The sequence below is a fragment of the Phycomyces blakesleeanus genome, assembly GCF_001638985.1.
Source record: "Phycomyces blakesleeanus NRRL 1555(-) unplaced genomic scaffold PHYBLscaffold_30, whole genome shotgun sequence".
In the NCBI taxonomy this organism is placed as follows: Eukaryota; Fungi; Mucoromycota; class Mucoromycetes; order Mucorales; family Phycomycetaceae; genus Phycomyces; species Phycomyces blakesleeanus.
In genome coordinates this window covers 120,087-224,386 of record NW_017265187.1, presented here as the reverse complement: position 1 = coordinate 224,386, position 104,300 = coordinate 120,087, and the positions used below count along the sequence as shown (strand labels likewise).

The following is a 104,300-nucleotide window of genomic DNA, read 5'->3' as shown; positions in this document are numbered from 1 at the left end:
CTAACTCCCCCAATACAGTCGTTCCAACACCAAAGGGCGGCCTTTTAAAAAAAGGGCGGCCAATAAAACAATTCAATGGTCGGTTTTTAAAATATCAATAGGCGGTTTTTTACAATCCCAAAGGGCGGGTTTTCAAAACCCAAAGGGCGGTTTTCATTTTTTCAATAGGCGGTTTTTATTTTCAAAAAGTCGTTTTTTTTTTTTCTAAGATGAGTACTCACTTTTACACTCTTTTCCAAAATTAAAGTCGTGCCCTGCCAGTTCTGAATTCGCATGCTTGCCAAACTCAAAGTCATATGCTTCTATTCATCACGGCTAAAGATATCTCTAAATATATTGAGTCTCGAGGATATCGATGTGCCTACCTTCCGTCATACTCTCCTGAACTCAATCTATTGAGCAATTTTGGTCGGTTGTTAAGAGCAAAGTTAAGCGCAGTAGGCTGTTGGAAAGCGAGACGTTGATGACACGAATCGGCGAAGCATCCAATAGCTTAAGGTTGAGTGACTTCGAAGGTTTTGTTTCTCATTCTTATAGATGCTTAAACAAGTGTCGTAATAGAGAACAACTTTGATGCTCTTTTTTTTTCAGTACTTTACGAAGTAAAAAAAAATTGATGAGAAATCTAGTAGGATCATTTAACCATGTCAACTTAATGTAACCAAACGCTAGCTCAATGTAACCGATGTCTGCTTAATGTAACCGATGTATGCTTAATGTAACCGATGTCTGCTTAATGTAACTGATGTCTGCTTAATGTAACCGATGTCTGCTTAATGTAACCGATGTATGTTTAATCTGATATCAGTTTAGTTACGAGTTTGAGCTTAATGTATGGAGCAAGTGAAAACCATGGTGTTGGATAATTTGGGCAAGGCAGATGATGAGAAAAAAAGTGTGTTTTGTTGGTCATTTCATGCCTTTGTTACATTAAGCTTATATTTATCACGGGTGAGGCCTTTTATGTTACCTATTTGGTATTGGGACCCACAATCGTATACTGTATGAGCAACAAAGAGCCTTGGGGAAATAGAAATTTATTTCATAGAACATTGATATAGGAATGGGCATATATGGAAAGAAGAAAAATGCACATAAGTAAAAAAGACATATTGATTTGATGGAGAAGTATTGATAGACAACTAAAGACTTGATCGTTTTACAGGTGCCTTGCGACAATCAAATTTTAAGATGACCTTGCGATTATTCAGTTCAGCTCGATTAAATGACTCTAGTTTGTGGCCATGATCAATCACAATTTGCTCAATTGTCTTAACATCCCTATAAAGAAAGAAAGAAATCAATAAATATGCTTGGTCATCATGAACTAGATCTGTTTCTATATACTTGACAAAGGTGCGGGCATCAATGGGATTTGTAGAGAGGCCAGCGTAGTCGAGCACAACCAGTCGAATGGACGAAGTCGTTGTTTTTGCAAACATAAGGAAATCTATACGAAGAGAGGAAAAAGAAACGAAGTGGAAAATTAATGGTAGGATCTGGTGCTGTGGACCTTTTTTTTTTTACCTTGCATGTCACCATTTTGGAATCGCAATTGTTTCAAAATACTTTGGGCAGTAGCAGTAGGGGATATATCTCTTGTCAAAAGGTCTGAGCTTGCTCGACAAATGGGCGAAACAAATACTTTTTCACAAAGGTCATTCACGTGTAAACTATTCACCATTTTTTGTAATAGTTCTAGACGTTTTTGTGGTGTTTCTTTTGATGGTGACTTCCTGCAGTAACCGACAGTTATCCAACCCGTTAATTGTCGTGTCATTTGCCGAAATGTTCTGCGATTGAACGTTCTATCCATTGCATCTCCTATTTCCCTCCCCAAAAAAGGTCAGTAATTTACCCAAGGAGTGGTTTTTGTCAACTTACCCATAAATTCAGGTTTCAGCACCCATAGACTTCTGGCTTTGATCACATCATATCCTTGACGAGTAGACTTTGGCCGACCAAAATATCCATCACTAGTTAGCCATTTGTTGATCTGGTTGGCAGTAAACGAATCACCAACATTCGGTATATAGGCTATCACCAGATTGAAGATATCCTTCTCAGTTAATGACTTGAGATCATAAAGATTCTTGACGCTACTAGCTGGGTTTGCTGTCAAAAAGATGCGCAGAAGGTCCATGACACTAGCTTTTGTTGGTTTAATGACTAGAAAAAAATACTAGAGTAAATATACAAAAATGAAATATTGCACTGCTCTCGATTTTGTTACCATTATAACTGTCTGTTGACTTGCACGAGCTGGAACCTACAAAAAAAAAGAAGGATTTGCATTAAAGCAAGGTAATGGTTGCCATTGATACTTTGGTAGCTTACTGCTTTCAACATTATCCAGCGCACAGCTACTGCTTTCGTTAGGTACACTGGAGTCGTTTGTTTCAATAAAGCTGGAGGAATCAACGTGACAAGGAGGTGGTGTATCAGGGTAATCAAGATATGTAAAGGGATCGCGTTCAGCGACTACCTTGCCAATGGCAATGGGTCGTGTGTTGCCTCTCTCCGACGTGTAAACAATATCAAATGGTGTCCCATTAACAATGGCTTTGCACTTCACACGATTTGCTTCCGTTACTGACTCTCCTAGCACCAAACATGCTGCCTGTCCTTTCGTGATCAATGTTGTTGTTGTAAATGAGTATTGACTACTGCTGTAATTGAGAATAAGTCTGAAGGAAATAATATAAGGTCTCAGCTATTCCACTCAAAGGTGTCTACCGATTACTTTATTATTTAACACACAGGTTTAGCATGCATGATAGTGATTATATTTTATATGATGATATCACCATAATATGGGATACATCAGTGGATTATTATAAGCATAATTATAACTCATAAACACATTTACTTTCAATGTTAATACTTCATTGGGACTACACACATTTATATAATTAATCATACATTAATTATCCCAAGATCACATTACTCTGATTAAGGCTCAGATAGAATCGATTACCTGACCCCAGTCATATAATTTTCCTGATCCAAAACAATATAAATAGCAGTAGTAGTTCAGTGTAGGAACCTGGTGAAACTTTGATACAAAATCTTTTCTCAATAAACAAAACCTACACAAGTTCTCACGAATCTTCGTTCCTAATCTCAAATCTTCAATTCTTCCTCTTAAAAACTTCTTCAACTTCAACCACCACAACAGTTGTCATTGCAATACAATGAAAAAAGAAGAAAAAGAAGGGCTACCTTAATGTTACGAGACCGAGCTTAATGTAACCGATGTCAGCTTAATGCGACTGGTTTCAGCTTAATGTTGTCGTAAGCTCACTGCTCTAGAATATTCTAGCTCAGACAAGTCCCTCATGATTGGCTTTGAAATGGGACAAAATTTTTTTTATTGGCTAATTCAAACATCAATTCGCGACAGTTATTTTCTTTTGCATACATATTTTATGTTTATCTCCTTTTTCTTTTGTTGCTTTGGTTATCACAATTGTTAGAAAGTATACCAAAACAATTAGAAAAAGTGAGTATTTTAATATTTTATCAGTATCAAGTTTATTAATAATATTTATTCCTCAATAAAACTGTCATTATTTACAGATATAACCCATCAAGTCCCATTAAATTTAATATAGTCCCAAATCAGCTCCATGAAGAATATTTAACCGCTGTCAAAGAAACTTCTCAAGTCTTCCTTCAACTCGAACCTTCTGGAAGACCGCAATCGAAAAGATATATATATAGCTTGACATTTTAATAAATAAAACAAGAATCTTTTCTAATCTAATTTTCTGATCTTATTCAAACACAAATAATTACGATTCTAGTTTTATCTTGTGTACCTTTCAAACTCAACTCTGACTCTTATTGTAAGTAACTGATCTTAGCTTAAATGTGATAAATACAAGCTTAATTGATATACCAGCTATATATCTTTATCGATGATTACTATTTAAAGGGTGCTCCACCTTTTATCTGATATGGTGTAACATATAATTTATTCAGATCAAAGACTGTCAAATATAATGTCAAAGAACCAGACCCTTTTTCACTCTTTTATTTTAGTATAAATACATCCTCTTTTTTCACTTTAATAAATCTTCATCTTTCTTTTTAAGACTTTCAACAAACTTAACGTTTTACTTTTAACATATTTATTATTAATGTAACAAAGACATGAAATGACCAACAAAACACACTTTTTTTTCTCATCATCTACCTTGCCCAAATTATCCAACACCATGGTTTTCACTTGCTCCATACATTAAGCTCAAACTCGTAACTAAACTGATATCAGATTAAGCATACATCGGTTACATTAAGCAGACATCGGTTACATTAAGCAGACATCAGTTACATTAAACATACATCGGTTACATTAAACATACATCGGTTACATTAAGCAGACATCAGTTACATTAAGCAGACATCAGTTACATTAAACATACATCGGTTACATTAAGCAGACATCAGTTACATTAAGCAGACATCGGTTACATTAAGCAGACATCGGTTACATTGAGCAGACATCGGTTACATTAAGCAGACATCGGTTACATTAAGCAGACATCAGTTACATTAAACATACATCGGTTACATTAAGCAGACATCAGTTACATTAAGCAGACATCAGTTACATTAAACATACATCGGTTACATTAAGCAGACATCAGTTACATTAAGCAGACATCAGTTACATTAAACATACATCGGTTACATTAAGCAGACATCAGTTACATTGAGCTAGCGTTTGGTTACATTAAGTTGACATGGTTAAATGATCCTACTAGATTTCTCATCAATTTTTTTTTACTTCGTAAAGTACTGAAAAAAAAGAGCATCAAAGTTGTTCTCTATTACGACACTTGTTTAAGCATCTATAAGAATGAGAAACAAAACCTTCGAAGTCACTCAACCTTAAGCTATTGGATGCTTCGCCGATTCGTGTCATCAACGTCTCGCTTTCCAACAGCCTACTGCGCTTAACTTTGCTCTTAACAACCGACCAAAATTGCTCAATAGATTGAGTTCAGGAGAGTATGACGGAAGGTAGGCACATCGATATCCTCGAGACTCGATATATTTAGAGATATCTTTAGCCGTGATGAATAGAAGCATATGACTTTGATTTTGGCAAGCATGCGAATTCAGAACTGGCGGGGTACGACTTTAATTTTGGAAAAGTGTAAAAGTGAGTACTCATCTTAGGAAAAAAAAAAAAACGACTTTTTGAAAATAAAAACCGCCTATTGATATTTTAAAAACCGACAATTGAATTGTTTTATTGGCCGCCCTTTTTTTAAAAAGCCGCCCTTTGGTGTTGGAACGACAGTATTTTAATCTTCAAATGAATTCAGCTTTTTTTCAGATTTTCTTTTTTCTTCAACTTAAAATTAAATTCCGATTGTGACTCAGTTTTGTGTGTATATGGCGATTTATCTGTGTACCCCGTTTCCTATCTTTTTTCTTCTTAATTTTTTTCCCTCTCTTTTTCTCCCTTTCTCCCTATCTCTCCTTTTATATACACATACATACATATACACATATATACATACAAGAATATAACATAAAGAATGGGGTCCAAACAAAAGGCAACAGCATTAAACGCCAATGGAATATCTCATCATTCCCATACTGCATTCAAGCAAACCGTAGACAATGACAGAGAGCGCGAGAAGAGACGTCGAGTTGCCGAAGGAAACAATGTTGGAAAAGAGTTTCAAACGGTACATAACCAAAAGCTTATATATATATATATATATATTCAAAATTCACATTCTATACAAAGTGATGAAAATACCAATAACTAATTAATGATAAATATCTTTTGCTTGTTGTTCTTGGGGGGGGGGGACGGGTGGATTTCTTTAGATTGACTTTAATTCTCTTGATTTATCAGTATTGCGTAAATACGTTCGAGTTCATAAAATCAAGGTTCGCTCAAAATCAAACAAAGAAGAACTTGTTGCGGCTGTGTCCCGTCATTTCGCCAACCAAACAGTGAAAGAAGTCGACACGATTACCTGCTTCCTCTACTCATCTCGTTACAGAGGTAAGTTTAAATACTTTTTCTTTGTTGGTGCTGTATAGAATCAAGGCTGATTTTTTTGTACTTAAAAAAAAACATCTCTTTATTATTCTCACAATAGACAGTGTTTTACGACTGCCACTTAATATATAACCAGATCAACGCTCTCACTCTTCCTACACACTTATACACACGCATACAAACACATTCAACATTCAAGACATTCCATATTCACTCTACATAAACATACAATCCAAATTCTCTCTCTCTTTCTTTATTTCTTTATTTCTTTCTCTACCCCTTTTAATTTTTTTATTTTTATTTTATATATCTATTATCTATAGGTATATAAATTCTATAATTTGTTTGTTTGCCTTTAATTCAATTGCTTTGATAATATGTTTCCTTTCTTTATTTGAATAATATATAAAAGTAAATATTTCCAATGTGGAAATCCCCCAATATAGATATATAGATATGTGTGTGTGTCTATGTATAGGGTATGAAATTAGACAAACAGACAAACAGGGTAGTAAATTCCAATTCCCTCTTTAGTGTCATAAGCTTGACTTAGTGGACTGGGTTTTTAGTGTCTTTGAGACTTGTATGCACAAAATCAGTTTTATAAATGTTTTTATAATATATATATGTATAAAAATTATATACGCGTCCAAATAAAATGAAATAAAATGAAATAAAATGAAATAAAATACTCTCTTTTGATATATATAATTAAAACTTAGCACTCTTCCTCGACACCATGAACGATCTGGACTTTTACCTAACACTGGGCGTAGCTCAAGACGCCAGTGAAGCAGAAATAAAAAAGGCTTACCGTAAGCAAGCCTTAAATTATCATCCTGACAAGAACAAGGAACCAGGCGCTGAACAAAAAGTAAGTTTTCTTATTTAAACATTGATTATGGATGACAATCTTACATTACAAACATAATATATATTCATATTCATATAACTCTTAGTTTGTTGAGATTGGGTAACGTAATCTCATTTCTAAAGACCAAACAAGCCTATAAATTTATTTATTTATTGTGATTCTCATTGTTAATCGTTAATTGGTAATTCTTAATTTACATTCTAGTCAAGCATACGAAGTCTTGTCAGATGGTAAGATGAATAATAATAAAGATAATAGCTTCATCAATAAGCCAAAAGAGAGAGAGAGAGAGAGAGAGAGAGGTTTTTCTTTAAAGATACAAAGCCTTGCTTTACAGTCAATATTAACATTTGATTCAATAGCTAACAAGAGGGCAGAATACGACAATATTCTTTTGGGACAGAACAATGCATCATTCAGAGACCCTCTTGAGGAATTTCATGTAGGAGGTTTATGAATATATATATATCTATATATTCAGTGCGCTTTTTAGTTTGTTAATCAATCACTATTATAGTTCTCATCCCCGTTTGATATCTTTGCCCAACACTTTGACATGCACGCCCAAATGCACAATGATTTTCTTTTATCAAATGGGCACCAATTAAACATGTTTGGAGGATTTCCTGAAGGACTAGGATTCCAACCATTTCCAAACCAAGGCTTTCCGCCATTTCCTAATCAAGGATTCCAGTCATTTCAATCATTTCCTACTGTAGGGCAAGGCCAAAGTCAAGGACAAGGAGGATATCAATCATTCTCTTCTTCTACTTCTTCATCTAGCCAAGGATTCCAGTCATTTCCTGGACAAGGAGGATATCAGTCATTCTATAGCTCCAGTACTCCGATGATTGATCCAATGGGCTCTTACAGCAGTTCGTCTTACTCTTCAAACGGAGGTCAAATGCAACAAATGCAACAAATGCAACAAATGTCACAGGGTGGCAATGGATCCATGGGAGCACCATCGTATTCACACAGCTCGTCCACCCAGACAATAACCAATAACGGAGTCACACACTCAATCACGACTACACAAGGCAATGAGGTTAGTTATTTAAACCTGTCTATCTATCTATTATATACAAGCAGAAATTCACAATTTGTCCGTAGGGAACAAGAATCACGCATGATTATGGAAATGGTAGGAGAGTTGTTATCCTTAATGGTCAAGAAATATACAATTCTCTGAATTAAAAATAAAAGCGAGAAATATATACAAGCCAATTACAACAGCAACAGAAACAGCAACAGAATTTAATAAAAGAGAGTCAAAGAAACAAGGTTTATTCACCAGATTTCCCCTCTTTATATTACTATTATAAGCCATAATTATTTATATGTATGTTGGTGACCAGAAATGCCTTGTCTGTAAGACCATCCGTAACAGTGGCATTTCTTGTTTGTTTGTTTGTAAGGAGCGAATGATATGCTCAGATTTATTCAAAGTCTCAGATTGAGTAGGAAAAGAGAAAATTAAAATATTTGTTTGAAAGGTTATGTGAATTATATGATGTTTTTGGCTTTTGGAATTTTATGCTCTTTTTTATTATTATAGAAGTTAGGGTAAAAGTAAGGGTAGAGCTGTACCGGAGGTACATCGCGAGAGCCAAGCTCTAGCTCAGAGCAGAGGCGAGATACTGACTTGCGAGCAGTGTTGAGGACTGCAGAGGGGAGGAAATGGACAGAGTTGAAGTGGAAAGACAGGTGGTGATCCAAAATGACAAGGATGGTCAAGTTAAAGACGGGTGCAGCAGGAATAGCGAGGTTGAGAGTGGGAGGGAAGACGACGAACCGGAAGGCAGCGGATAGTACAGATGGTAAGGGGGCGGTACCATAAAATTCCAACCAAATCCATAGCCATACCGCGGGTTTCAACGGGCAATCAAGAAGAAAATGCGCCTACGTCTCAACGGACCTCGTACAGATTGTGCAAAGAGGAGAGGATACAATGGAAGGCATGATGCGGTGGAGAAGAGCACGACAAGAAAGCTTGTGGTGCAAACCGCGAAACCAAACATTACGTGCCCTGTGAGGAAGAACAAAAGACCAGAAGGAGCGAAGTTGTTGTTGGTGAAGAGGAGGCTGGATGGGGCGAGTATTAACCAGTTGATGGGAACAGGCAGAGCAGTAAGAGCGAGTTGTGAGTCGGGACCAGATCTGACCGGGAAGTTGTGCTAACAGAAGCGGCTGGAGGTCAATGGACAACCCGTCACGAATGTGAAGGTCTGACTGCTGGAATGTCAGTGCAAAAGAAGAGATACATGCCTGAGAGAGAATAGGATGCAGGACCATTGTATGATCGCAAAGTCTATTGAGGATGCGGTTAAGTATGCCAGAACGGGGTAGAGGACAAGAGGGAGCGATGGAGGTGAGTATATCCAAATTAGACCCGATTTGGTATAAATGGTGGACTCACAAATAACGCCAAGCAGATCGATACAAAGGATGAGAGGGAATACTGAATATCACAGAAGACAAAGGCAGGATGAGACAATTGGAAAGGTTGAGCGCTACTCTGTCAAAGTGTCTGGGGAGAGTATCCATAGCCTTCAGGACCAAGTTCAGCGGAGAACCAAGAGTTCGATGGTTGCGAGGACGACTGTCCGGAAAGAGTAAGGGGAGAAGAGGATCAATGGTAGGTACGTCGGAGCGAAGGAGAGTAGAGAGCCATTGGGGAACAAGACCATGAGGCAGTAGAGAATTACGGATAAGGGGCTCCAGCCAGCGAAGTTGGAGAGCACATTGCTGTATCCCAGGATCCAAGATACCAAGGCCACCCTGTAGTCGGGGCAAGAAGAGAGTATCAAAAGCAATGGGAGGAAAGGAGTTGATACGGAAGAGCCCACGCACAATGAAACGAACTCGGTCAAGGAAGGCGGAAGGGAACGAAACCACACGTAGGACATGCAATAGCCGGGAAAGTACAAGAGAGTTCATGATGGTTGCCCGCCCATGAAAGGAAAGAGATCGTAGTCCATGAATACTGCAAAAGGTCTCAATTTTTGACAGGATAGCGGTCTCGTAGGAGTCTCATTGAGTGATGGAGGGAAAAAATGAAAAAAACAGGGTATCAGATAAAGGTATGGCACGTAAGATTATGCCAATCAGTAACATCATATGCACGAAGGAATGTATTCCAGTCGGGGAGTGGAAATCCCGAAAGAGAGAAGGCTTGAGTCTTATCAATGTTTATGCGAGCGTTAGATACGGCAGCGTATGTGTTGAGGTGGTAGTGAGGACGAGACAGGTGAGTTGTGTCAAGAAGAAACCCCAGCAGATCATCGGTATAAGCCAGCAGTTCGACAGGGGGCAAAGAGGTAAGTGTGGGAGAGACAGAGGGTAGAACACCGAGAAATAGAGGATTGTGTATCACGCGGCGAAGCAAAAGCTCAAAATCGAGGTCGAAGAGAATCGGCGAGAGAGGATCCCCTTGTCGAAGACTACGGGCTTGCGTAAGAGGGTGCGAGAGAAATCCATTGGCATTAATCTGTAGCTGCGTAGAGAAAAGTAGATGAGACAGAATTAACGATGGAAGGAGGCCCGAGTGCCGTCTATATGGTCACTCTAACCAGATTCCTGAGCATTTTCTTGTTGAGTGTCCTCTCGCTTAGCAAGTTTGGACTATGACTATGAACAGATGGATACCACAGTGCCCCAGCCCGACTGTCCACAATCCTTCGTGCCTTTTATGCTCTCGACCTCCTTCCATCCCCTCCTCATATTGACTCATATCATGTTTTGGATGGTGTGCTTGCCACAGTGTGGAAAGCGTACTGGCCCACAATTTTTGACGATGTACCTTTTGTTCCTGCCGATGTAGTTGTTTCTGTGAACAAATCGCTTCAATTTTTCTTTCAGTCTTCCCATCTCCTAGACTAGGTCTCTCACTCTTGTGCTCCATCTACTTTCTACTTTCTCCTGTATTATTTCTTCTCTTCGTTCTTTTTCTTCTGTTAATTTTGTTTCCCTCCTCCCTTTGTACGCATTAGGCTACTGCATAGTCCCCACATTTTTTGTGTTCATAAATCTCTCCCCAGGCATTTGGGATCCAATGCGCCAAAAGTACATGTCTTGCAACTGTACAATCACTTGCCAGAAATGGTTTATATGTTTATTTACCCTTCTTCGTCTTTTCACTCCCCACTTGTGTCTGTGATCTCCAGTCTTTCGCAGAAACTTTTCAAAAGACGTTCACTTTGGAAGAGCGTGTCCTTCAAACTGCACAGCTTCTACAACTTTACAGAAAAGAGAAACAAAGTTTCAAGTCATTGACTAGATACGAAGAACATCATTTGGAGAAATCAGCCCTTGATTGGAGAAGGGAAACCTTTTACTCGCCACCAAACAAGAATCCAAAACCAAGGATCCCTGGTCACATTTTCGCCAGATCCAGCAGTCAATTTGTGTCAAGGCTACTTGCAGCGAAACACTCAGAAGACGAAACAAGTGTTTCGTACGATTCTTTTGACTGGGGAAAGAAAGGCGAGAAGTGACACAATAAAATAACCAACGAAACACTCAATGAGAGCCCTTATGCCGAATAAAGGTGCTCTTGAGTGATCTCGGTATAATTATTCTGGCTGTCAGAAAAAAGCGGAATTATATTGTTAGACGTTTGTGGTCTCAGATTTTCAACTTTTTGCACGAAATCAGTGCCTTAGAAAGTGCCAGGTGTTGAGATGATGGTTGTAGTGTTGTGAGCCAAATACCCAATCAAATAAGATATACTTCCTTTAGATCTCAAATAATCCAACAGTCCCTTGGAGAAGAAAGGAGAACGAAGTGTAGATGGGAGGAGCAAGAGGAAGAGGATATTGTTCGTCGTCAACTTTCATTTGGTACTCAACAACTTCCTTTCCATTTTCATCCGTTAACATCACATCGCCGCTGTGCTGATAAATGTTAGACATTTGGTTGTACTTCTAATGAAAAGCAAACCAAAGATAATTTTAACTTTGCGCGAATTTTTATTGCATTAATTCACTAATTATATTTTATTTAGTGCACGATTTTTTAGCTCACGATTAATTTCGAAAAGCGCTATAAAGAAAAGACAAGAGCCAAGGGGTAAAAGAAAAAAAAAAGACTGTGAAATTCGTTGTTACACAATTCGTAATTTTACATAAATTTATTTTTCTCCTTTGGTTTTATTTTTTATTTTTTATTTTTTGAAGTGATTTCAAAATCTCTAGACCGTATTCTTGAGAATGAATGAAGGGAAACAAAAGAAAAGCTCTTCAGAAAAACGTAAACGACACGGCAAATCAAAAGAAAATAAGTCACAAAAATCAAAAGAAAGAAATTCTTCACCAAAACTAAATTCCCATTCACGAGAATCCCTTTCATCAAATTCAAGCATTCCAAGTACAAATCATAATCCAAAACACTCGCCACTACAGACACACCGCTCAAATTCAGTCCCAAGAACAAGTTCACCATGTGCTCTTCCATTCCGACTTCCTCTTAGTCCTTCAACCACTGCAGTTCCAAAAATCAAAGAGATTGTACTCCTAAAGTTAATTCCACAGCCTCTGTTTGGTGATGTCCGTATATTTACCGAGACAAAAGGGCCAGATATCCGACTCAATATCAGTGACAGTATTGCACAGCACAAAAAGATTGCCAGGAAGTACCCGCAATCCATACTTTCTTTTAAAGCTAATAGCAAGAGTTTAGTAAAGAAAGAACCTCTATCTGAAATTACCGTATCTGATCCTTATGCGAATGTACCAAAAAATGAAACTTTGGCATCAAACATACCAAGGGATCTTGGGTCACCAACATTAACACCAACACCAACACTAATATCAGCATTAATATCAACACCGACACCGACACCGACACCGACACCAGCACCAGCACCAGCACCAGCACCAGAACCAACACCAGAACTTGAACTAGAGTTAGAACTAGAACCAGCAACAGTACCAACACAAATATCAACACATGTACCAATAATACCAACTCCCACAACGCCAATAGCAACAATAGCACCAATAGCACCAACAGCACCAACAGCACCAACAGCACCAACAGCACCAACAGCACCAACAGCACCAACAGCACCAACAGCACCAACAGCACCAACAGCACCAACAGCACCAACAGCACCAACAGCACCAACAGCACCAACAGCACCAACAGCACCAACAGCACCAACAGCACCAACAGCACCAATGGGACTAACACCATCGCCATCGCCATCACCAACACCAACACCATCACTTATATCAACAACAGTAACACCAGTACTAACATCAGCACTAACCTCAAGTAAGTCAACATACAAAACGAAAAATACAACTAGTACAGCCGATCTAATCACTCCCAAAGATTTAAAGATACATCCTAGCCCACCCAGGAGACAAAGAGCTATACGATCCACACCTTTTACTTCGCCACCAATAAATGTGGTTCCGCAAGAAGAAAAACCAATAGTCAGACGTGCATTAGCAAAGAGATCTAAACCTTTTACTGCATCGTGCTTATTACCCGAATCACCTATAAATATAACAAAGCATATTCCTGAGAAACGTAGGGCGCAGGATTCTATCGAACTTACTCACCCTGATAACGGACAAAAGAAGCAGAAGCAGAAAAGTGACCATGAAGAGAATAACAATGTCTCATTACCTTCAGATAAAACCTTACCAAACGGTGGGAATAATGTAAGAATAAGAAAGAAAGAAAAAAGGATTGTGAATATCCATTGTGTGTGTATGTGTATATTAACTATTTTTTTATTGTATTGTTTCGTAGGACGTATCTGAAACTATCGTTGATGTGCCTTTGGAAGTTGCAGCTCCTATCAATAATACAAGTCACAAGGAACCTGAGCTAAATGATTTATTGTCAAAAGAGGCACAGATTATTAAAATTTCAGAATCATATCAGTGTGATTTAGAAGCACTAAAGACGAAATACGAAGACGAAGTTAGGATCTTAGAGGCCTCCTACCGTGAACGAATTAGTCAGATTACATTTAATTAATAGTAAACTATCAATTTATCCACATACACATTTGTGGGTGCATGTATACATACATTGAAGTATACAAGCAAGAGAAGAAAGAAGAGTTCAATGCAAGCTCGAAGGGACCTGTACATATACAAGCTTAATAACCTGTCTCTTGGAGTACACTATGGTAAAAAGGAAAAGAATGCTCTTTATTAGTTTACTCAAACTTGCCACATATTTTTTTTCAAGAGTTTTGTTTTTCTAATTTTTGTATTTCTAGCTACAAGTACACTCACAGTCAAAGACGCTTTGACCTCTGCAATATATATATATATATATATAATAAAATGAAATAAGAATATTGTTTTTTCTCCCATTTTATTAATCTAGTCCAACATGCAAGATGCACCATGTGCATGCACTTCACAGATTCTGGTGCGACCCGGATTTTATTGGTAGCTCGCATATGTCTATCAACCGTCAAGTCAATCATTAAGAGAATGGATAGAGAAGGATATCTATAGTCAAGAAAAGGGTCCGAAAGGCATAAAAATATTGATGAGAGGACAAAGAGATGCCTTGAATAACATGAGAGCATTTGCCTGTAGAAAGAAAATAATGAGCTGTTTCAAGTGCTTGGGCTTTGGATTATATACCAGACCCCATAAAATAGCTTTAACTGAAATCCACAAGAAAAGACGGCTGGAATAGGTTCGTAAGTAGGTCGATTGGTCTGAAGAGTAGTGGCGACGTGTTATATGGTCCGATAAATCAAGATTTACACTTAAATTTAGTGATGTAAAATCTACAGCTACTAGATGTAATACTGGCTCTTATTCAATGTGATGGAAAGATAGCCGTGAACTCCAGGATTTTGACTACTGGCCAGTTTAAAGTCTGGATCTCAGCCCTATTAAGAATCTCGGGTGGGCCCTCGAGAGACGTGGGAGGGATTAGAGAGCCATCATCAACAGCTTTGATGATTTGAAAGGCTGTAATGGAATAATAAGGACAAAGAATAGGCGTTTAACTTGCATCATATCTAGCAACCAGTATATATCATAGACGCCTAGTTTTTCTGTTGTCAAGGGAGGCCATAATAAATATTGACGTTTTATTCCAATCATAAACATTTATTTAATGCTTTAATGATTTAGCTATTATTATTGATGAAAAGTTGCATGTTGAATATATGCCTTGATATCCCCCAGGTTTTTTTTTTGGGTGGGGTTCAGAGGTAGAAATTTTTTGTTTGTTTCTGTACAAGCATGTCTAACCTTATGGTCTCGTCTACTCGCAAGGCTTAGTATAGCAAACCTAATGGTGTCTATCCCCAATATTTTAAGGCCATAAAAATAAATAAAATCGAATTTCATTGGACAATGTGTATTTTCTTTTAAAAAATATATATATATTCTCTTTTGTGATTTTTTTCGGACCTGAAGCTTAAAATATAAACATTTCAAAAATGATAATGGTTTATTCACAGACTGAGATTGATGTCACACTAAAACATGCCATAGTATGGAATACACTATCAGCAAGGCTTTAAGTTGCACCTTGAATTCTTTTTCTTTTATTTATTTAGAGCTTATTTTAGGCTAAGATATATTATATATTTTATGAATATGGTAGGGTAAAAGAGAAGCTTACATTATTTGTCTGTTTGGCGATTGTGTGAGTTGTACTGTAATGTGTGAGAATAGCCCTTGGAGTCAATGTTAAGCTCGGAGCAAAAGCAAGGGATAGTGTTGCGGGTAGCACTGAGAGCTAAATATGGCTAGAATTGGATAAAATAGAAATGAAAACAGTGGTGGTATTTCAAAATCGCGAGCACTATCAATAAAAAAAAAACAAAGTAACATTGATAATTGAGGATATAATTGACCTTAAGGCAAACGTCTCAAAGGTGGTTAGAATAATAGAGGAATGATTAGATGTGTTTAATAATTCCAACCAGTCCCCTTATTCATACGGTTGATTTTCATAGATACGGGAAGAAAAAAATACTCTTTTGAGCCGGCTGACTGTTGACAGATAATGCAGAGAAGAGATGATGTATCTATAGGTGCAGTACGGTCAACGATACTATGGAAAGCGAGCTTGAGATGCAAGTCGCGCAACAAAATATTTCATGCGTTTGACGAAGGGTAAATGGCTAGAAATAATGCATCTGGCATAGACCAAGAAGAAGGTGAATAGAATAAGAAGGACTGTATTGGTGAGATCAGATACACCGATTAAATTGAGAGAGAAGATACGTGCTCATGGCTGGAAAAGGTTCAAAGTTGACTAATAAAAGAGGTGAGATGGATAGTAGATTCTTCATGGAATAGAACATCCAGCTGACGAAGCTTTGCCTCTTCAAATTGTGCAACTTGCATTCTTAAATTGTGCGACTCGTATTTTCAAATTGTGCGCCTTTTATCTCTTGGTATTTTACTTCAACTAATAATAAAACAAACTAGAATCATATCACCTTTTGCTTGAGATAAGTAATAAAAGAAAGAAGAAACTCTACTTATTTTACGCAGGTACCTACTTGTCTGAACATATTGTAAAGTAAGGCAGGGTTTTATGACAAATGTATATATGATGTTTGTGGTAGGACGAGTTCATAAACTCAGTTGGCTTTATTCCAAGAAGTCAAAAAGGATGATTGATAGGTCAATGAGCTGGCTCTTCGGAGTAAGAGATGTGAAAACGGCAAGGTCGACAGAATAGGAAAGTAATCAGGACTGGTAATTGGTTTTACTTCGAAACAAGAAGTAAAAAAAAACCAAAAAAAAAAAGTGGCTGGAATCTTATGCACTCAGTAAGAACAAGCAAGCACACACACGTTGGGTATTGTAAAACAGTACATGATTGCTTAAATAGGAATTCCGGTGAGGTTACGCAGTGGCTGATATATACATATATATGTGTGTAAAATAAAAAGAAACCAAAGAATTAGAGTGTATGGGTGCACAATAAACCTAATTTGGTAAAAAGAAATAAAAAAGAAAACAGTTGATTCTTCTTCTTTTTTATAAGAAATAATAATAGAATAATTATATACACTGTATCACTATAGAGACGCGTTTATTTTGTATCCATGGAGAACAGGGTAAAAAAAAAAGATATAAAAAGACCATTGAATTGGGACATTCCTTTTTTCTTCATCCAAAAATCACATCTTATCTTACCATGTCTTACCACGAAGAAGCCTACAACAAGATCAATGCCGTCGAGACTCCTTCTGAGGAGAACAAGGCTGAGTGGACCCACCAGCTTTTGGCCGCTGCCGCTGGTTTTGGTGCCATGCGCGCTTACAACAAGAACAAGGCCGAGAAGGAGGGTGAGGAAGACGACCACCATCTTGCCAAGGAGCTCCTTGCCGGTCTCGCTGCTGCTGCCGTTGACAACCTTGCTGAGTCCAAGGGTATGGACTGGCTCGATCGCGAGAAGGCCAAGCACCAGGCCAAGGAAGAGGCTGAAAAGCTTTATAGTGAGCAGACCGGTTACAACTTCTAAACAACCAATCAAAACCCCAAAACCTTTGCTAGATATAACATATCTTTCATCTTTACACATGTATTCCCCACCACTCCACAACTTCTAGTCCACTGTTACCACTTTGGACAGTTTATCTGTATTTAGTTGATGTTACCCATCATGTTTTTTTATTAAAAGAAAAAAAAAGCAATGCTTTTTTGTTACAATTTGATCAATCGTAAAACTGATATTATTGAGTAGTACACCATGGTAAAAAAAAAGTGAGGCAATTTTAGTAGGAGATTTTTAGATGCTTTTCCAGGGGTTCAAGATTTGTGTCAACTACATTTTAATAAATACAACTTTTCTTTCATTTATATATTTGCTAATGTAGTCCAAAAGTAAAGATGTATTTTTAATATTCATTTTACTTTTATCCCGGAATGGTTTTGCGATTGTGAAAGTATTACTCTCCCACTCTATAATAAAACATAGTCTCTAGATTGTTCAAAGAATAAAATGATATATTATCTACAGCTCCAGTTACAACCTTAATGTACGTACAGTAAAGAATATGGAAACCTGTGATAACTTACCCTCTACTATATTCGGTAACTTTGATGCGATATTGCTACAACTTCGTGCCCTATGTTTTTAAAAGATAGACTTTCTCATTTTTGAATGCGAAACTCTGTACTGTTGCTGCAGATCATGACTTATGAGAATTAAAATTAGACGATTACAGCAATCCTACGGGTACGATGTTTCTTGGTGGAGTACAACGTTTTTATCTAACCAGGCTAATTTGTTGTGAGCCCTGAGCCAGCAACTGTGAGAAGTGGATTGGACTTAACACTCAGTTCCAATCCTCTCCGATCAGAAGCAACCACCTCAACCGCAGACGTTGAGTGAGCAATATCGAGCAGAAGAGGAGCACTGCTTAGCAAGATACCGCAGTAAAAAGAACTTTACATGGAATCTAGAATACTGCAGTATCTCATAGAAATATTATAAATATCACAAATATTATCATGAATAAACATTATCTTTCGTTTCCTGTAAAAGTTCTCTATTTCTCTTTTACTCTTTCAGCCAATCACCGGCTTCCTCTTACTGAGTTAACCCTAGTTTATTTTAAATTAACTGTGACTACCTGTCCGGAGCCTAGTGTCTTTCTCTAATCGCTCAGGGCAAATTTGCCGTGTCCTGGAAACACAATATATTCAATTAATAGCCGTTTGCACCCTAAATTTAGGCTTGGCAACAAAGAAATAATGATTTATCACAAATACACTATATCAATAGTAAGTTATGCAGAGGATTATAAGGAGCTGCTGTCATTAAAGTGTGACGCAATCTTGTTTGACATTTTACTATTAATTAGCCTTCTTATGCGTATCATGTCTTTCTCTTTCTTTCACCTATTGTATCTATATTACCAGAGCTTGAAAGCACCAACTGCTAAGTAATCCCCACTCAACTCTTTTTTTCAAAAGCACAACAGGAAATCTTGATACGACTATTTTGTATCCTGGCGTGTATTAACTATTATAATAAGAATATACCTTTAAGGAGCAGGCGTGGTCTGGTATATTCAAAATGTCGTACCCTGCCAGGAAACGTTGTCCCTATAAATTTAGCGCTAGAAATGCCTTTGATAAAAAAGTGCTATTAGACAAGAGCTTTACTGGTGGTATTCTTACCGAGGATATTGCATTGGAATCAATTTTTGAACGACCTGCCCCTGCTGGTATTGCCACCAAGATCGACTTGAGTACTACTATTCTATGGAGACTGGATCCTGGAGTACGCGATGCTATTGTTGCTTGTGTTGGTGCTGGTGCTGGTGCTGGCCAAAATAGGCAAAGTCATATAATACGTAAAACTTCCACAGGTGAATATTACCAGCTTTCCGGATTCAAGTCTGCTACCATAAAAAGAGCCAGAAATGATCGAGTTAATGTTGATGAACGCCGTCTGATTTCTAACACTCTGTCAACAAGGACATGTAATTGGGACCAATTCAATGAAGCTTTGCGATATACCTTTTGGAGCTTTGAGGCAACCAAAGGCTGTTACTCAACCAGCCTGAGAAACCTCAGATACCATAGTTATAGGAACAAGCAAAAGACACTAGATGAAATGTGCAAGCGACTATTTACAGGGAGCATAAAGTACCGAGAGGGAGTTTGCGATATACAGCAAGCAAACCATCAAAAATAAAAGTCTTTACCTCCTGGGGTCAATACTGGCGAGGTCAAAAGACCTACTTTGGGTGGCATTTGGTGCTGCTCGTTTTGGTGGACTCGGTGGGAACACAGCTCCGCCAACAAAGTCATTCAGAGCGGCTTTGTTAAATTACATCAAACCGACTGGGCGTACCCAAGCCCATATATCCAAGTATGTCGTTATGATCGAGGAGTATCTTACGAGCCAAATATGCCCCAGATGTCCTACAGAAAGTATATCTAACCAACTTGACGACTTGGATGTGAATATCCACTCAGTTCCCAACTGCGAATCTTGTAATACTCGATGTAATAGAGATCATATAGCTATTCTCAATATGAGATATGTCTTATTATATATGGTATCCAACAACAACAACAAAAACAACAACAGACCAGAAGATTTTCGGCCAGGCAAGTTGTCTGGATGTTATTATACGTGAAAAAAGTAACACTATATTCTCACTATAATTTTTGTAAAATTTTTGGATTTCTGAAAAATACCCAAAGACACGGAGACTTATCTCCGATTACACCGTACCCTTCAAACTACTCCCACAATCATCTATTATTTTTATTTTTATTTTTGCCGTAGCGTTAGGGTATTTTAATGGAGTATTGACTATAGTTATAGGATAAACAAACACCACAAAAAATGTAAAGCTTGTATTAACTTACGCTCTATATATGTGACTAAAGGAGAACGAATGAGATATTGAATAATTATTATACAAAAACAAACATATTACTTTTAGTGTCTTGCGGGATTTCTATCGACATACATAACCGTTCAAGATACCCAGTATACTCATAGAATTTCTACAGTTAATATATTTTGAGTAAATAAGAATAGCTACTTTATTATTCGTCTTATTAGTATTGAAATCACTGTCGTAATTAAAGAGTCAATCTCTTAAAGTTCAGGCTGGCTACAAAGTACTATCTGTCTTGGTGAACCACCAAACGAGCCAAAATATGTGTCAAGTATCAATACAATAAAATTCCGTTGATATATCTCTGCTACTCCAAGAGAAGGACATAACGTTGCTGGTGTTATTTATAAAGCCCCTTCTCTCCAACGGTAGACATATTTTTGATATTTAAGAGTATCAAAATACGTAAGTTTGTATTTTTCAATATGTTTCTTTATCAATCAAAAGATACAAGTAGTTTAACAACACACATACACATGTATATATCCACAGTAGTGATTGTGCATAGAGTCTTATCTACATCTTATACTACTAGACCTTAAAAGATAATAATCAACTGCACGATATTTATTATTACTATATATATATTATTTCAAAAGTTTATATGAACGCTCTTATCATTTTTTTATATAGAATGAAAATAAATAAATAAATTATATATATAATCTTCTTTTCTCTACAGGTGGCGCTCTTTTATTATTTTAGTTATCAGTCTACCAGAATAACTTGACTTTTTGTACAATTGGATCTTATACATTCATACACACAACATAAATACCCAAGCATCATTACATTCAACAAAAACAAAAATAAAATAACAAATAACAAATAACAAAACAAACCAAAACAAAACGGACAAAAAAAGGAGAGAAAAGAAAACCTCATGTCTTTACAAAGCCACAACGTCATTACGAGTCAAGATCAGCCAACATGGCCACCCAATTATAGTGCATACACAAGTAAGTAGAGGTTAATCTCAACAAACACAAATCTTATTCTTGCTTGTTAGCAAACGAGAACGATGAAGTGTACGATGTGCTCCAGAAAGAAGCAAATAGTCGACGTGCACCAGACAGCTATAAAGCATTCTTAAGGAGTGTAATTCAGGCCATGGGTGAACTAAAACGCGATGCAGACAAGGCAGAAGCAGAACGCTCAGCTTTTATGGGCTATGTTGACACGCTCAATCGCAATTACCATGATCTTGAGTTATTGTGTCAACAAGAACGAATGGATCGACTTAAAGTTGAAGAAAGGATTCTTCAGGTGATGGAAGAAAAAGAAAAAAAGATTAACACTGATCTAGAAACATCCTCTGAAATCGTACCTCCCGAATCCACCCAATCTACTGAAATTCAGCGTTTAACAGATCAACTGAAGGCTACCGAAGAGGCACACAATAAAACAAAACTTGAGCTGGTTGCGATTACTGAAAAGAATGCAGAGAGCTTAAAATCATTGAATCGATCTGCTGTAGGAAGACTAAAGATTGAAAAGACGATGTTGATGCAGGCCAAATCATTAGAAAACATCTCCAATAAACTTGCTGACACACAAGCCAAGCTAAATGTTGCAAATGAAGCTATTGCTCATCTACAGCAGCAACTTGCAAGTAAAAATAGCAAGGTTGCTCAATACAAGGCTGAAGCAGAGCAGTTAAAGAATGCATATCGACAAATTCTGACATTTAATAATACCCAAGGCGCGTTTAATAACCGTGCTGCCTACGCAGGGGCTACATCTCAAACTACAACGCAACCCGGCTACCAAAACAATACCACTTTGCCGACAGAACACCTTAAACAAATGGCCCAGCACCGAAATATGCAGCAAAGATATCAAGCACAGCAACAAGCACAGCAACAAGCACAGCAACAAGCACAGCAACAAGCACAGCAACAAGCACAGCAACAGGCGCAACAACAGGCGCAACAACAGGCGCAACAACAGGCGCAACAACAGGCGCAACAACAGGCACAACAGCAAGCGCAACAACAGGCACAACAGCAAGCGCAACAGCAAGCGCAACAGCAAGTGCAAAAGCAGGCACAGCAGCAAGTGGGTTTCCAGCATCAGAAACAGGTGTTGGACCACTTTCAACATATTCCCCAATTACAGCAGGCTCAACGGCAGATACACCAAGAAGGTGATAGACAACATATTCATAGACAAGAGGATGATCAGCAAAGTATACAACATGTATTTTCTCCTTTAACAAGTCCCACAAACACCAACCATATAATGTCTCCTCAAAGCGGATACGGACAGCCACCAACTCAGCGGTAGCAAAAGGAAATCACTCTGAAGCTATATGCTATCTTTCGTCAAACTTGCAAAGAAAAGAAAAATCTCCACAAAATGTATTCCCTTTTTTGCCTTTTCTTTAATTCCTTCCATTCCTCCTCTCCTCCCCTATTTCTTTCTATTTATTTATCTTTTTCTTCCTATATTGAAACCAAAGAAGAAGCAAAGAAAAGCAAAGGAAGAAAAAGAAAAAGAATATCTTTTGGTCTTTCTCTTTACCTTTATCTTTCTCTCTTGAACCCCTCTATTGAGTAAGCTAATAATGATACCAATCTATACATTGCTGTACATACACACATACATTTTGTATATGTATATATATAAAACAAATACATATCCACATACATACATACATTTCTTCTTTGAATCATACGAGCATAAGAAGTTAATATAAAACCCAAAGACAATAAAAGGTAGAAGAAGTCCTTTATAGGTGGCCACCTATTAATTCAGAATATTTCATAAAAAATAAATTGGTTTTTATAATGCTAGATCACGAGACCCTTTAACCCACTCACCCACCTACACACCTACACACACACACACATTGGGCGCATTATTTCTCTCTTTCTCTCTCTTCTTTTTAATTTTATTTCTCCTCTTCATTCTTGTTTATCTTTACTTCTTTACCTCTTTCCTCTTCTTTCTTTTAGCATTTCAAAATGGAATGTAATTACTGCCATACTACAAATCGCAAGAATTTCTGTGAAACATGCATCTCAGAAAAGTAAAGAATCAAACATAATAGAATAAAGTCTAATGACTTGTTGGTTGTGATTCATAAATGCGCAGTATATTGATAAGCAATATATATATATATATATGATATAAAATTATATCATGTAATATAATAATAGATTAGAGAGTCATCGGCGAGAATTGAATCCGACCATAATTGAACGAGATTCCCTCATTGCAAAAGCAGATCAACTTGTTACTCAGGCAGCCTCAATCCGTAATCTTCTTTCTGAGAAGAATCGTCGGGCTGCCAACATTGTCAAAGTGATGGACCAACGGCGATGCATAAAGACGGACTGTGAAGCAAGTAAGTAAATGGTCAATATTCAAAGTTTACAAAGGCTGATTATATGCATCCTCTGTTTCTAATAGTGGAGCAACGTATTCGTGACCTACAACAACAAATAGACGCAAAACGGAATCTAGTTAACGAGGGAGGACAGCGCCTCGAGATGTTCGAAGCACAGGAAGCTAAACATGTACACAATATTGCTCAACTCACAAAACGCTGGCAACGCACTCATAGACTCACTGCGGCAGCACGGAGAGTACTAGTCAACGAGATCACAACCCTGTTTGAATTTAAACCAGGTGTGGTGGTGGTTGCAGAGCCACTCCAACCTCTTTCACGTCAGCCTGTTGCGGAACTGGTGGATTCTAGTACTGTGCTACCCCCGGCCTCAATGCCGTTTGCAGGCAGAGGAATTACGAGAGCACAGCAGCAACGGTCACGGGAAGACCTTTATATTTGTGGAATAACCCTTCCACCACGGCCAATTGATGTATCAAGTATAAAGAAAATCGTTCACCAAAAAAAAAGAGTAGAGAGGTTTATATAAAGGTATATATGTGAATACTTACAAATCCTATCGTGGTTATTATTATTATTCTTTTGTATGTGCATTTGAATTTATAGAGTATTCCAAGGAAGAATTAAATGCGGCAATTGGACATGTCATTCATATTCTTGGTTTGATTGTTCATTATCTTGGTGTCAAATTACCTTTTGTATTCTTTCACAAAGGAATATCCCCCTACATACGGTCGGCGTCAATACGGTCACGGCAACAAAGGTAAAAGAAAAGAAGTGCAGAAATAGAGTAGAAGATGCTTTAATGTGTATTGATTGATTGATTAATTAATTAATTAATTAACCAACAAAAAAAATACTTAATAAAGATATCAAAAATATCAAAAAAATAAATAATTCTTTTATATTCATATTCATATTCGTATTCGTATTTGCGTTTTCATTTCATTCTATTCTTTGCTTCATTTTACTTGTTTGGGTGGTGTAGTAGAATGCCATTGTTTCTGGACAATAAGAACCTGAAACGGTTCACTATTGGAATGGCAATGTTAAACTATGATATTGGTTATCTTTGCCACACTCAAGGCGTTGATATTCCCCTGCATCAGATCCCGAATACTCTTCAAGGATTAATGGCATGTTGCCAATCATCTGGTTTGGGTGTGTAAGTAAAAATAATAATAGTAATAATATATATGTATGTATACTCCAAATATTGATGAAAGTATGGTGTATTTACCCTAGTCGCTCGCATGCTATGAATTACCATGGAATCCTGGGGCTAGATTTTCCATTGGATCTCAAGAGTGTCTTGCGAATGACTTCTCTCCGTTTTCGAGACGGATCTATTGCGGCCAGCATTGATACTGAGTTGGTTGGAGATGGTCTATTGAATGATAGCTACTTTAAAGTTCGGCGTCAAGATGGCAATTCCGAAAGTAGGACCAATAATGATCAGCTGCTGGACAGTGATGAGTATGAAGACGATGATGAGGACGAAGACGAAGATGAAGACGAAGATGATGAAGACGATGAAGAAGAAGAGGAAGAGGAAGAGGAAGAAGGAGAAGGAGATGAGGGAGGAGAGGAAGACGCTAATGACAATTGGAATATTGTGGATGTGATGCCTTCATACGGTAGACCGAATCGAGAGGGCGAGAGCCTGTTTCAACTGGGAGCTACAATTATGCCTGGTGTAATGGGAATGATGGAATCTTTAGGTGCACGCCATCCTATGCTGGCGGCTGCACATGCTGAGCCTCCCGCCACACAAGCAACCTATTCTTACCAGCAAGGAATCGAAGCTCTGAGAAGAAAAGGGTTTCTTTAATTGAATATACTTTTTTTTTGTTTATTTGTTTGGTTGTTTGGCTATTTGGCTGCTTGTTTTTTGTTTGTTTGTTTGTTTGGGTGTCTGGCTGTCTGTATGCATGCCTATCTATTCGTTTATTTATTTGAATGAAATAATACAATATTAATAACAGCGATATAAGAATATAGCACACAAAAATGCACAATGCACAATGTACAATGTACAATTCATAATTCATAATTCATAACTCATAATTCATAATTCATAATACAGTACAGTATAGTACAGTAGTTAGACGTATATCTAAACGAGCGTGTTTATTATAGTGTTTTTTTTGGGGGGGTTTTTTAAGCAGAAGATTAACAGTTTGAATCGAGATTTACAATAAGATATGAAAAGAAGGATTGGTTTGTTATATCTATATATAGATATGTGTATAAATGTATGTATAAATGTATGAATAAATGCAAATATATAAAGATATATATTAGACGATGATTACAACAACGTATGAAGGAGAGTAAGAAAAAGAAAAAAAAGGTAAAGAATGAAAGGATGATAAAAGAAGAAGAAGAAATAGTGCATATAAAAATAATATAAGTAGTGATAAAAGAAACCATAAATTTGTAAAATGAAATATTCAATAATATAGAGTACGAAAATCCATTACTGTCTTGTTCATCCACTCTTCTGCAGTCGTTTTAATGCATGTTTCTCTCCATGATCGGCTGCCTTGCGGTACCAAACCATGGCTTCTTTAAGATCACGTCGGGTACCAACTCCGGTTTCATAAAAGTATCCCAGTGTGTATTCTGCTCGCGGCCACTCGCCATCAGCTGCCTTTTGTACCCACTCAAACGCCTGCTCATCAGAAGCAATCAAGAGACCTGGAACACCAGATATGTAATACGTTGCCATTGCAAAACATGCTTCTGGGTGACCTTTTTCAGCAGCAAGTGAATAATAATCCAGGGCGCGCTGGTGATCTTGGGGACAGCCAAGTTCTCCAGAGGCATGACATTCACCCAGTCTGTAAGCTGACGGCGCACAGCCAAGGGCGCATGCCTCACGATAGAGCGAGAGGGCATAGTCAGGGTCAGGAAATACAACCCCGTCGCCTTTTTCATGTAGTGAGCCGAGTACATGAAGAGCCAAAGGGTATTCAGTTGTGGCAGCCTCGGCCGAGCGTTTTAGCCACTTATGACCGTCACGTAGATTTCTTGATAGTCCGAGATGGCCATTGATCTGTGCCATGGCCAACTTGTACATTGCACCCGGGTGGTTCAGTACTGCAGCCCTTCTGTGTGTGTGTGTGTGTGTTTTTAAAATAGAAATGAAAAGACAAAGTTTATTATGTTAATATACATGCATATACATATACATTTATATTTATATTTATATTTAGATATATTAATAGAGAATGGTGATATTCTATAAGCTATAAGCTATAGGCTATAAGCTATAGGCTATAAGCTATAGACTATAGTGTTTAATATTGAATAGCCAAATAAATTGAATATATATTTGCCAGAAAATAATAATAATAAAGGAAAATACTACTTCTATTATCATTATGTATGTAACTTGCCTATAGAATTGCACTGCCTTTGCTTTGTCACGTCTGGTCCCAATTCCTTCTTCGTATGCCTTACCAGCCCTAATGTTATTCAAGGGTTATTAATAAAGGTAGATAAATAGATAAATAGTATTGTTATTAAAATGAAAATCATAAAATCAATCAGTAAATACAGACACACAAAGAGAGTCATTTAAAGAGGAATACATGTACAAGCTATGTCGATCATGCAGGAAGGTATTCAAACAAGCTATGAACCCTCTATTTGTTTCCCCTGGTCTTTTTTTTATTTTTATACATTTTCCTTCTTTTCTCCCTCTTTTTCTTTTATTTGCTGGGGCTGTGGCTGTGAATACCTCCTTTCTCCCCCCCTTCTCCTCTCTCTGCCTTTCTTCTTCTGCTTTCTCTTTACAGTCAATTCTTTTATATGCACATATACATATATACATATATATATATATATATATATGTGTGTGTGTAGATGTGGATGTAGATGTGGATATAGCTGTCTATGCATATGTGAAATTCAATAAAATAAATACCAACTCACTGATAAGATGCATCTGGGTGGTGGTGTTTGGCTGCCTGTACGAAAAGACAGAATGCCTTGTGAAGTTCCGGTTTGGGTTTTTTTGTGTGTTGCGAGCACAAACCAGCTGCGTGCATGTTGGCTAGATGGTATTGTGATTCTGTGTGGCCTTGGGACGCAACCTTTTTGAGTAGTGATTCGGCTTCAAGCAAATAAGATAATCTCATGTTTGTGTCTGTAACTGAGTCCTTGCCTTCCAGCCGTTTGGCAGCTTCGATCAAAAAGATGGCAAAGTTGCTCTGGATGTCTGCATTGCGTGTCTTTTTTGCATTGTCTCGATACATGGTGATTGTCTGAGAATATTCTAAAAGGGAGGCATTGGCTCCTGGTTTGAGGTGTGAGTGGTCTAGAAGAGACTCGCTGCCAACAGATGTTAGGCTACTAGTGGAGTTTCTGAACCAGCTTCTTCGGGGAAAACTTGGGTGAGAGGTTGGAAGAGATACAGATGAGGATCTAGTGCTTGTTCCATTGTTGTTGGCACTCGTGTCGGTGCTGGCGCTGTTAGGACTGATGTTGGGTCTTTTGGTTTGTTGTATTCTACTTTCGATGGCACTTGGCGATGTGTGCGAGGTCACATCAGTAGCCCGCTCTTTTCCTTTGTAAGTTCTATTGACATGTTTGGGGATTTCAGTGACTGAAAGGTCAGTGGCAAATCCAAGGTTTTGGTGTGTTCTTTGGTGAAGGGTTGTCATGTTGGAAAGACAAACAACAACAATACTAAATAATACTAATAATAATAATAATAATAATAATAATAATAGTAATAAAAAGGATTCTGCAAGTTTTTATGGCTATTTAATGTTGCTGCAGAGTTTTTATTTGTATTTATTTGTATTTATTTTTATTTATATGTATATAAATAAATGAATAGCTACATACCTAACATAGATACACTAAATACATACATATACGTATACAAGTATATTGTGTCAAGGTGTGGACTAGAGGACAACCTAATTGAGTGGAAAGCATATAGATCACATGCATATACCATAAAAAATACAGGCCCTTGATTTCTGTACATTTTGCTATAGTTTTTTTTTATTTTGTTTTTGATCGTCAATATAAGATGAGGCTTCATTGCCAAGACTGATATACATGTTTATTTAAATATATAGGCTTATTAATATATCTTTTTTATTTTTATGTTTTTGTTTTTGTTTTTGTTTTAATTTTAATTTGATTTTTGATTAAAGAATCCAAAATAGCTTCAATAATTCTTTACCAATAAAACAAAATGATAAAAAGAAAGGCATAGAGATCCGATTAAGTACAATATATGTAAGAAAGAAAAAATGCAAGAAAATCTCACTAGGAGATTTGTAAATAAATAAGTAAATAGGTAAGTAAATAGGTAAGTAATAGGTAGGTAAATAGGTAGGTAAATAGGTAAGTGAGTATATAATCAAGGGCTTTGTAGTGCTATAATAGGTGGTGAAATTTGGTTAACTTGCGCAGAAAGTGAAGTGCATATACTGGCAATGCAATCCCTCTTTGTTTTTGGTTTTTGGTTTTTGGTTTTCTGTTTTAGGGGATTAAGGCAAACACACCCATACACCTACTCACCCACCCACACAGATACAAAAACATACATACAAATCTGTATATATGTCTTTTAGGCTGTCTGTTTGTAAGGTGTGATAGTTGGGATATGGGTTGTTAGGGTGATAGTCTTTGTTTTTTTTTCTGCTTTTTGTTTGATTTTTCTTTGTACAAAATATATTTCAAGCTTTTGTTTTCTTTGGGCCTGGCCTGGCCTGGTTTGGTCTGGTTTGGTCTGGTCTGGTCTGGCCTGGCCAGGTCTATGTCCCAGTCTACGGCCTAGTCCATTGTCTTGGTCTTGGTCTTTGCTGAATGGTGAAACTATTTGTAGGATGAAACATGTTAAGCTGATATTATTTATTATCTGATGTTTGCTGTTTAATGTTTACTGTTTACTGTTTATTGTTTTTAATTAATAACAATCTCAAACACACTCACCGGAAGACTGGACTTTTCTGGGTCAACACATGAATGCACCAATTTCTACAATTGTTATAAAGTAAAATAAGAATCACGGATTTAAAGGAGGTTAAATCACATACATACATAGATAAACAAATACATGTATGTATATAAAAGAAAGAAAAAAGAAAACTTACTTTAAGACTTGGCACCTTTAGAATTACCCAAATAAGTAGACAGAGAATAATGATAATAGCTGCTAAAGGGTATTCTTGTGGACCTTTTGAGAAGCGTGTATTTGAGGTAGAGGTGCGCCCGCCCTTTTGTTTTGCTGATCCCGAGAGGCCAAGAGCTCGTTGCTTTGTGTCAGTTGTGGGACTCTGGATTGCAATCGGTCTTGTGTATGCCTGGTAGAGTTCGATTGGATCATCCGTCCATGGCGCAGGTCGACTCTTACTCATAGCATAAACAGCTCTTGTCAATGTTTCTGCGATCTCATGCTCAAGTTCCTGAACAGCCTCCTCCTCTTGGCTCTTGATCAACGTTCGGATCTCCTCGCGCTCGGGCTGAGACAAGAAGCTCAACGCCGCCAAACTGCCAAGGTCTGCAGCATCAACATCATTCTGATCAATATCGAATGCATGCGCAGCATCAGCATCAGCACTAGCACCAGCTCCAGATGAAGAAGAATAAGAATCAGAGCCAGGTGCAGGAATTGGTAGTCTATTCACTGCATAGCCTAGGCCTGGAGACTCCAGCTCATCTCGGTCCGATACGATGGCGAGTTTGGTGTCAGTACTTGCGCGATTACTAGACACGTCTTCTGCATCCATGAGGTCTTCCGGCATATCGTCAAACACCTCATTATCATAGTAGGCTGTCTGTTCATTAGAGAACGGGATAACACCGTCCTCATCGTCATTTTCGTTTCCGTTTCCGTTTTCAGTGTCGTATTCTCGCTCTTTAGTTCTGTCAGCTACTAAACTCTCCTCATTATTTGTATATTTGACTGCAGCTTCAATATTTTCTTCTGCTGAATTTTCTGTTGTAAATTCGGGCCTGCCCGCGTGTAATTGAAATTCAATAGTTGGTTTAGTTGGTTCTTCTTGTCTTTGCTGCTGTGGCTGTTGGTTTTGCTGCAACTCATTCTTGGTGCTATGGTAGCTGTAGCCATCTTTGGACTGGTCATATGGTGGGCGAGTATGAGGTGCTCCGTCCTCAGCAATTGCAGATCCTTCTGTTTCGTTTTGGTCGAGCTCATCATTGTCAGTGGATTGGGTGTCCCTGGATAAGTCTGGGATCTTATCAGACAGGGCACGCTTTTGAAGTGAATCACTATGTGCAGCAGAATCCCAGCTGCTTTGAGGAAGATAGGCGCCCTGAACTAATGGGGCTGCCACAAGCGTCGATACTACAATGGCAATAGCTGAGACTCGTTTAAAGTTGTCCATAATTGCTGATATTATAATAATATTTTAAAAAGCCCTTTTGTTTATAAAAGAAAGTATATAGAGAACGAAGAACAAGAAAGACAAGAAGAGCAAAAAAGAACAAGAAGGTATAGAAATAAAGAGAAAGCGAAAGAGATGTTTGTGTCCGTGTGCCTGTGTGCTTATGTGTATGTGCGTGTACTTTTTTGTTATTTTATTTTGTGTGTCTGACTTGAGCTACTTTATATAAGTTTGATTTAAATGGTACACCGAAACAGAAGAGGTTGTACAGAGACTTATTGTGCTCATTCTGTCTTGTCCTGGTAAGCCTAGCACGCTCAAATGATAATCCATGATTCTTGAATAAGCATTGGGCACTTGGAAATCACCTACATATATATATATATATATATATATATGTGTGTGTGTGCGAGTGTATTGTCTCTATTTCTTTTAACATGTTTATCAAGACTAATTTTGCTATAGCAATTACTATGTGTCTACCTTCATTTCTTGGCCTTTTTTTCCCTTCTTTATTTGTTGTATTCTACTATTGAAATGAGTAGCTTAAATTTCCTACTTTATTATATTGTACTTTGTGTGATATATACATACACAATAGATACACAATATATATATATATGTGCGCGGTATTCTGCTTGTTACCTTTTTTTTTATATATTTTGTATTTTATATGTTTCCTTGACAGCAACCAAGGTTTATTCAAATAAGGTACAAAAAATTGATCAAATAACTCCGCGTTTGATTAACACCAGAGCAGCTGACATTGGATCCAGCTCGTGTCTACTCACCAACATTGGGACCTTCATATTATAGAGTTGTACAAGTCAATAAAATGGAACGGCAGAACGTCGAGTAGAATACATGTTTTCTGCGCCAGGATCTAATGGATAATTTTTTGTTGTATATTCTATCCGTCTATTGAATTCTGTAGAAAAATAAGAATAAATTGATAAATATATTAGCCTGTGATTCTAACAAAGTATCAAAAAAAAACGAAGAAGAAAAGAATTACAAAGAGAAAATTTTGGCTTGAATCTCCTCAATTTTCTTCCTCATTGAGATTCCAATTTTGTTTTGTTTCAATATTTTTGAGGTAACCAATTGTTAGATTGACAATTGCATGTACACACACAGTACTTTAAATGTAATTCTATACAGCAAATATCATTAGTTCAATATTTTTTCTCTCGCTCTCTCTCTATATATATATAAATTTCTTATCTTATTACAAATATAATATAGTATGATTTTGGCAGTGCATGTACATGTACATATTATATGTATATAAAAAAGTCATTATTGGTCATATTAGTTGTATTGATCGTGTTAATATTTAATGCCAAGCCCATGGCTAGGTCCTAAATACCAAAGCCTTTTAATCGTTTACTCTTATTTCTTAGATCTGTTGTGTTGGTGCTTTGTTGAGACAGAAAAAGTCAGGAGCTCTTTATTTGATCTGTTTGGATATTTGCTTCCTTTATTTTCCCTTTTTTTTTTTTGGTCGATCACCAAATGTCACACCAGTAACACATCTTTTACCTATTAATACAATCATTATAAAGAGTTTTATCAGTAGAGAATAGACTCTTTACAAGAGGTGTCTGTAGACAACCTGTTAACATTAAAGCAATATTTGTATATTAAAAAAAAGTTGTAAAGTAAATAAACTACACATTCTATAGATATTTATTGAAAGTTAAACAAGTGTGAATATACAAGCTATGATCTGGTAAGACAAACATATATACAATATACGTATGTGAATTTGCAAATCAATATCACCAAAGAAGGAAATATTTATATAAATATGCATTTGTTATAAACATATACAGAGAATTAAATAAGCTGATTTATGTGTAGGTATATGTATATATATGTATATTTAATCACATTATAGTAACTGTACTTTATTTTACCTAATAAAACCTATATCTGGCCTTCAGTTCACTGAATATATCCTTATTTATCGTTTTTATCGATTATTTCTTACTCTCCTTTATCTTATTCTCCCACACCCAATAATCTCGAAGGCTTAAGGAATTTGAGATCTAAGTAAATGCAGTAAGATAATCAACCAATGCAAAGATACTATATATATATATATATATATATCACATTTGTCTATACAGAAACTAACCTTGCAGATGTACTAGACATTGTTTACTCACTCCGGTGTGGTCCAAGTTTAAATGAGTAAGATGAATCATGCCTTTTTGTATAATATTATACATACAATCATTTATAAATGGTTAATATTTACGGAATACAGCCACAATAAATAAATATCTAATTACCTGTTAATCCCTGGACTCCTTCATCCGTCACTTCTTGACACTTTGAGAGATTGAGTGTACGGATAGTACGCGCATAGTGTGTTCGTTCAAAATCACCCATATTCTTCAGAGCTTCATCTGTTACATTAGTACGACTGAGTGACAGGGTTCTCAGCCGAGAAAGTTCTTTATTAAAAAGAAGAAGCAGAAAAAAAAAGGATTTTAATATATTAATAAATAAAGTCCTCCATTCCTCCCCACTCTCCACTCTCCACTCTCCACTCAGACCATTCTTAATTTCTATTTTTTAATTGTTTTGTATTACCAGACAGTGCTTCAATGCCAAGATCGGACGCGGAAGTTCGGTCCAAATAGAGTGTCTCCAATTCCAAGAGATCTAAAATATCACATACACAAATTGACATAAAAGGGATTATTATTTTTAATACACACACACACACACATATATATATATATATATATAGTCATTATAATCAAGGTTATCCCCATGGCTCTCACAATATCCAAGTCATTACCTTTGAGTAAAGCAATGCCATGGTCAGTGACCTTTGTGGCCTCCAAGCTGAGATACTTAAGGTGCTTCATCTTGGCAATCTGCTCTACTCCGACATCCGTTACTTCCAAAAAGCCCGTCAAATCCAGATGTTGCAAAGGAAGATCTGATAAAGAAGCATAACAAGGCACACACACAGACACACACAATTGTGACTAACTGTACATCGTATAATTTTATCTTTTTAATATTTACCTGCATATCTATGGAAGAGGTCATCAAGTTCATGTTCACGGTTAGGAAAGTGAATTACTTCCAAGTGGCAAAGACCTTTATATATATATTTATAAAGAAGCGAAATAAAGTGAATAGGTTGAATATATTATACTATATCATAAACAAACTTACTCTTTGGAATCGCTGCCAGCCCCGCACAAGTAATGGCTTTACAACCCGTTAGCCGTAACTCCTTTAGAGAGCTATAGCCACTAATGGTCTGGATCATATCCTTGTCATTCAATTCTGTATTGCTTATGTCCAGAATACACAAGGGGGCATGGGTCTGGTAGATAGGTTGCTGAGGACCAATACTAGTCATTGCCAATGACAGATAGGATAGATTAACAAATTCTGTACAAAAATAAGAGAATATAAGTATTCATATTCATGTTTATCATTATCATTATCATTATCATTTGTTATTATGAAACACAAGCTTTCTCTTAACACGAACCATTGAGTTTAGATAATAAATCTTTTGATTTGAGTCCCTTGCATCCCTCGACAATCAAGGTATCTAGACTGTCTTTGTATGCAGCAGTGTCGGCCAGCAATTTAATTCCAGAATCTGTGATCTTGGTCTTTGACAAGTTGAGGTAACGAAGTGATGGAAACCCTAATCAAAAATATGTATAGCTTGTAACTTTATCAAATATACTATTTGTTGAATCTTTTACAGTACCTGCTAGGGACTGCAGTCCTTTGTCGGTAAGTTTGCAATTACTGACATCCAGATATTCAAGACGTTTTAGGCCTTGATATTATGTGTATATATATATATATAAAGTCAATTGAATATCATTTTTTTTTAAATAAAATAAGACAAGTCATATTTTGTTGTTGTTAATACTACAACTACTATTTATTATTTTGTACCTTTGAGGTAGTAGATACCAGCGTCTGTTACAACATCACATCCGCGTATACTCAGTTTGACAAGTGAAACTGCAGAATTTGATACACTTAGGCCCTCAAGCAGGGAGTCTGTAGTGAAAATATAGGAATCTAGAATAGCCTGTTGCAAGTAACTATAGCGGGATTCAAGTGTATAGGTATATGTAGGTGTAAGTTTCCGTAGAAATCTCTTGCATTAATAACAATACTTACTATATAGAATAAAACAATCTAATCTAAATACTATCTTTTTTTTGGGCTTTACCATTGATCTGCTATCCTGTGCATAATAGAATTCTCCAACTTTCTAGATGAAATCAAATGTGCCACGAGGGAACTGGATACATCGGGAGATACAAACATGAGCTTCTTAAAAACATTACGAGCCTCAGTTGTAGGTTGAGTGATAAGACCTGTCATTTTTGTTTCATTTTATAAAGATTTAAGATGCGCGACATTAACCAATTATTACTATTATTATTATTATAGTATATCTTACCTGCTACCATACTAGAGCATATGTCTTTTAAGCATCGCACATCTCTTGCTTTTCCCTGGCCTTGACGTAGTATATTTAGATCACCGGAAGCACTAGCAGCAGAATTTCGACTGAGAATAGCATTAAGTCGATGGTCTCTTTGGGAAGGGTTGTTGGTAGAAACTATATCAAGAAAATATAATAATAGTAGTAGTAATAGACACATCAGAAGTAGTTACAAAAACAATATCTTGCTTGGATTATCAAGTCTTGAAATAATAATAGAAAAAACTTAATACACAATGTCATTACTATCATTATTACCTTGTACCTCTGCGGTTGATTCTTCCCCTGGAATCCCCTGCGCTTCTCCCATCACCTCATCCACGGATTCAGTAGGATCTACAAGTCGATTGCCTCCCAGTGTATTGGCCCAATAATCCATTCGTATCTGGGCTAACCCTAGTCTTGGCAGTGTCATATCTTCATCCTCATCCTCGTCGCTATCTTGGTTCTCCATATGTTCATCTTCTTGTTCCAGAACATGACCTGGTTCTTGGTTTTGTTCCTGTTCTAATGCAGGTTCCAATGCAGGCTCAGGTTCACGTTCAGGCTCTGGAGGAGTGGGGATGGTGCGTAATAGATGAAGAGATACATTGGGCACAAATCCTGTATGTGTATGTATTTGCGTATATGTGTATATAATTTGACAATTGGCTGCACATTAATACAATAGCTCCTGTAGAAAGATCACAAACAGGGTTCAAAAAATAAAATAAAAGAATAAGAAAGAAATCAAGAAAAATAAGAGATTTGCTTGCCTGCCTCCAAAAGTGTAATTGATTCTTCTCCTGTCAAACTAAGTTTTGGAAACGCCTTTTGTATATTTGTATTAGTTTTGACTGTATTCAATGGCTCGAGTCCACTCCCCTTCCCTGTATATCTACAAAATAAACCAAATCAAATATGCTTACAGATACAAGGGTAACTTGCTCTTGCGGAAGTATCTGTCTATAGAACTTTCTCTCTTGGTCCAATACCCATTCAAACACATTCGAGAACGGTGTGTTTGAAGGAAACGATTTTCGGTAAGAAGAACCATCACTCGCTCTTATCTACAGATGCATATATATATATAAGCAAACATAATTTGTAATGAATGAATAAGAATGTTCAAAGTAATGCAATATCAGTACATATAATATCTAACATATATATATACAACATTTACTTGTATAAGAGCAGATGCCGATGGATTGACTGTGGGTTGCGGGCGTGATGTTATTGGCTTAGGTTGAATTGAACTAGCAAAAGACTTTTTGGCTTCTCGGTCTTGCTTTATGTTCTCCAAAGCTCTTTTTTTTGCCTAGTTATACAGATTGTATTTATGTATTTATTTTAGTTTATAGGTACAAGTTAAATATTCAAAACATTCACACGCACAAATACATGCTGTAAAGCTAGCTCCCTCGAGATCTGTAAGCACCAAAGAAATAAAGAAAGAAAAGTCTTACTTCATTGTCAAGTAGTTTCTGGGCTTTGATTTCTTTTTGATGTCGAAGGAGTTCCGGAGACCGATTTGACCCTGATGCCTGCTGTGGGGGCGCATCGTTTTTTGGAGACTTTTCCAAGAGGTGGGCACGTCTTAATTTTCGATCCTCCTGATCTTCCTTGATAGCCTGTAATGCCCTTTCGCGTGCCTTGTTGCGACCAAAGAATCCCAAAACACACCCACAAAATTTTATCATTATTATTGTAAAGAAAGAAAAGAAAATGATATACAAGAACAAGAATAATACATCCTCAAAACTTACTTGCTTTTCAGATTGTTTCTCTTTACGTGCTTGAATTGCCATTTTTGAAGAGATATTTTGAAAAGACATGTCTTTGGGAACTTCTTCATTTGACACTAACGAACTGTTGCTATTTGTCTTTTTTTTATATAATTTATTATTATTATTATGGTTGGTTTGCTTTCTTTCTTTGAAAAGAACTCTCTTATTTTTATTTTTGGTGTGTGAAAAATAAATAAATCAAATTGGAAACCAAATGACTTACTTGCCATGAGAGTGGTTCTGATGAGGTATTAGCAGAGGTATCTGACTTTAGTGTCTGTCCTATGGCCTCTAGTGGTTTACTCTGAGCAAGTATCCTTTATTGTTTAAATTCGTATAAATACGTATATTATATTCATATAGAAAATATCCATATGTGTGTACGTGTAGGTACTGTGATTTTATAAAGCACACCGCAGTACAATATAGTGGAATACTATATTATCTTTTCTTTTTACCAGTTAGTGGCGTCTTCTATTTGCGTATGTAGAGAGAGAGCAGAAACACAAAGGTCAAAATCGAAACCGAGGCCTAAAAGGTAAGCCAAATGACTGTCATTAGTGGCCATGCTGTGATTGTGTGTGTGTGCGTGTATGTTTTATTTTATTTTGGTGGAGAGGAAGAAGTTCAGTTGCTGGCTTATGCAATCGAACCTGGCCTTTCCTATAAACTGACCTTTTAAAGCGGAGTTTATGTACATATACTTTTTTTTTGTTGCTGCTGTTGTTGTTGTGTTGCTGCTCATCCAGCATTGGATTCTATTTTTGTTTTTCTTGGATTTCTTTTCTCAAATACGTCGTATTTAGAGGGTCCATAAGGTACTCACAGAGTGATTGATGGAACGATTAATTTAGACAATAGTTCAGATATATGAGTTTAGGCATCAAGCTTTATATGTAATAATTCTAATATATGGTGTTGATAGCAATCAAAGTCGGACATCTATATGATCATCAGCAATAATTTGTCCCTCATAGACAGCAAGAAGATAAAACAAACGGGGTTTCCATATACTTCCATATATAGTGCCGTACTGTCTACTTATGGGAAATAAAGTATGATCGATTATAATTCTTTAATCAATTATCCATAACAGGCAGGAAGTGGGAATGGAAATTATCAAGAAATCACCCCCCTGGGCAACTCCTCGGGAAATCCCCTGGGTTACCTTTTTTTCCGTAGTGTAGCTAGGTCATATTATATTTTTGTTGTTTTATATATATAGGAGTAGATATTGTAGTAAAAGAGAAATAAAAAAAAATAAAGCGGGAAAGTTTATAATGTATAGCGTGAGTGTGTGTAGCGTGAGTGCGTGTAGCGTGAGTGTGTGTAGAATGAGTGTGTGTAGCGTGAATGTGTGTGAATGTGTGTGTGTGTCGAGTGGCCTTTAGATTTAGTATTTTTATTTATTTTTATTTATATATATTTCTTTGTACCTCATTTATATCTCCTACTTCATCATGCGTCCATTCTCACCGTTCTCGCGGAAACCACTTTTACTGATTGGCTTCGTGTCAGTCTTTGTGATTCTGTACAACATCGCCAGTCATCCCCAAGTTTCCAAGTCAATGCGACCAACAGCATACTATGACAATTACGATGAACCTGCCTGTCTTCCTGAAAAACTTCTTCAAACAAAACCACCACGAGAAAAAGCAAAGGCTGCAATGGTTATATTGGTGCGAAACAGGTACACAAATACACATTTTAAATAGCCTGAAAGAAGTATTTATTTTCTTTATTTTTATTTTGGTAACTACCATTCTGATTCTCAATTCTAACTCAATTACTATCATTATTACACAAAAAGTGAACAAGAAGCGATCGCGGAAACAATCGTTAATTTCCAAGACAAATTCAACAAAAACTTCAATTATCCTTATGTATTCTTAAATAACGACCTCTTCACAGACGAATTCAAAACAGCAATGAAACTAGCCGCACCAAATGCAGAAATGAGTTTTGGATTAGTACCTCAGGATCATTGGGGTTATCCACCCTGGGTTAATGAGACCTTGGCAGCCGAGAGTCGGAAACAGATGGATGCTGACAATGTATTTTATGGAGGCATGGAAAGTTATCACCACATGTGCCGTTATCAAAGTGGATTCTTTTTTAACCATCCTTTATTGGACAAGTAAGTTGGGTTTTTTTATTGTTTGGTTGTTTGGTTGTTTGGGTTGATTTTCCCTTTTCTTCTTGGGATACCAAAAAGAGAGAAGGATGGTAAAGATAATAATGTTCACTAATGCTTTGGGTAAAACATCAAGTTACGATTGGTATTGGAGGGTTGAGCCTGGAGTCAAGTTTTTTTGTGATATTACATACGACCCTTTCCTCTATATGCAAAAGAACAACAAGCAATATGGGTTTGTGGTTACCTTGACAGAGCTCAAGGAGACTATACCTACTCTTTGGAAAACAGTTCGGGAATATGCTTACTCACGCAGAATCAACATCACCAGCAATCCTCAACTACTATTTCCTTTCTTTGAAGATGAACAGGGCGACTACAACCTTTGTCATTTCTGGTCTAATTTCGAAATCGCTTCTCTTAATCTCTGGCGTAGCCCTGCTTATCGCGATTTTTTCAACTACCTTGACCAAACTGGAAAATTCTTCTATGAAAGATGGGGAGATGCGCCTGGTGAGGCTCAAATAATAACATTAATATCAATACTAATGTACATACATATGTATATATATGTGTGTGTGTGTGTGTGTGTGTGTGTTTGTGCACTTGTTTATTTTTCTTCTTCTTCTACGATCAATTCTTTTTATTAGTTCATTCTATTGCTGCCGGTCTCTTTTTGGAAACTGATCAGGTACATTACTTTGAGGATATTGGATATCAGCATGATTTGTATCGTCATTGTCCATCTACTGCTAGTGGCAAAGGGTGTCGATGCGATTGTCCAGAAGGCACGAATGACAAGAGCATTGATCATGATCAATACCCTGACAGCTGTTTACCCAAATGGAAGAACTGGGTAGAAACATCAAAGGCTAGAAAAGCCCATTGGATGTGGACATAAAAAAGGAAGGAAGAAAGACAAGCGAAATGAACTCTATTTTTTCCCCTTTTTATCCATATTATATATATATACGTATGTGTGTGTGTGTTCGTGTTTAGTTGCAACAAGTGTATTGAAAACAGCGTTTGTAAACAAGGTAACATTCTATAGAGTAAGAAGGTATCCAATACCAACCACAATTTTTATCCAAAGCAAAAACAAACAAACAAAAAACTCCCATTTTGCATACACACTGTTAGATTTTTGACATCCTTTTCTTTTCTTTTCTGTAATGGTTGTAATGGTTGTAATATAAGCTGTTTATAAATATGTATGGCTTGAGATCACCTTGAAATACAAGAGTATTTATGTATTATCTTGAATGTGAGACATACTTTTATAAGGGCAAATACAAACATCGACAACATATGCTAGCAGGCATAATATGCAATATAAAAATATGTATCAAAAGTTGAGCTTGTAAATGCCATATGACAATACAACCTGGCAGGTATTCTTGTATTTAACTTGATAAATAACTTGGTTTGTTGCAGATATCCACTAACCACCAATTAATTTTTTGGTAATCTTTATCAACTCGTTAGAACGTCGGTTGATATAATTTATGTGCTTTATATACGTATACTTTCAATTAAATTTCTATATACTACAATAGAGGCTACAAAGAGACTCATCTTTTATATATATCTGCATATGAATATACTCTAAATTTATTTGATCTACCATAAAACATACAATACAATTAGTCAAGGCATAAAAATCAAATCTCAAATCGATAGCTTAAGACTAGAATATTTCTTTATATAACCAAACAGTACGAGCATATCTGGATCATAGCTAAGCTCCATCCAAGGCGTTTACATCGGAAGTTACGCAGGGAAAGCTGTCAAGGGCGACATCTCCTGAACAGTACATAAGACAAATATTGCTACCTACAAAATTGACAGACTTCTGAGAAACGCACGATCCAGTAGGCAGGGAACCCCATAAAGCCTTTACCTTGACAGCACAACTTTAGCGATGAACAACCTCTCAAAATTATACCATCCGGAATCACACACAAACCAAGGATTAATGTTGATAATGCAAAAAAAAGACAATGGCTATTCTGCAGCAGTGATTTATTCCAATTTTTATTATACGTGGCGTAAGTATGAGCTTAAAATGGAAGAGCAATAAATTATTATTATTATCTTCTTTTGTTAAAAAAAATACCATAGCATTTGACTTTTTTGAACTTCTACTTTATCTCTGAAAACCAGAGAAAAACTCCTAAATGGTACTGAGCAGATATTATCAAAGAGGCGAACAGATCTAACCAAGAAACAAAGCGGTTACAGTCATTCTCTTCTCCATATATATATTACATTTTTTGTGTAGGCGGGATACCTTTTGTAGACTTTTTATCTATAAGATACTAATACAATATATATGATAATTATTACCGATCGCATATTATCATGGCAACTTTGATCACTCTTATAAAATAGTATCATGCATGTGGAAAGACATACGACCAGGCATTAAAACTGCGAGTACATATTTTGCAAAGGCACGGCATTAGTATATCACCACGTCCTCGTGGCCGAACCCGCCTCAAAACAGAAGATTGCATGTATATATAAATTCAAGCAGTTGGTATCATTGGTAACATTGGTCACAATGATCTTAATGTTCACATGGCCTGCGTTTCCTGTTTGGTCTATTTTGCCGAAAGAAAAGGATTTAAAGCAACGTATACTGTCTCATTTTCTGCCACTTCCTTTTCCCATTAATGCTTATGATTGAAGCATCGAACCAGATTTTAGTGGTGCAAAACTACAAACCAAACTTGAAATTGACAAGCTAGTAGATATCCCTAGTAGCAAAAAAATAATACTTAGCTTTCCATAAAAAAAGCATTCTCTCTGATATAGAATTTTCCTGTGTGCCCAAAGATACTATTGTGAGCTTGTCTCCAAATGTTCTCTTTACAGCATACAATATAATACTGTCAACTAAGCATCCTGTAGAAATACGCAAGGTGGAGGATAAAGAGGCAGACTTTGCGGAACTTGAAGAATTTTCTTGTGCCTACTCTTTTATTTACAATTCTTGGAAACATCCCTTGGAGGACCTGCCACCTTGGTTGTGGGGCGAGAAAAGCGATACAGAGTCTTTACAAGATCGTCAATTTTGCCGATAGATAATTTCTTTCTTAAGCCGAATGTTATTTATACTCAGGTTTATACCCATCCAATATTCAGCTTCGTTCAGCTAAAGGTAAATATTTGAAACCTAAGATCAATCTTCAGCTTAAAAAAGAACGGATATCATATCTGTCCGAACATTAATGGAACCCCAAGATATGATGTGAGCGACCGGACTTTTCGTTTTGTTTTAATCAGCCACATTACACGGATCTTTAAAGTCTTTGGGAAGCAAACAGACCTACTGAAATTTAACTGTAGTAAAATTCAGCTGAAACAAAAGTTTCATATCATGGCAACATACAGATCGGATCCAGTGTAGCTTCGATTCATTGACGAACTCGGATATAATCCGGGAGACAATGAAAGACTCATGGCATAAGTATCGCAAGAAGCTAACACGGATGATAGCCTTGAATATTGCGCATAGCCTTATGTCTATTCTTAAGGCGGACGCACGTACCTATTTTAAAGCTGAAATCAAGACTTTCATGAAAATTAAAGAATGTATGTTGCAAGCAGTAAAAGCAATGCTTCACTTACCCTAAATGTTAGTTGCTGGAAATCTCAAGTTTGAATACAAAGGATCTCGCAAGGAGACCAACCTGAGGATCCAAGAGGTGCGATATAAGTGGCTTACGGTAGCAGAGATGTTTTAATACTTGATGAAGAACCTCGAAAATTTAACATTAGTCTTAAAAATGCTACAATAAGAAGCAGAAGAGAACAGAAAACTACCGGTAAAGAGTATTGATAGAGTCAGAAATATTTTATTTCTGATCATTAACTTAAACAAGTGGCTATAAATACTGCCTTTTGTTAAATAATTAATATTTAAAGTATGGTGTCGTATATGTGTGGAACCAACCACAAGCTAGATTCTAAAATAAAATAAAAATAAAAACGAGTATATGTATTCCAACTGGCTGAACATCTATTTCTAAAAAAGATTGGTCTTATTTAGGTAGAGCTAATAAATGACTTTACTCAAGGTGCTCATGGAAGGTACCAGGGAATGTTTTTTTTTGGAATAGAAATTCATATTGATATGAAAATCAAGCATCATATCTGGAAAACGAAAAGATAGCCTCAAGATCTCAAAAAACCCTATGTAATCGAATAATGTGGCATAAAAAATATTTATGAGATTTGCGAGGTGGCAAGAAAGCAGGGGTAATATTTTATTGATATACCCGCTGTCTGTAAATATTCTCTTATTCTGCTGTCATGGCTCATTGGCCAGTCCCTTGTTATTTATCTACTCCAAATAATGGATAGAATATCATGTTCTACTAAGTAATAACACCAAAATAACGAGCATGTATTCAATATGGCTTCAAACAAAATTTCATCTTTGGAGTATAGTATTTATTATAGCATGGGGCCTATATTTGTAATTTTTGTACGATTTCTAAAAAGAAAATATGAAGTTTAATCGACTGGATACTCTGAGAGTATTTGAATAATACATGAGGCTTGATTGATGCAGACACTAATGATGAAAAATAGATGTCCCTTCTAGAGGAACATTGTTCCTGTGGCTGAACAAATTTATTATATTACACAGCCACAACTCTATTTTCAAGAACAATATCAATTATAAAAAGGAGAAGGGCATCTTTAGATTATTATTTTTTAGTTTAAGCACATTTTAATAGCATGAATATATTCAAAATCCTATTTGGTTATGTATTTAGAATAAGAATTATGGCTTTATTTAAAAAGAAGCTTGGGTTAATAACCACACAATATTGATCGAAAATCAAATTCACTATTTGACATAGATACCTATAATATATATATAAATCATTTAGTTTATTAGAGTAAAATAATAGTAATAGTAATAATAATAATAATAATAATATTTAAAATTAAGAGTGTGCGGATTTTAGTCCAAAAATAAAATAAAAATAATAAAATGTAATTATTATTATTGTTATTGTTATATATATATTGGAATAACCCGGTATTTGTGTAATATGATATTATATAATATAATAGAATATAACATAATAATATCTGAGTGTATTAAAGAAAGAGTAAAAGAAGAAAGAAATTATATAGTTGTTGTTGTTGTTGTTGTTTTTTTGGTTTTCTTTTTCGTTTGGTTTGTTTTTGGTTTTTTTTTGGCTCTCTGCTGTTAAGAATATAAGCAACAGAATGTGGGGAGAAAGGAGGTGGAAGAGGAGAGAAAGATAATAGAAATAATAGTAAGGATAAGAGAATAAAAGGGGAGTAGTAGAGAGGAGGTTAGAAAGGTTATTTAACGAGTAAAGATGCAAAAATAAAGGGAAAGAGAAAGGGGAGGGGGGTGGAACTCAAGTACACGTCGAAAAGAGAAAGAGTAGGAAGAGGGTAATGCAAAACGGTTGAGGTAAAGAGGTAGAGACAAATAGATAGATAGATAGAGAGAGAGAGAGAGTATGGGTAGGTGTGATAGAGAAGTTGCGAAACCAGTTCGTTCTAGTACAGTAAAGGGAATGAATATAATATGAAAAATAATAGAGGGTTTGTAATTTGATTTGACTTCTTTTGTTTCAGTCGAGTGAAAGAGTACGGTCGCCTGAATTGTTCGTGAGTGCATTTGTACTCTGATCTCTCAATACTAAATCACAAAGAATATATGGATTAGTTTACATGATTCAATATAAATGTATGTGTGTGTATCTGAATGTACTTACAATGTAACTTTAGTCCTTTTCCAAAGTTGAACCAACAAATACTGGCATTGATGATTGTCAAGACCAGAAGAAGTAGTGTTACACTTGCTAATGATTCAATGTCCAATATAATAAATAATCTACTATTACAAACCAAGACAAGTAGAAGAAGTAATTTGGATCTTACCAAAAAAGGTCAAGAAGTCGCTGACACCAATGTACTTGTAATGTTGGTTTATGTCATAAATTCTGTAGATTTTGAATACGAAATATGCGACACCAGCCATGAGTCCCAAGAAGAATAAGATCACCAGGGGTCTTGATTCATGACGAACCTGCAGGAAATCCCAATTACAGTTATAGTTACAGTTACAGTTACAGTCACATAGTCACAATTATACAATCAGTTAATATTTGGATTACACAACGACAACGACAACAGCAACAGCAACAGTAACAACAAAAATGATGATTCCTACTACTATATATATTATTTATATTTTTACTTATAATTGTAATCTTACAGCATAAACGGCCAGAATCAAGACGAGACAGGTAATTGGTAGAGCAATAATAGTTAGAGGATATTCGACATCTCCGGGTGTGAGTACGAGAACAAGATATTGGATCGAGTAACCGAGCAAGAAGAAGATGTCCAGTTTAAGGATGGTCAAGAAAATCTGGTACCAGCGATACATGTCTTTTGTTGTTGTCGTTGTTTTATAAATAATGATTAGTGAATGATTCAAATTGAATTTATGTTTTTCTTATTTACTTCGAATTTCTGGATCGGCTCCAATCTTCTTGTAGATACGCCATCTTGAATTATTCATTTTTTTAAATAGCAAATTAAGAAGAGATTATTAAGCAACAACAACAAAAAAAGAATTACTTTCTCATGTGTTTATATAGACAGATGAATTTAATTAAATACTTACCCAAATTCTTGGTAGAGTCTTGCACCAATATAAAAGTACAATAATTCACAAACACCAGTAATGACTGTACAGACAATCAATAACTGGTCAATAAGTGCCTTTAGGTCTTTTGCATTCTGGGAATCTCCAGACGGAGCACCTGGACCCGGATTGATTCCGTCGTTGATGGCGTCGGCTATTTGTTTGAATTGAAAGGCAGCGTAGATAAAGCAACACATATTAAACAATACAAAAGCAATAACTTGAATGGTATTTTGGGCACGAACCTATATATATATATATAATATAATATAATAACAGAATAGAATAAATTATATGAGTAAATTATAAGTAATTGCAAGTAATTATAATGATTATATATATATATATAGTAACAACAAGCCGAATGGGCTTAGTATAGTAAATAGTAAATTATCTTTGATCAGTTTCCTTACAGCATCCCAAGCCAAGCAAACCTGGAACACCTGAGAGAAGATAAAGATCATCAGGTACGAAGGAATAGGTACTCCCAAATTGTGTTTAGTAAAGCTAGATTGGAAATAAGAGAGTTGCAAGAATTGTTAATTTTCATATTTGGTTTATTAATCTACAATCATATACATATAACAAATAGATAGCATAATAGTCATTCTTACTTTGTATTGGTAAATTTGGCAAAAATAACGCTCTCCAAAGCAATAACCACAATGGCTTCAAAGATGGTCAACAGAATCAGGCAGATTGAGTTTCGTGATTTTGACCACACCTAATGTTATATACAAAAAAGAAGAAAAAAGTATACATTTTTTTTGGACATCTTTAGCAAACTAAAAACCAGCAACTAGAAATACTTTCTTATACTTTTCTTTTCATTTAATCATTTATTCTATAGGCCTATACACTAATCATAATAATCATTTGCCTTGAGTCGTGTCTCTGTTCTTTCACGTTTCATTTCAAACATCTTTCGAGATTGTTCGGGTTCATCACTTGTCCTAGCGAAATTCTCTGTCGACATGCTCTTTTTTCTCTGTATTTTTTATATATATTTATTTATATATATTATTTAATTGTTTATTCGTGCTTGTTCCTGTGCCTGTGCCTGTGCCTGTGCCTGTGTGTGTTTGTTTCGGTGTGTTATATTATGTTGTGCGTGTGCGCTGTGTGTGTTGTGTGCCTGTGTGTGTGTGTGTTTTTGCGTAGTTTGTGTAGTTTGTGTATAATTAAGAGTGAAATGCGTCTTTTAGTGTTCGTTTGATGATGGTGATTGTTGACTATTGATTGTTAATTGTCGCTGGCTTGTTTATTTTTCCCTTAATGAAATCGAGAGAAAAATAAGAAAATGGGCAAGAGAAAAAAGAAGAAGAAGAAAAAGATAAAAAAAAAATGAGAAAGAAGAAAAAGATAAATAATAATAATAATAACTATAATTACTATAATTACTATAATTACTACTGTAATTATTAGTATTATTATTACTGTAATTACTGGAATTTCTGTAATTATTGTAATTATCGTAATTATTGGAATTAATAATAATAATAATAATAATTATTAATAATAAAGACTTGACAGTAACGCACACAAACGCACGTATTTTCTTTATGACACACTGATACACCCAAACCGCACGCCAATTATATGTATGTATGTATGTATGTATGTATGTATGTATATAAAATCCAAGAATAAAGGGCCTGTGATTGGAAACAAACAAAACAAGGGAAAGTGATAATGAGCATCAGTTCTTTTTTTTTTTTCCTTTTTGTGTTATTAAATTTATATACCCATAGATAAATTCATAAATACTTATAAGAGAGAACAAAGGGAAATTGAATTAGATAGTAAGCTCATTAGTTACCCACTTCTTCCTCATAATCATCATCACCATAACCATAGTTTTGAATGTAGTGAAAGAAACAGACTAATTATGAATGCCATTAATTCAACAAAAGTTATGACAATTATGACAATTGCTATGCTTTTTTTTTACAACTGTCATAATTGTCACAATTATCACAACTGAAATATTCCAAAAAAAAAACAAAAAAACAATAATAATAACAAATATTTCGTCATCATCATCCTTTGTACTCGACATTTTTTACATTTATAGAATTATAGAATTCCATGTCAAAAACCAAAAAAAAAAACAGCTTTTAAAAATGTCAATTTTTTTCGGTTGTTGTTCTTGCTGTTGCTGTTGTTGTTACTGTTACTGTTACTGTTACTGTTGTCGTATCGGTCCGTTATTCAACCGGTTATTCTTATACATTTATACGTACATATACGCACATATATCTGTATATTATATACATACAATTTGTACTGGTAGACTTTTTTTTGTTTTCTGGAAATGTACTCACCCACACTTGGCTACTTTATATGTGAACAATAACTTTTCATTATATACGTGTATATAAATGTATATTTCATTTTGAGTTTAATTGTACTCTATATTTTCTTGGCATCTATTTTTGGGCTGCTAATTTGTCAGTGTAGTAATTTAGTATAACCTCCCGCTATATAAAATGTTGTTATGTACACACATAATGGTCTGTTGCTTGAAGATAGTATTTGAAACATATGAATACGAAACAAAACAAAAAAAAAGATCAATTTGTTTCAATCTTATTAATCAAATAAAATAAAATAATTCATAAGTGAGTGAGTGAGTGAGTGAGTGAATGTTTTTATGTGTGTGCATTACACAATAGTCAATTTTAGATTCCATACTCACAATGCTTCTTGATTGAATCTATATACACATAATCATTCGAGTCCACTTTTGCTGATTTGATGCCAATAGTTCGATGCGTTACATAAACTAAATTCAAGATGAAAAAGAAGAACTGAAAATAAATACGAGTATTATTATGTGCGACTTTCTCTCTCACTCACTCTTCAATTGAAGGATGCTTGACTATTACTACTTCATCGAATACATTACAATATATATATATATATATATATATCAAAGACAGTCGTACATTTACAGTAACTGTTGATGAATAAGAGAAGCGTATTATCATAAAGCAACTTGTCAATCTCGAGACGTATTAGAAAAGAAAAGTCGTGAATAGAACCACTGTATATGACTCAAAAGAAGATTGTAATAAATGTATGCTTTGTTCCAGTGTATTTTCTGGCACTTGTAGAACAACCGCATATGAAGATTACTAAACGAAACTTTGAACTATTGCTAATAAGAACTGCGACGCTAAATATTGATATCAGAGAGAACTGCTTGTACGTGAGGGAATAACTATTTAAAAATCCAGGCTCTTTTGCTTTTGAGGCAAAGACTAATTGTGTCCACAGCTCAATATCTCCGTTACAAGGAAAACACAAGATGTACTTGAAACAATTCTATGATGAAAATATTCAGGTATACAAAATTGATGTTTTTGATGAATTGAGGTCTTTTGAATATTTTGATTTCTTTTTAAAAGAAAAGAAAAAAAACTCCCCGCCTAAGAGTTCATGAACATTAATTAATTCATGAAAAGAAGTATATTTTATTATGTTTAAACGAGCTAAGCTTAACTCTAAGAAAACTAAAAAGGAATAGGCATAGGCATATCAATATCGCTTTATAGTTTGAGTTGGTTCATAAGTCGAGTATGGTGGATCTCGTCTTTACTAAAAACTGTGTATTCATTGATGAGGCAGGCGTTAGTATAAGCATAAAATCCAATAGAACTTGGGTCCCCATAGAATAAAATTCCCATTATTAAAAATCCCATTCGGTATATATATCCTTAGCCTCACTTATCGGTCACATCTTATCTATTGCTGATGTAGTAAATATAAGTACAATATACACTCAAAATGTCTCCAAGACCAATATACAGTATAAATCAGAATGGCCCAAATCAAACCTAAACAAGCCAAAAGCTTATTAAATTATTTTCAAGTTTTTTGGAGAAATTCAATGTAGCAATACTGAGGTCAAGGGTTCAGATGATTTGTCCAAGCTGCTACCTGGAGCAAACGAGTTGAATCAAACCTCATATGCTTTGAGCAACATGAAAAAAAAACAATTCTAAAATTTATGGTCCATTTCAATGGTAAGGTATGTCATGGCTATAGCACATACTAAATAAGCTTTGTCTCTGATATCAAATACACTTATAGGCAACAACATGATGCTTGAATGTATTATCAATGTAAGTGAAGCTGCCCACATGCGAATAATATAGTCTATTGCTTCTATTCCGACGTCAGGTCGCTTTATTAAAGACAGTGTTTAGTAAAGTTCCCGGAATGTGCCATTGGTATAAATCCATTGCTGATTTAATGTAAGAAAAAAAATAGGTAGGCACAAGTAATTTTTGTACCGACCATACCTCCATTACGTATTTATACAGCCTGCTAATCTTTTTGACTTGAAGTGTCAAATGAGTAAATGAATAAACAGATAAAGAATTAGTTCTATCAAATGATACTATTATATGTTATGAATGATAATGGTGCATACAAGGTTTTTTATATTTTATTTTTCACGAAAAAAAGGGAAGTAAGGTATAAAATGAAAGAATTGACTTATTGTCCGTTGCATTTACTGTGTATTTTTGAGTTATAGTCCAAAGATGGGGTGTGGGTATTATTTTAAAATAATGGCTTATATTTCACACACACACAAAGCTCTTGATACCACCATAGGCGTATTTTCCATTCCATTGATTTCCTGTAATATATATACTTTACATATCAGTCAAAAAGATTTGTTTAGATCAAGATATTTAACCTTTAAATTATTATTATTATTGTTATTGTTATTACTAATACATGTCTTGAGAGTTTGTTTTGTCTAGTATTACTGTAACTTCTCAAATGACAGCCTGTAAAATAAATTTGTAGCTGTAATTTCGTAAAGATAACACATAAATTATAAAGAGAGCTAATTAGTGACCCAGTCTACAATATCCTCTTCTTATCAAGAAAATGCTTCTCAACAGATTTGAGTCGTAGTATTAGGACATCATACTGCAAATCTCTTTTCCAGAACCTCTTCAGGACATAGCCATCTTCATCTCTTTCCATATCTTTTCGTCGTTTTTCACGGTTGCTTCTGTGTAGATGATCTTTGCAGTATCTCTGGGAAAATTCAATATCACGTTTTCCAAGTTCCCATGCCAAATGCCTTGGCTTTTTATTTGTCTTGTCCGAGCATACATGATACCAGTTTTTTCGGGGTATTTGCATCGTATGACTCTGGCTTGGTGAATCAAATATTGGTATTATATATTTGTTCAATGACAAGATGCTTAACAGCCCTGGACTTAAATGTGATGTTGTAGACGATTAGGGTCTCTAGCTGTAATAAAGACATGTCGAAAATTGCTTGCCCACTCTCATCCAATTCAGTATCTCGAATAAGAAGATTGTGTAATTTTACGAATTTAAGATGTTCACAACGAAGGGATATATAGTTGAATAAGCGTAAGGCGACTTTTGTATTTTTGATTTCCAGTCTTTGTAACGAGTGTTGTATGCTAATAGATTGTGGATGTTTTCCAAAATCTACGGAAGATTTTTCTATATACAATGATCGCAAGACTGGGAATTGATTCAAGATATTCTCTATCTCGACACGATATCCATCGACATTTATGTATAGCTCGACTAGTTTTGGGAAAAAGCTGGAAATTTCAATATTCCGCTACTCTTTTGAAAGGGCATAGTCATAGACCCGCATAAACTTCAATGACCCCGAAATAAGTCTGGTGCAGCTATTGAGACCATTCATGTTGCTTGGTTCCTTTTTTTTTAAAAAAAAAAGTTTAAAATTCTCTATATTTACGCCACAGTTATAAAGAGTGTCATAGAATATAGAGAACGGCCATCCATTATAAGAAATGCTGCATGCTTCTGATTTTTTTAAACAGGGAAAGAATCGATCAAGTGCTGACAGTATTTCAACTTGATCTCGATACCGTTGTTGATCGTAGATTAAGTGGCGTGCTATTTTGTCATAAGAATACGATTTGAAATTAAGATTTTGTAGGTGGGGATACTTGATTGCAAAGTATGCTGTCCATGAAGCATCAACAAAAGTATCAAATATGAGTAGAGTTTCAATAGCGGGTGCTGACTTGACGCTTTTTATTACTCTCATATCGTCTTTTGATATTTGTATAAGACCATATTCAACTACTAGATATTCCAACCGTGGCAAGTTGTGGTGAAGTGATTCAAATTGTACCCATGAAATTATATTAGAGTCTCTACCACGCGACGGCTTCAGCGTAAAATGAACAAGACCAGACAATACCGACAGTTTTATGAAACTTTTTTCGAGTTCAAAGGGCTCGTAGTTTAAACTTATGCTCAGATGTGTTAATGAATTCCAGAGACTCCAATTAACCGAATCTGTAACCCGATGAGAATTATCTCGATCTTCGTAGCATTCAAGGTATTTTATCTTGGGATAAACTCTCTGCAAGTCTGGAATGTATTTGATATCTTCATAGGCTATGTGATTAATGTCCAAAGCCCACATGCGGTGTGCATTTGTTTGGTAGATTTTTCTCTGCTTTAGTGGATCAAAAATGTATCGCAAGACATATCTGGTCACTGCCACTTTACTCCAGTAAGCACCCAGAAATGGTTCAGTCCACAGCTTGCAGACTAGAGCACATGAAATGCGGTCTGTTTTAGCAACATGGGTTGCAATGTAGGAGAGAATATTGGGTGGTAGTTTTGCCTCCATTATAATAAATAAGTGAACAAAGTATAAGTAAGAAGTATCTTATCTAAGAAACATATTGTCACCCATTTTATGTAGCCTACTTTCTATTCTTCTTCTTTTTAATGTGAAACGTTGTACATCTTTTAGAATAAATGTCTTTTAAAGACACATTAATAGCCACAAATCCTCTCCTCTTCTTTTTAACTTGTCCTTTCAATCAAAATAACATCTAAAGCCTTTTTTTTTATGGCATTAGATTTACCTAAAAAGGATTTTCTTTATATAATCTGCATTGCTCTTTGCTCTTTGCTCTTTGTATTTATCTTAAACTTATATATTTGCTAGAATATTATCTGCTTCAAAAAAAAACACAAATTCCAGGCTAACCGCACGCAGACCAAAAGGAAAAACCTTGTAGTTTATCTATTTTTATTTGAAAACACACTTCTATAAATATAATTAGGAAATATACACAATATTCAAAAACGAATAGAAGATATATCTGTACCAGAAGAGCAAGAGTTTTGTGAAGCCACCTTACCTTCCCTATTGTTCTTTTTTTTGAAAGTTGATACTCCCACTACGTGAAAGTAATTGCAATTGTCTCAAAGAGGGAGCAGTTCTTTCTGCTCATATGTGCAGAGCAAAATAAACTGTTTTTTCTCTCTATTTTTTGTACTATTTAATTTACGAGACCTCGAGTTGCATTCATGGAATTTTTAACCATCATTTCTAGCAGTAGGAAGATTATACGAGAATTGGAGGAAATGGTTTCAAAAAAAAATTCTACATGTTTCAATTTACCCGTATTTTTTATCTACGAAAACAAGTGAAACAAGTCCTCTCGATCAGATACCCCCAGATCATAACAGATCCCCCATTTCATTGCACAGTGCTATACCGGTCGCAAAGTTTATGGATATGTGATTTGGTAAGCAGAGGTATAATGTGTAAAGCTTTGCACAAGGTGACTTTTTCTGACATTCTTTTCCATGTCGGCATTGACTTTACCAACAATGACATCTTAATATTTTTTAGGACAGAATATATGGTCTCTCTGTTCTTTTGATTACTCAAAAGTCCACCTGACATTTTGAAAATATTCTAATTTACACTTCATAAAACCTATGCAATAATAGAGATTTATAAGATAGTTTAGATAGAAACATGCTTTATTTCTGTATATAAGTACATTAAATTTGATTAACTTGAAGACATAGGGTATATTTGAGCATATAAGAATCTGACATTTCTCCTATATTACTTAATGACAGAATTAGCTCTTTTTTTTTTTACTCTCTTTTTGGTTTGATTGTTTATATAGCTAACTGGACTTCTTTGGCTATCATCTACTCTAATGTTGTAGGCAAGTTCTTAATATATATATCTATTACTTTTCAATACTTCTTTAACATTGCCATTGATTTTCGTCTCTTATCTTTTCTTTTTCAATATCATAATCTTGATTAATGAGACTCACTCTTATATACTTTATTTAACTTTTTCTCTCTCTCTTCTTTCCTTCTCTACTTACTGACTATCGATTATTCCATCGATGTTTATGTTCTGTACTCCCACCTCCTCTTTACTTTTGAAATTAACCTATAGCCCAAATGACTATTTTTTTTTGTCTTTTTCAGAAACCATGATGATATCCAGCTGTTGCATTCAAACCTTACACTATATGATCTCATATTTAATACCAAGATGACCACGTATAGGTCTCGTGAATTATCTTTGTCTCGCTCAGCACTTTTATACCATCGTGCGACAGGATGACTTGAGAATAGACCAAAGAAAAAAGGAACAGCTCAATGACGACCATTCCATATATGCAGATAATTTTATTTATTGAACCTCTTCATCTCTCTGTTTTTTTTTTGCCTCTAGGCGCACAAAAACTAGTTAGTAAGCTTACTGCAATTTGTGGCATCTAGTTCCGTCTACAATAAAACTATAGATATTTGGTGGTTTTTTTTTGTGTTTTATAGAAGATCTATGTCTAGTCCAGTCAAATTGAATCTATCGTACCTTTTCTTTATTCATTAAATTAAATTAAATTAAATTAAATTATTATTATTGCTGTTACTATTAGTGTATATATTGTCAAGTGTCATTTTGTATGTCAAGTTTAGTCTACAGATTTTACTATTTCTGGTGATTTGAATCTTTAACTGATCCTTACTATATCGTTTGTATTATTCTTATTTTGGCTTATTATACTATGGCCATCTCACACTCAGCCCCCAAATTATATATACATTTGTAAAGACATTGCGACTGGTATTTATGACAAAATAATCTTATTTACTTTTGAAACACTGTAGACTGTTCGTTCTATTGAATGTTCTACAAAGAAAGAAAGAAATAAAAAAAAAATGAATATTGTGTATGTGTAACTACTGGATATAATAAGAAAGTGTGATAATAGATAAAAAAAAACAAGTACGCTTATTTTATTTTATATATACATGTAACTGTCATACTCTCATTCACTCTTATTTGCATTTGCATTTGCATTTTGAAAGGTCCAATGTTGCTGTACATATTGTATTTCAAATCAATAATAATCTGTAGCCCATATAAGAATAATAATAATAATAATAATAATAATAATAATACAAAATATTGTACTCCATAATGTGTGTGCGTTTTTGAGACTTTATCCGTGGGTGTCAAAGGTCAAATATGTCCCTAAAGTATAATCTGTATATATAAAAGAAAAAGCGAAACCTTGATGATTCCTATAATGCCTATGATGGGATTTCCTTTATTATATTTCTCTGTATAAATAACTGTACACACATTTGAGCTCGGACTCACCATATCTAGACGGTGCATGGACCTAAAGAATAGAATCCAATGATGAATTTATATACCAAAAAAATAAATGAAAAAAATAAAGAAAATTACTATATTTCTATATCCCCATGATTTTATTATTTATTTATTTATTTAAAATATCAACAAACAAAAACAGTAAAATATCCCTGAATCAACACACCCTTTAACCCACCTTCTTGAACACCATATATTCATATTGTATATCCTGTAAAAACATACCACCTTTTGTGTACATATAAAATACCCGGCAAGTGAGTGAATAAAAGGAGTCTGTTTATAATATTAACAATATAAATAAAAAGTATTACTGTGTGTAGCCTGAGATTCAAGATAGTTTGATACGTTAGTCATTTGTTAAAGTTGGTAAAACACATATACAAGATTCAAAAGTATATTATATATATATATATATAGATAGATAGATAGATAGATAGATAGATAGATAGATTTGACCAAGAGGCATGGTGAACATGCGATCTAAATTTGACTATTGTGTAGCACACATACACCAAATATACAGATACCCTTTTAATAGAGTAGAAACAAACAAAGAAAGGTGTTGCTTAAACACACAAGAACATTCGCTCATGGGTTGTTGTTGTTTGTATTAATGGATATGTTTCAAACTGTACTTCCAAACAACCGACCATTCCACATACACACACAACACACCAAATAATTCTTTTTTTTTTTATATGGAAATTTTTAGCTTCCTGACACTTCTATTGGCTTACAAGTACTAATCAGGAATTAAGCTTTTTTTGTCTTTTTTGTCTCTTTTTTTTTTTTTTTTTTTTTTTTTTAAGATTCAACATCTTGGGTGTAGAATGGTTAGAAAGTGTGCCGAGAAAGGACAGGCCCTGCTTATTGTGTGCCCTGAATTCGATATCAGTTAGCGATACAAAATAATTTTGAAGTGAGTAAGACAAAACAAGACAGTTGAAACTGGAGTACTTGAAGACTTTATTAGACACAATCAACGGTTACCATGACAATAATGCAGTACTAAGGCATTCATAGGTATCCACTGATATGTACACTGTGATCGACGATATTATACTATAGTATAATATCTTGAGTTTCATTGTCATTAATACTTCAAATTGTGTTGTGGATAATAAACATAATTGATGGTCAAGACAATTCAAACTAACCAGAGGATGATAAATATACGCATTTTAGCTGTATATATATATATATATATATCTTAATAGTGTATCAAACTTTTATAATGCCTTGATGATATTGCAAAGAAAATATTTGGGTAATTTATAATAAAGACAGGGTGTACATGCACGGGCATCGACATATATACTTTACATCTTCAAAAGGGGTTTTCTTTCTTTCTTCTTTCTTCTTCTTTATATATACTATCATTAGACTAAAGATCATAGTCTATAGCTTCATATCCATTTTAAAACTAACAAAAGGGTACTTTCAATTGAGTTTATCCTTAAAGTCCTTGTACTAACTACTCTTTATTATCCAACAGTTAGTTTATTTTCTATCTCTCTCTCTGTGTGTGTGTCTGTATCTGTGCTTGTATCTGTGCCTGTGCCTGTGCTTGTGCTTGTTCTCGTGCTTGTGCTTGTGCTTGTGCTTGTGTAAGTTGCTATTTTATAGATATGTTTCCAGGAAGAGGGACAGATATCCCATAATATATTTCTTTTGAAACAAATTATTTCCAACAATTGCGTCCTTTTCCATATTTAAGAATTTTGGTGTCTGTCTTTGTTTCTTTGTTTCTTTGTTTCTTTCTTTGTTGTTCCGAATCAAGAAGCAACTAGAAGGCTGATATAATTCCTGGTTTATTAATGAGCATTTAAATAAGTATATAGTTATAACTATAACTATAACTATATTGCTATTGATATGTGGGTGTATCGGGACGTTTACTTTTTTAGAAACTGAATAAAAAAATAATAAAGACAAGCGGCCAGACCTCTAGCACTGTTGAATGTGCTACAAGATAATAATAACAGCACTAGAGCTAAATTCAAACGAGAAAAATAAACTAAAGTAAAAGTCTATAGATTTACCTTGACTGTTTGTAAAGTCGCAAGAAAGATAAATTCTATCGATTATTTGTGATAAATCGTATAAATAAACAAATAAATAAATAAATAAATAGATAGATGTAAAAAGACCTATATGGCTAATGGTGATCTGTGTGTCTAGAAAGTACATAGAATCAGACCCATTTTAGCTTTAGCTTTATTTTTTATTATTTTGCACAATAAAGATCTATTACATTCTTATTATCAATTTTATATATAATTAGATATATACTTCTTGTATGGTGTACGAGTGTGTACAAGAGTCTATGTCATTTGAATAAAGTAAGTGACATGTATGATATACAAGATTTTATTGGTCCAATAAAAATGGGTTGTTTGAGTAAAAATTCTACTTCTTTGTGATTATGCTATTTTACCTTCTAAGCTTATTTTATTTTATTTTATGAGATTGACTTTCTTTTTTATCCTAGCCTATAGATCATACTTTATCATATTGACCAGTCTCGGACTACAGTACCTTGCCTCGACAATCAAGCTTGGCAGAGAGTAAGAATGACCAAGAAATATAGTCGCACACACACACACAAACGATTGAGATCTGAACAGCCAAAAATAAATAAAAGTCTTGCCCCAGTCGGAACCACGGAAAGTCATACCAAAATGGGTTATTCTTTTATAGCAAGGCCAATTGTACAAGCCAGCCACATGCCCTTCCGTCTATGTGTCTGTACACACATATTTTTCACTTCTGACTTGTCCGTGGGTCTATGCTTTTGCAGGGATAAGAATCCACCAGATTTTATTCATCTTTAGTCTTTCTCTCTTTCTTTCTCTTTTCTTTTTCTCTTTATATCTATCTCTATATACATACATTATATTATATTATATTATATTATATTATATTATATTATATTATATTATATATTCTTATTTTTTTTTTAAGAAAATAAATAAATAAAATAAAAATACACACAAATTCACAAATTCACAAACAACACACACACACACTATCTCTCTCTCTCTCTCTCTCTCTCTCTCTCTCTCTCTCTCATACACTCACATTATTATGGCTGCCGTCCTTCATGACAGTCATCATCCTACAAAGCAGTGCACATCTGCCAGTTGCTGTTCACCTTCACGACTCTGGAAATCTATCCAGTCCATGATCGCAAACGACAGCAGGGATGCCTTCACAACCCTCTCACAGGATCCCGAACGTGCTCCCCATCTTACGCGTGTCTTATTGACCCTTAGAGCAGCAAACGACCCTCTTCTCTTCCCTGCATCCCACAAGCATCGTGTGATCCAATTCGACCTTCCTATCCGATCAGAAGCCGTCCGCAAGTTCGGAAAACAAGTCACGGATCTAAACGCTCTTCAGCTCGCTCTTTTGCAGCGCCGCGACGGAATGGCTCATTTGATTCTGGGCTTTTTGCGACAAACCGCAAGTCCAAAAGAAGTCCAGATTTTTGTGAACCACCTATGGGGTCAGCGTAACAGCTCTCTTCATGTCGCCTGTTTTCTTAACATGCCTCGTCTTGTACGACTTCTGCTCGACTGCGGTGCGGACCCTGCCTTCCGGAATGCCCGTAATCTCGGCCCGGTCGATTGTTCTCATCCCGATTGTCTGTCTGCCCTGGGTCCCCAAAGTCTAACCAGGAAGACCTCATCTACTGCAACAAGTATTGCAACAATAACAAACCGCCCCCGAGCAGCATCATCGGCAGCCGCGATTTCAACAGCAACAACAACAACAAAAACAACAACTGCAATTGCAAAAATAACAGTAACCGTCCCATCCGCACCCCGCCAATCATCCGTCCAGCCACTACCTTCCCTCCTCATGAAAAAAGCCGTCCAGGGCACAGAGGAAGCTCGTGAGCCCATCAGACTTCCTATCCCACAAGACTATTTTGCTTCTGTCCAAATTGATCAGAAGAAGCGTCTTGGTGCTCAGCAAGATACCATTTATCCCGTCACAGATGATCTTATTTCGCGTCCAACGCTTTCCCCCTTATCCTTTTCATCGTCATCTTCTACATCATCCTTCTCATCTCTTTCGTCAGTCGAAGAACCCATTCAAGACACAGCCAAAGCCGCATCCTCTACACCACTCGATCGCTGCTGGTCACCCCCAGCCTTGCCCTCGGCTCCTTCTCCAGCATCGGAGTGGGATAGCTGGGCAATCCAGGGTTCACTTAAACTGCCGAGACCATCGTGTTTCCCATCAGTCCCAACTGATTATCAACACCAGGCAGCTGAAGAAGATGCAGACGAAGAAGCCGAAGAAGCCGAAGATGATGAAGATGAAGATGACGAAGACGAAGACGAAGACGAAGACGAAGAGAATGTAGTAACAGTAGTAGAAGAAATAGAAGGAGAAAACCGGCCTACTGTGAGCGAAAAGCACACCCACCCACCACGTCAGGTACATTTTATGCCCCAGATTGTACTCGTTGACGCCTGTGTCCGAGGTGATCTTACCGAGCTCACGGAAATCATTGACCGGACAATTGAGCAGTCCGGAATCTTCTCTATGCGACACACAACAGGGGATGTTCACAACCGTTCGCTGCTGCATCTTGCCTTAATGCACGGTCATGAGTCCGTGGTCCGTTACCTCGTACAAGATGCAAATATTAATATGAACCATCCTGACAATGACGGTAAGTTTCTTTTGACAATATAAATGTTGGGTAGATAAGTAGATAAGTATTTAAATATCAATATCAATATTAATTCCATTTTACCATATACAGGTTGGACAGCACTTCACTATGCTGCAGCTCTTGGACTGTGGGATTCTCTTGAATATCTTGCGTCATGCAAAGAAGCCAATTTGCAAGCCAAGACCCAGCACGGACTCTGTATTCAGGACTGTCCAGAGTCGCCTGTAGATCGTAAGAGATGTCGATGTAAGTACATTGTTTTGGTTGAATTATTCAGATATTGCCTATCTTTGTAAGCTAACAAGATGATTATCTTCCTGGACATTTTAGTCATGATCGAAAGAGCTATCAAACGTGCTTCTCGTCCTACTCGCCCAAGATCTGCCACTGCTCCTCCTCGCCCTTCAAAAAAGCTCACTCTTTGAAAACCTCTTGCGTTTGTTTATTTTTGTTTTGTTTTCTTTATCTGTACATATCACAATCCTTTTCTTTGATCCCAAAAACCCCTTTCTCTTTCTTGTAATCCACCGCCAAACCCTTCCTTGTTTATTATCATGAATTTTATTACCCTTTCCAGACAGTATCCTTCCCTTCCCTTCTTTACCTTTACCTTTACCTTTACCTTTGCCTTTATTTCTATCTATCTATTCTTATATTTCTGCTGCTCTGATTGTCTATATTTGATCCCCCCTCCCAACCATTCATTTTGTGTGTATATGTTCTATCTCTTTCTTTCATATTTCATTTTTTTTTTGCCAAAATTAGTATTATTACTGTTGTATTATGCCTTTACCTCCCCTTGACCTCCTCCCTATTCTGTTCATTTCCCTTCCTTCATATATATCTTTCTCTCTTGATTACCCTTACCCTTCCAGCCTTTTTGTGATGGCGTTGTAATTTTTCTTTCAATTCCCTTGTTCTATTTTATTTTGCTTAAAAAAAGTATTCCTTTTCCTTTTGACCACCCCCACTTTTCGTCTTTCTTCCTTTCATCATCATCATTATCTTTATTATTCCAAATAATAATAATAATAATAATAATAATAATAATGTAATAATAATTATTAATCTTGTTTTTATATACATGTATATATCTATATGTCATATAGGTTTCTTTATTTATTTATTTATTTATTCTTTACTTCTTCTTTCAATATGAGAGAAATTGAAACACCCTATATATATGTTCTTATTTCACACACAAATACATACATACACACACTCACATTTATTTTTATATTAAAAAAAAAACAGTTTTTGATTCGTGTTTTATATATATATGTTTGACTTTCTCTATTTGGTTTTATTTTAAACTCTTTTTTTTTTTAAAAAAAAGTATTGCTTGTTGCCTAGTAACAAAGAAGACTGGTTTAATTTCGTTTCTCGATAAAGATCATAATTATAATTATAATCATCTGTTGTTGTGTCTTGGTTTGTTTTGTTTTAAAGAGGAAAGAGATGAGTGTAGCATCGACTGGCTGCATGGATCTGCATTTCATTCATCTTGTAATCATTTAATTCTTCTTTGATTAATGCGGCCAGTTCAGCCGTCAGACGAGTGCAGGCGGCTTCCGGATCAGACCCTCTATCATATTCATACTTGGACAATGCACCATGCACAGACGCCGTCTTGGCAAACCGCACGGACATCAGTCGCCTGGCTTCTTTTCGCTGCCGGATCGGATCGGGCCGTGGATCCTCATCCATCGGTGCGCAGTCTGACTGTTCGAACAGTGGCGATGACAGGGTGGTGGTTGGTTCAAGAAAGGGTGTGATGTGGTCAGACGACGCAGAAGAAGGAAGACTGCCGGCACTAAAGGACACCGATTTCTGAAGCCTGGCCTTTTTTTTGTCGATAAACCGATACTTGATCTTGCTGGCCAATGAGGTCCGGATTGGAATCGGTACCAATGTAGGCGTACTGGGCTCAGGGGTTGTGCTGTCGAGTGAACAAGACACTTCTCGATCCCCTGGAGAAGAGTATGAGTAGCTGACACTGTGCGAGAGCACCTTTCGATTGAGAAACCGGTCTGAGGGCGACTGTCTCAGACCACCAAGTGGTTCTGTAGGTGGACGCAAATAAGGTGTAGGAGTCTGGATTGGTGCCTTGAGAGCTTGTCTGATCCTCAATCGAAGCGACTTTATTTTGCTTCGGGTTGATTCACTTGGCTGCGGATGCAAGATCGTCTCTAGAGGAACACCGTGTAGCACGTCCTTATCTTGGGTTTCTTTCTGACTTTCAAGCTTGCCATTTTGGGATTCTGAGCTTGTCAACCATGGACCGGTTCCAAATGGTTTTAGACGTTGCTTAGTAAATCTTTTTGGATATCTCTACAAACCAACAAAAAAAAAGAGAGTTTCATTATTATCAACAACCTTGTGTATATTAAAGATAGTAAAATGTATTTCTTGAAAATTATTGTTATAATAATAATTATCATGGTTGTCGTTACTATTCTTGCTGGTGCTGCTATTGTGGTTGTGGTTGTAATTAATGTTGAGCTTTGAGCCTTGGATTATTAATGATTAATGATTAATTAATATTTTTATTTTCGTACATGCTCCTCCACAGGGTTCTTTTGGTTGGCAGAGGAAAGAGAGAGAGACGTGTGGATCAATGCGGTGTAGGACATGCCGCTAGAATTGTAGTAGCAAAGGAGTGTGAAGGACTGTGAAGCTTCTTTTTTCTTAAGGAAAAAAAAAAGGTTGAAAAGGAGAAATATAATCAAACAAGGGGAGAGGGTTTAAATGGGATTTGATGGACTACAAAGACCATCTACACACACACACACACACACACACACACACAACTAAAGCCTTTTGACTCCTTGGAAACCCTTTCTTTTGAACACACAACGTCACCACTGCCATCGCACCATTCTGTACTTACTTTGATGCTATCAGAAGCAGTAATGCAAGTATAATGTATACAGTGTATATAATGTATGTAATGTATATATTGCCTACATTTCAAGACCTATCCCTTTCTCTTTGTTATATACATCCCTTTGATTTCTTTTAAAAAAAAATTAAATACAGGCAGCTTCATCCGTCTAAGTACGTGAGAGATTTTATATGCAAAAAATTAAAAATGAACAATAATAACAGTTTTCTTACAAAAAAAAAGGGAAAGGGTGGGTTGGAAAGAACTACAAGGAATCAAAAGATATTCTTTACTCGCTCTTGTCCTTCTTGTCCTTCTTTTCCTTCTTCTCCTTCTTGTCCTTCTTCTCCTTCTTCTCCTTCTTTTCCTTCTTCTCCTTCTTGGCCTTCTTCTCCTCCTTTGCCTCTGGCACCTCAACTTCTTCGATCTTTCTCTTCTTTGGCTCCTCGACTTCCTTGGGTGCCTCAGTCATAGCAACATCACTCTGTGCGTTGTACTGTGCTGTCTTATTGAACTGGAACTTCTGCTGTTTCTGGGCAGGCTTCTCCTTGTTGGCTCTAGCATTAACGCGACCCTCCAACATCTGGATTCTAGCCTCAACCTTGATGCGGCCATCAGTACCAACATCAGGTGATTCACCATCACCAAGAGCATCAACTCTCAGAGCAATTGCAGTCTTTGTAGCCAAGACACGGGCAACCTTGGCCTTGTGCTTAGCACCAGCCTGTCCAACCAACGAAGCGTGGTAGATCAGACCGTATTTGGGAGTGTTGTGCTTGGTCTTCAAGGCACGGAAAAGAGCCTTTTCGGCACCAAGAATCTGGATGGTGGAAGCGGGCTGCTTGGCCAAGTTCATCAGAGAACCAGCATGGGAAATAAGACGAGCACCGACGAGCTCACCGACGAGGATGGTGAGATTAGGAGCAATAGCTAATAAACAACATACGTGTTATATTAGTTGGTTTTCTCATAATGAGGGTTTTTAATTGTGTTGCTGTCGTTATTGATGCTAATGCCTTTTTTTTGTCGTTCATTTCCCTTTTCTTTATTTCATTCTGTGTAAGAAGTACATTTTATCTAACTCACTCACTCACTCACTCCTTTACACATACACCCAGATATATATATATCTATCTATCTATCTATCTATCTATCTAAAACAATAGAAATTGAAATGTGTATTTACCATTCATACGGTTCTTCAAGTATTCGTACAATTGCTGTCTGTATTCGGTAATGGAGATGACTTGGTCGCACAGGCAGTGAATGTTCTCAATATCCTCCTCAGAAATTTCAGTACCCATGGAGATCTCGGCAGCTTCCTTGACTTCAGCCTCCAACTCCTCAGGGAGGATAGCGGAAAGCTCGGTAGAGTGGGCGTTGGTACGGAAACCCATCATCTTGACAACCTTGGCATAGGCGAGGTTATCGACAATGATCTTGCCCATCTCGGGGAAGTGCCAGCCGTACCATTCCTTGACACGCATAGCATATGTGTTCAATTCCTTGTCGAGGTCATCGAGAAGAGCGATTGCCTGGACAATCATGGTGTCAACCTTGTCGGGGCTGAACTTGAGCTTATAACGGGAGAGAGAGTGAGACAAACCAAGAGACATGGCAGAAAGATCGGAAGGAGAGAGGCCGGAGACAAGGGACTCAAACTGCTGACGGATACCTCTGTAGAGATCCAAGACAGTCGAATCGGAAATAACGCTAATGCCCAACTTCTTGTTGATTGCACTTCCTGTAAAACACAATTATCCAGAGCATATATATATATGTAAGTTTTTTTTTTTTTTTCATTTGTTACAAGGTATTAATGTTACTGTCTACAATGTGCCTGCATCCAAAGTTTTGTTTTTATTTTTTTTACATACCAAGCTTGGGGTCACTGATAATAAGCTTTTCCTTCTTCATATCCTTCTCAGAAATCTCACTTTCCAAGAACTTCTTCAAGTTCTTGGGAACCTTGCCTTCGACGATACCGGTCACAGCAGAAAGAGCATCGGTAGTGTTTTCGAACTTCTTGAAAGCCTTGAGCTTGATACTGTATTATTATTAGTACAAATTGCTGCATATATGTTTGTTTGTATTTTCCTGTCTGTATATAACAGTAGTATATTTCTAGGTGGAAGAAGAAAACAAAAAAAAAGGCTTAAATTGAACTTACGCCTGGTTGGCTTGTTCGGCAGTCTCGAAATCCTTCCAAATGTCATCGGCCTTTTCAAGCTTGGCATCATTGACAAGCTTGAAGAGAGCGTAACCAGCAGCAGTCTCGTAAAGGACAAGCATTGTCTAGATCGCGTGGAATTAATAACAAGTCAATCTTGAGTACGGACCCACACACACACACACACACACAAGCATATTTACATATATACAATGTGTGTGTGTGTGTGTGTGTGTAATTATATGTATTTTTTCATATCAATGATGCTAGTAATAGTAATAGTAATAGTAATAGTAATAGTAATAGTAATAGTAATAAAAGAAGAGTATTGTCTAAAAAGAGCTTACGAGAGAGAGAGAAAAAAAGTTAAGTGCGGTGAATAAGCTTGGTTTGCAAAAAAACAGGCTTTAGTTTTTTTTCTACTCAGTTTTTTCTTTTTTTTTTTTTTGGACCTTTTTTCTCTCGTTCTCTCTCTTCTTTATTTCATAGCTTTATTTTATTTTATTTTATTTTATAAAAAAAAATTAGGCTGCCAATCGTAAAAGCAAGAAAAATTCTTTCAAAGCCACCTGTGACAGTCTAACCCAGACTACCAGTGTAGGAAACGGCAGTATTTAAAACTCCGGGTGCGCAACTTTCTTACTCTTGGACAACTTCTATAAGCCAATAGCATTTCTTATTTTAACCTACAGTCTTTCTGGAAATCATTGATGGAAAAAAAATAAAATTAATTTGGTGGAAAAATGGAATGCACAAAAGGCACCAAAAAACATCAATTTTAACAGAGAAATGAATAGACTAATGCACCAATTTTACCTTTTTTTTTTATATATATATTTCCACCAATAATTTCCGGAAAGAGTGTATTTGTTTCTGTCTCGGTCTAGCCAATCAGAACCGAGAAGTTGCGGAGATATAAAATACATGCCATATTTGGGAATGACACGATGATTTAGCTTTTTTATTTTATTTTACTTTATTTTATATATTTATATATATACTCTTCCTGTAATCTGCTCATCTTTCTTTTTTATTATTACTATCACTATTATTTCAAACACGTACAACAAATATACATACACATACACACATACACATATTCTCATACACAAGCAAACACAAAACGAAAGATAGAATAAAAAATTATATTAAAATAAAGAAGGAGAAGACGACGACGCCGACGAAGAAGTAGTAGAAGTAGTAGAAGTAGAAGACGAAGAAGAAGAAGAAGCAGAGGAAGTAGATATATATATATATATTAAGTAAAAGTAGAAACAGTATAAAGAGAAGAGGACCTAAAAAAACAAAAGAAAAACGAAAAAGAGGTCAATGAGACGCCATGGACTACTTTGCAAAGTTCAAAAAGAGGATTGTGCCTCCAAAGGCACAACCAACCAGTGCTATGCAACTCGCTAAATTCCATCAATGCTGGAACTATATCCACGTGAGTTCAAACGATACGTTGGAATAATGTTTACAGAAGCAACTCATGCTCTCCAGAACATCTTTGATGCCGAGGACCGCAAAACTCACGTCCATGTCGACCAAACCGAGATTCCAGACAAACTCCGTCAGATGGTAGACATGCTTGTGGATGAAGAAGCAAGGCAGGAAGATACTACAACTGGCGTTTGCATGGAGTATTTCTTAAAAAATGGTGTACTCCATTACCTCGTCAATGTGTCTGAGAAATCAGACTATCCTGCAGGTGTTCGAGGAGAAGCCATCCGCACCGTAGCAAGCATGGTTGATCTTCTCGATGACCGTTTTCTTGTCCACAATGCCGTCCACAAACCAACCATCAAACTTCTTCGTTTCTGTGTCCTAGATGAGCGCCAAAGCGAACACTACCACGAAGACCTTGTTGACCTAATGTACATCATCTGCTCCAAGATTCACGGGTTTCCCGCTCTTCTCAACATCTTCTTTCACGACAAGCAATGGCTCACCACTCCACAAAAGACTACTTTCCATCTACGGGACACCAGAAATACAGACCCAAAGGCAACAACCCAGCCAGATGATCCTAAGAAACCCGAATATGAGTTTTTACTTTTCACTTATCTACTGCGCTTTGTCCACCGTGAAGGTCGGACAGGCGACTTTGCCAGAACTGGCTTGTTGTTTTTGATGGAAATGGCAACTGAGCAGCTTGGAGATTTTATTCTCGAATCAGACTTTGCCACCATTATGGCTGCCGGTCTGGGAGCCCTGTACTCACAGCTGCCTCGAAAATTGGTAGTTAAAGATGAAGCCGAGCTACGTTACGACACCGCGTCATATTTGCTCGGCCAGGACGACATGCGACCCGTGCCTTTGGTGATGGGTTTAGCCATGTCTAGTTCTGTTGAATTCAAAAGCCAGATTGATTCTTTTCTCAAATTGCTCGAATTCTGTCAGGACGTCCTGACTCGTTGTCCAAACGTAGAAATATCTTTTGCTCTCCTAAAGAGTATTCGTACAATATTCCTCGACAATATCCTCTATCCCTCAATTCTCGAATGTTCTGATATCGACGGCTCATCAGTAGCCGTCATTAGTTACATTGATCTCATTCTGCAGACACTGCAGCAAGAAGAGCTTTCAAGTGTGATAGTTGGCTTTTTGATGGATGAAACGGCCGAAGAAAACGTACGCATGGAACGAAAATCCTCAAATGTGTATGCCGGAGTAGAGTCGGATCCAATCAAAAGCTCACCTTACTTTACAGCAGTTGAAAGATTTACCCTCAAAGACCTCATCTTTAGTCGACTCAAGTCCATCTCACAACCGACTGTGATTGCAACTCTCAAACTACTCAAGACACTAATCACTCATCACTGTCGCTACTCCCTTTTACTTCTGTCAATCATCCCTGACACGGAGAAGAATCAGCAGGGAAATGCGACGATCATCTCACACCATTTGCGTGAAATGGAACTTTATTTCTCGCTTTTGACATCAATTGACAACTCGCATGCTAAGGAAGTCAGTGAAACTGGGTACGATAGTTACCTCCAAGACATCGAGGCCACACTGGAACGCGATGGGTGCTATGTTGGGTTGACCCAGATTGACCCACCTTCGCACGGCAGGCCACACAAGGCCAGGCGCCGACGAAGTTTCAAATATGGCCAGCGTCTGGATGACAGTCTGCCTAACCAAGAAGAAGAAGATGGCCGGGATCTCCAGACCTTACTTGCGCGCCAGTCGACGCACTTTCGCCACCACATTCGTCCCACAGACCCGCTTTTGCAGATCCTGCTCGGATTGCTCAGCCATTTCTTTGCACAGTCCCCCGAACTTAATCTTGCACTGACTGGCGTGATTGCGGCGCTGGCACTGTGTCCGTACCGTAGTCTGGAGGGCTGGATCTCTTTCCGGGAAGCAGACCGGACTAGCCCCGAGGACATCCTTCTTTTGGACAACACTCCTCAGCCTGAAGCGCCGGATCGTATTCGTTCCAAGGATATATATGCGCACTTTGATAGTAGCTGTGTTGACGAGGATGACTCTGAGGACGACCGCTCAATAGACTTTGGCTTGGAACGCAATTCAACTCAGATGACCTCACCGACCTACTTCAAGTCATTCCCCCCTTTCTTTACACTCTACCGCACTTTGACGCAGCAGGTAGATTATTACCGCTCAGAGCTTGATGAATTTGATGAACTCCTGGATGAGCGCCGCCAGGGTTTGCATGAAGAAGTAACAGAGCGTATTCCGTCTCAAGCACACCACAGCATATACACCCAACCCCCTGCTGTTTTAACAATGTCTGCGTCCACATCGACCCGCCGCCCATCACTCCACCCCAAAGACACTCCACCACCCACAATGAACGGCAGACGTCCTTCTGTGCTTCTCAGACCATCCGTGTCGACTGGTACCGCAACTGTCAAACCGCCCTCACCTGTCCAACCCTTACCCTCAAATCCCATCACCTCCAACCCCCTTTCCCGCCTCGCTATGCACGCCAGAAAAACTCAAGACATGCGCATCCAGCCCCTTTTCCCCTCGAACTTCATCAGCGAGTTTGAGGAACCCATTCTTGATCTTGACGCTGAAGATGAAGACACCTTTGCGCCAAAGTCAAATCCTTCTCAATCACGGAGAATGGACAAAAGTACAGAAATTTCTATTGCTATGTTATTGAACAATGTCGTGATTCTGGAAGAAGCTATCAAGGAACTCATTGCATTGATGCAAGTTCGTCATAGTCTGGGAATTGATACCATTCAATACACTTGAAAAGTTGTATACATTTTTTCTTTTAAAGAAATCACACGCACGCACGCACGCACGCACGCACACATATACATACACACATATAAAAATAAATATTGATATTTGCATACTTGTTTTTGTTCTTGTATTGATTTTGAGAAGAACCTTATATATACATACATATATACATATATATATAACTTAAGTGAAGTGAAGCTTGGTCAAACCATGCTTATTGTGTACAACAACATTAGATTCTGTGTCTTGTTTCTTAAAGTATCCTTTCTTGAGAGTATACTTGTACTCGGTTACATGAAGATCCTCAGGATGGGCTGCTTCAATAGTAGGTGGAGTAGACCAACTATAGGTCAAGAAATTTCCTTGATAATAGTCAGAAGGCTACAAGAACAAAAAGAACAAAAGGATTGTAAGATTATTTGAATTGGTTATTAGATAATATATACACAAAAAGAAACTTACAATGTCTGCTACTGCACGTCCAAATACGGATGCAACAGTGATGTTTGTATTGTCTGCCTGGGGCTCGACCGTCAATTGAGTCGCGCCTCGGATTGTACCCGCCTCAAAGCGTTCCGAGGGCTGGTAGGTTCCCATGACGACACCATAAAGAACACCAAGTTGAGCATGCTTAGCCTTCAGTCCGTCAAAGATGATTGCGCCTTGTCCAACACCAGCTCTGAAAGTATCAAACTCAATTCCATCGAGACCCTTGCCACTCACACGGCTTGCAGAGCGTAGATGGAGTGAGAGGGAATCATACTTGTCCAGATGGGTAGGCAGTACGACAGAAATCTTGAAGATAAGACAGTCGGCCTTGACGGGAGGCTTGTGGGACGATTCTCTTCTCTTGGAGTCCTTGGCACGTTTGATCTCGACAGTGTAGTTGCCCTCGTTGTCAAATCCGGTGAGCGAAACTTGATCGAAAAGGTGCTTGCGACCGGCATAAAGTGTAACATTAATTTGAACGTCCTCAACATGGCTAGAGGTAGATTTCTCAATGACAACATGTCCACCACGAGAGAAGTGACCCTCCAAGATAACAGAGGCATGTTTGAATGTGTCTGGTGAGAAAGAGAAGACATTAAATTGAGAGTGAAGATCTTCTGGCTTGCAGAAATGCTCGTGACGACGAGGAGGGCGCCCAAGATTTTGGAGTTCTCCTATTGATGATGTTATATTAAATAAAAATGATGAATTAATATTATTTGTTTGAATCGGAAATTTTTATTTAGCGAGCTTTAAGTCACATCAAATCACACAATTATCATTATTCGATGGTTTCCCTGAGATTCTTACTTGGAGGAAAGGCAATGTTTTGTTTGCAGTGTTCCAATATACTGTTTTTGCCACTGCAGTCATCCAGACTGTCAATTGAATGCAAGCGACCGTACTCATCTTCATAGTCAGGCGCGTACAATTCACCGTGACATCCACCAAATGAATCCTGAAGAGACTCCATAAAGTGAGAGAGGTCAGCAGGACCCTGCAAGTCTGTGATCTCAGAGAGATCTGAAGGGGAATCCTGATGGATAGGCTACAATTGGTGTTTATTTTACTTGTAAGTATCAAGTCCCCAATACTATTATTACAAATAAAAAAAATACTACTACTAACCTTGAAAGGGTTCAAGTCAATTGATGTCCATTGACTAACTGCAAACAGACCAACAACAGCACCAAGCAATAGACCTTGAACAATCCTGCGAGCTAAAAAAAAAGTTGATATGAGGACATGTACATATATTTCATTTCATCAATTGGTTGAGAAAAACACACACCTTTATTGCTCTGAGGTTGGGGTTGGAGTTGAGGTTGAGGTTGAGGTTGAGGTTGGAGGAAAGGCTGGGATTGGCCAGGATAAGGCACGGAAGGATCCAACTTTTCATTCATTATTATTAAATTCTTCTTTTGTTTGATTTAGTTATGAAAGAAGAAGAAGCACTGTCAAGAGTATAGATAAAATAAATAACTGCTTATATAGATATTGTATGCAATCCTTTAAAAGCTTTCAAAGGCACGTGCTAAATATGTCACTGTTTTCATGCATTGCGATGATGCCATCATTTTGATATATGTGTACGTATATGTATATGTATATGTAACATTGTAAGAAAAAAAGAAAAAAAAGCTTGCAACAGGCACCTTGGTTAGACCATACAAAATATTTAAAATCTGATGACTACATACAGTTTCCTATAGAGTGAAACACATTACTAAGGCGCACAATTCGAAAATACATATATAATAATAATATAGATATTTCAATGCCCAATTATTCATAATGATTGTTTTCTCTCTTTCTCTCTCTCTCATCATAACGATCGTTTCCCTATTCTCTGCCGATGAATAATGTAAACACAGATAGTAGACGACTACTATTTTGGGAAAGCTTATTTAAAGTCAGATAGAAAGTTTTCATCAAAAAGAGCCTAAACCTATCTTGGTACCTTGAGACTGATTTTTTTTTAAAAAAAAGTAACTTTACAGTGAACGCAGCGTTAAAATTACGGACTTCTAAAGATTAAATAGCGGAAAATACAACTTTAAATTGCGCTTTCCATTCACAGCGATTTGCGGGTTTTTCAAAAATCAAATTGCAGCCTCTTGCACATCAATTTGCAGTTTTTTGTGAAATCAAATTGCGGGTTAATCCTGAACATACTCTCATGGACACTTATCATTAAATGAGCTCTTTATTTCTATATTATCAAATTGATTACAAGAATGCTGTATAAAGATCTTTAAATGACAAATGGAAACATTACTGCATGCTGCAGCAATTCCTGTCTTAAGATCTTCGTTATTGGAAAAGACTCCTCTCTTAACTTTGTTTTTGACAACAGACCAAAATTGCTCAATAGGATTGAATTCAGGAAGGATTATCCATAACAATAAGAAAAAACCTTTCATAAGAGGATTTTTGTCCATTTCATCCAGAGTTTTTCGAATGAAATTCAAATAATGCCCAGTCGTAGTACATTTTGCTCTTTTTGTGCCAGATGTCTGCTTTCGTGTTGTTCCACCTTCAGCCTTACATTTCTTAGGTTTCTAAGCTACTCTGAGCTCAATGTCTACTACTACCAAGGCACTGATAGCGCCTAAAATCGTATGGGAAATTACTCCTAGTCGACTTAATTTTTACTATAGCCGGTTTACCCACTGTAGAACAAGCTGAAGGTGAACGCATATTTATGTTAAAGCTACTTTTGTCAACAAAATCACAATTAGACATATAGTCCATATCAGTTGCTGCCCATCGATTTATTCGCTGTTGGAGTTTATCATCGGAATTTCTTTCTTCAGGGTGCAAAGTAGCTCTTTTAAAAGACAAATTGTATTCATTCTTGATGAAGTTGCGAACGCTCGTTTCTTTTAAATTGAAGTTTTCAAACGACTTTGTCAAACTCTCAATTACATCCGCAACGCGTGCGTCAGGGCACTGATCGTATAAATTTATAATGTACTCTTTGTGTTCTTGCTGTAGCATTCTAGTTTTTCTCTTATTATGATTTGTTTGCTTCTCGAATATATTCCAATCTAGATCGTCCTTTAATCTTTCAGCCTATTGTTACCCAGTACACTCAATCACACCGGACAATCCAGCAGCTTTCGCAGCTTTGTATAATCTAACTTGCAAGTATTAAAGAAAGAGAACTTTCTGGTCGGCAGAATACACTTTATACCCTTTTTTATCATCTTTAGAAGTTTTTTCTTTAGTCCTTAAACTCACTTCGTTCATAGTCTCATAAAGCTTATCTCTCATTCGTTCTTGCTCAGATGGCTGAGCTTGTTTGTAATTTTGAAATGTCGCAAGAGTTTCCAAATGAAATGGATCCGTCGTATTTGAAGATTAATACATGTAAGATATCTAGAAAAGATAAAAGAAATTTCATACAGAATAATATGCTTATATCTAGCTACTATAAGCCTGTATACAACACATAACTATATGACCTTGGTGTGTATAGTAGAATTAGTGCACGTACATTGAAGGGTGTGGTAATTCGACAACTAAGTCATCAGTAGGCTGTAGAGCTACTCCCTGACTTAGAATAGAATAATATATAGACGTAAGGACTTCTATTATTTTATTGAAACATAACTGTTGCAGTTAATCTCTATATAACGCACGAATATCACTTTTCTTAACTGTTTATTTATTCAAGAAGTATATGTACGATATGTTTAAGTTCTACGAACTCCTGTAGCGACGACATATGCATAATTAAATAGTAGTTGCACGAACACTTAAGTTCTGAGCCTGTATACTAAAAATCAACTCTATGAGTAGACAAGTAATATCATAAGAAAAAACCATAGTTATTCCCTTTTCTTATGTAAAGGCGGGCTTAATTATCGCAGTATTTAGTTGTTTTAGTTTATCTTTGATTTAAAATAAAGACCCCCAAACAATTCTCATTCTAATCCTTTTTCCTCTTCTATTTTTAACTTTCATTTATACGAAATACCACAATTTTAGCAGTAGTTTAGATCTTCCTACCTTTTCACTATAATAATATTCCTAGTCTCTTCCCATTAACTTTGTCGATTTTGTATTTTGTTGAATCATTATAAGAAATCTCACACTCACAAACGAAGAGGTAACGATTTATTTTGTTCAATCAAAATAGAGCGTCTGTAGAATAGTGAGACTATTTTCCGGTTCGGACCTCAGTAGTCGGTCCGTAGGAAGAGACGTAGGTTTTGCACAAATCCTTAAATTGTTGTACCACCTATAGGAAGTAGGATAAGATTTAAGGTCACTGGCCATCTTAATAAAATCAGTTCTTTTCCTTTATTTTGTTGTAAGAGGGTATCTTGAGAGATCCCTGAGCGAGAATAGAGTAATAAGAGCCCCCTTTCGTTGAGACGATTGTTGACAGTACTGAGTAAAATCTGGAATACTGCCACCTTACCGTACATCCCATCCCTGTGAGATATAACCGCGAAACACCTAAAAGACAACCTCTACCAGCTACATACCATTGCACCCTACACCTCCCCACTTCCTCGTACTTTCATACCACTTGTCAAATTCTCGTTCTTGAGCCGGACCTCCCCACTTCCATCGCTCTTGAAGTCCTTTATATATCCCTTTTGCCCAATATTACACGTCCGTCTCACAAACGAAAAGAGATGTCAATTTTTTTTTCTGGCGGCGTTAAAAGGTAACAAAAATGAAGTGGTAGATAAAAAATACATGGTTCAACATTTATACCGAAAATATGGAGCTTTCGTACTCTTGGCTCTTGTATATTGTTGAAAGTCCTTTTCCCTTTCCTTGTACAAAACATTGCTCCCAGTCCATATTGGAACCATGTTCAGTTCGATACGCGTTAATAAATTTCCAATTTTTCTGCTGCATTCGACGCTTTAAATCACGAGTTGTACCGCTAGTGGAGATGGGTACACTGACGGTGGAGGCATTGGGCATGATAGCAGCAGAACTAGACGCGGACTGCGTCAAAGTGGTATCATTCTCTTTGGGCATGGTCGAAACATTAACGGGACTGGACGTGGAAACAACATTTGTTTCAGAGGATATAGTCGTTAGTGCAGTATCCTGATCTGGGGTAATTGTGCCAGTGGGATCAGAAGATGTTGCAGCAAAACGTTTCCTATGGATCTCATTGAGAGCTTTCATATGATCGTCCAGGCAATCGATCGCTCGTTTGTTGTAGTTCCTATACCCTGGTTTTCCAGCAAGATCTCCTTGGTCCGGTTGAATCCATTAAATGCGCAAAAGTAAAGTTTCTCAAACGCAGCACTATTTGTTTCTTCCTTCTCAATTTCTGGAAAAATGATATTTTTTGCAATGCGGTACAATGTTTGAATGGTTTGGTCATCACGTCGATCTATATTGATTAATGCCGATTTTCCTTCTATAAGAAAATGAGCAAGTGCAACCATGGCTTCCAAAGGCTTGCTTTTCAAATGGTTGGTGATTGTTTGCTTGTTGATCATAAAACAGGCTTTTGTCCGCCCAGTGCATGGCAGATTTTTAGCATACGGGAACTCTGGGCATTCATAAGCCTGGTCTGCTAATGCTTGGGAAATGTTATTTGTAACAATCGTCAAAACAATTGGTAGCGTACTGTAGTACTTGCAGACCGAAAGAGAATACTTCATCAAACGTCGGAAAAAGTTCATGCCAGTATAATATTGAACTTCAATAAGAATTGGGGGGTGGTTTTTGAATTCCTTGCGATTAAAAGGACAGTATAGCACATCTGATCGTTTGAAATTAGGCCATTCTTTGGGTCTTGTGGAATATTTTCTGCAAGCATCGACACCTACACGTGTTCAATATAAAAGGGTATTCATTAAGCAACAAAAGACGAACGATACAATATCCTTGTATAGAATGAGTTTACCAAACAAGGTGGAAACAATGATCTTGATCACTTCATCATTATTTAGAATCAACTTGCTCATCAAATCGGTCCCTGGAATGTATTTTAGCGGCAAGGAAAAGAGGAAATCTTCACTACAATCTTCCTTGGCAAATGTAGGAGGTAACAGTGGAGGTAACTGTTGTGTTGGTTGAAGTTTTGAAGAAGTTTTTAAGAAGAAGAGTTGAAGATTTGAGATGAGGAACGAATATTTGTGAGAACTTGTGTAGGGTTTGTTTATTGAGAAAAGATTTGGTATCAAAATTTGACAAGGTTCCTACACTGAACTACTACTGCTATTTATATTTTGGATCAGGAAAATTATATGACTGGGGTTAGGTAATCGATCCTATCTGAGCCTTAATCAGAGCAACGTGATCTTGGGATAATTAATGTATGATTAATTATATAAATGTGTGTAGTCCCAATGAAGTATTAACATCGAAAGTAAATGTGTTTATGAGTTATAATTATGCTTATAATATTTCATTGCTGTATCCCATATTATGGTGATATCATCATATGAAATATAATCACTATCATGCATGCTAAACCTGTGTGTTAAATAATAAAGTAATCGGTAGACACCTTTGAGTGGAATAGCTGAGGCCTTATATTATTTCCTTCAGAATTATTCTCAATTACAGCAGTAGTCAATACTCATTTACAACAGTAACAATGGAGGTAACAAAAGATTGCTACATCTTCGTTTTAAATCGTGACCTCTTTGCTTGTGCGACACTGTATTTATCGTATCCGAAGATATATCCACCACTCATAAAACAACCAAAAATGTATACAGAACAAGAGGTCTTCGAGCTTTTTCAACAATTTAGAGTCGAAGGGCAAAAACTGAACGAGAATTTCAGAGAAGAAAGGACGTTACCTCTGAGGTAACAAAAAAATCGTTACCTCTGAAGTAACAAAAAAACCGCTACCTCTGAGGTGACAATCAAGTTCTTCGTCTGTTCTTCATTTATTTTGCCTTCCTTTAGTTTATAAGCCGGTACAGATCTAATGAGTAAATAGATACTAAGTGAAAGCCAAGTTACAGATGTTGTAAACAACATAAATAGGTTAAATAATTACGAATAACAGCATCTAAGCAACTCATAGAAATGCCTGAAAAATACTCTTATGGCACATATTGAATATCAGAGTGGGTGTTGTGTTGTGGCAAAATGCCCACTGCTATATTTGTTGGAATTGTGTTGCCTAGTTTAAAGTTTTGTATTTCAGCCTATGGGCACTCTACTTTCAAATTGCCACAATTTTTTTCAAATTGCCACAGAATTATATTTCTTTCTTTATCGTTTATATACACACACATGTAATATAATATATAAACTCTTTTAATATGCTCGTTAGAGACTTGTTGCCATGATAATTGGCAAATAGGTGACGATCATAAATTGATTGCATAATTGCAATGTCTCTTGCTGTATCCCATTGTCCTCGTTCACCAGTCAAGACTTTTTGTTTGTCTTTTTGTGCTTTTCGTGAAGTCTCCTCGGCAGAGCTGCTTGATAAGACCTCAACGACTGCATTATTGGATCCTGACGCAGTTGTAAATATTGTGCGCTTTCTCTGGCTGTTAGGGTACCATGCTGTTCGCTTCATTTTTATTTTATGCGTTTTTTAAGAAAATAAGGGAAAAAACCAAAAAAAAAAATTTGGATGAAAAGAGACATAAAGTAGAAAGTATGTATGTAAGTATATCTTATATATACTTGAATTATTTTGTTTAATTGTTGAAAATATATATAATCAACTGCATATCTGTTTGTTTGTGCTAGTAAAAATTGAATGCTATGTGCATATGGCAACTATAAAAATCTGTGGCAAATTGGGGTCATTTTGCCTCAATTCTATGGCAAAATGCCCCCAATGTCTCTCTTCTAGACATGAGCTGCTAGAATTTGTGTTTGGAGGTTCTTTTGATCTCTCAGATGCCAATCATCTTCCAACTGAAATTGCAAGCTATATGAAAATCCTTAGAACAAACAGTTTGCGACATTATCAAACAACAACAAAAACCTAGTAGAGTAAAAAAAAAAGCAATTTTCTTTACGAATAGGAGCAGCATGATCATGGAGTTCTACATACCCTTTTAGCAAGTTTATGTTCATTCGGTGCTCAGCTTGAGTAAGAACTGATATATTTTTGAGTTATTAAAAGGCGTAATTTGGTTTGGCCAAAAGTGCTGATTGGATCTTGAAAAAGGCGTCAATTGGCACCGGAGGCACTATATATTTTTTATTATTATTTTATTTTAATTATTTTTGGTTCTCCGTTGATTAGAGGCATTATTATCCAATCACTTTTTCTACAATAGAAATAAGCTCTTTTATGTATTTTGCAATCTCATAGGCCTCTTTTGCCAAGTCTCTCTTGGCGGCTGCGCTTGCTTTTTCAGGTGAATGTGCGAATGCGGAACTTGAAAGTTGAAGTAATTTTGATTTCGAAATGGCCATCTCACTAAGAACAGGGTCACCTTGAGCAGCAAGCGCGAGTCCAGGCCCGGCCGAGAAAGCATTTCTTGCCATCCGGATAATATTAGAGACAATAGCATCAATAGATTGAATAATTTTCTGTACTTGGTTGATTTGGTTGGGAGATCTCAAGGCTGCCAATAAGCTTTGAATAGCTTGAACAATATGGTCGGTTTCTTCCTTGAGATAATCCTTTTTGGTGTTGTGGTTTTGGGGTTTTGTATTTTTACAGTGTACAACAAACAAATACACCAACATGCATACATACATACATACATGTGTGCGTGTGTGCGTGTGTGTGAGCATAGTTAAAAATAAAGGGCATCTTTACTAAACTTGAAAGATTCTTACATTTAATTCCTCGGGACCAAGGTATGATCTAGGAGATAATGGTGGCTCTTCTTGTGTCCCATTTGACCGTGTATTTGATGATAAACTATGCTGCTGGTGTTGTTGTTGCTGTTGTTGATGATGATGTTGTTCCTGTGGCTGGACAATTACTTGTGGAGTTGGTTGAGTTGCTCTTGGAGCAAACGAATTTTGAATGGAGGATGCTATTGAAGATGATGAGGATTGGGTTCGTGGCTTCAAGGACGAAGATCGAGAGGAAGTTGGGACTGTCTTGGAGATAGCAGCAGAGGAAGTAGAAGCAGAAACACCAGCACCAGCAGTAGCACCAGCAGTAGCACCAATTGAGTGAATGCCATCTTTTTGAGATGTCAGACCAAGGAATTTGGTCATTTCCACAATTACAGCTGTCAAGTGACCGGCTGAAGCATCCAGCAAACTGACAGGGCTCATCCCCATACCCATAGCATGACCTTTGGCTGAAGCAAGCAGCTGAGTCAAGGTTGTTGAAAAGCTAACCTTTAGTTCGTGAAGACGCGGTGCCATTGTAGTAGAGAACTGTGGTGAAGTTTCAAATGCTTCTACGTTTTCAGATATTCGCTTTGAAATCATTATAATTGTCTTCATGGTTATTAAGACACCGGAAGGCTTGCTTGATCTTTTTTGTTTTATATACAACGGCAGCAGAAACAATAAAAAGACAAATGATATAAGAAGAAATTGGATACTTGAATGAATCAAAAGATCTTGGAAATACAAAAGTTTTTATATACCTGGCAGTTTCTAGTAGCTCGTTTATGGCTGTTTGATACGACATAATAGAATCTTGGCTAATAATACCTTCTCTAGTTGGCTGCAAAAAATTTTCCTTGCGAATATCGTTTTTAAACGTCTCGCTTGTAGGTGATATTCCTGGATTTTAGCATTAGTCAAAAAGAGCCAAATAGTACTATGAGATACTGATAGTATATTTCGGCATATATGTGTATGAGTGAGAGAGTGAATTGAACACCCTCCTCCACCCTTCCCTTAATATCTCCTTTTTTTTACCTCCCTATTATTATTACCTTTGAGATAATTGATTTCTTGATTTGTATTCTCGTATTTAGTCTGCCACATCTTGGCTTCTTCTTTGGCTATCCTTAATTGCTGCTCTAACTGTAGCTTTTCCTGATCAAGGATAGCCGTCTTACTTGAGAGGGATTTGAGATCAGTTATTAAACGTTGGGTATCTTTCTTCACTTGACGGACTGCCTGTACTTAAATAGTGAGAAACAATCATATTTTTTTTCTGGCTTACCTCTTGCTGACTATTATATTCTCGCTCCAGTCGATTATAATCTTCCTCTAGACGCTTGTAGTTTTTGTCCAATTGATCATACTTTATCGTCCCCACAGCCAAAAGTTAACAAAATAAACACTATTATATTTATATGAATTTATACCTTTATTGATGAGCCTCCTGTATTTATGGATTTGTTACCCTACGTTTGTGATAGTCAAGAATTAAGAAAAAAAATAGGTCTTCTTTATATATAGATATTGGATATACAAATGTATTTGTCTTTGCATTACTTACAATTGCTTCATATTCTAGTTGGTGTATACGTTTCATCATCTGAGCTAGTTTGTATTCATAGTCTGAGCGTATTCTTTCTACTTGCTCGTAGCTCATGCTCTCCCCCTAAAGCAAAATAAAATTATTATATGTTACCATTACAATTATCTTTTCAGTCGTCTTTATTTTCTTTTGGTTATATATATATATATATATATATATATATTATCAGCTCACCATTCCACTGTCACTCTTTTGTAATCCAACCATGTTGTCCAAATCTGCCATCAAACTATCCAAGGATTGAAAGTTCCCGCTCTCTCTCCATAGTTTTGTGCTTGATTTTGATGGTGCAAAAAACTCCTTTTTGGGTTCGTCTTTGTATACTCCTGTATTTGGCCGACTAGATTCATCATCAGATGGATCTGCTGGCTCTACGCTAATCATTCCCTTGACAGGTACGATGTTTGTGGATTTGCTAGGCTGTGCTGGAAGAGGGGAAGGCGGAGACAGAGGAGACGGAGAAGAATGCTGTGTTTGTGATGGTGTTGCTTGGATTTTAAGGGGAACATGAGATACTTGAATCTTTTATATATAACCACACACATGTTTGTGCAAGGCAGTTATTTTGGGTAAATTTTCAAGACCTTACACAATTAGCAAAACACTTTTTTGTTTTACTTACCTTTTCTTGAAATTGTGGGTATCTTCTTTTCAATTCAGAAAACACATCACTGACGAGGTCCTGGAAGCGTGGAACTGGTAATGTAGCCAGTTTCTGTCTGGCCTGGTTTCTGCGCGGATGGAAATCATCACGGACAGGTAAGAACGGACCTAGCAGAGTTCCAAAGTTAGATAGATGTATTGTATCATATGATGTTTTACCAGACTTTTCTGGATAGTATCTTCTTCCTTGCTCATCATAGACATCCATGGCCAATTCATGGAATTGCAGTGTGTTGAGTCGTCCGAGCTTTAGACGAGCATTTACTCGTTGTTGGTTAGGTCCTTCTTTAGCCTCTTTTTTAGATTAAGGTATATATATATATATATATATTTAATGTAATGATAATAAGAACAACAATAAGAATAAGAGTAATAAATGATTAGAGTTTTTATTTATTATCTTGCTATAGTAATGAATTAAGATTTACGGCTTTATAAGCTATTATCATTTAGTAGTAATATTCTTCTTCTTCTGCTTATATAAGTATAAAATCAATAAATAATTAGGCTTGTCAAACCTTTGGCTAATATATTAACTATGGCTTGTTTAAGTTCGTCATAATAAATTCGAGCCTGGTCTTCATGACCTGCTGCACTTGGTCTACTTGAAGAGTATACGGATGGCACATTAGAAGTGTAACTTGTCGATCTAGATGAAGTTGAGTATGTTTTCGTAGTCAGGGTTGCTCTTGATTCCCATAAGCTTGAGGATTGAGATTGCGATGGAGCAAATGCCATCTCTTGCAGTCTATTTGTCTAGTTGTCTATTTGTCTATTTGTCTGCCTTGTCTTGTCCTGTCCTGTCTTGTCTCGTCTTGTCTGCGGCTCAATAATAATAAAATATATATATAGAAATATAATAAAAAGGGACACACAAAAACACGATAGAAAAATTTAAATGGTTGGTGGTACAAATTACTCTGTTTCTTTTTTAATTCAGAAAAGGAACAAAAATTCGGAAATTCAGAATTTCCAGCCAGTCAATAAGGATCAAAATGAATTCAACCAAAAGCAAAAAGAAAGAAAGGATCAACGGAAAGGAACAAGGGTTTGGAGTAAGATAAAGAAGCTCTGTTTTATTATTTTTCTTAATTTATCTCATCTCCTCATCCCTTCTGTTTATCTTTAGTGCCACCAATTCCTTTAGAAGTTCCTTTGCCTCAGCATTGTACTAAAGAAGAAAGAAGTTGAAGCAAAAAAAAAAATTAAACCAAATTCGTATTGGAATTGCAATTACAAAATGTCTATCTCAATATACTCTGATAAACTTACTGGGTATGACATGCTCAGCACAGGCTCAATAAAACTCTCGGCAGAGCTATAATCCGTTTTGGCAATAAAGTCTCTTGCTACAAACAGATTGGCTTCTGCAACTTCACCCTCCATATCCTTTTATTATTATTATTATTATGATAGAGAAATTCGTGTGTTAACAATATATTGCATTTTACGGCTTCAACAGCCAACTCTATACAGCCCAATAGTAAACCCCTCCAAAAGAACAGTGACAAGGGGAAGAATAAAGAAAGAAATGAAAACTTGCCTTTCGATTACTGTATTTATCTCTTACTTCAATATAGTTCTTGACTGCTTTTGCTTGTTGACCCATTTTGGCAAACAACCGTGCAAGTTCAATAGCAGCCACACAAGGTTTACCTATCTTGCATTGCTGGGCTTTCTGGTGACAGTATTCTCGCTTTTCTCTATTCCCAAGTCTGTCATGACATTCAACAAGACATTTCCAAACACGAATATCATGAGGCCTATATACACACACATACAAAGAGGTGTATAAAATAAAGAGAGATTATCAAATATATTGTCAGCTTACACACGCATATATATATATAATTTTGATACTTGCCTTAGTTCGAGAGTTTTGTTGTAATAAGATACAGCGTAAGCATCCAAGTTTAATATCTGATAGGTTTGTCCAAGAGCATACCAAGCTCTGTAATCAGACGGGTTCTCGTCTATTGAATTAAGATATGAATACACCCATTAAAATATATTACTATACATCTATATTATTTAAGTATTATTTTTCTTTTTTACCAATAGCACGTCGGTAACAGACAATTGCAGCATCCGTGTTCTTAACTTCAATATAATCATGTCCAAGAAGCGTCCAGACCCAATGAACACTACGATCCAGCTTTAGAGCCCTCTTGAGATACTCAATAGATTTATCAATGTTTCGGCTGATATTGTAGTAGTTTGCTTTTTTATGTATATGATTTATTTAAGGAAAGACAACCCAGTTATTAAAACCATATTGTACACAAAAAAAAATTAGGCTTACCAATTACGCAACATGTCTCTGTTCTGTACTTGTCTACACGCATACACTGATCTGCTAGTAGGCTTAGTTTCTCAGCATTGCTTTCGAGAAAGAGCATATTTGAGTAAAGTTCAAGTCCTTCTATCCGGTACGGATGTCTTTCTTGAATGTCTTGGAATAAATCACTAGCTTGCTTATATTCTAAAGAATTAACAATAATAACAAATGATATTTTTTATTTTATTTTACAAAAAAAAAAAGTTTCTTCTTTATTTGTTTCTTTATACATGTATATAGAATTGCAGGACTTACGGTTGGCTTCATAAAATGCAGTTGCATGTTGGGTAGTTATATAAGCACTGTTTGAAAAGTATTCGGTCAGAGGTTTAATGGCCTCATCGAAATGGTGTTTTGGTAGGTGAAGGCGAAGAGAAACTTTGGCAAGAAAGAAATCTTTCATAATAGAGTCTGGCATATCTGAATTTAACAGTTGCTTGATATCTTCAAACTACAAGTTGTTTGAAGCCAATATATAAATATCATTAAAATGTGAATATAACGATATATGGATTTGTACAAAGAAGGTTTATCGATTAGTGAACTATAGACGCGCACACATCTATATATATATATATATATATATTCTTTACCATTGTTTCGTCTTGAACTATCATACAGAGTTCCATCCAGGCTGACCAGTTGTATTCATATTCATGTATGGATCTCAAAAGGACCTTTGCAGCTTTAAAATATTCTTTTCTTTTCCGAAGTACTACACCATATCTATTTATGTATAGTTCAACCACGGTCGACTGTAATGAGGATGGAATACAACACCAAAAAATAGAATATAATATAATATACTTGCAGGTATAAACAGAATGCGTCTAGTTCACCTTTATCATATCCTATCAGTAGTTCTTCATACAGAAATGGTATAGCACTATTCTCTGCCTGAGGATTTTCTGTACTGCCTAAACTTGCAAACACACGCAGATATATATATTATATATATATAGAAAAGGTTTGATGGTTTATTCAAGCGGGTTTTATTTCTCATAAATAAATAAATAAATAACATTCTTCTTACCAAGGATGTCTAGCATTTCTTCTGCTTTGCCTTTCTCTCCAGCCTTTATTTATATAAATACATTATATATAGATATAGATATATAGATATATATATATATACATATATTCTTTAGAAAATTTGAAGCAATTATATATGTATATGTTTGTAAAAAAACAATTTATTATTTATTTTTATAAATGCTCTTATTATTGCTGTTATTACCAAATAAAACGCGTAAAGTCGCAAGAATTTCAGTCTCGGTGCGTTATGGCCTTTGAGTAGATGATGAGCATTTTCATACTGTCTCATCTGAAAAGCAGATTTGGCGTATTGGTATCGATTGTATTCTTGCTCTGTCAGTCTTGGGTACTTTGACTCATAGTTTGTTGTTTCAAGTGAGGCAGGATAAAATATTGAATCCGTAAGTAATTCCTTTTCGTGATCAGGATACTCGATTCCATTGATGATTTCTGTTGTCCTTTATATTTATATTTTTTTTTGATTATTATTTATTTATTTATTTATAAAATTCTATTATATTGTCAATCGGATGCAATCTCAACATGTAATGGATAGTGAATCGTAGCGTTGTTGAGGTATTTTGTAAAGTGGTGTTGTTACCAGTGAGTAGCATTGAGCAAACAACGCTCAGAACAGATCAGGACGGATTCCTGTAGATTTGCCTTGAATTTCTTGACTTTTTCTACAGAGTATGTCATTTACAAAGCAAGATTAAAAAAAAATAATAAAAAATTTAAAAATTAAAAATTAAAAATTAAAATATTAAAATATTAAATAAATAGATATATAAATCTATACAAAATACGTTGAAATTGGCACCAAATCATTTTATTTGCCAATAGATAAAGACCTTGTATTATTATTATTTTATTTATTTATTTATTTTATGTGCGAAATATTGGTGAAAATAGTACATATATATATCTGATAGTAACAATTATAGTAATAAGTATGTTTCAATTTTGAACTATTATTATTATACTTTTTTTTTTGGATATTTTATTTATGTATATAATATATATAACAGATAATGATTTGAGATATTGAACAAAAGTAAGTAAGCAAAAAGAAAAATAGAAAGGTAGAAAGAAATAAAAGGCAAGGACAGAAAAAAGAACAAGAGCAAGAACGAGAACTAGAACGAGAACGAGAATGAGAACAAGGTAAGGTAGGGTGAAAAGGAAAAACAGGTAAAGAGTGAAATATGAAATAGCAAGAGATATTTTGTGAGTGTGTGTGAGTTTGAGTGTGTGTATTTGTTGCAAGAAAAGCTTGTACTGATCAATTCTTAAATAGTGCAAGTTCCTTTTGAAGTGCAAGCCTCTCTTGTTCCATTTGAACATCTCGATCACGTAGCGAAGAAATATAATCCAGGGCTTTGATATATAATATATATATGTGTGTGTGTGTTGCAACGATAATTTGAAACGTTTTGAAACAAGCAAATATGTAAGTAAGTAAAATCACAATTAAATTAAATTAAATCAAATCAAGCAAGAAATGTATTTAATATAATCCATTTATGTATATACCTTTGCTCAGAATTTCCCATTTGCTTGTCTTGAGCCCTCTGTCTCCGGGTAACATCTCACGTAACTCATCAAACAGATCCTTCATTTCTTTTCGTCTTTTGCGTTCGGCTAGTTTGTGACTGACACGTAACTCTGGAGATCGTGAATACATTTGACTTGCTCGTCTTTGGTCTACACCACCGCCACTGCCACCGCCACTGCCACCTCCAATGCTACCATAAGCACCACCTTCTCCTTCTCCTTCATCCATTTCTTCTCCTTCCACTTCGTCTAGTTGGTGTAGACGTGATTCGTTGGGGGTTCTTGGTGACGAGTCTGCTGAAGATGGTTCGTATGATGATGATACTGCGATTGAGTGACGTCTTGCCGCAGCAGCTTCTTCAAGTAATCTTGGACTACTGATTGCCGGGCCTGCTATTGATGTGAATTGTGTTACTGGAGTTGTTGAGTTTGGGTGAACATAGTGATAGTCCAGAGGACCATTTGTGAGGTGAGATATTGAAGGAAGAGAGTCACGTCTCCAGGGTAAGGATGATTGAGCATTGGTAGGATTGTTGTTACTGTTATTATGATTAATATGGTTAATGTAAGTGTTGTTGTTGTTATTGTTTGCACAAGGGGGTGAGGGTAGAAAGCGGCCAGTCAAATCAGATCGATGTTCTAGTGGAGAATGACGAATGCCGGCGGGATGAAGAGCCGGTGATGAGGGAGGAGAGTTTCCGGAAAGAGGGGACAGAGGTGGACGAAAGGTTGCGTGTAAGGCTGGGTCTGTTAGAGAGCCTCTCCTTGAATTGGATGGGCTAGGCGTGGAGCGGTCAAGGTAAGGGTGGTGTCGTAAGGAGGATAGTGGATAGAGAGTCCTTGAATTGGGGTCAAGGGATTGTCGGCGGCTAGGTTGCTGCACTGGTGGGTGGTCAGAGTCAACAGGGTGAGATGCAGCGTAGTGGTTGGCAAGGAGCATATCTTTTGGTTTTGGTTTGTTGGTGAAGAAGAGCAAAAAAAAAAAATTCAAGAAAAAATTTATATACTTATTATATATATGTATATATATAAAATATTTAAGGACCTAGGCTCCGCTTGGAACATGTGCACGTGCTATTGTCTTGCCACATGGCCCCTCCTCTTTCCTTCCAATCTCATTTTCATATTTTATTTTAACAGGTGTAATTACGTATATATATATTAATTTTAATATTAATATTAATATTAGTGTGTGGCTGTTGTAATAAAGTATCTTGCTTTCTATTAACTCATCCAATAAGCAACGAAAATATCATAAAAAAAATTATCACAAATTATGACTATTACAATTAACAATTCTTTTCAGGTGAAATGAAGAAAAACAAAAGAAAAAGAGAATATGGCAGTCACAAAAGGAATTTACCAACTTCTTTTGATCAATTCAGTTTTGTACCTCTTCTTAAAGCAACTACACCTATAAACACACCTACATAAATATAAACATGTATATATATATATATATTATTTATTTTTACTTTACTCGATTCTCTATCTCCGATTATACGGAGAGCCACTGTAAAATAAAAGAATACTATTTAAATATATCCCCGCCTCAAATACCGTGTGCTTCAGACTATAGCAACCTTCTTTTTATATATATATATATACTCATACTTTCACTTTCACTTTCACTTATAGATATATACAGGTGTACATGTGTACATGTGTACATATAAGTATATATTAGAACAAGAGGTTAAGCTTATTAGATAAAGAAGAATAGATAGATTTGAGGGTCAAGATAAATAAGTATATCTAATTACTTGTTCTGTGCTCAAACCTTAAAAGCAAATTGAACCTTGTTCGTGTAACTACATTTTTATCCCAGCCAATCAAAACCATTGCATGAACATGAGGTTTCCTAGAGAGAGAAAAGAAAATTGTAAAAGAGATAAGACGTAATCCAAAAGTAATGTTATTTCCTGAATCTTTTCTTTATTTATCTTTTTTTTTTTTTTTTTTTATAATTTCTGTTATTATTGCAAGTAAAACAAAAATGTTTCAATAATTGTTTCAATATTAACAGCAATAAGAAAATATATATATATGTTAAACTTATTTATCTACTTTCAAAAAAAAAAAAAAAGAATTCAACATACCGTGAGAGATGTTTGTAGAAACATATGGTTTGTGTGTGTGTGTGTAGCCTAAATTTGCTCAGACACTTTCCCTTACCGCCCGTCTCTTGAGCCTGTAATGTCTAAAGTCTGGGATTCCATTCGGAGATTACAATCACAACAGCATCAAACGCATCAAAAATATTTATAAAAATATTAGTAATAAAAACATAAAAAATACATTGCTTGATCATAATAAACACACACAAGAGCACAACAGTGATATTTTTTGTCACAACTTTCTATTATTATTATTATTATTGTTATTATTTATATATATACATTGCAGTCAATTGAAATATAAATTCTACATCTTGAATTTATCTTAATTGTTCCAATGGACCCTGGCAGATATACAATCTCAGGAACTTGTTTATACACCAGCCACACATCTACACTTTCACAGTAACAGTAAGACCACTCAAATAACCATAGGCATATTTGGATTCGAATTTAAACAGTGCGAGTCTCTAATATAATCAATTAAAGAATCTAATCATGTAGAAATCACATAAATTTTATTAATAATAATAACCTATTCTTCATCTGGTGCACTTGTCAGCCCAAGCTTTCTATAATCAGAAAATAACCTTTGGAGATCATATTCTTGCCTGATCATATTCTTGATTCAAATGAAAAAAATAAAAAATAGAAAATAAAATAAAAAATACTCTACTCTACTGTACTGTACTGTAAACCAAGACTGGCTAACCGGCACGTTTTTACTTGCCATAAATAAAAATCACATTTTATATAACCTTCATTATTACCCTCTCTCTCTTTCTCTCTCTATTCTTCTTCTAGTACTCAAGGACATTGATTACCGAGACAATACCCGTGTGTGACAATATAAACAGAATACATATATGTATAACGTAATAATATTCACACCAAAAATATATATATAAATAAATAAATAAATTAATTAATTAAAAATTAAATATAATTAAACCGATTCTTACATTTCTTTCTTACTCTTACTCTTCTTTCTCATCTCATAATCTCAACTCCATTTACAAATCTCAACTAAATTAGAATGACAACTTCAGCACCTACTCGCTCTTTTTTGGTCTGGTACTTAACACAGTTGGCTGCCAACCCTCTCCGCGTCAAGGCTATTACAAGTGGTGTTCTGTCTGGTGCTCAGGAAGCATCAGCTCAGAAACTCTCTGGAGCCAAGAAACTCGATGCACGTGTTATTCAGATGGCTGCCTATGGTAAATTAATTTAAAGAAAGTAACATTTATTTATACATAAATTCTGTTATGTAAATTTTAAATTTGTGGCTCGACTTCATTTCATTCACACTATCATCAACTACTTTAATATCGATGATAAAGGTCTATTGATATCCGGGCCATTGAACCACATTCTATATGAGATTATGAACAAGGTGTTTGCTGGAAAAGAAGGCCCCAAGGTTAAGCTTGGTCAACTACTGTTTTCCAATCTTATCATTTCTCCTATTATGAACACAGGTAAAGAAATATAATGATTCACACACAGATACCTTGTATATATATATATTTATATATATAAATATATTTCTAGTTTATATCAGTGCTATGACTGTTTTGGCCGGTCACAACTCATTGGCACATGTAAAGGGCGCTGTTCGTCAAGGACTCTTCCCAATGCAAAAGATGTCTTGGATCATATCCCCAGTTGTCCTCATCTTTGCTCAAAAGTTCCTCGATCAGCAGATCTGGGTTCCATTCTTTAATGTTGTTGCCTTTAGTAAGTTTACTGTTATAATTGCTATCTTATTTGGTATAAAATAGAGAGAGAGAGAGATAGTCTATGTGTTTGCATGGATTTTATTATTTTTGTTGTCGTAACAATGACAATAATTAACTGACTAACAAACACAATTTAAATAGTCTTTGGCACATATATCAACACCATGATGAAGCGTAAGCGTTTGGCAGCAGAGGCAAAGAAGGATTAAAACAGAAACAAAACAATATATATATATATATATATGTGTGTGTGTGTGTGTGTGTGTATAGGTTGGATGGGTGGGTTAATAACAATCGAGCATATTGACATCGTCTCCAGAGTTGAGAGGTTCTAGTGATTGTGTCATCATCTCGGCATCAATTACAAAAGTTTCTTCGTAAAAATGCTCTGGAATCGATCTCTGACGCAGTTTTTCCAAATCAACATTACCCAACTCTTCCAAAAAGTGTGTGTCCCGATCATCTACTTGGATCGATCGTTTTCGAGACACAGCAGCAGACGTTGGGCTATCATTCAAGATACGCTCAATGATCTTTAGGACTTCTGCTCGTACTATACGCTGGGTGTCATTGGGCTATATATATTTATATAAGCATTTGTGCGTGTGTAAGTAATTAGAAAGAGAGTCATAATAAAACATAGAGATTTATGGTCGTAGACCAGTAATAGAAAACAAAAGGAATTCCAATGAATAAATAAACCAAAAACAGAAAAAAAAATCTTACGGCATCAAGTAACAAACGATTTCCTTCCAAGACATAAAAATATGATTCTGTATCTACTCCCATAAAATCATCGTCCGTCTTGTTTCGTTTCTGCTGTTCACTGTCATGAAGGTGCAAATTCCACAAGCTTTCCAAGAATCTACAAGCTCTTACGCGTACTTCTGAATCTGGATCATCCATCATTCTAGAAACAATAGCAGGGCTATAGTATAGAACATACATATTTGAGCAAAAATATATATCATTATTAAAATCAATAAATCAAACGACACCCAAACACACACATACACACTTACTTTAAAGAATCTTTAATGTCATTATTCAATCCTACTTGGATACCCTGGCATGATCGATTGTCGACTAAGCAGGAAAGCACATCCAAGGCTGCTCTTCTCACAAAGGCCTCGTCGTCATGCAACAGTCTGGGTAGTTTTCTAGCAATGTCCCGCGTCTTTGGATGCTCTTGAATGAAAGCCCATCCCTTGCGATTTCTCAATAAGAACTATAAACGAAACCAAAAGCCAAAATAAATTAGAGCTCTTTTATGTGTGTAGACACACACACACGCACGCGTACTAACTCGTACATCTATTTATGTATTTATCTCTTTCTGTGTGTGTGTGTGTGTAGTAATACCGATTAATCATTTTTTGTGTACCTGCATAGATGTCAATGCAGAGGCTCGTACATAAGGTTCATTGTCGTGGATTCTATCAAATATCAACATTGGAAGATTATGCTGAATAGCAAATGTACTCTTTGAGCTATCTTGTAACTAATGGCAACATTGGTTTAGAGTATAGATATATACATAAATATTAATTGATAAGCATAAAAAATGCACACACACACACACACATATATATATATATATACCTCAAACAGACGACCAACAAACTCTACAGCTGTGTCACGAACATCCCATTCTGGATCCATAAATTTAAGTTTCAATGCATTGACAAATGAAGCAGAAATGATCTATGATACACACAATGTATATTACATATACAAGGTTAATAACAAGTAAAACAAAGGCTGGTTATTTTATCTTGCCATAAAGTTACATATTATTATTGTTTACCGTTCCCATAGCAATCTCACTGAGTTTTGGATTTTCAAGAATAGCATCAAATGTACCCAGGATACGAGACACACAACGGCAATTTGCATCATCTTCATTCAAGATCTGGATCAGTTTATCCATAGTCTTTAAAATAATATATATATATAAGCATAATTTTTTATTATTAACCTTTATTCAAGAATACTCTTATTTAACCGCTACTACAACCATTGCCCTCATTTGCGAAAATAAAAAGAAGAAGAAAGACTCACCTTGTAAACAATGGTACTAATATTCGAAGAGGTCAAGGATGTTAATGTGAGTGCATGTAATAATGACAATAGGAGATCCAAGGTCATCTTGAGAATACTTTGATCTACAGCCCATTTACGATCCAACAAAATCAATAGCACGCTATTGAGAGAAGGTTCTGCCTACAAACCATTTTTTTTTTAAAAAAAAGGTATATATAACCAAATTTAAGTTTACGTTTATGATAGTATTCACAATAGCACGTACAATATCTGTGTCTGGAAATTCTGAGACAAGGTAGTTAAGGCCTCTTAATGCGGTTTGCATCAAAGACTTTTTGTAAGACAATGAACGAGATGTATTTAACATTGTTACAGTCTAGAAAATAACCCAAGTAGTTAATCAATAGATTAGATTACAATAACACAAACATATATATATATATATATATGCACATATGTGTATGCGTGTGTTTCTTTACCTTTGTATATGTGTCAATATCTTTGAGGGTATGCCCCTTGATGCATACTTCTAATACACGTGTAAAAGTCCCCTGGATCACCAGAGCATCTTTGACACTCTTGTTCTCGAGGCGCTTCAAGAGATCTATAGCACAAGGCAAAAGAGAAAGTCCAGAGACGATAGTGTTTGCTGTGTCTGGATTTTGTATTCTGTCGATAACCAACGATATCACAAAATCGTAGGCTATTTTGTATGTTCACACGTACAAAATTGTAAATTGTAAATTGTGTATATACTAGTCAGAATATATACACATGCATAACATATACGAAGAGCCTTATCTTTCTTTGTCTTTTTAGTTCTTCACTCACCATGTCTAATATGATCCCTTGCTGCTGATGCTGGTTCAGTAGGTTTTGGTAAAAGTAATCCAAGTGGGTCTGGTGCCCACTTGAACAACTCTGATAGAATTTCAATCATGCGTGTACGAACGATCCTGTTTGAGTCATCAAGCAGAAGCAGGAGAGTATGTAGCTTTATTTTAAAAATAATAATATTAATAATAATATTAATAATAATGGATTGATTGATCGATTAAAATGAAATGACTATAGTTTTTATTTTGTATATATATATATATATATATTGGTAGACTTACGATACCAGAATCTTCGAGGTAATTTAGAGATGCGGTGGTGCGTGAATTTGCCATAACACGACAGAATTCAAGAACTGGCATCAACACTCCTGGGTCTACATCCGGTTGCAATAATTCTTTTATTGTTGCCGAAGGATCCAACAAGCCGGAAAGGGTAGAAAGTGCTTCTTGATGTGCCGGACTAATGAAACCAGTCTTGTCTTTACTTTCCACAAGACTTTGAAAGAATTTGAAACTTTCCGCCACAACCTATGTACATACAGATACACAATATATATATATACATATATATATATGTTATATGTTATATTTGTTTTAAATAGAGAATTAATGGTTAAGCCTTACATAAGTACTATCGTCTAACAATATAGAAGACATCAAAGTCTTGATCTTTTCGTTTTCAAGTAGCCTGCATCAAAGAAACGAATAAATACAAGATGTTGGGATTAAACCACCATGAAATAATAAATAATAAAAATTCAGGTACCATACTGTTCCTTCTAAACAATTAGTAAATCCTCTACAAGTTTCAAAGCATGCGACACGAAGAGCTGGTTCAGTTGATCTCAGTCCAGCCGCAATTCCAGTCAAGAGGCCAGGTTGCTCCAGAGCCAGCTTGGAAAACATTTTACCATCAAAGGCAACTATGCGACCCAAGAGGCGGTAACAAACCGAATAAACTCTATAATCTTGGTCCGTTTGTACACATGCCTTTTTTTTTTGAAGAAAGTTTCGCATTATTATTAAGGGATAATATAAAACAATATATCTATATATTCTCTTGGTCTGTTATTTACACACTACTCCAATTACACACGCTACACATATAGTCTTAGAAACACCAGCAGCAGCAACACTAATAATATCATATATAAAGAGAAGAAAATTGTTGTATTTGTTCAGACCTCTTGGACTATCGCAAAAACACCCCATTCATCAAAAGTGGTTGTGATGCTTGGTTCGTGCTCTAACAAGCTATTGATGAATAGCAAGATCTTCTCGTACAAAGTGTCGTCTACAATGGTATGTGACATCATGGGCAAGGCCATGATAATGCCCTTTGCTCTTTCGAGATCAGCTTGTGATATTTTAGGCATTGTTGAATGCTAATGAAAGGAAGAAGAAGAAAAATAGAAAATTAGAAAAAAAAAAAAAGAAAATGGATAGGCTTCAAAGTAGATCGTGCCAGCCAGTCACACAAGAAGAAAGCATTTACGATAGTGGTAGAAGTGCGTGTGTTTTTTATTATGCATTGCCAATGACATGTTACTATTATATAATAATGATAACAATAAAACAAAATATACATATACATATGAAATAGAGCGATATAATCAATAAACCCGGTACTATTCATAGAACATAAGCTTGTTATTTTATATACTAAGTATTGAACAAAGTTTTAGGGTAACAAGACAGTGAAGGCCATTGTGAGCTTCCGGTATTCTAGTAAACAAATTAAAGCTTGTTTTTTAAAAGAGCTGTGCTTGATTTTATTATAACATTATGGCACTAAATTAGCTTAATAGTATAAGTATTTTGTACGTGGCTTATGCTACATAGCATTAAAAGTCATGTGGTAAACATCTCTCCTGTGAGCTTCATATCGAACTATTGTTTCAATATTTTTTTTTTCACTTTTCTCATGTCACGTGCTTTCTGAAAATGAACCACCTTTACAGTAGTCCCTCGATAATTTCAAGGCCAAGGCGGGAACTAAGTGCCTTGAAATTATCGAGGGACCACTGTACAATACTCGATTTCTATAAATTCACACAACAGACAATTTGATCTTTTTCATTGATTTCTTTACTTTTTTTTGTTTTATTTTCAAACGAGTGATTAAGTCTTTGGTAAGTTTTGTCAAATTTTTGTTGGACCTCTGCTCACATAATTTTAGATGGTTTTATTGTTTTTATAATAAGTTTCATTTTATCCATATCACTATAATAAAATCATTAGAGAAAAAAGATACCTCCAAAAAGGGCAGCCAATTGAGTTCTTTTATTTAAAAGAAGTATTATTGGTTAAAAACAAGCTACTTTCTATTTATATTTTTCTATATATAATACAGATCAGTAAAGAAAGGACAACTTTAGATCATGAAAAGGTTCAAATGTTCTTTTATAAAATAAGCACAACTAGAATATCTCTTTTTGGCCTATATTCACTCCTCAGTGGGACTAATATACACTATATATAATGTTTTTCGAAGTCTAACCGTTGAAGATGCTCTTAATGAACCTGAGTACTTTAGCAGAAATAAAAAACAATACAAAACTCAAAAGTCTAACCGCCTTCCAAAGTTCTAATAAAAGTAAGCAAACAAGCGGCAATCGCCACAACAATCCAATGACTGTGCCTAAAGTAGTTTGTCTCTTTGAGACATTTAGAGAATTACAGGCAAAATGTCTGAAAGCATATTTCTCTTTGTCGAAAACATTTCTTAATTTGTCTCAATCTCGGATAGAAACACTGTCAGCAGTTGTCCTTTGAGTATTAGAGGAGACAACTTGGAATACTTTCGAAAACATTGTTCTTGCAAACTTTTCTGTTTACATTACCCAAACTTTTGCTATTCTTACTTTTGTTTTAGGGTGCTTCTAGGGCACTCATGGCTATACTTTCCCTAGTATAATGTCCCTAGCGGCTGGAGGTATTCTAATGCATAGAATTGCATATATATTGCTTATAAATAAACCCCTAAATTCTCAAAACTAGCAATGTACACTTGCTATAAGCAAACTATCTGTTAATTGTTTATAAATAAAACAAGACTTGTTTTACAATCTACTTTACTTAGGCATATCTATAGAATGATGCACTCGCACTCACCTGAAAATAGTGACTCTAACAAGAAGCAAGGTAAATATAGCTAAAGAATATAATATTCAGAAAAAAAATGTTAAATATGGGAAACTTTTCATTAAATAGTTTAACGACTAACAATAATGCGCCAAATATAGTCAACTCTCAAGGAAAGTAGACTATACCAAGGGAGATTGCGCTTATGGAGACCTATTATGAATACATCTCCTATTCTCCACATCATATGGAGAAGTCAAAGCAAGATAGAAACTGGTGCAAGAGGTTGTCAATACGATCAAAGCGGAAGACTTAACTCTATTAACAGTCAAAGACTTGAAAAACAAGAAGAGCGAACTCTCCAAGCTCTATGCCTCTAGATTCAAACATAATAAGAATATCGGACACGGTGGTAGCAATCTCACTGTCAGACCAAAGCTTGAAAAGGTCGTTTTTATGGCCATGAGAGCAGTTAGTTTTTAATATTTGTTTCTGATAAATTATTTAAAGCAAATTTTAACTTGATTTTTCCATACTTAAATTCATAGGAGTATAAGGTCCAGAAGAAGCTGAAGTACAAGCTGAAGGCTGTCAAGGTAAAGCTGGCAAAAGATACTGCCTTTGGCTTGATGAGGGAAGCAGAATTTGGCTCTGATCCTCTAGCAAAGGGGAAGGACAAGCGGAAGGGCAAGGCCAAGGCCAAGACGGACGATTTTTATGACACTGAAGATATAAATACTAGTGAAGATGGCGATGACAGCGAGGAAAAAGATGAAGATGATGACAGCGGTGAGATCAACTCAACCAAAAAAAAAACAAAGGCCGTAACGATGGAGACTAACAGGAAGAGTAAGGTGACTGAAAAAACCACTGAGATAAGCAATGAGGAGGGTGGTCTATCTAACAGTAACCCGGATGAAGGGGTATATGACCTCTTGCATGATCAATGTTGCTCTTTGGTTGAAGAGCGTGAATTCCACAGGGATATTCTTGCAATTTTAAGTAAAGCCCTCAGTTATTTTGAGATAATAGCAAAGCATTTTGAAAAGTAAAGATAAACTATATATTTTCAATTTATTTGTTTATTGTATTAGTTCGTTTTGAACCAAATATGACAAATTGTTTAGCATAGTTTCAACACTGTCAACTGTGTTAAACTCCTGTTGTGCACGCATAAGACCTGTTATATATTATTCTATGATTGGAGGAGTCAATCCAAAGATTGCTGTTGCGGCTGACCCATTAAAACAGGTATGGAAGTTCTTGAAAATCGTGCACAGAACGTAAACCTGGAAAGGCTTTGTATTTCCTCTGATTTTCATTGCATAGTCAGACTTGCAGAACTTGAAGAACTGGAACATCTTCCCAAACTCCATCTCCACTTGCACCCTGACCTTTGACATCTTCTTGATGACATACTTTCCATTGACTATGGTCTTACACATCATGTTCAAATGATGGTTATTAAAAAAACAATATCTTAAAAACATTACTCTTATAATAACTTACGATGTCTTCTCAGTTCATATTCTCTATACGGTCTGAAAACATGCTCGGATGCGGTGTACGCCAAATCACCGTAAATTGCATACCCAATATCATTTTCTTCTGTGCTCAACTGGTCAAGGTGGAGGATCAACCGATCGAGCGTTCGAGAATCATCGAACATTTTGGCATCATGGGTAGATCCAATAAATGGACCCACAAGACTGCTGGTAATGCCATCAGGTGTAGCAATGGCCTGATGTTTGATACAATGTATATGCTTTTCATAATAGAGTGTAAGCACACATATGTATATTTAAATCTAATATATTACCTTCCATCCATTGTATACAAGCTTTTGTTCATCATCCTCAGTAGGACGGCAGACTTTCTGCATGGTGCCATCGATAAAGCCAACGATGTGTTTATATACACCACCTACATAACTATTAGAGTCATTCAAAATTATTTTAGCTTTATATGATATAATATTCAATGCCATATTGAAAGATATAATTACATTGCTTATAGATGGCCTCCGCAAATCTGGCACAATTCTCTTGAGAGAATTGGCGCGTGTCAAATCCAGATCCATGCCTGAATTTTCCCATCGGCACAGTTGAAAATTGATTGATTATGCAGGCCATGTTCTTTCTATTCATACCCTACTCTCTCTCTCTCTCTCTCTCTCTCTCTCTCTTCATAGTACAATAGCGACAGGGGTACGCATAACCGTAGTAATAATGGAAACACGTAATCGCGTTACACACAGATTGTATATGATCCCTATCGTTTGAAGACTACAGATATGAGAAAGATCTCAAGCAAACACACGTACGCTTAATATGATATATATGAGTATATATCTATCTGCTATATACTTTTGTTTACAATAAATCAACCATTGGCTCAATGGAATATATATCTCAGAAAGTGTTATCAAAATCAAGATACGTATGAGTTTACCGTCTTGAATGTAGTGGAATATCCACTATATAAACATCAATAATAACTGTGTAGATAAGGAGTAATAGTAACTATCTTATATTTTTGTGTTAGATATGATGAAGGAAGAACAAAAAAGCAGTTTAATACATTCTCCTTAAGATCTTCAAGTATCCTAACTTTTATTCGGAGACGTTTATTCTGACGTTGACTTTAGATCTTCCACCTTAACAGTCACTGAATTGTTGCAATATGTTCCCTTTTTCATTGTACCTACAATCGTTCCGGAAATTATTGGTACAAAAATAAAAATCAATTTGGTGCATTTGGTGATCCTATTTTTACACCAGAATGTTTTCCGGAAAGAGTGTACTTGGAAGCTCATATATAATGCTGATATTAATTCTGTACGTGTGTGGGTGTGAGGTGAGGAATGGAGTTAATGATACTCTATCGCTTTTGATTCGCTACCTTATTAAATAAAGTTTCTCCTCTCAGACCTGCATAAAACACACCCTCATCTCACACCTCCCTTTTTTGTATGGAGGTAATTGGGATTATTCTGATGCATTTTCTTTCTCATGGTCAATTGCCAATGAAATACTGATAAAGAATAAGATAAAAGCTATACAGTGTTGAGCGAGTATATAGTCAGCAGAATTTATATTATTCACAGAATATAAATATATACATATTCTAGATTATTCTGGATAAATGTGTGTGTTTGTTAAAGTAATCTTGATGACAATTGCTTACTCATATCCACGATAAGCTGCTCATACAAATACATATATATATACATACATATACATGCGTATTGTTTGGTCTTATAGTATTCGTTTTACTCCCCCTCTCTGTCCGTTTATTACTATTTTAGTGCTATAATCAATTAAACTATGAACTCTGGTTTCATTCTTTTTCTTTTTTTTTATATTTCCTACGCAATCGATACTTCTGAGTGCAAATAGAGCCAAAGGGTTGAAAATTCACAGGCAAACTCCGACTGTACGATTACGCGTCTCTATCAAATAGGCACCATTTAACTCAACCTCTTCTGCTGCTGCTTCTTCTTTTCCTTTTCCTTTTTTCTTACCGACTACTTTCAACTAATCAAGGAAAAAGAACAAAAGATCTAATGTCTTCATCCGATGATCATCATAAAAATAAACTCGCGTGAGTCTCTTCAACAATAGTCACATACACAATACACAGTATACGCAGTTACATAGTACACATAGTACACAATGCACAGTACACATATAGGAACAAAAGAAAAAAAAAAGAAAAGAAAAACAGACAGACAGACGGACAAATATAATAGCAATCTTATTGTTACTGTTATATTTGTCTTCTTGCCTTCAGTTCAATAAAGAAAAAAAATACAACTATTTTTTTTTCATTCTTTCTTTCAAAGCCTGTCAGATATATTATTATTCGATATATACATTTTTAATTCTAACTGCCTATCGTTTCCTTCTTTTTTTATTCAACTTAACTGTAGCCCTAATGCTGGTGGTGAGGTACCAGAAGTCGATCCCAACCACGACCCTGCCACTGCCATCCTCCGTCGCAAAGCTTCCCCACACAAATTGATGGTGGACGATGCCAGCAATGACGACAACTCTGTCATCACCCTGTCCACAGCCACCATGGAGCGCCTCGAGCTCTTCAGAGGTGACACTGTCTTGGTCAAGGGCAAGAAGAGAAGAGACACCGTATTGATTGTCCTTTCTGATGACGATGTTGAGGACAACAAGGCCAGAATTAACAAAGGTACGTGTGTAATGTATTACGTGTATTACTTGTGGGGTGTGGGGCGTGGAATGCGTATTATGTGTATTATGGACGCTATCTGTGGAATATGTAGAGTGTGTAAAGTGTATTATGTGTATTATTGAGCATAGTGCGTAAGATGCGTAATGTGTAGTGCGTGCGTGTACACATGATGAGAAATGAGAAATAATCCTCCCTAATTATTAATCATCTATATGACTTTTTTTTTCAGTTGTTCGTAACAACTTGCGTATTCGCTTGGGTGATATCATCAGCGTTCATCCTTGCCCAGACATCAAATACGGAAAGCGCATTCAGGTTCTTCCTATTGATGACACTGTTGAAGGTCTGACTGGTAACCTGTTTGAGACCTACCTTAAGCCTTATTTCTTGGAGGCCTACCGCCCTGTCCGCAAGGGAGATTTATTCCTGGTTCGTGGTGGTATGCGTGCTGTCGAGTTCAAGGTTGTACAGACCGACCCTGAAGACTACTGTATTGTCGTCCAAGACACTGTGATCCATTGTGAGGGCGATCCAATCAAGCGTGAGGACGAAGAACAGAACTTCAATGAAGTAGTCGGCTATGACGACATTGGTGGCTGCCGTAAGCAGATGGCTCAGATCCGTGAGTTGGTCGAGCTTCCTCTGCGCCACCCCCAGCTCTTCAAGTCAATTGGTATCAAGCCTCCGCGTGGTATTCTTATGTACGGTCCCCCAGGTACTGGTAAGACTCTTATTGCCAGAGCAGTTGCCAACGAAACCGGTGCCTTCTTCTTCCTCCTCAACGGACCCGAAATCATGTCCAAGATGGCTGGTGAGTCCGAAAGCAACCTCCGCAAAGCATTTGAGGAAGCCGAGAACAATGCACCTGCAATCATTTTCATTGATGAAATCGATTCTATTGCTCCTAAGCGTGACAAGGTAAATAACAATAATATAATATGTATATACATATTGTATATATTATAAAAAATAGTGCGCAGCCATAAAAAAATATTAATTAAATTACTAACAAATAAATCACTTTTTTTTCCGTTTCCTCTTACATATATAATTTTAATAGACCAATGGTGAAGTCGAGCGTCGTGTTGTGTCTCAGCTGTTGACACTGATGGACGGTATGAAGGCCCGTTCCAATGTGGTTGTGATTGCAGCCACCAACCGTCCTAACTCAATTGACCCTGCCCTGCGTCGTTTCGGTCGTTTCGATCGTGAGGTTGACATTGGTATCCCTGACCCAACTGGCCGTCTCGAGATCCTGCGCATTCACACCAAGAACATGAAGCTCGACGATGATGTCGATCTTGAGCAGATTGCTTCCGAGACCCACGGTTACGTTGGTGCTGATATAGCTTCGCTCTGCTCTGAGGCAGCAATGCAGCAAATCCGTGAGAAGATGGATCTCATCGATCTTGAGGAAGAGACAATCGATACAGAGGTTCTGGACAGCCTGGCCGTCACAATGGAGAACTTCCGTTATGCCCTTGGAGTCAATAACCCCTCAGCACTTCGCGAGACTGTGGTCGAGGTCCCAACCGTCAAGTGGTCCGATATTGGTGGTCTCGAGAACGTCAAGCTCGAGCTGCAGGAAACTGTCCAGTACCCTGTCGAGCACCCCGAGAAGTTCTTGAAGTTTGGCATGAGTCCCTCCAAGGGTGTCTTGTTTTATGGTCCTCCTGGTACTGGTAAGACCTTGTTGGCCAAGGCCATTGCCAATGAGTGCCAAGCCAATTTTATTTCCATCAAGGTAAATATATATATGTGTGTGTGTGTGCGTGCGTGCGTGCGTGCGTGCGTGCGTGCGTGCGTGCGTGCGTGTACACTTATAAAGAATGAAAACGAAACGAAACGAAAAGAGGCGGCTGTGAGATGTAAATACCAATGTAAATGTAAGGTTACCTAACTTTTTTCTATTATAAAAAAATGATATTTTTATAGGGTCCTGAACTTTTGACCATGTGGTTTGGTGAATCTGAGGCCAATGTACGCGATGTATTTGACAAGGCTCGCGCTGCTGCTCCATGTGTTATGTTCTTTGATGAGTTAGACTCTATTGCCAAGTCTCGCGGTGGATCTGCTGGTGATGCCGGAGGTGCCGGAGATCGTGTACTCAACCAGATCCTTACAGAGATGGATGGTATGAATGCCAAAAAGGTTAGTGGTTTTTTTTAGTATATATATATATATAGGATTAATAATATTGATGATTTGGTTTTTTTTTCAGAATGTGTTTGTCATTGGTGCTACTAACCGTCCTGATCAAATTGATCCTGCTCTGTTGCGTCCTGGACGTCTGGATCAACTCATCTATATTCCCTTGCCCGATGAGACCTCGCGTAGATCTATTTTGGATGCCCAGTTGCGAAAGTCTCCTATTGCTCCTGATGTTGATCTGCAGGTGATTGCCAAGCATACCCATGGTTTCTCTGGTGCCGATCTTGGTGAAATCTGCCAGCGTGCAGCCAAATTGGCCATCCGTGAAGACATTGAAAAGGACATTAAGCGTGAGAAGGAACGCCAGGCCCGTATTGAGGCCGCTGGTGGCAATGACACTGGCATGGAAGAGGAGGAAGAAGATGATGGTCTGGCCATGATCACACGCGCCCACTTTGAGGAAGCCATGCGATTTGCTCGTAGATCAGTGAGTGACGGAGACATCCGTCGTTACGAGATGTTCTCCCAGAACATGCAGCAGTCGCGCGGCTTTGGCACCTTTAAGTTCCCCGAAGGTTCGAATGCTCAACAGCAACAGCAGCCTGGCATGGATGGTGTCACTGGCGGTGAAAGTGGATTTGGTCAAGAAGGTGGAGACGATGATTTGTATGCATAAAACAAGAATGAAAGAAAGAAAAAGAAAAGAAAATCAAAAAAAAATGAGGAAAACCAGAGTACTTCAGTAAAGTAAAGTAAAAGCTAAATAAAGTAAAAAGAAAATCATTGAATGAATGATTAAACGAATGAATCGATAAGTGAATAGGAAAATAAGATGTTATAGGTTGGTGGTTTGGAATATTATGTGATTATGGTTTTCATTGATGCTTATTTTATTTTTTTGAAGAAGAATATTTTTGGGTGGATCAAACTTCACTTTCTATTCATTATTCATAATTCATTATTCACTGTTCTGTTAAAGTAGATCCATAAAGCGTACTTTTCTTCCTTCTTCTATATATTTAACATGATACATAAATAAAGTATATCTTATCAAGGTTTCTTTCTATAGTTTTATTTATTTAATTTAAAGTTAATCAAGTCAGGCCCATAATCAGGCTAAGGCTCATCAGGTTCAACCTTAATATATACTAATACTGATATTGATACCCTATTGAATATCAGTATGGATATAGACATTAATATGGATATAAAATAAAGGTTTGTTTGTATACATGTGTATCTAAATATCTGAATATCTGAATATTCAAATAGTACACCAAAACTCTTTTTTTTTTAAAAAAAAAAAAAGAAAAATATTTATATATAATATAGATAAAATAGAAACCAATGAAAACTTTTAAGACATACAAGATTTAGGTTGTTGGTTTTTCTTCTTCTTCTTCTTCTTCTTTACTGATAAGCTATTTTAAAAGATATTATATTATATAATAGGGTAGTTTGTAATGTTTCTTTCATACATATATATAATATATGTATTTAAGGAGTAGTAAATAAAATGGAAATTTTAATGTGTATGTGTGCTTGTGTGGTTCCCTCAATTATCCCATTTTCTCTCTCTCTCTTCTTTTTGGAGCTTCTTGTTAAACCAAAGCAGCCACATCCTCTGTAGAGGATGGGAAAGTAAAAAAAAAAAAAAAAAAAAAAAAACATTATGCCGATCACCAGATATCGAATAATAATATAGATATAGAGATATAGATGACCCTTCCTTTTATATGTATGCGTATGTTTTTAGGTTGCTTGGCTGTACAACGTGTAAAAAATACAACTGAAAATTGAACCCTTTTTTACCTATTTGGATCAAAGGGAATAACAATAGCCTTATTTGACTAGAATATTAACTGTATTTTATTATATAATTATTATTCAATTATCCGTATTTTGTACATAATGATAATGCAGGTATAAAGTACAGATAAAGAAATACACAATGAAGATATAACAAAATATAAAGAAGTAGAATCAATAAATACGCACAGAAACAAAGAATAATAATAGTAAGATATTAATAAGAATAACAAATAAAAGCAAAGTAAATTAAAGCAAAATAAAATTAAATAAAACAAAAAGCAT

General features: G+C 36.2%; 29 protein-coding genes across 29 annotated transcripts; 9 read left to right on the top strand and 20 right to left on the bottom strand.

The window, feature by feature from the left end:
• Positions 1-1,142: 1,142 nt before the first annotated feature.
• PHYBLDRAFT_174350 (hypothetical protein) lies at positions 1,143-3,340 on the bottom strand (the record flags this gene model as incomplete). Its single annotated transcript, XM_018437234.1, has 7 exons — positions 1,143-1,450; positions 1,528-1,824; positions 1,885-2,169; positions 2,234-2,269; positions 2,338-2,713; positions 2,978-3,160; positions 3,305-3,340. The coding sequence occupies 7 exons, from the start codon at positions 3,338-3,340 to the stop codon at positions 1,143-1,145; spliced, it is 1,521 nt and encodes a 506-aa protein (XP_018285348.1).
• Positions 3,341-8,408: 5,068 nt separating this feature from the next.
• On the bottom strand, positions 8,409-9,197 carry PHYBLDRAFT_174348 (hypothetical protein; the record flags this gene model as incomplete). Its single annotated transcript, XM_018437233.1, has 2 exons — positions 8,409-8,566; positions 8,927-9,197. 2 exons carry the CDS (start codon positions 9,195-9,197, stop codon positions 8,409-8,411), a joined length of 429 nt encoding a protein of 142 aa, XP_018285347.1.
• A 2,885-nt stretch (positions 9,198-12,082) lies between these two features.
• PHYBLDRAFT_183595 (hypothetical protein) lies at positions 12,083-14,240 on the bottom strand (the record flags this gene model as incomplete). Its single annotated transcript, XM_018438798.1, has 7 exons — positions 14,143-14,240; positions 13,665-14,049; positions 13,398-13,573; positions 13,174-13,298; positions 12,666-12,796; positions 12,463-12,563; positions 12,083-12,383 (listed from the first exon to the last, which is right to left on the bottom strand). A coding segment is annotated over exon 7 (273 nt), but the record flags the coding sequence as incomplete, so codon positions are not given.
• Positions 14,241-14,699: 459 nt separating this feature from the next.
• Positions 14,700-16,246, bottom strand: PHYBLDRAFT_151559 (hypothetical protein; the record flags this gene model as incomplete). The annotated part of the gene is made up of 2 exons (XM_018432703.1): positions 14,700-14,854; positions 16,156-16,246. 2 exons carry the CDS (start codon positions 16,244-16,246, stop codon positions 14,700-14,702), a joined length of 246 nt encoding a protein of 81 aa, XP_018285345.1.
• A 786-nt stretch (positions 16,247-17,032) lies between these two features.
• PHYBLDRAFT_77479 (hypothetical protein) lies at positions 17,033-17,994 on the top strand (the record flags this gene model as incomplete). Its single annotated transcript, XM_018443259.1, has 3 exons — positions 17,033-17,349; positions 17,391-17,397; positions 17,874-17,994. The coding sequence occupies exons 1-3, from the start codon at positions 17,049-17,051 to the stop codon at positions 17,992-17,994; spliced, it is 429 nt and encodes a 142-aa protein (XP_018285344.1). The 5' UTR covers positions 17,033-17,048.
• Positions 17,995-18,935: 941 nt separating this feature from the next.
• PHYBLDRAFT_63697 (hypothetical protein) lies at positions 18,936-20,403 on the top strand (the record flags this gene model as incomplete). Its single annotated transcript, XM_018441158.1, has 3 exons — positions 18,936-19,510; positions 19,563-19,926; positions 20,320-20,403. 3 exons carry the CDS (start codon positions 18,936-18,938, stop codon positions 20,401-20,403), a joined length of 1,023 nt encoding a protein of 340 aa, XP_018285343.1.
• A 5,717-nt stretch (positions 20,404-26,120) lies between these two features.
• On the bottom strand, positions 26,121-28,631 carry PHYBLDRAFT_156550 (hypothetical protein; the record flags this gene model as incomplete). Its single annotated transcript, XM_018433495.1, has 4 exons — positions 26,121-26,742; positions 27,031-27,099; positions 27,569-28,024; positions 28,513-28,631. The coding sequence occupies 4 exons, from the start codon at positions 28,629-28,631 to the stop codon at positions 26,121-26,123; spliced, it is 1,266 nt and encodes a 421-aa protein (XP_018285342.1).
• Positions 28,632-28,777: 146 nt separating this feature from the next.
• On the bottom strand, positions 28,778-31,002 carry PHYBLDRAFT_183592 (hypothetical protein; the record flags this gene model as incomplete). The annotated part of the gene is made up of 3 exons (XM_018438797.1): positions 28,778-29,470; positions 29,588-29,632; positions 29,749-31,002. 3 exons carry the CDS (start codon positions 31,000-31,002, stop codon positions 29,429-29,431), a joined length of 1,341 nt encoding a protein of 446 aa, XP_018285341.1. The 3' UTR covers positions 28,778-29,428.
• Positions 31,003-31,829: 827 nt separating this feature from the next.
• Positions 31,830-37,846, bottom strand: PHYBLDRAFT_63703 (hypothetical protein; the record flags this gene model as incomplete). The annotated part of the gene is made up of 22 exons (XM_018441159.1): positions 31,830-31,920; positions 32,545-32,617; positions 32,996-33,053; positions 33,174-33,214; positions 33,300-33,464; positions 33,604-33,675; positions 33,815-33,958; positions 34,048-34,122; positions 34,201-34,422; positions 34,526-34,687; positions 34,754-34,825; positions 34,948-35,153; positions 35,270-35,378; positions 35,465-35,626; positions 35,768-36,112; positions 36,347-36,386; positions 36,418-36,558; positions 36,675-36,809; positions 36,958-37,143; positions 37,258-37,374; positions 37,502-37,595; positions 37,737-37,846. The coding sequence occupies 22 exons, from the start codon at positions 37,844-37,846 to the stop codon at positions 31,830-31,832; spliced, it is 2,820 nt and encodes a 939-aa protein (XP_018285340.1).
• Positions 37,847-39,086: 1,240 nt separating this feature from the next.
• Positions 39,087-40,313, top strand: PHYBLDRAFT_118479 (glycosyltransferase family 15 protein; the record flags this gene model as incomplete). Its single annotated transcript, XM_018428634.1, has 3 exons — positions 39,087-39,415; positions 39,549-39,925; positions 40,063-40,313. Coding segments are annotated over 3 exons (957 nt in total), but the record flags the coding sequence as incomplete, so codon positions are not given.
• A 1,662-nt stretch (positions 40,314-41,975) lies between these two features.
• Positions 41,976-43,161, top strand: PHYBLDRAFT_63705 (hypothetical protein; the record flags this gene model as incomplete). The annotated part of the gene is made up of 5 exons (XM_018441160.1): positions 41,976-42,048; positions 42,230-42,481; positions 42,537-42,575; positions 42,809-43,009; positions 43,058-43,161. 5 exons carry the CDS (start codon positions 41,976-41,978, stop codon positions 43,159-43,161), a joined length of 669 nt encoding a protein of 222 aa, XP_018285338.1.
• Positions 43,162-44,273: 1,112 nt separating this feature from the next.
• Positions 44,274-46,896, bottom strand: PHYBLDRAFT_156548 (hypothetical protein; the record flags this gene model as incomplete). Its single annotated transcript, XM_018433494.1, has 9 exons — positions 44,274-44,290; positions 45,184-45,270; positions 45,350-45,497; positions 45,687-45,862; positions 45,938-45,981; positions 46,101-46,366; positions 46,535-46,628; positions 46,736-46,845; positions 46,882-46,896. The coding sequence occupies 9 exons, from the start codon at positions 46,894-46,896 to the stop codon at positions 44,274-44,276; spliced, it is 957 nt and encodes a 318-aa protein (XP_018285337.1).
• Positions 46,897-50,999: 4,103 nt separating this feature from the next.
• Positions 51,000-52,794, bottom strand: PHYBLDRAFT_174334 (hypothetical protein; the record flags this gene model as incomplete). Its single annotated transcript, XM_018437232.1, has 4 exons — positions 51,000-51,296; positions 51,343-51,724; positions 51,749-51,843; positions 51,886-52,794. 4 exons carry the CDS (start codon positions 52,792-52,794, stop codon positions 51,000-51,002), a joined length of 1,683 nt encoding a protein of 560 aa, XP_018285336.1.
• A 1,182-nt stretch (positions 52,795-53,976) lies between these two features.
• PHYBLDRAFT_174333 (hypothetical protein) lies at positions 53,977-55,968 on the bottom strand (the record flags this gene model as incomplete). The annotated part of the gene is made up of 9 exons (XM_018437231.1): positions 53,977-54,028; positions 54,308-54,375; positions 54,453-54,552; positions 54,692-54,727; positions 54,805-54,809; positions 55,085-55,101; positions 55,245-55,344; positions 55,790-55,887; positions 55,926-55,968. The coding sequence occupies 9 exons, from the start codon at positions 55,966-55,968 to the stop codon at positions 53,977-53,979; spliced, it is 519 nt and encodes a 172-aa protein (XP_018285335.1).
• Positions 55,969-58,701: 2,733 nt separating this feature from the next.
• On the top strand, positions 58,702-60,729 carry PHYBLDRAFT_151546 (hypothetical protein; the record flags this gene model as incomplete). Its single annotated transcript, XM_018432702.1, has 3 exons — positions 58,702-60,301; positions 60,395-60,550; positions 60,635-60,729. The coding sequence occupies 3 exons, from the start codon at positions 58,702-58,704 to the stop codon at positions 60,727-60,729; spliced, it is 1,851 nt and encodes a 616-aa protein (XP_018285334.1).
• Positions 60,730-61,747: 1,018 nt separating this feature from the next.
• On the bottom strand, positions 61,748-61,954 carry PHYBLDRAFT_118523 (hypothetical protein; the record flags this gene model as incomplete). The annotated part of the gene is made up of 1 exon (XM_018428640.1): positions 61,748-61,954. One exon carries the CDS (start codon positions 61,952-61,954, stop codon positions 61,748-61,750), a length of 207 nt encoding a protein of 68 aa, XP_018285333.1.
• A 1,401-nt stretch (positions 61,955-63,355) lies between these two features.
• PHYBLDRAFT_178340 (hypothetical protein) lies at positions 63,356-65,716 on the bottom strand. The gene is made up of 5 exons (XM_018437978.1): positions 65,706-65,716; positions 65,359-65,483; positions 65,066-65,235; positions 64,375-64,932; positions 63,356-64,118 (listed from the first exon to the last, which is right to left on the bottom strand). Exons 2-5 carry the CDS (start codon positions 65,478-65,480, stop codon positions 63,478-63,480), a joined length of 1,491 nt encoding a protein of 496 aa, XP_018285332.1. The 5' UTR covers positions 65,481-65,483; positions 65,706-65,716; the 3' UTR covers positions 63,356-63,477.
• A 981-nt stretch (positions 65,717-66,697) lies between these two features.
• PHYBLDRAFT_77483 (hypothetical protein) lies at positions 66,698-69,693 on the top strand (the record flags this gene model as incomplete). The annotated part of the gene is made up of 2 exons (XM_018443260.1): positions 66,698-66,730; positions 66,808-69,693. 2 exons carry the CDS (start codon positions 66,698-66,700, stop codon positions 69,586-69,588), a joined length of 2,814 nt encoding a protein of 937 aa, XP_018285331.1. The 3' UTR covers positions 69,589-69,693.
• PHYBLDRAFT_77484 (hypothetical protein) lies at positions 69,676-71,512 on the bottom strand. Its single transcript, XM_018443261.1, has 5 exons — positions 71,363-71,512; positions 71,200-71,291; positions 70,882-71,119; positions 70,045-70,745; positions 69,676-69,963 (listed from the first exon to the last, which is right to left on the bottom strand). Exons 1-5 carry the CDS (start codon positions 71,472-71,474, stop codon positions 69,766-69,768), a joined length of 1,341 nt encoding a protein of 446 aa, XP_018285330.1. The 5' UTR covers positions 71,475-71,512; the 3' UTR covers positions 69,676-69,765.
• Positions 71,513-72,248: 736 nt separating this feature from the next.
• On the bottom strand, positions 72,249-73,347 carry PHYBLDRAFT_63713 (hypothetical protein; the record flags this gene model as incomplete). The annotated part of the gene is made up of 3 exons (XM_018441161.1): positions 72,249-72,569; positions 73,181-73,199; positions 73,268-73,347. The coding sequence occupies 3 exons, from the start codon at positions 73,345-73,347 to the stop codon at positions 72,249-72,251; spliced, it is 420 nt and encodes a 139-aa protein (XP_018285329.1).
• An 889-nt stretch (positions 73,348-74,236) lies between these two features.
• PHYBLDRAFT_151541 (hypothetical protein) lies at positions 74,237-77,596 on the bottom strand (the record flags this gene model as incomplete). The annotated part of the gene is made up of 7 exons (XM_018432701.1): positions 74,237-74,317; positions 74,501-74,559; positions 74,609-74,678; positions 74,803-75,221; positions 75,275-75,877; positions 75,959-76,197; positions 77,325-77,596. The coding sequence occupies 7 exons, from the start codon at positions 77,594-77,596 to the stop codon at positions 74,237-74,239; spliced, it is 1,743 nt and encodes a 580-aa protein (XP_018285328.1).
• Positions 77,597-78,234: 638 nt separating this feature from the next.
• Positions 78,235-81,924, bottom strand: PHYBLDRAFT_183587 (hypothetical protein). Its single transcript, XM_018438796.1, has 10 exons — positions 81,619-81,924; positions 81,060-81,394; positions 80,612-80,959; positions 80,396-80,500; positions 80,262-80,300; positions 80,117-80,197; positions 79,884-80,070; positions 79,590-79,728; positions 78,820-79,474; positions 78,235-78,660 (listed from the first exon to the last, which is right to left on the bottom strand). The coding sequence occupies exons 1-10, from the start codon at positions 81,836-81,838 to the stop codon at positions 78,286-78,288; spliced, it is 2,484 nt and encodes an 827-aa protein (XP_018285327.1). The 5' UTR covers positions 81,839-81,924; the 3' UTR covers positions 78,235-78,285.
• Positions 81,925-82,193: 269 nt separating this feature from the next.
• On the bottom strand, positions 82,194-85,172 carry PHYBLDRAFT_174325 (hypothetical protein; the record flags this gene model as incomplete). The annotated part of the gene is made up of 12 exons (XM_018437230.1): positions 82,194-82,271; positions 82,373-82,489; positions 82,671-82,863; positions 82,932-83,073; positions 83,156-83,320; positions 83,403-83,582; positions 83,694-83,889; positions 84,032-84,193; positions 84,246-84,355; positions 84,472-84,514; positions 84,676-84,931; positions 85,075-85,172. The coding sequence occupies 12 exons, from the start codon at positions 85,170-85,172 to the stop codon at positions 82,194-82,196; spliced, it is 1,740 nt and encodes a 579-aa protein (XP_018285326.1).
• Positions 85,173-85,755: 583 nt separating this feature from the next.
• Positions 85,756-86,967, bottom strand: PHYBLDRAFT_174324 (helix-loop-helix DNA-binding domain-containing transcription factor; the record flags this gene model as incomplete). The annotated part of the gene is made up of 2 exons (XM_018437229.1): positions 85,756-85,850; positions 86,007-86,967. 2 exons carry the CDS (start codon positions 86,965-86,967, stop codon positions 85,756-85,758), a joined length of 1,056 nt encoding a protein of 351 aa, XP_018285325.1.
• A 2,213-nt stretch (positions 86,968-89,180) lies between these two features.
• Positions 89,181-90,092, top strand: PHYBLDRAFT_151538 (hypothetical protein; the record flags this gene model as incomplete). The annotated part of the gene is made up of 4 exons (XM_018432700.1): positions 89,181-89,361; positions 89,485-89,622; positions 89,696-89,881; positions 90,025-90,092. The coding sequence occupies 4 exons, from the start codon at positions 89,181-89,183 to the stop codon at positions 90,090-90,092; spliced, it is 573 nt and encodes a 190-aa protein (XP_018285324.1).
• A 75-nt stretch (positions 90,093-90,167) lies between these two features.
• Positions 90,168-94,141, bottom strand: PHYBLDRAFT_174322 (hypothetical protein; the record flags this gene model as incomplete). Its single annotated transcript, XM_018437228.1, has 14 exons — positions 90,168-90,458; positions 90,610-90,811; positions 90,906-91,111; positions 91,268-91,384; positions 91,486-91,587; positions 91,691-91,816; positions 91,945-92,106; positions 92,162-92,302; positions 92,406-92,629; positions 92,758-92,920; positions 93,045-93,293; positions 93,390-93,453; positions 93,532-93,755; positions 93,950-94,141. The coding sequence occupies 14 exons, from the start codon at positions 94,139-94,141 to the stop codon at positions 90,168-90,170; spliced, it is 2,463 nt and encodes an 820-aa protein (XP_018285323.1).
• A 1,255-nt stretch (positions 94,142-95,396) lies between these two features.
• PHYBLDRAFT_63721 (hypothetical protein) lies at positions 95,397-96,901 on the top strand (the record flags this gene model as incomplete). Its single annotated transcript, XM_018441162.1, has 4 exons — positions 95,397-95,521; positions 95,848-95,909; positions 96,178-96,320; positions 96,398-96,901. The coding sequence occupies 4 exons, from the start codon at positions 95,397-95,399 to the stop codon at positions 96,899-96,901; spliced, it is 834 nt and encodes a 277-aa protein (XP_018285322.1).
• A 138-nt stretch (positions 96,902-97,039) lies between these two features.
• Positions 97,040-97,981, bottom strand: PHYBLDRAFT_63722 (hypothetical protein; the record flags this gene model as incomplete). Its single annotated transcript, XM_018441163.1, has 4 exons — positions 97,040-97,278; positions 97,359-97,614; positions 97,669-97,772; positions 97,855-97,981. 4 exons carry the CDS (start codon positions 97,979-97,981, stop codon positions 97,040-97,042), a joined length of 726 nt encoding a protein of 241 aa, XP_018285321.1.
• A 1,386-nt stretch (positions 97,982-99,367) lies between these two features.
• PHYBLDRAFT_128150 (hypothetical protein) lies at positions 99,368-103,263 on the top strand. Its single transcript, XM_018429208.1, has 6 exons — positions 99,368-99,452; positions 99,781-100,052; positions 100,285-100,973; positions 101,116-101,799; positions 101,991-102,206; positions 102,277-103,263. Exons 1-6 carry the CDS (start codon positions 99,415-99,417, stop codon positions 102,880-102,882), a joined length of 2,505 nt encoding a protein of 834 aa, XP_018285320.1. The 5' UTR covers positions 99,368-99,414; the 3' UTR covers positions 102,883-103,263.
• Positions 103,264-104,300: the final 1,037 nt, after the last annotated feature.

Excerpts from the sequence above, each read along its gene's own strand:
- PHYBLDRAFT_178340 (XM_018437978.1), bottom strand. The coding sequence starts at position 65,480 with ATGCTTGTCCTTTACGAGACTGCTGCTGGTTACGCTCTCTTCAAGCTT. Across the intron at positions 65,236-65,358 it reads GCCGAACAAGCCAACCAGGC|TATCAAGCTCAAGGCTTTCA; the intron begins GTAAGTTCAATT and ends ATAATAATACAG. Across the intron at positions 64,933-65,065 it reads TATCAGTGACCCCAAGCTTG|GAAGTGCAATCAACAAGAAG; the intron begins GTATGTAAAAAA and ends TGTGTTTTACAG.
- PHYBLDRAFT_183587 (XM_018438796.1), bottom strand. The coding sequence starts at position 81,838 with ATGGCATTTGCTCCATCGCAATCTCAATCCTCAAGCTTATGGGAATCA. Across the intron at positions 80,501-80,611 it reads AAAAGAGTGACAGTGGAATG|GGGGAGAGCATGAGCTACGA; the intron begins GTGAGCTGATAA and ends ATTTTGCTTTAG. Across the intron at positions 80,071-80,116 it reads AATATAATAGTCAGCAAGAG|GCAGTCCGTCAAGTGAAGAA; the intron begins GTAAGCCAGAAA and ends ATTTAAGTACAG.
- PHYBLDRAFT_128150 (XM_018429208.1), top strand. The coding sequence starts at position 99,415 with ATGTCTTCATCCGATGATCATCATAAAAATAAACTCGC. Across the intron at positions 100,053-100,284 it reads CAAGGCCAGAATTAACAAAG|TTGTTCGTAACAACTTGCGT; the intron begins GTACGTGTGTAA and ends TTTTTTTTTCAG. Across the intron at positions 100,974-101,115 it reads TTGCTCCTAAGCGTGACAAG|ACCAATGGTGAAGTCGAGCG; the intron begins GTAAATAACAAT and ends TAATTTTAATAG.
- PHYBLDRAFT_77484 (XM_018443261.1), bottom strand. The coding sequence starts at position 71,474 with ATGAATGAAAAGTTGGATCCTTCCGTGCCTTATCCTGGCCAATCCCAG. Across the intron at positions 71,292-71,362 it reads CCAACCTCAGAGCAATAAAG|CTCGCAGGATTGTTCAAGGT; the intron begins GTGTGTGTTTTT and ends CTTTTTTTTTAG. Across the intron at positions 70,746-70,881 it reads AAACATTGCCTTTCCTCCAA|GAGAACTCCAAAATCTTGGG; the intron begins GTAAGAATCTCA and ends CATCATCAATAG.